This window comes from Lacerta agilis, chromosome 1 (genome assembly GCF_009819535.1).
Source record: "Lacerta agilis isolate rLacAgi1 chromosome 1, rLacAgi1.pri, whole genome shotgun sequence".
Taxonomy (NCBI): Eukaryota; Metazoa; Chordata; class Lepidosauria; order Squamata; family Lacertidae; genus Lacerta; species Lacerta agilis.
In genome coordinates this window covers 63705167-63849345 of record NC_046312.1, presented here as the reverse complement: position 1 = coordinate 63849345, position 144179 = coordinate 63705167, and positions in this window count along the sequence as shown.

Genomic DNA, 144179 nt, shown 5'->3' with positions numbered 1-144179 from the left:
CTGGTAAGTAGGGGCTGTTGGAGTATATGCATTTCTTATTGTTCCATAATATGTAAGAAGCCTCATTGCTTCTGTGGGGTGCTGTTTATGGGCTGAAATACAACCCATCACAAACAATTACGCCCCAAAGGGACAGCACTGCCTCCCATTAGCAGCAGTAAACAGCCCAGGTACCCAAAGACCAGAGCAGAGCATCAGCTGCTATCACCAGCTGCAGTGGGGCAGAAAAATGACAAAGTGCTGTCAGGGGGATTTGACATCAAAGTACAAAAATTTAAAATTAAATATTGCTGCACATGGGTAAATGTCAACAACTGGCATGGTGAGCAAATGACAGACAGTTGGCTAAAACACTCAGCCTGAAAGATCAGCTTTCAAAAAGAGTCTGTTTGTTCTTTAAAGGCAACTGTCAACTTCACTGAGGCAGCATGACGAAGGCTACAAATGGCACTGGAAATTGCATTTGAAAAACAACCTTTTAGAATAACAGGCTCCGTTCTAAAGAAGCTGGAGGAAACTAAGGCCACAATCAACCCAGAGCTGCATTCACAAATCATCCATCCATGCATTTGAATTTTCTCAAGAGCTTCTCTCTCAGAATGTGCTTCTGTGGTGCCCTAAACTGACTTCTCTTTGAAGCTTTTCCTGGGTGCAAAAAGTAGTTTTGGTGGATTGGTGTGAGAATTCAGGGGAAAACAGACCATGCACACCAGCAACACTATCTCTTTAATGAACTTACTTTCTGATTTGTTAGATGATGGTGCATCAGAGCAAGTGATACATCACACCTTCCAGTGAACACTTTCCTTAGTCTGATCTTCGGGGAATGGGGGACAGGTTTGTAGCACAAGATCAACTACAATCTTGCAACTTGAATTTTTTGGTACATCAAAACAAGTGCTGTGAACTTTTCTGTCACTTTCCTTATTGCAAAAAGTCTTTTTTGCCAGGGAATGGGGAGTGAGAGACTGGTTTGTTTGTTTGTTTGTTTGTTGATCTAAAAAATTATATTCTGCTTTTCACCATACAGGTCTCAAAATGGCTTACAATAAAATGTACAAAATTTAAAGTTTAAAACATGAATTAAAGCTCCCAACTTTTATATCTCAAGCATCTAAAATCTCAATTTGGTGTTGGTGTTGTTGGTGTTGCTGCTGCTGTTGTTGTTGTTGTTGTGCAAGACCTCTCAATCAACTATGATTGCCCAACCTGAATTTGCTGGTATATGACTGAATCCCACCTGAAACTAGTGGCAGGCTGGAAGTGCCCAAAGTAATAAACTATTTGTAATGTTGGTGATAGATTCATTCCTTGCTCCGAGCCAATATTTCCATATGCTCAAGTTAAGTCTGTGGCAAATTCATTCCTTGAAATGTTTGTGGCAGATCTTGATTCAAGCCAATATTTCAGAATGCCCCAATGAGTCAGAGGTCTGTCCATCCCAGGACTTACCATATACTAGACAGGGAAGGGCAGAGGGCATTCTAGAAAGAAGTGTCGGTGTAATCTTGCTGGTTTGTGCAAGAATAGAATGAGCACATGAAATTCTAACTTTACCAAGACTACTCTGCATCCTGATTCTTATTCCTAAGAGTCCCTTAGTCTTGGTCACCTACAAAAAGCATATAGGAGGTAAAAAATAAATTAACCAGATAATGAGGATTTTTCCATCTCTGCTTCCATTTGGGGCTCAGAAATCCCACGAAGGCTGGAAACAGATGCGTATCAAACAAACAAATCAGCAAAAAGTTGACATCTAGCAAAGTTGTATACGAATGTAATTATATATATTTTTAGCCTATGAGCACAAAGCCTGGGGCAAATTGCTTCATTAACAGCCAGTCACATTATTTTCTATTCCTACGTATGCCACTTCTGTGAATGATTAAAACTGTCAAAAACAATGGCTGAACCAGCCTTAGCCTAGAAACTCTTGGTACTGCAGAGGGTTGAATGAGATTCCTTGCAACTCTATACAAAAGGTTGTTTGGCAAACAAGTATATTAGAAAACCTCTTGAGTTTCCTAGGTAGCCTCTTACAATTTCAAGCCTCCAAGGCCTGACTGATATAACAAAGTAGCCCACAATAATTCACTTGAAGCAGTGAGCAGGAAAGGAAGAAACTGCATATAATATCCTGTGAATCCATATTAGAACTCCCAGCTATGCCCTTTGAGTTACCGAGGCTTTTTAAAAGAATCAAATTGCCGGGCCTGTTATTATCTTTATTAGTTTGTAAAGCTGCAGCCTGACATTCTATGTAATTGTAGTTAAAATTGTAACCATTCACCAAACCTTGAGTCCTAACAGCTTGTGTCTAGTGCCCTAAATTGCTTGCGCTACACTTTTGTTTCACATTTGTTCTATTTCTGCATCTATTTCTATATTCCTATATCCGTGGATTAATGAGAATAGTTTATCCCTCCCTGTTACAGGGAATGAAAAAGAATGACCAAGGAAGCGCTTAGGCAAAAATAGAATCACAACAATGTATGATGCAACTCCTTTATCTGTTTGAAACAAAAGGAATTCTTGGCACCTGCATTTAACTGTCTATGGCTGGCTCTTTGCAAGATGTCGCCATGTGATCATCAAGAATACACTAAAAGCTAAGATAATTAGTGGAGGCTTTAAGAGAACTGCTTAGCATGCCCCTTTTCTGAATTTTCACGCATGCCTACCACTACTACTACAATGACAGCAACAACAGCAGCAGCATCGTTGTTGTTGTTGTTGTTGTTGTTGTTGTTAACCCATCTGACTACGTTGCCCCAGACACTCTGGGTGGCTTCCAACAAATTAAAACATCAAACACAGTAAAACATCACAAATTAAAAACTTTCCTATACTTCAGATGTCTTGTAAAAGTCAGATAGTTGTTTATTTCCCTGGCATTTGATGGAGGGTGTTCCACAGGATGGGTGCTACTACCCAAAAGACCTTCTGCCTGGTTCCCTGTAACCTCACTTCTCTCAGTGAGGGAAATGCTAGAAGGCTTCAGAGCTGAACCTCAGTGTCTGGGCTGAATGATGGGGGTAGAGACGCTCCTTCAGGTGTACAGGGCTAAAGCCATTTATGTATCTTCATATGTATCATAGAAGACACTAAGTCGGTAGTGTCTCATATGTATCATAGAGACACAACCCACATGGGAGGGGGAAATCATTTTTAACCCATTTTGAATCTATGAGCCCAAATAAATAATTGTGGAAGTGGATAGGCAGGCCTTCGAGAATGTGTGTGTGTGTGTGTGTGTGTGTGTGTGTGTGTGCGTGCATGCGCGCACACACACACACACCTATCAAATCAGCAGAAATGGGTGCTTATTCGTGGAATGCTAATCTAATGCTATCAACAATGCAAGTGGAACCATCCATGGCTATTACACAACCAAAGGAGCAAATAAAAGAGCAAAATTGTTAAAAGCTGAATTATCCACATATGTGACTAAAGCAGCCTTCACCAACCTGGTGCCCTCCAGATAGTTTGGAATACAATTCCTATAGACATTGTCAGTATGGCTGAAACCAATGGGAGTTGTAATCCTAAAGATATGGACTAAAGCATACCAAATAGAATGGTATTCTTTTTCTTCCCTTTTGAAACTCAGATTTGATGCAGGCATTTCTGCAATACAACTGTTTCCCATATTTTAATAAACTGTGGTTATTTAGTTGGCCCAGCTATGTGATCCATACTGCCATCCATAAACTCTTGTGGCTTCACAGATCTGATCTTAAACAGGAAAATACCTTATAAGAAACAAAATTAATTATACTTCCCTGAGGTAAGAATTCACTCTCTAAGTACTGTAGTTAAATAAATGCCACAACTAAGGACCACTTTGGAGATTACATGAATAGATGCCCATTAAGATGTATTTAAGATACATCCAAAAATGTAAAGCATGAACTCAACTCATGTGTGTCATAAAAGTGTGCCTCCATGGATCTATAACTGACTGACTAGGAACAGGGATTATGTGTGAAAAGGTAGATTCATTACTAATAAGAAGAACTTTAGCATTTGATTATGTTGGGGACTCTGCAATACCCATTGTTAATTTTGAAACTAACCAAGGTTATGGGAGAGATTTCGGACAGGGGAGACCCAAATTAGATCAACTGGGGAGAATAGCATTTCTCTGTCATAATAAATCACAGGAACCATATGTTTTGATGTAATGAAGAATGAAGTAATAGATCATGAATCATCTGTCCTTGGCTCCCAAATGGGAAGGTGAAATAGTATGTGAATACTGACAAAGTTAAATTTCATGATACTGTCAAAGGAAGTCTCAAGACTAAGGCTTTTGGTGAGTCTCCAAATCAGGGGTGGATCTACAGTTGTACCTCGGAAGTCAAACGGAATCCATTCTGGAATCCATTCGACTTCCAAAATGTTCGAGTTCCAAAGAACGTTCACAAACTGGAACACTCACTTCCGGGTTTGCGGCATTCGGGAGCCAAAACGTTCAACTCACAAGGCGTTCAATTTCTGAGGTATGACTGTACTATGAAACAAATGAAGCTTAAGGTTAGGACTCCCAATTCTAGAGGGGCCCCCAAAGTAATGTTAGTCCACATTGCTTTAAAAAAATAATGGGTCTAGTTGATGCAATTTGAGTTCCACTACTCAAATTGTTTAATTTTTTGTTGTAAATATTTCAACAATCCCAAACTCCCCAGAGTGTGTTGTGTGTCTGTGTGTTTCACCAATTCTGTAAATAAGTTAGACATTGCTGTTCGGCAGTGGAATTTGCTGCCAAGGAGTGTGGTGGAGTCTCCTTCTTTGGAGGTCTTTAAGCAGAGGCTTGACAGCCATCTGTCAGGAATGCTTTGATGGTGTTTCCTGCTTGGCAGGGGATTGGACTGGATGGCCCTTGTGGTCTCTTCCAACTCTATGATTCTATGATTCTATGATTCTATGATTTGATAGATGAGCTCAAAGGAACTTAAATGTATGTGAAATGTCATTGTTCTTTGAAGAAGAAGAAGAAGAAGAAGAAGAAGAAGAAGAAGAAGAAGAAGAAGAAGAAGAAGAAGAAGAAGAAGTGTAAGACATTCAAAAGCTCTTCAAAATATAGCCTGGTTCTCTTTCTTGGAGCTTCCTGAATACCCTTGATGCTTAGCCTCATCTGTTTCTAAATGAAAACAATCCAGAAATAAATATGATTAAGATAAGTAGAACAGCAGGAATGCAATTAGGTCAAGTACCAAGGGACCCTATATTTCAGGCCTTTATATATTTATTCTCCAGTCCCTCTCTTTTTCATTAACCTCCTACCAATGCAGCATTGTGCAGCTCATTCAGGCAGCACATCTCTTGACCCTTGTGTTAAGGGGCAATTTGTTGCTGCTCTCTGTTCAATTCAAGTTGTGGGTATAAAACTGTAGACAGCAGGTAATACTATTTGATCGGATCAGCAGTGGTTTACACTTGGGTGGTGTTGATGGTAGAAGGTTGCTGGGCTGGCTTAGAGCTATGTGAATTAAAGACAGCATGAGCTTTTCAAGTTGCTACTGTTGCTGGATTTAGGGGGGGAAATACTAGGAGTTTGTACTACAGAGTTTTGGGGAGTCGGGAATGTTAGATAAGTACTCCTCCACCCTTTTCTTTTCCTGTAACATTCCAGCTTGGCTGAGCATCGTAGGGCAATTAATGCCTTTTGTCGCTTTTTGCGCTTGGAAGCCTGCAAATTCACTTTGTATCATGATGAATGCTGTAATTAGCTCCATGTCTCTGAGATTTGACGAGGCAGGCAAAGGTGTCATTCAGCTGAGGGATTGTTGCTCCTGCATTAAAAAACACACAGGCACACACACAGGAGACAAAAAATAAAAACTAGATCAACTGGGCATTCATTCACACAGCTTTTTGATGCAGTAGTCCACTTTTAATAATTACATTGACATAACCATACCGCCATTATGGGGGGGGGGGTCACTAAGAAGGCTGGTGTAAAGAAACTAATAGAGGGAATAGATACAAGGAGGGGGGGGACTCTTTAATGACCATTTGAATCAGATTTGTTTAACAAATCTCATTTCAGATTAAGTAATTACTTGTTTCTCAGCTTGTAGTTTTCAACTACACCAGTGACTAAGAGTCTTTCTTCTGGCTTCATTAAAACCATAAGTCTGCCAAATTAGCAATTACAATGCCATTTAGCTGGAAATATCTTGCATTTAAAGTGACATTTCCTTTTATGAGGTCTTCTGCACAATGATGCCTATTTTACAAAAAAGGAAAAAAGGAAACAAAACTGCCAACATTGTAGCATGGTGGCCTGCATTTAAATGGCTCACTCCATAGAAAAGAAAGGTATTCTCATCAAATCACAGTATGCTTCATTTCATACAGAGTAAGGTCTCCTAGCACTAATCCCTTCCTCCCCACCCCACTGCCTCTATCTAAAATTTGGCACCATTCTTCCCCTCAGCAGCAGGTACCATGCCTGCAAATTTCATCCCATATAAATATATTTTAAGCGATAAAGGCAATTCTCGTTTTTAAAAACTTAAAAAATGTAAAGGCTATTTTTATACATCCCTGCACATATATCCCTGCTGCACCTATTTGTCTGAAATTTGGCAGGCTTTATCCATAGGTTACACCTGCAAATTCTGTCCAAATTTAACACAAAGCAAAAGAAAACCACGGCCATTTGTTGATATCTTCTTTATAGTCATACCTGGCATTGCTTGGGCATTCAAAGAATCCAAAATATCTGTGCAGCTGTGCAAGGTTCAGTCTACCAATTTTGATTCAAAATGGCATCCAACTGTAGCCAAACACAGACAAAAACCCAATCCTTGATCTCAGGAACCGTCATCCAAAATTTGGTTACAATATCTCAAGAAATGTCCATATGCACAGCAAACAATGCTCTGAAATATATAGTAGATGGGGAGACCCAAAGTTTCAGATTTTCTGATGGAAGATTCTGATTTGGTCCTGAAATGAAGCAGGTGTCCTCCAAAATGGTCCCAGTTTAATTGACATTCCAAACCTCCAAACCAAATCTTGCATTACATGGAAACCTCTAGTAACATGGCAAACCATTCCCAATAAAACCAAGTAGAAATTCTCATGGGGACCAAACTGGGGCATTCAACCTTTTTGAGACATGATACAAATTGATGTATCTGTACCTCCTGGGTTAATTTGTGGATTGGAAATAATGGTGCAATCCTAACTCTAGCCACTGCTTTTGTTGTTGTTTAGTCATTTAGTCATGTGTGACCCCATGGACCAGAGCACACCAAGCACTCCTATCTTCCACTCCCTCCCGCAGTTTGGTCAAACTCATGTTGGTAGACTCAATAACACTGTCCAACCACCTCGTCCTCTGTCATCCCCTTCTCCTTGTGCCCTCAATCTTTCCCAACAGCAGGGTCTTAACAGAGTGGCCAGGCCATCATCACACCTGTGGCCATACCACGGATGCTGGAGGGATATGAAGGTGAGAGGCAGGCAAACAGCTGTGCCAGCCTGGAGCTTTTTGTAGTGATTAGGCTGGGATCAGATCAGATCCCACCACGTGATGACAGTGGGGCTGGCTCAGGATTCAGTACCCCCTCCCTTGTTATTTTAACCAATCCACTCAAACAGGGGCTTAGACCCTTTATTATCCAATAGAATCCACAATTCCAAAATATTCTTATATGGACATATTCTGATAGAAAAATGTGTTTAGAAATGTGTGTTATGATAGAAAATACTTCAAATGACTTTTTAAAATGTATTAAAAGTTAGTTAAATGCTAATATTCTTGCTCAGTAAGATTATTGAAGAAACAGGTGGAAGGGACTTATAAAGATATGTGAAAATGACATGAACCTGTCCAGACTGATTGCTGTGTTAAATGTTATCATTTTTTAAAAAATATATATGCTAATGTGTCAGTTAATTTATAAATGTTGTAGTCACAACAGAAAAAAGAAGTTCTTACTGCCTTTTAAAAATTTCAGTTCTATTTACAGCAGCTACTTACCAGCTACCATTATCTTGTCAATCTGAAGACATATGTGATGTATTCAATGCCATACCAACAGTCCCACTCAACTTCTTCCGCAATAGATTTTCCAGTCAATGAACAGTCTAAGTGAAAACAGGCCCTGGAACTTCGCTTAGTGAGTAAAGTTTTGCAAGGTAAAGGTTGGGGGGGGGTTGGAGGGTACATGATATTACAAATATATCTGGAGTATCATGCACATTTCAAGAAAATCATTTAAGACTCAAATTCACAATAAACTGTGTTGTTCATTATCAGATCATTGCTCCCAGAAGATATCTGGTTGGGATTTGTGGAAGTACTTGAGCATGAATATTGCTTTTTCTGACTTCAAGATGAACTAGTGTGGGGAAGGCAATGCTTGGAAAGTTCATTTAAAAAGGGAAATGGATCTAGTTTAAGTTCATTCTGTCTAAAAATGAACTAGTTTCAGTTTGTTCTTCTATCAAGCAAACTAGTTCAACTCAAATTCTCCAATGAACCTTTTAGTTAATACACAGTTCATCTTCAGCATTCTTTTTCTAGCATTCAGAATGTTGCAAGCTGCTGTTCATAGTGTCCAAAAGTAAATCAGTGGCCAAACATAATTAATAAGAGGTCTGACACACAGAAAGTCATCAGGTGAAATTTTCCCCATGATTGTATTTCCATGCCAGAAAAAGCCTTGCCCGCTCGGCATGGTGAGCTGGCGTGATTAACAGGGAAAATTCGAAACCAGCAGGACCAGACTTTCCTAAAGGACTGGAAGAAATATATGCTGTATCTGAAAGACAATTGTATTTACTTAACATCGCTTGTAGGGTTACAATAAGTTTTGTAAGAAGGACTTCATAAATTATTGTGAAAAGGATTAAGATTAGTTGATGTAGGACTGGATTTATAGCAATAAGCATAGTAATAAAATGCAAAATTAGAAAGAAATTTGGAAAACCATTAGAAGGCATCATTCAACTTGTTCCTGTACCTGTACTTCTCATTGCACGCTGTTCCTGTCACATTCTTTCCTTCAGATTACTTAGCCTACAGTGAATGAGTGACTAAATCTAAATGTCCTTAGCAGCAGCGGTGCTTCCATATCTACTTAATGAGACTTAGAATACTGCTTTCACATTTTGCTTTCTAACTTATCTATTTATTTCAAACAGGCCTCTGACTAGGATGGGGAATGAAAATAAATGAGAAATCATTGCAAATTCTACCTTAAGATTAACTTTATTCAGCTTTAATTCATCTGGCTGCTATGAGACCTACTTTCAGATATTGTCCAAAGATATTTGAACTAGTTCAGTAAACTATGTTCAAGTGAGCAAGTCCATTCTAAGCACTAGCATGGAAAAAGGTGCAAATCCATGCAGAAACCAAAGAAGATATAGTATTTGTTTCACTACGTCTCATATTCACAGGAGGCATTAGAGTAGAGGCAGGGAAGCTTCAACCTGTGAGGCAAGTCTGATCCACCAGGGGGTCTGAGCTGACCTGCAAGGCCAGTTTCCCCAAACAACACCTACCTTTCCATTAGCTGACATCACTGGATGACATCTGCCAATGGGAGAGGCCAAGGTTAATTCTGCTAGGTGCTGCTTTGCCAGCACACCCCCTGTAGGAACCATGCTAGTGAATCAGGCACTCTCCCCACCCCCATGAGTCAACTTTGACAGATGAGCATCAATTACCTGATGTCATGAAGTTAACAATTGACAGGTGAGTGGCCCTGCCCACCTGTTAAACAGTCTGCCAGGTTGTGTGGAGATAAAAACATGGCCTGCTGGGCCAGAAAGTTTCCCCACTCTTTGATTAAAACCAGATAGCTCTCCTAAATGTTTTGAAACTACAAGATAAACTAATGGACAGAGTATAAGGTCATTCCTTCCTAGGCCTGTTCTGGGTCTAGTTTACTATAATATTAATTAAATAATGTTGCAGATGATATCAAGGTGGTGACATGCTTTGGGCACGTATCATTCATTACTTTGCAATAACAGTTCAAACCCTCACCGCCAAGATTCATTTCACACTGGGGCAATTATCAATCACATGAAAATATTTCAGGAAATAAATATATTTTAAATAGACAATAAAAATAACAAAACCTTTCAGGGTGATTTGTCTGATCTTCCAATTATTTTTTCAGTATCAAGCTGGAATCATTGTGTGTTATTGTTGTTGTTACCCCCAAATGCAAAATAGCGCAGAACTGAGGTTGCTTCTATTTTCCGAGCCCAGCTTGGGGGGGGGGTTAATTTAGCTAGGAAGGAGCTATTTTCAAGGAAGAATTGGAAGATGCTTGAAAGGGTTATACAAACATGAACCCTAATCATCCCATCCATTCTTTCCCTGAGAGTGCTCCATCAGTTATTTGCCTTATGAGTGAAACACAGATTTAGGAACCCCGTATATTTTCCCGCATATTAAGTTTCTTTCTTAGAGACAATGCACGAAAGAATATTTTCTTTAAAGGACTTCCTTGATATTTCAATTAGTTGCACAGGTAGCTTCATGTTTGTTGTGCGTGTGTGCATGTGTGCAGCGAACTACGAGCTCCTTTGAGGAATGCTGAATGTCATGAACAATATTAAAAACTACAGCTGTAGCTACCTTGGGTTGCTCAAAGCCCTCAGTTTCTGTGTGCATCTCTGAAGAAATGTTAAGTGTGGCTGTGTATTTACTGACAGAATGCAGCAGCAGAAGTGAGCATATATGCATGGTGTTCAGTGACCATTGGGAGGAATACCTGAGATTAGAAATGCCCCATTTTGGGCCAACAAACTCTTGAGAGCCAGTTTAGTAGGGAAAAATTAATAAATTTTCAACTGGGAGATAACAATGGCTTAATGCTAGCATGACAGCCTTGGAATAAGAGTTGAGTGATAACTCACTGAACCAACAAACCTATCTTATTTATTTGTTTGTTTTTACTTCCTTTGATAACCAGATACCCAGTGAAGCTTATTCCTCCTCTTGAGAACAGGAAAGGCTCAACAGAGAACAGAGTAAAAATCTTGCGTTTGAATCTGTCAAGTGAATGTACTACACTAGCCACAGCATAACAGTAGGAATGTTTTTGTAATTCAACAGCAGCACAGCAAGTAGCAAATAGTTTTTGGGATTCAGCCCCAGCATGCATATATGACTGGAGCTTGGGAAACAGTGATAAATTCTTGTTTGCATAGTGTCTTGCAGCTCATTCCAATGGAGAAGCATGGAAACATCCTGAGAATGTCAAGAAAAATATGCCTATGCCAAGGCGCTGTCTTCCTTAGGGACAATCCACATGATCCGTATAATCCCGGAGAAGAAATTTCTCGGGAAGCCTACTGTGTGCATGTGACACAATCACATCTTTTCTTTTCGTGGATAGCTAGAGAAAGAGCCACTGCTGCTTCTGAAAGTGCTAGACATGGAGCTTGAATTGCCAGATGGTAACCTAGAGATTTATTTATTCATTTAAGGAATTTATATCCCGCCTTTCACAATGTCTCAAAGAGGCTTACAGAAAAAAAGAAAACATAAAACATACTATCTATAAAAATTTAAACATAGATCTAAATATCAGAAAATGAAAACAGTATAACAACTGACAGCGCAAAGGTTTCTTGAAATAAAACTGTTCTAGCCTGGGACCTGAAATTTTGGAGGGACAGAGCCTACCAGATTTCTAATGGGAGGGCGTTCCCTAGAGCTGGGCCTGTCACAGTGAGGCATGTCTCCTTGTTGATATGAGTCATGCTTCTGGTCTATGGGGATACCTCTCCAGATTATATCTGTGATCGACTAGGGACAAAGAAGAAGAGGAGGAGGAGGAGGAGGAGGAGGAGGAGGAGGAGGAGGAGGTGGTGGTGTTTGGATTTGATATCCCGCTTTATCACTACCCAAAGGAGTCTCAAAGCGGCTAACATTCTCCTTTCCCTTCCTCCCCCACAACAAACACTCTGTGAGGTGAGTGGGACAGAAAGACATCAGAGAAGTGTGACAAGCCGAGGTCACCCAGCAGCTGCATGTGGAGGAGCGGAGATGCGAACCCGGTCCCCCAGATTACAAGTCTACCGCTCTTAACCACTACACCTTACTGGCATTTTATGATGCTTTGAGAAATGAAATAGAGATGGCTGATACCACTCTATTTTCTCCGGGTCCTTTTATCTGCCCTCTCCTCTGCTTCCTGCAATGAGTTTAACAGATGAGCTAAGAAAAAATGGTTCACAACTGCTGTCCCTGCTTGGAGTCATAAGGGGAGCAATTGGTTCCAATCTCTCCTCAGGCTTTGGGCTAATCACAGTATCAGCTCCTCATGGGCAAAATGGTTATTATGGTTCTTTTCATCCTTCACATAAGGGATGGTATCCAACAAAACAGCATTGTGTGTTTTTTTTACCAGTGGAACTTCCTGTCCTGGGTCCCTTGCCTCCAACAGAATCTGCCGAGGACGTACGTATCTATAGCTACTCTATATGTCACATAGAATGAAACAGATCTGCCACCTGTCTTCCCCACCCCTCCTGTAGGCTGCAGAGCATCATCAAGGAGAGGGGAGGACTTTGCCCAGCGAATGGAGGTAAGAGGTAGCAGTGGAGGCAGAGGGGCAAGACACAGTCTTGTCACCATGAACCAGATACTGCCAACATCAGTGAGATCAGAACACCCTCCCTGACAGATCACACCTGTGCATGCACAGCAGAACCAAAGGGAGAAAGTCTCATGAGTGAGCTCACCCTACCTTGTCTTTAAAAGTTTGGTGGGAGGGATGTGTCAACTATCATGAGATCTTCATAGCTTCTGCTTGGTCATGAACCTCTTGCCTTGCTCGTGTACTGTACCTTGGAATCTTGACTTCTGTGGTTGCTGCTGAGATTGTACCTCTGCTAACCTGAATAAAGGTCTCTTCCTTTCTTTAGATTAAGAGTCACTGTCATTGTGTCTAGGGCCAGGAACCTGACAGTTCCCCTTCCTCTCTTCTCCCAACATCCTCTCCCAGCATGCCTCACTCACCATGTACCTGTGCTGGAAGTCTGGGGGGGGGGACACCCAGAAGAGATTTATTGTACACGCCGGAGAGAAGAGATAAGAGAATTTCTATTGTGCAGCCAGAAGTCCTTATGCTAATGGAACTACTTCATTGGCTACTGCCCAAGGTTTTTGTGAGGTCAAATAAATTAGATGTCTATGAAGTGCTATATAATGGACAATAAACTGAGATGGAAATGTAACAGTTCTTACATGCCATGCTAGAGAAATAAGCTGACCACAGTAAAACAGAAACACATTTTCACTTTCCCCCACTCCCCAAAATATGGTTTTTCAAAATCAGGCTCTCTCTCTCTCCCATCTCAGGCCCAACTGCTCGCCACCCCACCCTTGCCTCATTCCTTCCACCATCTTTTTGAAAACAAAATGACAACTCATGCTCTGATGTGCTCAGTTACTAACGACTGTTGAATAGTTCCAGATTCTTAATAATTTTTGTTTAATATCATAGGAATTACTGAACTGAGCAGCAAGAAATTAAACTAAAAATTAAGTCCATCCATCACTTTTTATGAGCCATGAAAAAAACTATACAGGGAATAAATCTTTGGGTTAGACATTATTTCTCATATGGATTTCATACTTCAAAGGGATTCACACCTGAAAGCTTGGAAGCTGTCTGATGCATACTATCTCTTGGTTGTTTTGTGGCTCAACGCCGTCATTCATGGCATGGCATTTGAGGCAATGTGATGTGGAATTTACTGACATTCAGTGCTATGAAGAATGCACTGAAAACAATAAAGGGAGTATAATAAGAAAATAACCTTGGGTCCACTGAAGTTCCCTCTGTAATATGCATATTATTGTGAGTACCTATACTGTCATAAGTGGAGTTCAGAAAAATGAAATTTAGTAACAACTTATAAGACTCATTCTTTGAGAAACCATGGAACCTTGAAGAGTTTGTTTGTTTGTTGGTTGGTTCATTTATTTGTTTTTGGTTAAAAAAACAAACATGTCTTTATTGCTCTGCTTTTCAGCCCAGAAGAGCTCCCTGAACAATCTACAAGAAAATAACAAGAAAAATTGAAAGCAGTGAAAATAACAATTCCAGTGTTAAAAGGCAAAGGTTTGAATCTGGAATTGCACTTGCGTGAAAGATCCACTGGAAACTTTTCCTTTGATGAGAAAGAGAACTTGCATTCTAAATTCTACTGTCCACAAAGTTTTTCACAGTCCCTTTAATCAGTCACATTCGGAGGAAGGACTCTCTCTCTCTCTCTCTCTCTCTCTCTCTCTCCCTCTCTTTTCCTTTTTTTTGAGATCTCTGAAGAAATCCCAGTTTAACAGTTTGTGTAGCAGGTATAAACTTGACTGATAAATGTGGAATATATTTAGAGATTGATATTTGCACTGCAATACACAGCTGTAATGTCTCCTCAAAATGTAGAGTTGGAAGGGGCCTGGGGGGTCAACTAGTCTTGCATTCTCCTGCAATGTTGTGTCATTTCTGTATGGCCTGCATAAAGATGCAAGCTTTCCCAAAGATGCAAGACAAGGATTCATTTCCGTGAGCTACCAGTCCCAATTCAAGGTATACTAGCATACAAAGCCCTAATTGGCTTGGGACCCTACTACCTAAAAGACTGTCTCCCCCAGTTTCAACCTATCCAGGCTCCAGGATCAGCGGGGGAGGTATGTAGGTGCTGCTGGCACTGGGTGCTGCCTGGCTGGCATTCACTTGTGACAGAACATTCTAAGTTATGGTTCCCCATTTGTAGAATGCCCACTGTCTCCCTCAGTTTCAACTTTCAGGAGGAACTTAGAAACATTCTTGTTTGCCCAGGCATTTGATGGTTGAAAGACATTGTTCCTGGCACCCTTAGCAATATTAGCTGTGGGGGTATGTGGCATTTCTTTTTAGCACTTCAAAAATGATTTAAATGTTTCTAGCTGTTTTAAAATATTTTTTAAATTGTCTTAGTTTTATTTTAAATAATTATTATTTTATTTATATTGTTTTACCATTTTGGTGTTTGACACCCCGGCTTCCTCTGGATGTGCAGGATAGAAATTAAATTAACACCAGCAGCAACTGATATTGAAACAGAACAAACTGCCTAAGAAGGGATGGCCACTCAACGATTCTTTTCAGCAAGTTCATTCCACAGCCTTCTTTGTCTGGGCTTCATTGGTATGCATTTCGTTACGACACAACTAATGCCATCAGCAATTTGGCCAGAAGGAGACAGCTAGGAAGGTGACTGCAGGCCCTGTTCTGCAAGGCCATTGGAATTCATTCATGTCAAGGAGAGCTGAGAGGTGCTCAATGTACTCTGAGGCGCAAAGAGTTCTGCTCCTTGACAGATTAGGCCCTGTGAGAGGACAAGCACCAACAGACTCCCATCATCTGTAACTTCCCTGAAGCCTCCCTTCACCCTCAGGGTTCTTTGTGTAGGAGTCTTACTTGGTTGCCTTTACTTCCATGGAAACCCCAAAGAAAAGTTTTCTGAATTAGTTTTAGAGTTTAGTTTTGGTTTCCTTCCCAATATAAAGTGTTCTCTTGGTAGGCAATTCCAGCCCATTTATTTCCTTTCCAACACTGAACAAAGTCTTTGCAAACAAACGAAAAAACGCGAAAAACAAAAGCAGACATGTTGATTGAGAATTCAAGATAAAAACAAGAATGGAAGATATCATCCCCGTACGTTTGTGATATGTTTGTGCAATTTGCTTTAGAAAATGGTGAAATATTGTTATTGTGTAATTTCCAATGTGTTTCTTTTCCATGGGGAAGCCTGTTGCAAATTGAGTGATTTAATTTCCCCACTCCCAGAAGTATTGAAAAGGATTGTCCCAGCACAAAAGTGGGGAAAACACTGGTGTGTTTGGGAGCTGATATTTATTTATATGTAAAAAGCGAAACAGAAACACAGCTGAGTGGGTAGTGCTAGCTCAAGCTGTTCATTTCTCTGTTTAGAGATACCACAGGCTACCATTCCTAGCATGCAGTACACCACAAACCAAGGGCAGATGTTGTGGGCAGCGATTAAACAAGCATGTCAATGCTCAATAAATTCATTCTCTTCATTCTGTATATATGTGTTTAGACATTAATATAGGGTTACCAGATGTCCCCGGTTCCTGGGGATGGTCCCCGGATTTGCAAATCTGTCCCCGGACAAATTCTGTCCCTGGAATGTCCCCAGATTTGCAAATCTGTCCCCGGAAACGTGGCAGCGGCAGCCTCAGCAGCCCGGAGCCAGCCTGGTAGCACAGTTGGCTCTGGCTGGCTCCGGGTTGCTGACTGCTGCTGCCGCCACCACAGCCGAAGGGGAACTGGAGACGTCCAGCAGCACAGATCTCCTGCCCCCTTTCCCCTTTGTTTTGACTGATGGGGGAGGCTTGGGAGTTGCAGGTGGGCGGCCGTTGCCCAGGAGGGGTGCAAGGTGCATGGTTTCTCTGCCGGGCAAGGTGCAAAGCCCTTCTTTCACACCCTGTGAAACATAAATTCGCAGAGTTTTTTAAAACTGGGCAACGGCGCGCCGCCTGGCCATGACTCCTGAGCTTCCCCCCGATCTCCTGCCAGCTTCCCCCTTTGTTTTGACAGATCTGGGGAGGTTCGGGAGCCGCAGACTGGCAGCCATTGCCCACTTTTGTTAAAACTCTGCACATTTATGTTTCACAGGGTGCAAAAGAAGGGCTTTGCACCTTTACACAATATGCATGTGTGTTTGGGTCCAGGGTCTTTTGCTTCACCATCCCCACTATTGACTCCCTGCTGCTACTCAGCTTAAAAAAAAAAAGTGTCCCCGGATTCATTGAAAAAAACCTGGTAACCATACATTTATAGCCATTTTAAACACACACACACACACACACACACACACACACACACACATTCTCCATATTGCTGTAAAGACATCTCCAGTATGTTCAAAGCCCAAAGCAATAATCTACAAATTGGCCACAGGAGACCTACAACTTTTGACTGCTTCCTGATCTCCATTGGCTTCTTGGCTCAGAGGATGCTCTAAGGGAGATTGGAAACACAGCAACAGCCACTAGGCATAAGTGTCAATTTTGGCTGCAATAAATGGCTCATTGACTGTTTGGCAGTTCCCATGCTAACCTGGAATAAAATAGCCATACAATGCAGATGCTCCCTCTCGAACATAAAGAAGTAAATAAATTAGAACAGACCTTCTTCCGCTTATCTTCTGATTTTTTTATTTATGATCTTATACTTTGTTTTTATTTGGGTTAGTTTACTCTTAGGGGCCCCTGAGCATTTGTTTCTTCACAGAAGCCAGTTTAGAAACTCATAATGGTTTTGATGCTACATGGACAAACTACCATGTTCCTTTCTTCAGCACTATAGTAATTCAGATCCCATTTTGTGGCATTTTATACCAAGAGTTTTTTATTATTGTTGTTATGTGCATCTCAGGCTGCAAAGCATGTCTAGATATGTGATTTTGGGTTGTAGCATTAAGGCAAGTGTTCCCTCAGATTTATGCTTGCACAATGAGGGGCTCATTTTTCCGGCCCCCGGCATCCGCCGCCGCCCGCTCTTACCAGTGAGGCGCGGCACAGCTGCCCACTTTCAGGTCAGTGGAGTGCCAGAAATAACTTGTGCGCATGCACAAGCATCATTTCCAGTGCACCTCCGGGTCTGCGGAGGCCCGTGCGCACGCGCACAAGCTATTTCCGGCATTCCGCCGACCTGAAAGTGCGCCAGAAATGACGCTTGCACATGCGCACAAGCTATTTCCGGTGCTCCGTCGACCCGAACGTGCACCAGAAGTAGTGTGTGGTCGCGCGCTCCCCCACCCTCCAGCCCGCCACGCGATCGGCGCTGGAGGAAGCGGCCTGAGGTCCGGTAAGTGTGGGGACCCCTGCTCTATAACTTCCCCAGCACTATATTATTATTTTTATAATGTGATCACAATTTTTATATATTTTTATGTGAGAAATGTGTGTCTAATTCAAACAGGTGTATGTGTGTTGCATTCCTCTGAAACTTCTAATACAGTGGTACCTATGATTACAAACTTAATTCGTTCCAGAGGTCCGTTCTTAACCTGAAACTGTTCTTAACCTGAGGTACTTTGCTAATGGGGTCTCGCTGCCGCCACGTTACCAGCGCGTGATTTCTGTTCTCATCTTGGGGCAAAGTTCTTAACCCGAGGTACACTTCCGGGTTAGCGGAGTCTTGTAACAAGAAGTGTTTATAACCTGAGGTGTTTGTAACCCGAGGTACCACTGTACATGCATCAAACACTTTTCTAAATTTATTCTGTTGTTAAAATGTATGCTTTACAAAATGAAGCTAAAGCAAGTTGCATTTTAAACTTTTTTCACAATACAAACAACAACAATCCAATACATTCCAACAGACATATGCAGCTCTCCCTCCCTCCCCATTCCCCATTTCCAATTCCTCAGTGTCTCCATTTGACAAGAGTGAGTCATGTGCCACACTTTAGCTAGCAGTTATGCCAGGCAAAATGGATTGGAAGTCACCTGCTATTGTTTTTATTAATCCGGTGAGAGTTCAAATAAGGAACATGGCAGGATCTTTTTTCTTCTTTGTGTTTAAGGGGGAAAATATATCTTTGATACTAACAGGATGAATTTATCTGGCACACAGGGAAGAGACATCTCTCTGACCTCCCCTTGCCACCTCCAGACTTGAAAATCACATCAGCATAACAACTTATAGATATCTCCAGTCAAGAGAATTCTAGGGGGAAAGTACTGGGTTCTGAACTGACAATGCAGCCCTGTAGTATTCTAACAGAGCCACCTGCTTAGCCCTGGCCAGTCTCCAACAATCAATACAAATCTCCATGTGTTGCCCTTCAGCTACATCTTTTCTGTGCACATACATGGGCAAATGACTTGGAGTGCTCCAATATCATCTTTTGGAGCGATTTAAAACCTATTTTCTACTTGAAACCTACTTCCCTCCAATGTGCATTTCTAAATACATTTTCCTCAAAATATCTATTTCTAAATGTGCTTTTTCTGAAGATACCCAAATGAATAGGGCTGTGCCACCCTATTCATTTGTAACATAGACATAGAGCACACATAACCACTCCATTGTCTTTGCATAAGATGTATGCAAAATAGACACAAAGCTGTGTACCATTGCAACTCTGCATATCTTTGCAATTACAATGCCAGTGTGCCAAAGTGGTTCAAGAAAGCAGGCCATGCTACAAATTGACGGGCAATATGTCACTCCACCCTCGTCTCATCATGTCATATCTTCTTGATCTGCTTTGATGATCCTCACACTGCATGAAACCAATTTGCTAAGGAAAAATTTAAAGGAAAAATACATTCCTTCTTTTGTTGAATCTTAAAATACATCACAGGAAGCTGCCTTATAACACTGGTCCATCTAAGTCAGTGTTTGTCTACACTGGCAGGTAGCAGCTCTCAAGAGCTTCAGACGGCTATCTCTTTCCCAGCCCAATCTTGTGATGTCAGGGATTGAACCTGGGATCTTTGGCATGCAATGCACGCTCTGTACCACTGAACTACAGACTTTGTCCAAATGATCCTTGAAAGAGTACAACAATTCACACTGAAAATTGTCTTCTTATTCACTTTAGATTGCTAGTGTAGATATGTGACATCCATTTTGTGCTTCCCACAAAATTATGTTTTATAGATTTGTGAGAAGCATTTTCTGGTTCCCAAACGGTGATGGTGTCTCTGTTATTCGTGGTGTCAGAAAGTGAGGTCTTTTCTTAAGCACAGTAAAAAGATAAGAAAAGCAGAAACATAACATCCAGTTAAATGCTAGAGGATATTTCGATGAGAATCGCTGTGATCAACTGATAAATTACCTCACAAAATCAAAGTGCATCAAGTCGGGGGGTGGGTGGGATGCTCACGAGGAATATGGCAACCCTGAAGCAATGTTATCTAACTATAAAAGATACAGAATAAATGAAATCCTGCCATTTGCTCTAAAAATCCGAGAAGTTTATTACCTTTCCTATTCTGTCTGCCTGCTTATTATTTCACCTGCTTGTCTGGGACAAACATGGCAGCAATAAGATTACAGGCAGAAAAATATTTATTTCCTATTTGCTATATGTATAATATTTGCATAGGTTGCCTTATCCCAGGAGCAGCTGGGCCACGAAGACAAATCATCTCAGAAGTATGAAATATCCAAATAACATTTTTGCTTGATTACAAAAAGATCACGTATCTTCTTCCCACTTGACTTCACCCGAAGAATAGTTCCACCTCAGTCATAGCAGGTACTAAAATAACTGGGGAAAATGTGAATGATTCCTCTATGAATTTGCCCTTAACTTCCTTTGAGGAGTCTCATCTGATAAGGCGGAAATTATGATATTTAAATATGAGAGGGGGAGACCTGGCCATACTTAAGATAGCATATTTAAAGAAAAAAGTGGACACTGCTACAGACAGTACTACATAATGCATAGAGACCTTATAATATATGGAGCTTTACACATCTCTTAAGACTCACAAAGGCAGACAGGAATACACTGGGAATCATTGCAATCATAGAGCTGTATAAAAATACTTCTAACAAACAAGTCGATAAATGAGGCCTTCAGAAATAGGCTGAAGTTCTTGGGCAGGTTGATCCAGGAAAAGGCAGCTAGCCCATCCTGGGGCCGTTTAGGTTTCTAAACATCAACCCAGAACCCAGAACCCAGAACCAAATCAACCATCAGTGAAGTGGGTAAGGTTCATACATAATCTGGTGCCAGACAAACCCCTGATGGCTGCATTCTGGATGACCTGGTGTAATGTAAGGGTTGCCCCTGGTGCACCACTGACCCTGTAAGGAAACCTAGTAGTCTTGGGGAACCCTCCTGTTCTGCTCTTTCAGCTGCCACCACCTGCTTATGGATCACTGAGGGCAAGGGTGCTGGAATCCCATTGCCTGTCTGCTTGGGAATAGTCCTCTGAATACCAAGTCTCCAGCTTCACAGCTTCACCACAGCTTCCCTCCTGCTCTCTCAGCCGCTACACAACCAGTAGCAGGAGTGCCAACTTGGGTGCCCGGGGCCATGGGTGCCGTGCAGTGTGCATGGTCCTGGCACTGAAATTTGTGGGTGCCCGGCCCCTTCATGGGGAATTTTGTGGGTTGCTGGGGGAACCCAGTGCCCCTGGGCATTGGCACCTATGACCAGTAGCATTGCCCAAACACCTTGAGCCACATGGGAGGACAACTAGTCCTTGAATGCCTCCATAAACCAGTATAGCTCCAAAATCCAATTCAGCAGTTGATTCCAAAAAGGTATATATAACAAGGAAGAAGGAGAGGGAAAAAAGCAAGTATGCAACTCAAAACTGAAATAAGCCACAGTACAGTATGCAGTACAGGCACACACACACACACACACACACACACACACCCCATGTTAAAAATTGTGGCACTTACTATAATAACTTCATGGTGAATACTTGCCCCCTTTTTTCTTTTAAAAAAGAAGCACTGGTTAGCCCTGTCCATTTTTTGCATCTGGCTGCCCTAATAATCTCTGCCCTAATAATTTGTCAGCACCTAAAGCCTTGGGATGTAAAGTACTCACCTTCTACAGCTAAAGAATGAAGGTCTGAGACCAAAAAAAAAGCCCACCTCATATAGTCATCCGCATTCACACTCTAAGGTCTTTCCCTGAATTTGTGGCAGCAAGCTCAAGTTTGCAAATGAGTCCACATTGACAAGGAGCCAGCCTTGAGAGTCTTGGACATCTTTGAATGATACCTATTACACTGAACTTGTTTGTTCTGTTCATACCTTATCATTACACTTGCAGACAAGTCAGAGAGCACAGCTGCCTGCAGGAGGCTGGGAAACTGGCACCAAGTTCATCACAAGACTCTAACTTCAGAGAAGAACACAGAGCATAATACAGACAGTCTCCTGTCCCACCCCCATCACATTTTGCTAAAATGGGACTGGGGCCACACAAAATAATTCTCCAGGATCTGCAAATAATCAAGGAGGGAGTTTCAGTGAACCCACCAGCTTTATCCTGGTCAAGCCAATGTTATAACAGCTGGCAGTCTTGACCCGCTCTTAATCATCTCTTCCCTATTTACGGTATATTGCAACAGAAATATAAATCTATTTGGAATAATATACTTTTCAGTTAGAAGTATAAACAAGCGAAAAACATGGCAGGTTTTGCTAACCTGTTTTCAGAAGCAGACCCAGAAATGTCCAGCTGCAGCAGATTCATGGCTATATTTTTAAAAAAGAGCAGGAAAGGGCAACTTTTTTATCCTGCTCTTTTTAAAAATATAGCCATGAATCTGCTGCAGATTCCCTCAGGGACGATCTGTTGGGGGTTCTATACTAGCAGTGGGCAAGTCTTTTCACTCTTTTCCACTCCCCCCCCCCAATTTCTTTCTGCCACTCCTCTCCCCCCTCCCTTTTTCTGCCATTCACTTTCGGCTTGTTTCCTCCCACCTTGCCACCTACATGAAATTAGGTGGTTGCCACCCCTGTTTGAGACAAAGATGGATGTCTCTGCCATTACTGCAACACAAAGAACCATATAGAAAAGCAGCCTTATCAAGTTACAAGAATAATGGGTTTAGCTGAACTCTTCCAATGTTCTGATTAAGGCATTACCTTAAATAAAGGAAAATGTCCTTTTCAAGCTTTGCTCCAAAATGTTTGGTTACCAACTGTTGATGAGCATTAGCTTGCATTTTCTGGACATTTCACAAAGCCTGTGTCTTCAGTAGCATATATTCCTCACTATCCCAGTACCCAACAGTGAGGATTAATGAACTGTCAGATGCTTCTCTTCAGGGGTACAGATGCTAAGAGGGTTTTATATGCTCTCATTTGCTTATTCCAGTGAGGAAGAATTAAAGAACCTTTTAATGAGGGTGAAAGAAGAGAGCGCAAAATATGGTCTGAAGCTCAACATCAAAAAAACTAAGATCATGGCCACTGGTCCCATCACCTCCTGGCAAATAGAAGGGGAAGAAATGGAGGCAGTGAGAGATTTCACTTTCTTGGGTTCCATGATCACTGCAGATGGTGACAGCAGTCACGAAATTAGAAGACACCTGCTTCTTGGGAGAAAAGCAATGACAAACCTAGACAGCATCTTAAAAAGCAAAGACATCACCTTGCCGACAAAGGTCCATATAGTTAAAGCTATGGTTTTCCCAGTAGTAATGTACGGAAGTGAGAGCTGGACCATAAAGAAGGCTGATCGCCGTAGAATTGATGCTTTTGAATTATGGTGCTGGAGGAGACTCTTGAGAGTCCCATGGACTACAAGAAGATCAAACCTATCCATTCTCAAAGAAATCAGCCCTGAGTACTCACTAGAAGGACAGATCCTGAAGTTGAGGCTCCAGTACTTTGGCCACCTCATGAGAAGAGAAGAATCCCTAGAAAAGACCCTGATGTTGGGAAAGATGTAGGGCATAAGGAGAAGGGGACGACAGAGGATGAGATGGTTGGACAGTGTTCTTGAAGCTACTAACATGAGTTTGGCCAAACTGCGAGAGGCAGTGAAGGATAGGCGTGCCTGGCGTGCTCTGGTCCATGGGGTCACGAAGAGTCGGACACAACTGAACGACTGAACAACAACAACATTTGCTTATTTATTTATTTATTTACTACTGTTATATACCTCCCTATAATATACCAGTATGCTGGGCAATTTGGAACAACAACAACAACAACAACACATAAAATTAATAAAAACTAACACAGAACAAAATGATCCCCCCAGTGATTAGTCCAAAATTATTTGGGATTATTGCTTGATTGTCATATCTCAAGTATCTCAAATATAATATATATACACATTCAATACATACTTACACAATATACAATGGGGCTACTGCCATAAGCATAATAACCCAATGTGATAAATTATGCCAGCAACCTTCATGGCATAACAGATAGTGTATTACTTGGAGACTTGCAGATTCTTGCAAACAGAATACTCAAGGTTCTGTAGTGATTTACCACATATTTCCAGATCCAAATTCTTCAGAAACTGAAGTATAAAGATCTGTCTCTCATTCGGTATTTAGGGTTGTGATGAAATTAAACTGTCATCTACAGCCCGCAAGAAATCCTTCTGAGGCTGTAATCCCAAACACACTTTGAATTGTGCCCTATGGTCCTTAGAAGGGCACCCAAAGGGTCAAAGGTTTTGCAGATCTCACTCCTCGTGGGTGGAGATGGAGATCAGTGGAAGAGATGGAGATCTGTCTGCAGGTGCTTCCTTGTTGCAGCTGTGGAAATCTCCATGGATATCTTTCGTCCGCCATCAGTGTTCCAACAGTGACAGAAGAAAAGGTTTGTGTTGGGGATGAAATGAATTGCAGGAGATTTGCAAAGATCTCCTGTTCTTCCAACACACGCCAAGAATATGAGTGGGAAGTACGCAGGCCCTGGTGTTGATTTCCCTTCCCATTGTCCCATTGGAGAGAAAATCTGAGAGATAATCCCCACCCTGGAAAAAAAAGATAGAAAGTGGAAGAGTTTTTCTCTAAATTTTGAGTCTACAGGCTCTTAAATTTAGCAGTTTCTCAGTCTGTGATTCTTCCTCTCCCTTTGGATTGCCCTGTCCCTTGGAAGTACCAGTAAATTCTTGCTTCTTAGGAACTGGGCACTGCTTCAGCTGTGACTTGTCCTGATATATTTCAGCATATGCACATTTTCTGGAGAAAAGTGGTGTTTCTGATTGGGGTTCCCATTAGCTTATCTTAATGCTGATTTTGCAATTTGAAAGCTAAGATGAATCTGGTAACTATAGTGTATAGAGTATAGACAGGCTTGATTTGTTTTGTAGGTTACATTCCTGTCACTGCACTGTGATGGGGGGGGGATCAAACAACTACAAACGTGGTAAACAATGATCTTTCACACAGATGTGCACAGCACATTTCATTAGGCTGAATAAAACATTCAGGGATTTTTATTTATTTATTTCAATATAGGAAGAAGGGAAGGGGGGATGACAAGACAAAGAAATAAGGACAAAGAAGAGGTAAAGAGACAAAAAGCTAACAAAAAAACAAGAGCGGTCAAGAAGCCAAAACAAGATATTTTTCCTGCAGGGAAAAAGACCTGCGCCAAGCTAACAAGAGGCAGGGCAGGTCTGGAGGGTTGAGGCTTGGATGGCTTCTCCTCCTGCTGCTTGTGCATCACGAAAACAGCACCTCACCCCTGCAGATCTCTCTCCATGAAAAGTGGCAAGCAGAGCTCATATGGAGACATAGACAGGAGACAGATGAAGGCAGAAATGAAAGGCTGGAATGGACCTACAGCTTCTGTCTGCGGAAAGAAGAGTCCCTCCTCCCCACTTACCACCACTGCTGGAGCCAATCACCCCACTGCCACTTCCAGAGACAGACACAGGCAAAAGTTGCAGGTCCATTTCAGCCCCACTCCAGCCTTTTTATTCGGACTGTGTCTCTCTTCCCCATGATACCAGTTTTCTTTAAATAAAATGAACACTCCTATGGTCTTGCATGAATGTTGTTGCTCAAATGATTTGGTTACAGTGCAGTCTAATTTAAAATATAAGATGTAATATTCTTAGACCTGTTATTGATATAGCAAGGAACATAGGAAGCTGCCTTATACTGAATCACACCATGGGTCCATGTAGCTTAGGACTGTCTACAGTGACTGGCAGGGGCTCTCTGGGGTTTCCGACAGAGTCTCTCCTAGTCCTACCAGGTGGTGCAGGTGGTCAGACTTTGTGCCTTCTGTATGCGAAACAGATGCTGTTCCACTAAGCTATGTCCTTTTCTCAAAGTAGCTGCAAAAAAAGCTTGGTCTCCATGTTTGGAATCATAGAATCATGTAGGGTTGGAAGGGACTCCTAAGGGTTGTCTAGTCCAACCCCCTGCAATCTCAACTAGGTCATACATGAGAGATGGCCATTCAACCTCTACTTTTAAACCTCCAATGAAGTAGCCTCTTGCAGGAGGCTATTCCACGGTCAAACATCTCTGTCAGAAAGTTCTTCTTGTTGCCCAGTTGGAATCTTCTTTCTTGTATTATGAAAGCATTAGTTTGGGCCCTACCCTCTGGGGCAGGAGAAAACAAGCTTGCTCCATCCCCCATGTGAAAGCCCTGTAGATATTTGAAGATGGCTATCATATCTTCTCTCAACCTTCTCTTTCCCAGGTTAAACATACCTAACTCCCATAACAGTTCCTTATAAGGCTTGGTTTCTAGACCCTTGATCATCTTGGTCACCTTTCTCTGCACTACTCCAGCTTGTCAATATCCTTCTTAAATTGTGGTACCCAGAACTGGACACAGAACTCCAGGTGTGGGCTGAATAAGGCAGAATAGAGTGGTACTGCTACTTCTCTTCATTGGGACACTATACCTCTGTTGATGCAGCCTAGAACAGCATTATCTTCTTCTTCTTCTTGCTGCTGCATCACACTGTTGATTCATGTTAAGCTTGTGGTTTATCCCCATGGTATTATAATAATACATTAAGTTCTAAAATATGTGGGATCATAATGACCAAATCATTCATTCCCATGTCTGTGTTCAGTAAGTTGAAACAATGACACATAGACAACAAAGATTTATTTCCATCCTTAACCATTAACTCTTACAATACATACCTCTGCCACTGTCTACCCCTATTAGGATTTAATTCAAGCCTATCAGAAAACAGTTAGGGTTTTCCCTATAGTAACATCTCAGAGATATGATTCATGACCTCTTTTTCTGTGAAAATTACACATGGTGGCAGGAGAAGAGGCCATAACTATGTCCAAGGAGATGAGGAGGAAGCAGCAATTTTCATTCTTTAGAAAATGCACGTCCCATCCCAGGAAAAACATTTATAAACAAAGCTGATTCCATAAGAATATCTTTTCATTATTTTAAAAATATCCACTTTGTGATAAATGAGTCTGGTTGAGAAACAGTAATGTTCTGGATTAGGTTTCTGTGAATAAATAACCTGATAATCTATTTTCCTGAAAACTGAGTTTCATTAAGGACACTGATAATTGTTACTTCAGAGGATAGTGAATGGACATTCCTGGCTCATTCTTTGTTTCGCAAGCCAATGAATTATTAGTTGTTGTGAACTGTCTACTGAGCAGAACACACCAACTCTTTGTTATTTGTTTGTTATGGGCTTTGTCAGAGTGTGCCCCCCTCCCCGCTTTGGCCAATGCCATTCTGGTCTAGGGGTGGGGGGGGGAAATGTCTAGCAGACAACTGGCATTATTTCCAAACAGAAAAACCAGACTGTGTGGGGCTTTTGTAATCATTCACCTACAGAAGAGAACACTGTGCTTTCTGTATAACACAGCTGGGCAGTCTATTATCTAATCCTTGAAATAGCAGCACAGGACCTTGGAGAGCATGTAATGGAGGGGCACATGAATTCAGGCGGCCAAAGCACCAGGAGAATGATACATCTGTGTCCCTTTTTACCAAGGATTTTAGAAAGTTGATTTCTTTTCCAATCTTTTTTAAAAGCATTTTTGCATAGAGAAAACACACACACACACATCCCAGATTGGCAGGGATTTAATTTAAATACACTCATGCCAAATCCTGCTCCACAGATGAAAATCCATGGAGAAAGTCTGTGTCAATGGCTTTGTGAGCAGAAACTGGTGGCCCTGATTTGTTTGGTTTGTTTGGTGAATGAAAGCCAAAAGGAAAGGGGCCAATCAGTGTTGCCTGGGTATGTCAAGTAAATGAATGTTGATAACAAATTAAAGTATTTACTGTGCCAGAAATAATTTCTGTTTATCTGCCCATGTTTGCTCATAATAACCTAGGTACATCCATACAATCTGAAAACAACAATCCCTTCAGCAAATGCTGAACAAATGTTGTGTTTGGAAAGCAAACTATTCTAGATGCAGAACGTAGCAGAATTAAAGCAAATGTGGTGGAAATGCTGTTTGAGTTGGACCACAGAGATTATTTTGCTATCTGGGATTGAATTTCAAGTCTAAAAATTGTGTTGAGTTAGAACTGAACCCCCCAAAAAATTTCATTGGGTATTTTGTGGAGCACGTTTCTGATAATTTTCTTTTTCTGGTCTCTCCACTCACAATATGGCGGTCAGGCTGACAACACAGGAGCTCTGCTACGGTGATGTTGTTGCTTACAGTGAACAAAAACAGAACAAAACAGAAGAGCCCACCCTGGAAGAAGCGAGGAAAGGAGGTCATGCTGTGACTACTGCTAATGGTCAACCTACACTCACCTCCTGGGAACTGTTGGAGAACGTTGAGCCCCAAAGAATAACCCCTCAACCCCCAATTTCATTCAGGATGTCAATTTCACTCAGCTCTACAATGGATTGAATGGCTTCCTTCTTTGTTTAAGATGACCTGTAATATTTTCAGCTGTGCAAAGGATCAAAGCAAAGTAAAGGCCCTTTTTCTGGAGACCTGTATCTGTAGTGGAGTAATGGTACAGATCCATCATTTTGCACAAATTCAAAAGGAAAAGCCCCAAAATAGATCAATGAAGCCCTATCACAATGCCAAGGAAACCCTTTGTTTAAACCAATTATCTAAAAACTGTCAAGTGGATCCCAAGGGAGGCTTTTGACTCTCATGCCCTTCTGCAATAGTCAGAAAAAGTCTTTTTAAAAGGCATTTTACTTCAGAGATACAGTCCATTTTCTAAAGAAAACATGCACCTAGGGAGCATTTGAGTTAAAGAAGAGAAGCAAACAGATACCTCATAAATCAGACCTGTTCCTTTAATTAAGAAATGTTTATTTTTTTTCCTAAAGGGCATTAAGCTCAGTGCTGTTTTCAGAAGGAGCTGGTGTTTCGTGTTCTTCCCAGAGGCACCTGTTTGGAATGAGAGAGAGCTGATTATATGCCAAGGGTTGCAGGATAAATTAGTGAATGAGTTTGAAAAGAAAATTTGCTATAATGCTGATAATAACACTAGCTTGGTATTGTTTCCAACAAAGCTATTTCTTAATATTCTGCAACGTTCCATGCAAAGCCACTGAATGATGCATGCTGCTACCACTACAAGGACTATTAAACATCTAAGGAATATTAAGCACGAATGTTTTTCAGTCCCAATTAAAATCACACTTTATGAGTCTGATATAGTTTCTTAATAAGGGGAAAACTCATTTATTTATTTCCTTGCAACTGGTACTGATTAGGTAGCAAAACCTGATAAATAGCTTCATGTTCCTCCCCCCCCCCCTTTGCAGGACTATTAAAAGGAGCAGTTTCTATTGTTCCTCACAAACCAAAAAGGATTTCTAATTTGATGATATGTGATATAAGCATGGACTGGCAAAGCAAGGTTATTGCGGAGTGGGTTATCAGCAAACAAACAACAACAACGAAAAGGCTTACACTGTGTGTAATGGGAAATAATATAAATTTCTGAAAAGAAACATTGATACGGCACCCTCACATATCAGCGGGAACGTTACATGCACTTGGGAGGATAATTCAAAAGCCTATTTCCCAAGCCACAAAAGTGAGTTGTGTTGTTTACCTTGGGAGGCCAAGCCAACACCGTAGGATTGGAATTGTCGCAAGTGAAATGCCATTTTTAAATTTGCCTCAGTTGTCAATACAGAGACACCTTTAAGCTTGTTAAAATTATATTCAGGTGGGAGAGGTAATTTGCTTCTTTTTTAGAATGGAGTGGGGAACCTTTTCAGCACAATTCTCCTCTGGGCAACCTTTTTTGGGGGGTGGGGGTGGGGGAGGCAGATGCTAGTAATGAGTGGGGCCAGATGCAAAATCACCTTTGTACAGTAAACTAGTTTCTTCACATGTACACATCCCTATCCTTCATCCAGGCAAGCAAGAGAACACTTGAGATATATAGCTCAGGATGTTATGTGGCCTGTGCAGAGTCCTAAGGACCAGAGAGACTTGGAAGACCTTGTTCAGCACCTGGGCCTGAGGTTCACCATCTTTGTTTTAGAGGAATTCACCTGAACAGCTAATTGAAAGGCAGATAATGAACAAGTGTCACTTTGTAGGTACATGGAGATATAGAGGGGGGGAATGGCATAGAGGAGCAAAAAGGTGAGTCTTTGTGACTGCAAAAAGCCACAGAAAAGGCAAAATAAATGAAATTCTGACCAGACATGTACAGGAGGACTGTGAGGTTAATTCCTCATTATGGTTGCTTAGAGTGGATTCCTGAACACTCGTCAACCAGGAGGCAGAGAAAGATGTGGACTGGCTGAATTACACTCCTTTTCTCTGCAAGGTGGACACAATTCCCTACTGGAGGACTTGAGGACTGATCACTCTAATTATATTTTCATTCTCTTTCTTATTTCCTCTCATCCAGTAAGGATGCAAGCTTTCAACTACAGCCCAGATTGGCTTTTCAATACACACCTAGTCTCTATCAAATTTATATATTCTTAAAGTGGGGTTTGGCTATACATTTTTCAAAACTCTTTTTAACCCACAGTTGGAATTTCCCTTTCTCTTTGTGTGTGTGTGTGTGTGTGTGTGTGTGTGTGAGAGAGAGAGAGAGAGAGAGAGAGAGAGAGAGAGAGAGAGTGATATCCACATACACTTCACCTATGATATAATGAAAATTGTGTAGCTAAAATTCATTTCTGCTATAACTCACAGTACTGCTAGAAAAGCAGAAGCAAAAAAATATAGGTTTTTTTTAAGGCTTGTGTAATGGGAGCACTCCATTATATGAACGAATGAGGAACTTGTTTCATTTTCTTCTTTAGAAACATGTGTAAGAGAAAAAGCATTACCTCTGAGTGAATACAGAACTCTATAGGGAAAAATGTTGCTCTGCTTTATCAGAGCAAGAACAGCAGATATGGGTTCTAAGGAGATAAAATTATTCACATTATTCCTTTAAAATGGTGTGCAGAAAACATCCATTAGATAGTTGCCACATGTCTTGCAGATAAATTCTTTGCTAATCTGAAATCTTTGTAGAATGCATGTTTAAAACATATTGGTTACCCTTACATATACTTTCTCTAATCCACTCTTGAATATCCACTCAGGATGGTCAACAAGTAGCAAAAGCAGATAATAAAACCTGTTCCCATTTGGATAGAAACACATGAAGTGAAATGTCTAATTCGTGTTAGTATTTGTGAATTTGGGACCATGAGATAGTTGGTAGTGCAGATTAAGTAACCCAGAATAAAATGGATTTACCCTATGTTGATGAACATGAGGTTCAATTCACTATCTAAATATTCTAGAATAAGGTTTCGCTCAAACTTTTCATTTGTCGGTTGAATTATTAGATGATGGTACCCTCTCCATCCTTTGGACACAATGTCAGAACTATGATGTGAAGCAGTTCAAATAAGGTAGTCGTAAAAATAGGAGCAAAGTTGAATACGGCATTGAGGACCAGCAGGGGTCTTGGACAGCTTGAATTGCTGCCTCTGTTAATAGTGCACTCCCACAGTATGGATGGCAAAATGGGGAACTGATAAGCCTGGATTGGGTCCCTATAGAATAGGTGGACATCATAGGTATGTAGGAAAATATCACATTATAAACACACACACACACAGAGAGAGAGAGAGAGAGAGAGAGAGAGAGAGAGAGAGAAGCCCACTTAGTGACTTAGGAAGTGCAGGTATAAGCTCTCAACCTGCTCAAACTGAGGAATAAACTGGTAGGGTTTGGGGCTGAAACTACAGCCGAGAGATCACCCCAATCCACAGAATCTGCATGGCTTGCTGAAGGAGTGGAGCGCAAGATGAAGTGCTGAAGACAGGCTGCTGAAGACCCTTATTCAAGATACACCTACACACCTTAGACACCTTACACAGAGAGAAGACCCTATGAGATTCTGGTGTGTTGCCAGAATACCTGACCATCATTTGTTGGCTGCTAGCCTTTCTGCCTGTTGTCTGCCTGTCTGATCCAAAGACTTGCCAGTCTTCATAGCTGTACACCTGTCTTCTTGCCTCATACTTTGCCATTACCTCAACATAGCTGCCTGGCTCTGGGCTGGGCCCACACATGCGTTGCCTATTCCACTCTTGACTATCTAATTTAACCTAACATATACACTCTGGCAGCTTCTTTCCACATTATTTTAATCCCTATAATTTGAGGCAACATCTTTCCCCCCACCCAAAAAAAATACGACCGAACATCTCTCTTGGCACCCTCACCACTGTAATTACTACACATTACCATCTGTGAAAAATAAACTAATGTCCGGGATGAGGCATTACTTGGGGTCTGCGGTGAGTGTAAACAATAATCTGTAATGCTGACTAAAGTCTGCTCACCCTAAATGCTTATGATCATTCATTCTTGAGTAGTTTACCTGCGAGTTAAAATACTATTTGGCTATTTCTATTAATGTTCCCTATCATTAATAGGGAAGTTGGTTATTACAATGCTAAAATTAAAAGCCCATATTAACACACCTCCAGAGCGAAGTCCCCATACATAACAGTGAATGATTATCCCTGTTAAATGCTTGTGCTAATTAATCCCTAGGCAGCCCAATTGGAGATTAATAATAAAGCCATTTTTCTTTATGTTTCCAATGTGCAATCAGTATGTTGCTTCTGCATGGAGGAAGCTGGAAATCAACTGCATGGGACACTTCACCAAGGCAGAATTAGAGCTTTGGGCAGATTTAATTGCAGCCCTTGCCTTTTAAAAATGAACCACATAATATCATTCTGGCACAGGTTTACTAGGAAGGAAGTAACAACAGATTTCAGTGCAATCAATGTCCAAGTGTGTTCGCAACTGTTTCCTTGAAGACTACAGTAAATATCAGCAAACTGAACAATCAGAACTGTTCTTCATTAAAATGTCCTCCAAATCAAGATCAGTCATTCAAGACCCCACTATTTTTAAGACATTTAGCTTTTTCAGAGTATTGCAGAGCTTTCACAGAACTTGGGTTTCAGCAGGTGTCATCAGCACATTTGGATGGGAGATACCTTGAAATCCCAGTTATAGAATGGAAAAGATTGGAAATATTTGCTGTATTGGGAGCCCGGGGGGGGGGAATTGCCACCTATTCTTCAGTTGTATTCAAATCAATCATCTCAGGAAGTGGTAACGTATAGATGACAAACAATTTTACATTATGCGTTTGGTAGTTAAATTTGCACTAGCAGCTAAGAAGCAGCATTCTAGCCATATCAAGAATTATAATGTAGTATAAATTTTCATTCAGTGCTTTGTTACCCCAGGAGGATAGTATAAATAGCTATTCAGGGTGGTCACGTGACTCTCCACAACACGTTTCTCTTTTAATTAATGCATTGCTTTGGAAATTTTATATTTTACATATTGTAAAGACCTTTGGCTACGTACAATAAACCTGACTGTAAAAAGCAAGCAGGGAAATGTCGTGCAGCACCAGGAATGAGGAGGTTGAAAGCTGACAGGATCTGAATTTAAAGTTAGGCCTGGTGTTCAATCAGGAAATCCAGCTACAGATAACAAAGTGCTCTTCTAAATGGAGAAAATAGGGTTGTTGTTGTTTTTTAGAGAAGACAAGAAATAAAATCTTATATATTAATACAGAGGCCACAACCCAACAATTCTCCTTTGAAACAGCAGAGTATGCAGATACTTGTGATCATCTTACAGCCCAGTGAATGATGTTGTTGTCTTGAGCAGTGCTGATCACCTGTTCAGAGGGTGAACTCTGCTTCCAAACAGATCATCAGTGATGTCAAAGCAGACAACAAGAAGCAACCATTCAGCATGGATGGGCATTGCAACAATCCAGCAAGAAACAGTCATATGGTGCTTGTGGGTAGGTGAGGAAGCACGTGTTTTGGATCTGAAAGGTCATAGATTTGATTCCTGACTAACTGGGAGAGACCACTGCCTGAAATCCTAGAGGCTCACTGCCTGTCAGTGTGGGCAATGCTAAGGTAGATGGACCAAAGATCTAAAGTGGTTCCATATGTTTAGGAAGGAGGTGGCGGGGGCAGCCCTGGCAGGTCCTCCTGAGCCTCATTTCCATACCCTTCTGTTGGATGGCATGGCTTGTTAAGCAGCTCCTGTTGACTGGCTTCCTGACATCAGGTGTACTTATGGATACTATCCTGTTGCCAGTACTAAAGGAAGATTCAACTGCCAATTCAGTTAGGTACACAGAATGAAGGGAGAAGCCGCCTTGTCCTTTGCCTCAGCCACCAAAATGTTTTGGGCTGTCCCTTTGGTAGCATGATAGAAAAGCTGTATAAAGAACCGGCATTAATTTGCTGCTGAAATCTGAAGATGCAAAAAAACTGTTTGCATGTATGATCCTGTCACTTCTGAACTGTACTCTGAAAATTATGGTGGCTATAGTCAAATCCACACACTTTGCTGAATTTGCTTACGAATCACACTTACAGGGATGAGTGATGTTCTTGTCACATTTTAATCAAACCATCTGTGTTCTTGTGATATTTTAACCTTTTTTACTAAGCCATCTGTATTCTGATATTTTATTCAATTCATGCCAAACCATTTAAAATTGCACATAAGTATGGAAGGTGATAATTGCTATTTGTTAATCTTGATTTTCATTTCATCTCATCCTAAGCTAACTCGCTACAGCGTTCTGTTCACACAACTCTTTCATATCTGGGGAGTTTTCTCTTTCTTTTGCTAGCGAAATCATGAACAATACCGCTTAAAAGAAACACCCTGGGATTGGAAACAACAATGCCAGGGACATTCTTGGACATCTCCTGTTTCTTCTGTAAGTCATTCCTCTTGGTGTTCTCACTTCATATGATTGTGGCTCATCTCTTTACAATGACAGAGGAAGGGATCCATGCCTGACTTCTTTACACTTGAACATCATCATCGACACACAGAGGAGATAATGGTTTCTCCTGCTATCACAATGTGACTTCTCTTCCTGTTGAAACCATGTATGTATTTCTGGTGTACTGCCAGAGATAATACTACTGTAGTCTCAAGAAGTGTACAGTTGGCCTGCCACTTACATGAGGGTTCAGTTCCGGGGGTCTGTGCACAAAGGCAAAATCATGAAAAATCAGGAATCCCCAGGTCCGCCTCCGCTGGAGTTTCCAGAACCCTCCTATGACCTTCCCAAAGCCTGGTAAGCAAACTGGTCCCTGCCTTGCTGGCCTCTGAGATGCTCCCAAAGTCTTCATACTTCCTTCCCAAAGCCCAATAAGCAAGGCATCTCACTTACTGGTGTCTGGGAAGGAGGTGAGGGGGCTCTGGGAGCATCCCAGGGCTTTCCTGCAACCTTCTCAGAGCCCGGTAATCAAGGAAAACTGGCAGGGTACATGAGTGGGGGGGGGAATAAATAAACGTAGAGTAGGGAATAGCAGGTTTTTTCCCATTTCCCATTTCTTTCTTTATTTCACACACACGTTTAGGGTTGTGGTTGCATACATAAAGTGCTGCCCTCAATCTTCAAGCCAAATCTGAGTGAGGGCAGTCCTAGAAAGTAATGTTTCCTTCCTTCACTCTGATGTATTTTAGCTAAGAATGAACATTCCTATTTAGAATGAAGATAGAAAACAATGCTTCCTAATTCTGCCCTCACTTAGATTTTGCTTCAAGAAATACAACATAGAAGTGAAGGCAGAATGAAGAACAATGCTTCCTGTATGGAAACCAAAAACACTTAAGTGGAAACCAAAAACACTTAAGTGTTCTCCACAACCTGTAAATGGAAAGGATAACATGGGACTGGGACTAAGCCCTTTCGATAATCACTTCTGCCTTCACTTGCCGAATTTCTTGGAAATCCATATCCTTTACCAAATTGAAAAAGCCTCTTCAGTATAAAACTTGGGTTGTGCAAATTGTCATGCAAGCTTTTTCTTTAATTAAGAAGAGCAAATTGGATTTTTAATATGCAGACTTGGAATTAAAGTATCTTTCAAGATAAAAGGTTTGTGTTTTGCCATTTGTGATAAGCCTTTAATGTAAAAATGTGTACAAACAGAAGGGAGTTCTCCGCATCTATTAATACTTCTAGAGCAGCACAGCACTGTCCTTCCAAGACACGAGAAAAAAATCCTTTGCAGTGTTAAAAAGGAGGTATTCCACAGAGCTATAAAATGATTTGCGGGTTTGGAGAAGCACCTTTACAGTATAAGATAGTGAGAGAACCCATCTTAATTTAGCTTATCAATGAGAAGATGGAGGCAGGACTTGATAAGTACCTTCATAGATCAAAGATCCTTGATTTGAGGTGACTGCCTAAGCAGAAAAGAAGCCCATGACTGAAAGACAGAAAATTCATACTGGAAAACGGGGCAGATTTCTATGAATGAGTGTCTTTAGCCTCTGAGAAACCTTATCAAGAGTAGCCAGCTTATTCATCATCCTTTGAAGATTTAAAGCAAGCATGTTTTTCCTCCTTCCAGAATATATAATGTATTGGAAAATGCAGATTTGTTTTCTTCCTCTCACAATTTTAGACTAAAGAGCCCTTGAGTGAGATTTAAAAGCGCTAGCTGTATTTTGTGTGCCCCGTGCACACCACAGTAATTCGGCCAACTTCCCAATGCAAGGACAGTTGGCACATCTCGCCATGGGGCAAGATTCAGATGTTTCCCGCTGGATGTTAAAGAGAGTTGCAGGGAACCAGGGGTGCCAACTTGAATAAAATATTGTGGGGGGCCCAGGTAAGCCCTGCCCCACATAATTGATCACATGATGCAGTGCACCCACACCATTTGAATGGGAATGGCCATCAACTTTGTGATAGCCAATAAAAGATAGCCAAGTTCCCATTGAAATTAACAGATGCTAGAAGCTGACTTCCTGTGCTTTTTTTTTTAAAGGGAGGTTTCTTTTTTAAATGTTTCCATGTTGATTTTCTCATTAATTGATGAAGCATTGCCAGGTGGGCAGGAAGCATAAGATATTTTCAGCACAGTACTTGTTTAGTTTCCCTTGGATGAGAGAGAACACTTGAGGGTTACAGTGTCATTGTAATACTTGTCTTATTATTTGCATATTAGACGCCAAGCATTGTGCTGAAAGTATAGAAAAAGAATGACAAAACAATGTCATTCATCTTGAGGAGCCAATAGCCATAAATATTTGGTTTAGTTCTCTCCCTAGAGAATCCTTGATTTGTTGGAAACAAAGGCTTTGTTCAGACATTCAGGGCCTCTTAAGACATACTCTCCTGGTATGTCCCATGTAGGACCTTAAGGTCCTCAAGTGATAATCTTTTGGAGGTCCCGAGCAACAAAGACGTTAGGTTGGCCTCAACTAGGGCCAGGGCCTTCTCAATATTGGCCCCGACTTGGTGGAACAGCCTATCACGGGAGACCAGGGCCCTGCGGGATTTGGCATCTTTCCGCAGGGCCTGCAAGACGGAGCTGTTCCACCTGGCCTTTGGGTTGGTTTCTGTTTAATATTTATGCTTCATCTTTTATTGGTGGGTTATTTTGAAATTGAGACCTGCAGTTTTAATTGAATTTTAAATTTGTATTTTAATCTGTTATTTTAAATTGATCGTTTTTATGTTTTTTGTTGTGATTTTAATTGATGTTAGCCGCCCTGAGCCCGGTTCTCTGGCTGGGAAGGGCGGGGTATAAATAAAATTATTATTATTATTATTATTATTATTATTATTATTATTATTATTATTATTATTATTATTTAAGTATGTAAAATAAACACTTGGGTGGGGACAACAGGGACAGGCTGATTAGCCTCACCCTCTGACATCATTCTCACCCTCCTCCCTGAGTTGGAAGATGCCTGTCTGAAGTTTCCTGAGCTCAGGGGTGTTCCATGGGAGCATAGAGTCTCCATAATACAGCCCCCACCCCCACCCCCGCAGCTTCAGACCCTTGGAAGCCATTCTCATTGGGGTTAAGGTAATGCATTAATCCCTGCCATTTCCCATTTGTTTACCTAGCACAGAGGTCACCTGAAAAGGGCTTTGGTGACTTCTGTGCAAGCTGTAAGATCCCATGGGCTTGCTGGAAAGCTGTGACCTAGTGAGAATAAGGTAATTGTGCAGTAATATAAGGTAAAGGTAATATGTATGAGAGGCATAATTAGGAGGCTATATGTAGAGAGGATACAATATGAATGATCATGGAGGGTCTTTTAGGAAGGTGAGCCAAAGACAACACAATTTATCCAGAAAATATCATGAGTACTATTTCTGGTTATAATATATAGCTTTACAATTCAATCTTTTTTAAATTTCGCATTTCATCCTGCATAGATTCTCATTCCCCTATCTCCCATTAAAAATGACCAGGCAAAGTCTAATCAGTGCCTACCTAGATTAGAAAACTCTGATTTTATGTATAAATCTGATTTGCAGATTAAAACTAATCAAATCCCCCATTTTATCAAGAATCTAGCTGAGAAGAAGTCATTCTAATAAAATGTTTCAAACCTGTTTTCTTCAGAACAATTCATTAAATTTGGGGTGCCATTCTTTTCAAATATAGCTATAAGAGCGAACTGTTTCACATTTTAAAAGGAGGAGTAAAACACTATGTGTATACCACAGAGCCTAGGGCTTGCCGATCAGAAGGTCGGTGATTCAAATCCCCGTGACGGGGTGAGCTCCCGTTGCTCAGTCCCAGCTCCTGCCCACCTAGCAATTCGAAGTGCAAGTAGATAAATAGGTACCGCTCCAGCAGGAAGGTAAACGGCGTTTCCGTGCATTGCTCTGGTTCGCCAGAAGCAGCTTAGTCATGCTGGCCACATGGCCCGGAAGCTGAATGCGGGCTCCCTCGGCCAGTAAAGCAAGATGAGCGCCACAACCCCAGAGTCATCCACAACTGGACCTAATGGTCAGGGGTCCCTTTACCTTTACCTTAAGCACACAGACATATCTACTTTTGGGCAGCCGTGCAGTAATGTTGTAGGACCGGTTGGTATTATCCAAGTCATCCTTTGCAGAGCATTCCTCAAAGTATTCCAAGTGAGTGACTGTTTGATTTCCACCGTTTTCATTTGTAGGACAGGTTGCTAAGCAGAAAAAGGAAGTTGTGACATGCCCTGTTCTTGTAGCAAGATATCAAAAGGCTCCTGGAACAAGATGTGGAAAAATACACAGATATTTTTATATAAGCATCAATATTTTGTATCCTTTGCACTCTTGCAAAGATTGTTGCAAAAATTGATTGTTGGTCCGTTCCTGTTTTATTTTATTGCTTACATCTGGCAATATGTGGGCACAAAATGAAATATTTTGAAAGGCAAAACACTAATTTCTGAATGGGTAACAGTCCAGCAAATGTAACACTTATTTCAAAGGAGCACTTTTAGTTTCTGATCTAAAGTGAAAAACTCCTTAGTACAATGCAATTCAGGTTCAACAGAACGTGTTGAATTATCAACCACAATCCCAAGATCTCACTCCTGGTGAGTCACTTCCAGTTCAGACTCCATTAATGTATATGTGAAATTGGGATTTTTTTGCCCCAGTGGGTATTACTTTACATTTGCTTACATTGAACTGCTTTTGCCATTTTAATGCACATTCACCCAGTTCAGAGAGATCCTTTTGGAGTTCCTTTCAACTCCTTTTTTTCTTTTTTTACTACCCTGAACAATTTGGTGTCATCAGCAAACTTGACCACACTCATGCCTAGCCCCCGATAATTTGTGAACAGTTAAAGAGCACTGGTCCCAGTTCCAATGCAGATACTTTGCAGACTCCAATTCTTAGTACATCCATCTGTTTTCTGAACTGCCCACTTATTCCTGCTCTCTGCACTTTAACAAGTTACTGAAACATAGGAGAAGCCACTCTTACAAAAGCTTATAGTGCATACGATCAACTTTGAATGCACTATATAAATTCTTGATTCAAAAGACTCATTCGCCTGTAAGTTTAAATTCAGGTATGAATGCCAACTTGGTCCTCATCGATCTTTTGAAGAAATATAGTCATGATTTAACATTTATGAATGCCTTTAGCGACCGACCTGGATCTTTTGGATTAAGAAACTATCTGATGCACCACACATTTTTGTTGTTGCTGATATCGAAGCACATACTCAAGCTAAACGTACATAGAATAAGGTGATCTATTATTTGGCACGAGGAGCCTCTAGTTAAGAGAGTTCCCTATCTTGGCCCAAAATCAGTGTTCTTGCCTGGATGTTTTTCCCTGTGCTACGGAAGCCACCACATTGTAGGCTGAAGACTATTTCCCCCATTTACTCATACTCCTTTTGGTCACATGATACATACATGAAAAGGACTCTTCCTACATTAAAAGGCACATGCATGGAAGGAGGAGCAAGATTCTGCCTCATCCCTAACACCAGGACTGGCCCACCCATGAGGTGAGATGAAGCAACCGCCTCAGGCAGCAGGATCCACAGGGGCAGCAGACCCTGATGCAGATATTTATTTCATGCTTGTTGCTGGTGTAGATCTTCACGCACCCATTCTTCCCTGGTGCAGAGGGCTGGCCCTGCCCAACACACTTTTGGTACATGTATATACATGCATAGGTTCTGTTCTATAGGACAGTTGAATAGGCAGGGTACCCTATTTCACATAAGCCCTCCTCATAGGATGTGCCTGATGTGCATGTCAGAGGTAAGGCATGATCAGTAGATACACTCTCCTCCCTTCCCACCATGTACATTAATTGTAACATTAGAGTCTTAAAGAGAAACAAGTTGGGTTCATGAATGTATGTGCTTTCGAAGTTATGATAGAGACATGAGGGGCAGAGCTTTATTTGGCTTACACTTGTTTGTCTGTGTTTAATTCAAGAACTTATCACTTGCTGAGGACAAACAATGAGAGATGGTTCTATCATGTTTGCCTGTGAGCATTTAAGGGGCATCTGATTCACTGCAAATACAGAGAGAGTGATGAACTAGATGGACTCATGCAGCACAATTCAGAGATTCTTAATTGTCTTGATCATTGCAGAACTCTATTTTCTGTAGACATAGATCTGGCAGCGTTTCTTTATTGTTTATGTCTCTCTCATCATATACGCAGTTCTGCCTCGGATATGTGTTTTTTTTAAGAAGTGCCTGAATAATTGATTTTGTGCATAATATAAATACATATTTATATAGTATAATGTGTATAGATCTGCATACGTGTGCAAGAGATGGTAGGCCCCCATGTTTTATGGAGAGTTTTATTTTGGAGAAGCTGTCTCAAATCAGAGCTGCATTTTGGAAGGTGAAAAGTCATCAAAGCCAGCCAACAAGCACAGAGATAAATACCTTTTTATCTGTATTTGCAGTCGGCAAAAAAATCAGACTGATTAGCTGTTAGAGATGATGGCCTTGATTCAGAGAACCCACATGGCTACCTCACAGCAGGCAGCAGAAGATTTGGCATCTTGTCTCTAGAAATAGCTCTCAGCACCACACGGAGAGCTGATTTTAAATTCACCCAAGTAGTGTGTGATTCAACCTTAAAACATAGGGAAGCTTGTGGGGTGTGCAAAATGACCTTCCCTGAATGCTTTTGTATGATTTACTTGTACTAATGATCCTTGATAGCCTGTGAAAGCCGGTAACTTGTAGCTGATGTATACGTACATCCCACCTGAGAGGGAGAAGGCTGAAATACATTTGTCAGTTTAGAATGCAGCTTTCAGAGGGGCCAGCAAAGGAGGAATTTCCCACATGTTCAAGGCACCTCTTTTCTCTGTTCCCCATTTCTATGGGAGCCATGTTGGCTTACCAGATGTTGCTATTTTGCTGTGTACAGCCAAATAGGAACATCTCCTTCTGAGTCTTCCTTACAGAGTCCTGAGTTTTGGAGCAAGCCAGGAATAAGCAATATTTTTAATGACAGTCACAGGGCAGGGAGTTATTCTTATTCAAGTTGGATAAACAAATAGGACAGAAATTCAAATGCACTCTCCCCACCAGGAAACTGCCCCTGTTAAAAGCAGCTTTCTGGGTATCTTCTACCACATGTGGTGGACTTGTAAAGAGGTAAAGGTTTTCTGGGAAATGGTATATAATGAGTTAAAGAAAATGTTTAAAAATACTTTTGTTTTAAAAAAAAAACCAGAAGGCTTTTCATTGGGTATAGTGGGGAAAGAGATACCAAGGGAAGATAAAAAAAATTGTTTATGTATGCAACAACTGCTGCAAGAATTCTTTTAGCTCAAAAATGGAAACAACAAGAAGTACCAACGAAAGAAGAGTGGCAGATGAAGATGATGGACTTTGAAGAACTAGCGAAGCTGACAGGAAAAATACGAAACCAGCATGATCAAGTATTCCAAAAGGACAGGAGTAAATTTATATGAAACAATTAACATCACTAGCGGGGTTGTCTGAAGATTTGTAATGAGAATTTTTATACCCTTCTATATTTTTTAATTTTGAGCTATTTTGTAAAGATTATAATTAGAATTGAAAAACGTACAAAATGCAATGATACTAATTTTGAAAACCATGAGGGAGGGGGGAGAGAGAGAGAGAGAGAAGCCTGCTGAAACTTCCTAGAGCTTGGAGACGTGAGCATGTGCAAGATGATTTTGTACAGCAGCCTTCACCAAACCAGTGCCCTCAAGATGTTTTGGACCACAACTTCTATCTGCTCCAGCCATAACAACAAGGGCATCTGGAGGACATCAAGTTGTTGAAGGGTGTTGCACAGGGCCCAACATGTTTGAGAGAGGAGAGTATACACTGAATGGTAGTTTTGCCAGCCAAGAGTTGTAGGGTACCCCTGTGTCACTGTACTTGTTGCATGTTGGTATATCTTAGTACATAATTAGAAAATTATATCACATCATTTTCTAGACCATACTTGTATGCACTTTATTCCAATGTCATAACGGTGGTTCATGTTAAAAATAATAATTTCAGTGTTAGCGTTGCTAATCAATAGAGACATATGCACAATCACACCTGCCTGCAAGCAGTCTTCTTATCAGAGTCCTCCATTTCTTATGGTCTCATTTTGTTACCATTTAAGGACCAGATCAGGTGTTATGTAAGCAGTTCAAAGAGGCTGCCAGTCTATCTGCTCACATGGTTATCTCATAATTTTTCACAAGCAAATGATGGGCCGTGTTGAAGGCACTGTGCTATGATGGGGAAGGATGCAATCATTGCTGGTTGCCCTATTGTTTTATGGCAGTGTAGCAACCAAGAGGGAAACTTCAGGGCAAGGAGGAGTTGCAATTCCTATAAGATTCTTCCTGAAGAAGTGATCTTATCAAGGTTAACATCAGAAACGTAAGTGCAGAGTGAGGCCTACCACAAACTTTCATGGCTGACCAGGTTTATCCTGTAAAAACTGAACTGGAATTGCTCCAGATTTCTGACTATACTACATTGATGCTACAAGGTATGCTGTTCAGTTTGACCTAGCTATTTCAGCTTGGGAGCCCTCTTGGAGATACAGTGGTACCCTGGGTTACATACGCAATCCATTCCAGGTCATGGTATGTAACGCGGGCGTGCGTATCACGAACGTAAGGAAAAAAACCAGAAGAAGTGCGATTTGAGAGCTTCTGCGCATGTGTGAAGTGCGCAGAACACTTCTGCACTTCTGGGGGTCGCACCCGCTCCGGAAACACTTCTGGGTTGCGGGCGTTCGCAACTCAAACGTCCGCAACATGGGGGGGTACGTAACCCGGGGTACTACTGTATCTTGTTTTATGAGTCTATCCAAGGCGGTTAGCTCAGTTGTTTACCGGTAGTTGGTTTAGGAATGGTGAACAAAGATGAAACTGAGTAGGGTCAGGTCAGATTTTAAGCAGGACTAAGTAAGATTTCTCTTTAAAGCGTTGCGCTGGTGGAGTTTAATTTCTAATTTCAGAAAGAGAGTGCAATGTGATTTCTGGTTAAAAAGCACAGCTCACCCTAGGAAACCACTATATATATATATATAGAGAGAGAGAGAGAGAGAGAGAGAGAGTGAAGATACCCACCCCTAATCTTCCTAAACAGTGTCCCAAGGGACTATGAATGTTGTTATCACTCTCTCTTTTTAATTGTGGGATTTAGGAACACATGCACACCCAATTGGTCAGCAGACCAGAAAGATAGACTTTCTTCTCTTAAGGACGCTTATTGGAATTAAAGGGGCTCATTCACACCAAACGTTATATGTTTTCTCTGGTAGGATCACTCATCAGTTGAATACTCTGACTTTGAGGTTTATCCTTAACTACTTGCTATTCATGATCGGGCATAAGCAATCAACCATTTAGGCTATAACTTTCTGAAAGAAAAATGTAAGTTATGAATACAAACTAAACCTTATTGTTTGCGAAGCATTTCAGTTCATGCATGAACACCTTTGCTCTTCAAGCCAATCTGATTACTGGAGCGTATACCGCCAATACTTGCAAGGACAGAAGCTGATATGCAAATGGCAAATAATTAACAGGTACCAAGACAGTCAAACTCGGCAGCTTTTCAGGACTGAATAGTGTTTTCTAGCAGTTTTCAGTGTGCTAATTGGGATACAAAAAGATCAACACATTGAGCCCCTCACAAACATATGTTGTTTTGTAGCATTCAGATTTCCTTAATTAAGCTACATACTCTGTTTTTGTTTGAAACCGTATGCAGTTAAGACAAATAAATCAACTAGTGCCAGGTTTATGACTGCTTTGAAGTTCACTCTCTAGTGCAAGTCTCTTTTGTAAATCAATATTTAGCTAAGTTCTTACCCCATCACTTCTCAGGTTCCTGCAATAAAATATGTGGGGCAAGTTTTATTCTCAGTGCATGTGATTTTGTACCAGCTACACAACTATAACCCTATTCATGCATTACTCATGTGCTGCAGCAGGGCCACCTGGAACTCCCATGTGTTAGCAGCTGCTCAGGCCTAGGGGCTCCGTTTCCCAATGTCCCCATTCAGCATGTGGGTGTCGGGAGTGGGACTAACCTGGGGGTGTGACATCAGAGGTAGACGCACGAGCATGACTCCACACCTGTTTTAACATGTGAGTGCCCTTCACATGAGTAATGTGTGGTGGGACTCCATTTAATCTTCCAACTGTTGAGTGGCCATATCAAGGAAGGAAAATAAAGAGTTCCATCTAGCCATTCCTTCTACTTCATCTGTATTAGAAGGCTTGACTGAGAAGTGACAGGAAGAAGTGTGCATGCATCTGAAGACGTGTGCATGCACACAAAAGCTCATACCAAGAACAAACTTAGTTGGTCTCTAAGATGCTACTGGAAGGAATTTTCTATTTTATTTTGTTGTGACAGGAAGAAAGTTTTTGGAGAAGCAGAAAAAGGATTCTGTACTTCTCAGTCACACACCTACGTTGCTGCTAAAAATGAACCTATTCTCCCCTCTTTCTACATGATTGGAACAGACCCATGTTGAAGCATACCAGTCTCAAACTACCATTTGCATCGTTTGCCGCAAGAAAGTGACTCGTATAGGGACTTGTTGGAGCCCTGCACTGATGGCTACTGTCCTCCAGCCACATGCTGCGAGCACCCTAAGGGAACGGCTCCTTTGAATCATTTCCACCTTTGATGCCTCCCTGCACAACAACGCAATGTGTTGGATTGTGTACGTTTCCCCCCCCCCATTGCATGTTGCTACAGAAGCTGAAGTTACATTTTACAATAGTGACCACACAACTGAAAGCCCAGATTGCACAATTCAATTCCCACTTTAATCAGTGGAAAGACTCCCATTGATTTCAATGAGAGCTAGATCACTCCCTCAGTCTATTAAGGGAAGAAAGTAGGACATAATCTGTATTTCTGATGGGCACTGGTTATTCCCTCCCCCTTTCCTGGTTATGTCTTAAGCCTTGACTGCTCTCCTTAGCTTGATTGCCTTGCCTGCTATCTCTGATTGAATTTCATGAATCATTTATAATACATTTAGTTTAGCAGAAGCTGTTTATGGCAAGTTTACAAGGGATAATGCAGTCCTTCCTTCATAGGCTGACATATAGATATCGGGCTGTATATTTAACCAATATTTATTACAACAGGGAAATGAAACAATTTTTAAATTTATGATCACACATCTCCCTTCCAGATTTATACTCGGGATTGATTTAAACTGGTTCAGCATTCACTTCTGTACTTCATTTATTCGGTCATTGATAACATTCAGCTGCAGCTGGATGTGAAAGCAGAAACAACCTTATCCACGGAGGATATCAGCATGAGAATTATACTTGAGTGACAGTGGTGAACTGTGCTTAGTAACTGCTAAGTAGCCTGCCTTCCTAAAAAGATGCAACTGGAATACTCAAAGTGTTCCAGGAAACAGAAGGTCACCTACACAAAAGAATACTGTAGGCATTTGCGCTGTTTAACTGTGCCACATAAGAAATAAACAAAAGGGGGAAAACAGATGAACAAAAGAAGATAGTAATAAAATACAATGATTAAATGTTCAATTACAAGAGTAAGGGCATTTCTGCACAAGAGCTTATCAATGGCGCCTTAGCACTCACACAGAAATGTGGGAAGTGGCACAGAAAAGATAGTGTGTTGGCAAAGAATCTACTTCCAAATAGCCTTGGTTAGGGTTATATTTCGTAAGTGTGTCCACAGACCCCATGATTTACCCTGTTTAATTTGAAAATAAATTCCATTCTGTTTGTGAGTCATTCCATGCACTCTCTGCTTTGATCTGCTTTGTATTAAACAAAGCTCTCATTCCCCCCCCCCCATTCACTGAAAATGGCTATAACTCTTTTCCCTTTTGGAAAAAGTGGATTGAATTTGTAGGTGCAGGACCACCTCCAGAGTGGATTAAGCCTGTCAAACTGTAGTCAGATGCATCCCCGAGTTTTCATGTAGTTTGATGTTTTAAGCAAAGGAAACGTATATAACCTTTCCATACTCTGCCAGAATTGGGTCAACTTGGAGGCATGATCACTTCTGAGTGAGCAACTTTTTGGGGTGGGTACAATAAAAACAGGGGGTAAAGGTGCCAGGAAAAAATAAAATGGTCCCCAGCAAAGACTGATTAAGGGAAATCTTACTCCTAGCAACAACCCTCTCTTCCCAAAGGTCAATGGTAGGGATGAGCTCCCCCCCCCACACACACACACTATTTTGGGGTTTGTGTATAGAATGGAAAAGAAAACAATCACTTTCTGCTATATTATTTGAACAAACTAGGCTGCCTTAGCCAAAAGTTCCCAGATCCCAGCCTTTCTTGGACTCCTGATAAGTTGGGTGGGAGCTGCAATAGTCCTCAGCTTGTGGCTCTCTGGGCTGCTGCCTGAAATTACTAAACCTAACTAGCAAATGCTGACCTTCTGGCTAAAGATTGAACCCTGAAAGTGATGGAAAAAGTCAAAGACATGAGAAAGATCAATTGAACTGCCGAGGTAGGTGAGCTTGGGAATAACAAATGGATCCTTTTCTGTACCCTGCTTCCTGAAGAGATTGAGCTGTGACCACCTTGTAATCCACACTGTGTCACTTCCTTACCCTGTCAGCGTATTTCCCCCCACATGCCTGATGGCTTGCTGAAGTACACTAAATTGGTAATAACTGAGACTTTGTATGAGCAGCAACTAAAATGGATCAATGAGGTCAGACTAAATAAGGTCTAAGCAGCTTCCCCTAAGCATAAATGGTGTAAACAAAAGCACTGGGCTGATATCTACAAATTTGGCATGCTAGCGGAAGCCAGCGCGAGGGCTCCTTCTAGCACAATGGGGCTTTCCCTCTTCTCTTCTCCCATACGTTCTCTGCACCTCCCCCAAATCCGCTCTGGAGGATTAGGAGAACCCCTAGAACAGCATATGGGGAAGGAGAGGTGGGATACCGGTAGTTTCATCTGGCAAGCAGAAATGCTTGGGCCAATGAAACAATAAGAAGAATGTCACATTGAATTCCTCCCACTGCCATCTATGTGCACCATGAATTTTCATTCTTAATGCCACAAAAATAAACACTGTGGCCTCCGGCTCAGGGGCTCCAGGTTAAAATGCCATGGCACATTTTATTCTGCTGTCCACAGAGGTTTATGGTTTTGCTCTTTAACTGGTAATGAGAGACTTGTAAAATGAGTTCCAAAACAAACACCTTAGTGGGGTTCATAACTCAAGCCAAATAAACATCAGAAGAAGTATGGGAGTTACTAGGGCTCCAGTCTTCACTGAGGCAGAGGGATTTGAACTGGAGATGCTAGTGAATTCTAATGTGATTTTGCCTGGAAAAAATATTTTATCTACACAATAGTTAAACAATGCAGGCAGCTGAATCCTCTGAAAAGGGTTTTGCAACCACAGCAATCTGAATACGTGGTCCCTTTTATAGAATCCTATAGGTTTGGATACTAGGTTTATACTCTCTGCATAAGGGAACCTTGCAGCGGGACTGCCCAAATCTCAGGTAGCAGCAGGAGTCAGGATAACTTTGATAGTTGCATTTATTGAACAGATCAGCATAGCATCTAGGATTTGTTATATAGGCAAGCTTAAGACTCTAGTTTTAACTAATTCCTACTGAAATATGGAGGAAACCACACCTAGAAAGGAGAAGGGAGTTTCTATTACAGACCGGGAATGTCTCTTAGAGGTGACAGATACTCTACATTTACTCCCTCTGACTTTGAACAGTCAAACTTCCAGACTGAAACAAACTTCGGAGGTTGGGAGTAAGAGATTTAAGTACATGACTCTGTTAGGGGCAAGTCTTTACCACATCCTCTTAATAAAGTCATTAAACTGGGCAGGGCTGTACTATTTGACCACTCCTAATTTGGAAACTCCTAGTTTGGCCAAACTGCGGGAGGCAGTGAAAGATAGGCATGGCGTGCTCTGGTCCATGGGGTCATGAAGACACAACTAAACGACTGAACAACAACAACAACACAATTTGGAAACCTGTCTCCTGGGGGTCTACAGAGACTCAGATTGTTGTGAAAAGGCTTGGGACAATGGATCTTAAAGAAGCCATACACATTGCCCCTTGTACTTCCTGAGACCCTATAATGCATTTAACAAGAGTGCTTTAGACTCTTTTGTTTCTAGGAAAGTAGAGGATTTGCATGCAAAAGGTTCCAAAGTTCAATCCTCAGCTTCTCTAGGTAAGACAGGGAGAAAATTGTGCCTGAAATGCTGGGGATCTCCTTCTGGTCAGTGTAGACAATACTGAGCTAAATGGTCTGATTCAGTATAAGACAGTTCCCAATGTGTTTATTTCCTGCATGTGAAATGGGATTCTGTGTGTGTGTGAATTTAATGTTGGGGCAGCATAGGGGTACTTTACAGCCTACTTTCAAAACCACCATGGCTGTGATCTGGTTCTGCATATAGGAAATGAGCAAAAAAAAAAAGGAGCAGTAGCAAAGAAGTTGTGGCACTAACAACTTCTTCAACAAAGAGTTGTGGCACTAAACAGGGAAATGCAATCAATTCTGTATCAATAGATTGGAAGCCTATGGATTCTTATTATTGCAAGTCTCTTTGTAGAAAGGAAAAATCCTCAAGCAGTGCTTGCATGGGAAGACCTTCTTTGTCAAAAGATAAAATTGTCATGTATACTTCTCCAAGGAGAAATCGAATATAGCCATTAGCTTTCTAACACAATGAGTTCCAGTTTCATATATTCACATGCACTAATCATGTGCGAAAAATGTGTGGTTGTCAATCCATATGCATATGTCTTTTCCAACCTTGATGGGCATTTAATACTTCAGCACTGAGAAATCAGTATTTGACATTCATAAATTCAGTTTCTATTAACTTAACTTTTTTACATATTCAACCAGAATGGGAGAAAATTGTTAGAATTTTGACTGAAGTTCCTGACACAAATTATATAAACTGAAGTTCTTATAGGATCAAAATCTGAATTTAAATACACATGAAAGGGGGGAAATATTCGATCTGATTCCTCAGTTCCAGGCGATTCCCTCCCCCCCCCCCCCAATTTACCTGGAGTAGAAGCACTGCAAAGGTATAGCACCTTAAAAGGAAAGAGACACGAAAAAATACACATTTCCAAAGAGAGAGAAATGCACATACAGTTTGATCAAGAGTACGAATCATCCGGGTATTAATATTTATGACAGCAAACCCAAGGATTTCTGAAGCTTTAAAACACAGTCTAAGGATTAATATTTATTTTTGAAGTGTGCTTCATGTTGCTTCAACCCATCATATATTTCTTTGAAAATTGTTGTTTTCTGAAGTGGCCTTAGCAATGAAAATGGAACTTTTGGCAACCATTCATTATCATCTGCCTTTCAGCAAAGATCAGTCAGCTTCTTAATAACTCAGATTATGTACGTTGCCTACGTAGCACCATATGTCAAAGTACTGTAATAGCAGAAGGTCTGTTTAACCTTCAAAGGATATAAATAGCTTTGCTGTCAGTTCATTCCCTTTATTTTGTTTACCTTGTTTATCTCCCCCCACCCTCCAAACTACTGGGCATTTTGGAAAAAATCACACAGTTAACCACCAAACTGCCTCCATTGGGATTGGAGAGAATAAGGAAATGGAATGGAAGCATTTAAATGAGGAAACTGACACTATAAATCTCAAGTGCTATTAATCAGGAAATACCTATGCATCATCTTTACAGCCTGGCCTTCAAAAGAAAACACATCCACTGCCTGTCACAGCCTCATCTGCATGGTGTTGAAGAAGAGCACTGGTGCAAAACCAAAAGTGCTTCATCTCTCCTGTGCACCACGGACCTTTTACACTTATGTCAGGACTATGGTTCAAATGAAATTAAGCATGTAATGCCCACAAGGACTATGGGGTGTGTGGCTGGTGAGGGGGGAAATTAACCCTTTGCACCCACTGTGGCCTCAGTCCAAGTCATCCTGCCTACCAGCTGCTATTTGCTCTGAGAAGAAAGCAACAATTTACTCTACACCAATGGCAACCAGACTCTCCAGGTGTCCCTGTTTTCCACAGACAGTCCTGGCTTTACAGAAGCCATCCTGGTTTCTGATTTGCCCAAGGGCATGCGATAGTTCTAGATGTGTGATCTGTGGTAAACAGATCACAGAGTGTGAAATCAGTTGCAGGAGCAGCCCATACCTGTATATTGATCTAGTGGACCCTTGTTATTTTAAACAGCATGTTTCTTCCGCACAGCATTTTAGCAATTGCTGTTTCACCAGGTTGTTTTCTTTTTGAAGCTGTTGTTTCCTTTTGACAAGAAAATGGAAAGATAATTTATAACTGGTATAGGTTGGAAGGAATAGTGATTCAACTCCTGTCTTGAAAGAGAATAAATAAGTTGCCAGTTCATAAATTGAAAGCCATCTCGTGTTTTTTTTTCCATGCTTGAGATAAGTTTTTAAAAGCGAGGTATGTAACACCTTATATAAGTACTTAACTAGACAACTTTGCCAGGCAAAACTCATCTATTCTGAAGTGTGGCGTCAACAGAATGCACTAAAGTTGCCTGGATCAAGACCAACAATTTGCAGAAAGCCCACACAGAGGTTCCAGACATAATAAACTGCTTCAGTAATGAAGTTTGCTCATTTCAGACAGAAGCTTGGCTCCACAGTCCTGTAACAGTTCAAAACCAGCATGCTAGAGAAATGAGAATAGGTTGCTAAACAAGTAAAAATATGAAAAATAAAATGCAAAGCCTAACTCCCAACCTTTTAAAAATGGTACTGAGCCAGACTAACAAATATAAATGTTCAGGAAAATGTTCATGTGAAAAATGTTGGCTATTTATTCACTAACATGATTTCAGCTATGGTGGTGTTTAGGTACAAACACGAAAGAACAGCAAGACTCCTTTGTTTCTCATTTGCACTCCCCCATCAATGAGTGTTGTATTTTACAGTTTTTAAAAATTCCTAATGTAAAAAAATAGGGTGGCATTCAACTAAATTTTATTCAGAGTAGACCCATGGAAGTAAACGCACTTGACTTAATTGCTTCATTGGTTTCAATGGGTTTACTGTGAGTAAAATTTAGTTGACTACCACACATATAGGCTACCGGTAGTTCATCTTTTCTGTCTCCCATGGTGGTGGCCAACCAGGTGCTTGTGGGAATTCCCACAAGCTGAACATTGGGACAATAGCTCTCTCACAGTGTTGGCTGGTGCCCATCGGGACTGGTAGGGTGGAAGGCAGAGGAGGCCAACAGTAGGTGGACCCCAAGCCAATGGCAGGCAGTGCCAACTAATTCTAGCTTTGCCCCCATCCTCTTTCCAGTTGTGCTCGACAAGGGCAACACTGAAATGAAGTAGACATGAAACTGACATGCAGTGTTACCCCTGGACTGGTTATAAGTAGGAAGGCAGGCAGGTAGTGACCTGGTCAAGGCAGACTAAGGTTTGGAGGCCAGCCTCCACTGCCCCCTCCAGAGGAAAACAAGTTGGTGTTTTTTTTAACCTATAAAAGCTTGCACATTATGGAAGCTTGGTAGCTAAAAGAGCTCCCCAACAGAGTCTCTTCTTTCAGTGCTTCCTCACTATGAATTTTGAAAGGTGGCTAAAAGAGAGATGGCCTCTGTGGTGGCCTCTTCGTTAGGGAGTCTTCTCGGGCTTACATTAATGTATTTTTGATGCCTGGCAGATACTTTTATGTTCACTCAATCCTTTTAGAGTTTTACTGTTTAAATGTTGTAATGAATTTTGAAAGAATTTTGTGTGATTATGAAATCGTTTCGTACTTTTATCTTGGTGTATTTGTTTCGTTTGCATTGTCCAACCTCAGCTACTGCTTTTGTTTGTGCTTTATGGTTTCATTTGGCTGTTTTGTTTGTTCACTCGGAGAACATTGTTATACAGTGACTCATAAATAATAAATACATCTGTGCATTGTCAGATTTCCTCCATACATTTCCCCATCAGTGGATCCAAGTGAATCTTTGGTTAAGCAGTCTTCCAAATCACTTTAAAATCTACCCAAGCACAAACAAGGGTACCAAGGAAGGCTACGGAGAATGCTCAGGGAATTGCAACATTGGGCAGAATCAGTGTACAGTGGTATCTCTAGTTACAAACTTAATATGTTCTGGAGGTCCGTTCTTAACCTGAAACTGTTCTTAACTAGAGGCGTGCTTTCGCTATTGGGGCCTCTTTCTGCTGCTGCGCCACTGGCACACAATTTCCGTTCTCATCCTGGGGCAAAGTTCTCAACTCGAGGTAACTCTTCCAGGTTAGCGGAGTTTGTACCCTGAAGTGTTTGTAACCTGAGGCGTTTGTTACTCGAGGTATCACTGTATGAACCTCATGCACTTGACTTTAGGGACCACATTCATCAGTCATTAGATAAGCCTTACCAACAAGTCTGCAGAGGTTACATGCATGCAAACATTGTTACTAGTCTGTCAGTCCAAAATGTGTCTATATTAATCATTGTTGGCCTAAAAGGAAATACAGTGGTACCTTGACTTACGAATTACTCGACATACGAATTTTTCGACTTACAGATGCGGTTTACTCGACTTACGAATTTTTCGTTTCCAATGCATTCCTATGGGGAAATCACTTTTTCGACGTACGAATTTTTCAACCTACGAATGTGCATTCAGAACGGATTAAATTCGTAAGTCGAGGTACAACTGTACAAAACTCCACTCAACTTTGGAAAAAGCTTCCCTGCAAGGTTAGCTGCATGCTACTCTTGCTTGCCTCAAAGCAACAACATGCATAGCTGTTTTCATCAATATAAGATGTAGAAGTTAAAATTCATGTTGCAGCATATATGATGTGCATGACAGAAGCCACAGCATCCTTCTATGGAAGTTTGTTTTGCACTTCCTTATTTTAATTCAGCAGCACGGGCAAAGTAAGCACAGTCATTGTCAATAAACCTAGAAGAGCAATCTCTTAATTCATTACAGCTCTTTGCATCAAAACAAACATAATTTTATACCACATACATATATAACCAGAGTTTGAATATGCATCATATATCTTCAGTTGTCTAATATATCGGTATATAGACAACTGAGGCTGTTGTAATCATTGTTATAAGCATGAGTCAAAATTGTTACTAATCTCTGCACCTAAGTCATAGAAGAGCATGTCTTTTGTTTTTTTAAAAAACGAAATGTGGCAAGTGTTAATTGTGTCATATGGGGTGTTGTTTGTTTGCAGTAAGATCCTACCTTGCTGTAGGAGGTCAGTGCTCAGCTGAAGTTGATTTAATCATCAAATGACCTGCAGCTGCTGAAAATATGTGGGCATCAGTGTGAGTGCCAAGAACCAGTGTTGTGTTCACATGATTCAAGCTGTGCTGCTTTGTACTTGGCAACTGTTCCTGCTAAAACTCAACAAGATACAAGAATGTGTTCGGAGAGTCATCCTGAGTTAACCGTGAACTCCATCACCTCCTGGCTGCCTTATGATGTTTTGTTCCCCCTTGCTTTCCCCTCTGCTGTCTTTGTCTATGGTGAGGGGTGCAAAATAGATTATATAATTAGGCTGGTGCATATTTTGTTTTTTTAAACAAAATATTAATATTTAGCAATTGCATAATTCAATGTGAAATTAAATACCCATGGGATGCCAACATGGAAGCTGCAGGTCTCAGTGTGCCCACCAATATATCATATGGCATTTTCAAAAATCTGCAATACACACAAGACTATTTGCTCTTCCTGCTCAGCTCCTCTTTGCACTGGCTCAGCCTCTTCTACAGAGAACATGCTCCTTAAACATGGCCATATTTCATTGGATACTGGCATGGGATGCCCACTGTTCCATCTGTTCTGAAAAGAGAGATGCAATGAGTGTGCGAAAAAAGGGGGGGAAACAACCTGCGCAGATAAAGGCTTATAAATTACTGTGATTAAATTTGTTCCAACAAAATTTTGTCGTCTTATTTTTACAGAAGCTTTTCATGTTACAAAACTTGCTTTTCCGTTAATAAAACTTTTCCTTGTCATTTTCACAGGAGCTTGCTATTATACAAACTTGCTTTTCATATAAATAATGCAGATTTCCAGTATTTATCTGATGCACATTATTCGCTTCTCCAGTTATACATCTGCAAAAAAATATACATAATAGCTCCCATCAATTCCCATTTTCCTCATTCATAAACCCAAAGACCCTAGCCTTGTTGCTAACCCAATAAGGCATACTTAATATACACCATGTACTCATACATCAAATATTCAAATTAAATTAATTAAAGTTGATGAAAACCTCTTTCTTTTTCCTTTTATACAAACAACACTGGCACTCAAATTATGTTACATAAGATTCACACAATCCTTTTTCTGTTGGCGACTGACCAAACCTCCCCACTGGAGCCCAAATCACTTCCACTGATGCTCTAACCCTTAATATATACAATTCTTCCCTGCTCTCACGTAGGTATGGTGTTACAGGTATGGGAGAAGAAGAAGAAGAAGAAGAGTTTGGATTTGATATCCCGCTTTTTACTACCCGAAGGAGTCTCAAAGCGGCTAACATTCTCCTTTCCCTTCCTCCCCCACAACAAACACTCTGTGAGGTGAGTGGGGCTGAGAGACTTCAGAGAAGTGTGACTAGCCCAAGGTCACCCAGCAGCTGCATGTGGAGGAGTGCAGACACGAACCCGGTTCCCCAGATTACGAGTCTGCCGCTCTTAACCACTACACCAAACTGGGAGAGATATGTTTTGTTGCAGCTGGGGCAGATGAAGGGTACCATGGCGTTTCTTCTCTCTGTGCTGTCATTCCTCCTCTGGTCACTGCTAGGGATGCATGGCCTGACTGCCTATGTCCCATCAGCACAAGAATTTATGCATACGTGATGAAATCCCCCCTCCCCTTCCCCCAGGTCCTCTCCAAACCTACTCCAGAGGGTTGGGGAAACCCCTAGAACAAATTAAGGGGGCACGGGGGTAGGAGAGGGGCAAAGTTCTGTTGCACAGGTATAAATCCTTGCACTGGCAGGACGTGTTAGATGGACTACCTATTACCTTCAGCCACTTGCATCTATTTGTCTGCATTCAAATTCACATTCCCCATTCCTTTAGCATCCATTCTGAAGAGTGATGCCCTATTCATTTTTCTCCCTCTCCCTCTCTGCTTCTCCAGGAGGAAAGGGAAATGTTCCTTTCCCTCTTGGGATGCCCAAAACTAGAGTATTTTTGTTCTAGCAAGTTTAACAGCAGGTACTCATCCCCTGTGCAAACAACTGTAGCTGACAGCCTCCCTTGAGCACATTTGCCGGATGGATAGGCAGTTAGGGCAATGTATGCAAGGAAGTGGAAGGGACAGGGAACAGTCTGACCTTGCTGGCAACAATTGTACCATTCAGTCAGGCAGTTCAAAGGCTCCCTGTTACAAAAAAAAAAGCTGCATAGAAGAAACTGTTCTGGTTACAATTATTTTCATTTTCATTTTTAATTTTACTTTGGGCAATTCATGCCTGTAAGCCACCAGGAACCCTTTGGCCAACATTAGCGGCATGGAACTGTAGAACCAACCCTTTGAAGAGCTCCAAGAAAATAACAAATGCTTCCAGTTAGAGCTGTGCAGAAGTACAATGCTCTGGAAAAATTTGCAAGCAAATGCAGGTGTGGATGGCAGAAGTTATCTATGGAATCTATTTTGGCTATTTCTGCCAAGAAGATGTATAGGTTGATAATGCTTTTGCTTTACAGTTATGAGTTATTATGTGAGATTCCTGCATCGCAGGGGGTTGGACTGCACAACCCTCTGAGTCCCTTCTAACTCTACAATTCTATGATTCCATGTTTGTTGCACCTTAAATCAAACAGCAATTCCTTTTTCTCTTGCAAGCTGCACTCAATACTATTTCCATTTTAACAGTCCAGACATCCAGAACAATTAATAAGTTGCCATTGGGTTCATTGGGTTTTACATCTCATTCAAAATGTACATTATTATGTCACAATCCAGCTAATACTAGTTGAACCAAAAAGCCCATCGGAAGCAGTGGGGTTTTAAATAAGGGTGGTTAACTTGTTACCTGGGTTTCAAATGCAATTTGGGCTGCAGTCCTATGCACACATACCTGGCAGTAAGCCCTGCTGAACCAGGGATGGGGGAGAAATTACTTTGGTTCCTATTCCATGAGAACCTTCGCACTTCCTGAGCCAATGCTCAAACTAGAACGAAGGTATCCTTTGGAATTAACACTTCTTTGAATTTTGTGGTTGCAGTTGCCGAACCGAAAAGGGCATCCGTTAGAGGAAAGTACTAATAAAACTGAAAAATTCCTGAAAATAACATACAAAATGCTTTATATTAGGGGAAATTATATGCACAAATTCATATTGGGAAATTTGTGTACAAAATGTGTATGTTAGAAGAAAGGTGCATTATTTATTATTTATTTATTGAATTTATATACTGCCCTATACCCGGGGGTATCATACATGGAAATCTGCATGAATTAATAAATTAATTTATGCAGTTTGTTTTCTTTTTAAAAAAACCAATGCAAATTGAAGTTAAGGTTGGGGTGGGGGGAACTGGGAGAAATCAAAACTGACAGACTTGCTTATACAAAATCGGGAGTGGGGAGGGGTATTGCTCAGAAGGGTGGTAGGAATACCCCTCCCCACTCCCTCACTATATTTAAGGATCTGGTGACTTCTGTTTCAGTGTATCTGAAGAAGTGTGCATGCACACAAAAGCTCACACCAGGAACAAACTCAGTTGGTCTCTAAGGTGCTACTGGAAAGAATTTTCGATTTTGTTTTGACTATGGCAGACCAACACGGCTACCCACCTGTAACTAGACTTGCTTATATTGAATACACTGGGAATTAGGGAGCAATGCAAACAAAAAAATCTGCTGGCATGAATGGAGTTTGAAATAAACAACTCTCCAACTGATTCTGCGCTAAAGCAGGATGCGCCAGTTAAAGTTCCTCATTCTGGCTCAGCTAGAAATATGCCAGTATAAACCAGGGCTCATCTGAAACCGGGGTCATCCCAGGAGAGTGGCAGGGGCATGGTAACGACAGGCCAGGGGGAAACTTACACCTATTACAAAGTCCATTCAACTCAATCACATGCCCTAGCATCCTAGCAGGAGTTACACTGGCCCAAAAAAGGTGGTGTAACTCAAACTCTTTTTTAAGGGCTTGCTTTTCACTCTGCCAGGTTCAGCCCATTTTAGGAGCAGCTCCAATCCTAAATGGAATTTGGAATATGTAAGTTACAGTGGCATAATTTACCCCAGTATAAATTCCACCGACTTCCTACAGTTTGGATCACTCTGCCCAAATCGGAGTAATCACACATAGGATTGTGCTATACATTGCAAGTTCACAACCAACTTTACCTGGATTCCAGCCTACAAATACTTGACACCACAGGATTTACATTGCTGTAATATTTGGAGGATGGAGCTGCAATCCAGCCAAACGTGATGCTATTCATTCCAATGAAGCTTTCACAGTCTCAAAAAGTCTCACAGTCTCATCACATTCTGCCTTGCACACATTTTGATTATGATAAAAACACTCTGGATGACACCCTGTAAAAGTTATTTGCAATAACCATCTGGCTCCATCTTGTGCAATAAACAGGATCCCTTATTGGACAATTGTCTAAAATAATCATTATGTACCATGATATACAGTACCGTTGCTGCAGTGTAAATGAAAAGGAGGCAATGCAAGGAGGAGGAGAAAAGCATGTGCTCCACTTACACTTCCCCTACCAATTTTCCACAGCAGCCTAGACATGGTAAAAAATGGTCCCATCATGTAATCAGATGCCAGAATCATAGATGTGTAGATTTGGAAGAGACCCCAGGGGTCATCTTGACCAGCTGTTGAAATTCAGGAAAACTGAGCCAAGGATCTTCTATGTATACAAAGCAGATGATCTCCACTGGACTATGGCCCTTCTGCATGTTTGCTCCCACATGCACCATTGCTTGAGAATCACAGGTCACAGAAACTGCTACTGGGCTGCCATCACCAAAATAATGGGCATCCAAGTTACTGTGCACTAAGCAAACCTGGAATATTTTCAATTTCTATGCAAAATTATTATTATTATTATTATTGAGACCTCGCCCAGCTGGCTGGGTTTTCCCAGCCACTATGGGAGGTTCCCAACAAAATTAAAAGCACAATAGAACATCAAACATTAAAAACTTCCCTAAACAGGGCTGCCTTCAGATGTACTGTTACTCATACAGAGGCCATATACCGGTATGTATGTGGCTATTCTCACATTTGGCAACATGGTCTTGTCCCTGAGCATTTGTGAAAGTTCCCTTCACAAATACATTAATTAATTGCAACTATTATAATGCAAAGTCTGCCTTCACACAGCAGCTCGCAAGATTTGACCTGTCAATATAAGCAACTAGAGAGGATATCAGCTTTAACCCTTGACAAAAACTAAACGGACTAGTGACTCTTTGCTGTATCTTTATGCCGAAAGCAGCATGTCTGAAGAGAAGCAAGCCAAGATTTGTTGGGACCCAGTTTTAACCTAGTTAACTTTGCAGGCATCAAATTAGATAGGAGTTTGAGAGGTACCACTGCAATTTCCCTCTCAAATCTGACAAGAGTATTTTATTTGGCACAGCCACAAAACGCAAACAATAGGAAAACGCAACTGGCAGCATCCTTTTGATGTTTTGTTGCTTGTTATCAAAGAGACAAGATTTATTTTCCCGTCTGAAGATCAAAATATGAGGGGAGAAACATGGAGGATAATTGAAGAAAGCAAGTTCTGATGGTATCTAGCTAGCGGAGTTGACATCCCGGGAATTGACAAATCTTCTTCCCTACCTGACAGCTTTCATCACATTAAGGAACAAAGCTTCTCAGCCAGCTTGCAACACTTGGACCAAGATTCTGATCTATCACACACAGAAGGAAAGATGGAACAGCTCCAGCAGAGTCTTTAAATCTGCCAGAATATGTTCATTGTCTGCAGGGGTTTATTAACCTACATATATTCGAACACTTGAAATCGGCTTAATCTATAGGATGTATCTGGGAACGGTAACAGCGCGAAGAACCAAGTACTGTGATTTTATTCACAAATCCATAAAAGCATGAACTATTACTATGCCGAATATTCTCTGCTTTCAGTGTTCAGGTCAAAGCTAGCAATTTCAGTGGGGCAGAAATTTCTCTTGAGAAACATTGAGACTGATGTAAAAAGTATTATGTATGTTTATTTCATCTGGCAATTGCTTCTTTGGCAAAAAGGGTGTGTGGAAAGTGGCAGGAGGGGGGGAACTTGGAACTTTACTTGCAGAAACAGTCTCTCCTGCCAAATGGTGAGTGGAATGTTGCATTTATGTGTCTGAGGAAATATTCATGGGAGATTCCTCCTGCAGAAAGCAAGACCAAAAGACATTAGGAACTATTTTACATTATTGGGACCTCTGTAATAACATTAACATGTGCTGAAAAACTGCACATAGCTCAGGAAGGATCACACATATTAACAATGCTTAGAGTTAAAGAATATATAAAATATTAGTAAAAGTAAAGGGACCCCTGACCATTAGGTCCAGTCGTGTCCGACTCTGGGGTTGCGGCGCTCATCTCACGTTACTGGCCAAGGGAGCTGGCATACAGCTTCCGGGTCATGTGGCCAGCATGACTAAGCCGCTTTTGGCGAACCAGAGCAGCGCACAGAAATGCCATTTACCTTCCCGCCGGAGTGGTACCTATTTATCTACTTATCGAACTGCTAGGTGGGCAGGAGCTGGGACCGAGCAACGGGAGCTCACCCCGTCACGGGGATTCGAACTGCCGACCTTCCGATCGGCAAGCCCTAGGCTCTGTGGATTAACCCACAGCGCCACCTGCGATTACCTCGATCCAAAACCACCAATGTAAGGCAGCTTGCTCATGTGGCAGGTTTCTGCCGTGATTAATTGTCACAAAGATGGAGATATTTGGCCGCCATTCAACATGAAGAGGTTTGAGTCACACTACATGTTATGTGGAGCCTGTATTTGAAAGAAGAAGAAGAAGCAGGCTTGGCATAGGAAGGTGCCTTATAGCGAGTCTGATGGTTGCTTCATCTAGCTCAGTGTTGTCTGCAATGATTGGTAGCTCTCCAAGGTGTCAGAGGGACATTCTCAGCCCTACCTGGAAATTCCGGGAGTTGGATGTGGGACCATTATGCATGGATGCTGTCTGCCCTGTGGGAAGGAAGAAGAGGAAGTGAGGGAGACAGACAAAAGTGATATCAGGGCTGCTCTTTTCGGACTATCCACGCAAACCAACTTCACATTTTATATTATTTATCTGTTTCGGAATTTAAAATTTGTAAACCACCACGAGTGCCTTTGCAGAAGGTGGTATATAAATGCAATAAATAAGTGGCAGTACTACTGTGGTCTTCTCTATAGCTAGCCACTTTGATTTGGTGGGGAAATGGCCATGCAGGATTGTGCTTCTGATCTGGATCCTGGCCCTGTACTGCCACTGGAAAGCATGCCATTTCCCAACCCCCATTGCTATTGTCCCTGAAAGATCACGTCCAAATGGAAATAGCAGGTAGGAAGTGATTTGGGGCAAAAAGACCTGATCTCCATGTGGCTGTTTTTCCTACAAACAAAAATGCCAGCTTAAGCATGCTTCCCCCCCCCTTCTTCTTTTTTTTAGGAACATGAGTGTCTAGCATCACCTATAGCTTAGGCGGAAGCAGGCTTTCTCTTTCATTGACCCCTTTATGAGCTTATAAAATTGTAATCAACTCCAACTGAAATTCTTGGTCATGAAAGTGAAATAGAGTCAAGAAATATCAATATATAGCCAAGTGTTATTGTTCAGTGATTGAAGTTAATCAGCATCAATTCCCATTACTAGAAATCATTTTATATATATATATATATATATATATATATATATATATATATATATATATATACACACACACACATACCATATATACCCGAGTATAAGCCGACCCGAATATAAACCGAGGCACCTAATTTTCCTACAAAAACCTGGGAAAGCTTATTGACTCGAGTATAAGCCGGTTCACCTTTGCCGCTGTGGAGGAGGAGGAGGAATGAGCAGCCCGAAAGCAACCCTTTGGGCTGCTCCTTCCTCTTCTTCCTTTGCCAAGTTTGCATTTATGCGAGCAGTTCAGGAATGGAACAAGCTGCCTGGGGAGAGTAAAGAACCGCCGTTCTTGTACACTTCTTAAGGAATGGTTGACTGGGGAGAGCGGGTGGCAGCACGAGCGGAGAGAAAGGGCTTCTTTCTCGCCACCCCCACCACCCGCCTCACTCGAGTATAAGCCGAGGGCAGCTTTTTCAGCACAAAAAATGTGCTGAAAAACTAGGCTTATACTCAAGTATATATGGTACATATATATATATACATACATATATATATGTATATCAAAGTAAGAAAGAAAACAAGTTAAAATAATAACAATATATTTTTCACAATAAAGTGGCATGTCTGAGAATACTGTTTATTATGGAATCATCTTACTAAACACAAAAGTTCCTCACTGGCAAGGGAGGTGCACTATTTGTTTCTGAGGCTCATTGTTCCTAATTTTTATTTTGCGCTACACTTCTTTTCTAACCCAGGCACTTTTCAATAATCTTTCAAACCCTAGGTCTTTATTCACTCTCTGCACAGTTCCATTAACCACATTGACCACTCTGGGAAACTCTGGGCCAAACAGATCTAACCAATGCCCACCTAGAAGTTTCCCTGTCCCTGTGCCAATTTCTTTGAAACCCAAATCCAGTTTGTTTCCATTCATTGCAAATGGGCACCTGAACCAGAACTTGGAAAAAGATTGCACAGGAAAACATCCCAGTGGAGTTTGCCCCTTACAGAGAGAATCTGTATACCTCAGAGACCACAGCACGTCTTGGGTTGCCCCTCTCTTTGTCTCACAAAGGCCTTTGCTGTCTCAAAGCTTGGAGCGGCTGTCTGCATTTTAAGAAGATCTCTCTGTAATAGACTTTCCGTGCATCTCACATTAAAAAAAGTATTTAGTGAACAGAAGAAACAGAACTAAAAATCAATTTGAAGCAGCGATTTATTTTGGTGGTCTTTTTGCTTGCAAATACTTATTTAATCCCCTATTTTGCCTACTAATTAACACTAGAGGAAGGGGGAATCAATTCTGTTTTGCTTTGAACCGTAATCAGAAATTGCTGGTTTGGCTTTGAATTCATATATTTCAAAAGTAAAATAGCATCTCTAAGACTGACAGCACTGATTTGAACTGTGGGCATCACAAAATGTTTTTATATTGCTTTTGCTTCATGTATTCAACAGTGTTTTTTAGTCTTTCTTTTTAAGGGGCAGAGGCAGAAAGGCGATGCAAGCACAGCTTTCGTTAGCATAAAGTGTCATTAGCTGATTAGATCTTAGCTTTGGATTTATGGTTATCTGCTGAAACTTGTGTATTTCATTTCAGTTTTACAGCCCCCATGTGTTCATTTTTGTTAACAATAGCCAGTGGCAATAACAGCTTTTGTTCAGATTTAATCTAAATCATCCATTAACTTTTTTCTCCCTTTCATTTTCTCCACGAGTAAACAACAGGAGCTCTAGGCTTCCATCACGTCTAAAATAGCAAATGTAATTCAGGCTTGGGTCTTCTCTCTCTCTCTACCAGGTGGAGGTTGAGTGGATACCTCTTTTATATACAGTTTAGTTGAAGGCACACATGTAAACTCTATCATGCATATGAGTACAATCAAACAGGTTGCAACACCAAACACTGTGGTCCCAAAAAGAAGAAGAAGATATTTTTTTCATTCATTGAAGATGGGTGGAAAATATGTATTAAAAAGCACCCTACATGGACTACACAAGAAAGACATCTGGTAATATATGCATATATTGTTTTGGATACAATATGTCTTAAGGAGCACCAGTTAATGCCACGATTCCTGTGGTGGGGTCTATCTCTGCCTGACAGACAAGGCCAAGCTGCTACAGATCTTCCTCACGGTTGGAAGCAGAGCATTAGCCTTGTTGCCAGATGTGCAAGAATTCTCAAAGACTTCTGTATGAGCATACCCTCCTAGGCAGCTATATGAGAATTCAAGGTTGGCAATCACTGTAGCAGTTCCTCAGGCAGCAAGCAAGCCTCAAGCAAGAGTGTAAGTGGGAGAATGCACTAGAGACGCCAGGAACGTGGGTTGGTTTCCCTTTCTCCTCACATTTAGGGCAGAGGCAGTTTTAGGATGCCATGACCGATGCAGTCACACTGGGTGATGCGCTGCAGGGGGTGCCAAAACAATGATGTAGAATGAAGCACGAGAGGTGGTGGGTGCAGAATTTTAGCTGAAATTTGAGAGCCCAAAGCCCACCACTGTTTCGAGGGGGTGTTTCTCCCCTGTGGAAAGGAGAATTCCAGTTGCACAGCCCTCTCCAATGTCAACACTTACAGGAGTGAAATGTGTGCCTTCCTCTTTCTTCTCAGCTTGTGTAGGTACATAGTGAGATGCTTCCTTTCTCTGAAAGTGTGAGTGGAAAGGGGCATTAGGAAAGACCTTGCTTTGGGGTTGTTTCCCAGTAGAGCAGGTGGTGGGTGTGAGGAGAACAGAGAAGGAAAAGACAGAAGGCCCTACACTTGGAACTAAAGTGAAGGGGAAAAGCTGATCTGCCTGTGGTCCCTCCTGCATGAGGCAAGAAGGGAAATTTACTGAAGAACATGGCAGTTGTGTTGCTCCTAGACACATTCTAGAGATGAAATGGCTTCTGGTACAAATGGTGGCTCAAGAGAAGGCTGTCGTACTTCCAACTCACACCCCTTATGAGACATCAAGTTGAAGAGATCCATGGCTCCAAAATTGGACATGGGAAACCTTTTCAACCTGAGGGCCACATTGTCTCATGGAACACCATCCAGTGACTGCATATCAGTGGTGGGCAAGGCAGAAAAGATGGGCAGAGCAATGGGTGTTACATTCCATGGAAAAATCATCATCATCATCATCATCACAGTTCAAGAACACATAGCATCCAGGCAAAAGTACTCGAGGCCTGATGCTTCCCACCCCGGTTTAAATGATATCTAAGATCTCTTTTAAGATTAGTAGCTGTTATTTTGCATGGCTTTATCATTGTTACTGTTGTTATTCTTATTTTATTTTCCTTACATTGTCTACATTTATTGTTGTCAGCTGCCCTGATGTCATTCACAGTGAAAAGCTAGAGATAAATTCGCTAAATAAACAACCCATGTCACAGTTTAATCTTTTCCATCTGAGTTCAGAGTGTGATGGGGCACCCCGTCAATGCAAGGGAGGCCTGGCTAATATAGCCCGATAGATTGCATTTGTTGGGGGAAATTGAAGTATTTACTTAGGACATACTTTAATTGACATTTACTTTTCCTGTCATTCAGCATCTCCAAATTACTCAATTTAATGCCCACACTCTTCCCCCCCTTCCCCGATTTTATGATTAATTTTTAAATTTTGAGAAACTTAACATGAACATCACTGCTCATGACATTGCATGGCTAGATGGAAATCTCTGTTCATCCTGTCACATAATATAAAAATCTATCACAGGTTTCAAGTGCTATACAATTATAAATAGTTTCAGAACTAGGCATTCACTGAACCATTTAATTTGTTATTTTTATCTCTTCCTTCAAGCAGGAATTTTCTTTGAATTTATTAAGCTACCCTATTACATTACCACTGCTGGGATAAGACTTGTTGCTATATCCTGATAAACGAAAAACTGGACTTTTAAAAAATAATAATTTTCACCTACCCGACATGGGTTTGCCAGTAATTTCTTTTTGAACAATTTCCTAATGAGAGAAAATGAAAGATCGATTGCGGTTTTAAGCTTAGACCCAAAATACATTATTCTAGTTAATAATCACAACTAAATACAGTATCTATTGTACACAGTTTCATGTTGCTGTTGCTGGTTCTTTTTTTGGGGGGGGGGTAGTGTTATTCTCCTGTAAGCAATTCAGCCCTCTGAACACTTAACACATGCCAAGGCAAAAGAGAATAAACAATCAGAAATGCACAGGAGCATAATTAGCAGGCATTTACTCAACCAGATGCACCCACCTCCGTGTGCAACTTGAATGCACAGAAATCGCTTAATTGCATTAAATGTGTAGGTGCATGTGTTTGTAGCAGTGCTCATTTTAACAGCAATGCCTTGGGGGGGGGGGAGTACTTTCTCTTCAAGCACCTGAAACAAGCACGTCAGGGGAAGTTTGACAATGCTTTATAAACGCAAACAAAATCAAAAACGTATTTCATAGAGTGCCACAAGAAAAGCAGTTTAAAAATCTATTTGTTTAAATTATGAAGACGGGAGAATACTGTGCATCATAGGGCAGTGGGTTTTCTGTTTCTGTTTTTGCCATTGTTGCTTTTGATAACATATTAGTGCAGTGAAATTTTTGGGTACATCAATTCCCTTGAAAAGTCCATAATACAGTGGTGCCTTGCTAGACGAAAATAATTCGTTCTGCGAGTATCTTCATCTAGCGATTTTTTCGTCTAGCAAAGCACCAATACAAAATAGCGGTTTTCGCGCGACGAAAATAAAAATTTCGTCTTGCGAGGCAGCCCCATAGACTTTTTCGTCTTGCGGGGCAGCCTTCCGCTAGCGAATGCCTTTTGTCTAGCGAGTTTTTCGTCTAGCGAGGCATTCGTCTAGCGGGGCACCACTGTACTGTCAAGACAACAAGAAAAGCTAATCCACATGGTTACTTGTGGAGCTTACATTTTAACCTTTACTGATCCTTTGACCACTCACATCGAAAAGCTCTTGAAGAAGTGGTAATATGGTTGCTCTTCTGATTTGCTTTGTGCAATTTCACACTAGTTGGCATATGGTAGTTGCTTGTGATTTCACCATGCTGTGGTTGAGCACTGGTCACTGGTAGCAAGGGATCACCTTCACCATTCTTTCAGGACCCCCCCCCCAATCTTCTACATAATTGTAAGAATATAGGGGTGAAAGTTTCACCACATGGCCAGTTACCAGCTCTCCTGCAATAGAACGTGAGAAACCAACCGGTACCAAAATAAGAATGGGATAAAAATTTGATTCAGCAATTTGCACTTTTGAAACAACGCTCAAACCAAGCAGTAGAAATGTTTATGTGTGTGTTGAGAATTCTTGGGGTCTGGCCCAATCGCCTTCTAAATCCGGCCCGCGGATGGTCCAGGAATCAGCGTGTTTTTACATGAGTAGAATTGTGTCCTTTTATTTAAAATGTATCTCTGGGTTATTTGTGGGGCATAGGAATTCATTCATCCCCCCAAAAAAATACAGTAGTTTGGCCCCCCACAAGGTCTGAGGGACAGTGGACAGGCCCCCTGCTGAAAAAGTATGCTGACCCCTGGCAAGATCTACTGTATGGAGCAGTATAGAATAGCGCAGGGGAAACTGTACTCACCGTCTCAGAACTGGGCTATTTATTGCCATGATACTGTGGTGGGTTTAATGCCAAGGAACTGTTATCCTATCATATTATTTGGGAGGTAGACAAGCTAACTAGAGAAAAAGCAAAACGTCCTAATAATACTGCTCAGCGAAAGATAATAACACTAGCACACAGCGGGTTACTTTAGGTGAATTGCTTGAGGTTTCATGGAAGACCAAAACACAGCACTTCTGCTATCTACTGGTGCCAGGACAAAGTTTTCCCTCTTGCCCATTTAACGGTGCTTTGTCCAGCCTAATTAGAAATGGGCCAGGCAGCAGGGATTGCATTGCTTCTCTTGGGAGATTGTTTGCTGACTAATAAGTCTCATTATATACAATAGATGTGAGCTGCTTGTTGCTGCCAGAACGGCAATCTTAGTTTAGCTATTTGTGCACAACACTTGGCCAGAATAGTCTTATGGAGTTCTGCTAAACATTGGCAAGTTTTCTGGACCTGGCAGTCAAGAAACAAATAGTAGTTTTATAGGTTCATTTGTGTCCTGATTTTTATTTTGTTTCTCATCATCTCTTGTGGTTCACCCCCACCTTAACTTCTTGCTCCTCTCCTTCCACTCTCTGTGATCACGTCCACACTATATACGTAAAGCACTATTATGCCAGTTTAACAACCATGGAGAATCCTGGCAACAGTAGTTTGCGAAGGGTGCTGGGGATGGTCAGCACCCTTAGAAACTATAGTTCTCAGGATTTTGGAGGGAAACCAAATGGATGTGTGACCTCTCGTCTTCTACATCTCCTGGATTTGAGACACTGGAGGACATAGGAGTCTGTAGTCCCCCAGCCGTGCAGCTGCTTAAGCCATGCCCCCGGTCGACCAGATTGGTCAGCCGTGGGGTGTGATGTGGCCGGAACTCCCTGTGACATGGGCGACATTGCCACACACCCCGCTGTATGCAGGGAGAGCGCGAAGCCTTCCTGCAACACCACCCCCAGGGGAGGGGGAGCAGCCTTCACAAAAATGACCCTCTGTGTCATGGTCTGAGGGTACATAATGAAGTTCAGGAGATCTGGATCCAGCCAATGTCTGGATGGAAGAGCACCTACAAACCCCAAGTACACCCACTTGAGTTCCACAATGGATGAAAAGCAGGCGCACACACACACACACTATAATGATATAAATACACACTAAGTGTTTTAAAAGCTAGGCAAGTCGCTCCGCCTGTTTATTGGCTTTACCAAATGTGAGCTGCTTAGACATGATGCTGGAAGCACTGAAAAATGAAATATAAGTACATTGCTTCCGTTTGCCAGCTCTCTAAAGCAAACAAATAGACCCTATAGGTGACATCTTTTCTGCGAGAAAGGTATAAAGATAAATAACCCTCTAAAAGAAATAATTTGTTGAAATCATGCACATGCAACTACTATGCACATTAAAGCCTATATGGGGAAGTTATTCTCTCATTTGATGCACGTATTCAGAAACACCCAGTCCAAAATGGCCTCCTGCCAATTTGCTTTTCAGCTGTACTGCAGACAGGGCGGGGTGTATAAACCCATGCAGATGGTGGGATTACACTAGCAGAGAAAAACGCAGATTGCACAACCATACCATTCATTGCAGGATCCTCTGCTGGTTTGGTGCTAAAGCACTGAAGAAAGTGCATGATAGCTTCCAGTGAAGCTGTGCCTTTTTCTTTTTTCTTTTACTTCATTCCATTTCTAGTCTGTTCCTCATTGGTCAATGATCCCACGCAGTGGGTTACACAACACGACATGTGCCAAACAATTCATTTTTTAAAAAAATTACAAAAACTATTGCAATGTTAAACATTTAAATAATCAGATTATTATTAATAACGATCCTTAAAGCATCATCTAAAAAATAACAGGCAAATAATCTGAAAACATATTATGGTACACATCCAGGGTTTAGGAATGTAACATAAATTTTGCCCCTTTTCGGATGAGATCAGCATTGTTTCTACCAATGGCCTCTAATTGACTCAAGAAGCTCTCAAGAAAGACATGAAATGGATGTTCGTATCCAGTTTCTGGAAGGATAGGAATCCAGATACAGGCATAAAATGGAGACATGAGTCCTATTCAAGGAAGATGTGGGGAAATGTAGTGCGAAGGGGGCATGGAAGTGTCCCTGCTAGTAAATTACTGCTACAGTTTAGCAGCCTATATTTTTTATTTCCTTCACATTCAGAAGCAGCTCAGCAGGTGGAGCAGAGCAACTATGCTGCATTCCCATCAGGTGTGTTACTGTTGCTCACTGGGATGGAGTGTGGGAGGGGGAGGGAGGTTGTTCCATACAAACGGACCAGCACAGCCAATCCATGCTTCTGACAGTGCACATGCACCACCCTGACCTCCCTGCTACCTCACTTCTTCCCATCTGTCGCTAAGCAACAGTGACACACCTGCTAGGAAACTAGCATAGCAGCTCCACCCCCACTAAGAAACTGCTTCTGTTTACAGTAGAGTTACGAATGCTGCGGATTGCGCATTTTTGGGTTGTGTACCGCGCCGAACCTGGAAGAACTCCGGGTTTCGGTGCTCGCACATGTGCAGAAGCACCAAATCGCGTCACACGCGTGTGCAGATGCAGCACTTCAGGCTGTGAACGCTGTGGGTTGCGAACGTGCCTCCCGCACGGATCACGTTCGCAACCCAAGGTATGACTGTAGTTAGGAAAATATGTCACCATTTTCTGAAAATAGAAATACTCACTGTTAGCTTATTTGTTAACTGGAATTTAAGAAGATCCTATAGCCCTGGAGCATAACCTTCCTGGGAGAAATGACAGCTGCTTAAATAATCCACCTCAAAGACTCTGGAATTGTTGCAAAGAAACATACATCTAAAACACATATTCTGTGGATTGAATCCATAGTTCCTGTGAACAGAACGCTACTTAGAAAACATTGTCACTGAAGAAAAGCGGAAAGCAATGTTTGTGAGCCCCCCTTCCCCCCCTGCAGCCTCTTGTGCTCCCTGAAAAGCTGCTCTGGAGACTTACACCAGAAAAATTTGGGAGATGGCCCCTTGCAAGAAAAGTCATGCCCCCCCTCCTCCAGCAGGAACCTTCTCTGGACCCCAGTCCTTTTTAAGAATGGAAAGAGCCTTTCCATTCACAGAAGTAACACTGTGGATCCAATCCCATTACAATGATTGCAGTATATTAAATTTACAAATTGTGTTACTTGAACTAAGGCCGAGTTTACTCCTCTGTTCTCTCATTCTTCCCAATTCCTGACTTAAAAAAAAATATGAATTGAGGTAGCAGATTAATTTATGGTAATACTAATCAGAAATGGTGAATCCAATAGAACCCAACTGATAAAAATTGAAATGCATAGCAGCTGGTGTGTTACTAATTTTTCATATTTTTATGATTAAATTTATTTTGTAGCCAAACAAAAGGGGAAAAACTCCCCCAAGTAACTACATTAAATTTGATACTTTGACACGATTATATATATCATGCACACAGTCGCAATCAAGCTGTTCCTTACCTCTTTACTTATAAAACATAAATATTTAACCACATATTCATAGACTGTTATAATATGGCAGGAAATTGAGAGAGCTGACCTTTTTAATTTGTACAATGTAAGAAACTAATGTTTAAGGACTTAATAGATTCTTCAGAAGGTGTGTCTGGCTGTGTGAAATGTAGAATTATTGTTGATTGTTTTCATGCAGGAACCTTTGAAATGTGCCTTTTACCCTACTAATACTTTTGTGTTAATTACAGAGCCCAGAGGTCAACAGAAAATATAATGGGAAATTCTCTGTGAAAGGCAGCTTTTTCAGAATCACCACCAATAAGCTGGTGGTACCTCTGGTTACGAACGGGATCAGTTCCGAAGCCCTCTTCGTAACCTGTGACGTGCGTAACCTGAAGCGCCGCATCTGCGCATGTGCACGGCGCGATTTGGCGCTTCTGCGCATGAACGTGACGTCATTTGAGGCACCTGCTCATGCACGAACTGCCGAACCCAGAAGTAACTCTTTCCGTTATTTCCGGGTTCGGCACGTTCGTAACCTGTGTTGCACACATCCTGAAGCATTCGTAACAACAGGTACGAATGTATACTTAAAGCAATTCTGAGAACATTTGTTGCTGTTTTGAAGAGCTTGTCTTTCTACTAGTCTTCATAGAAGCATTGTTTACAACATTTGTTGTTGTTTAGTCGTTTAGTCATGTCCGACTCTTCATGACCCCATGGACTCCTGTCTTCCACTGCCTCCCACAGTTTGGTCAGACTCATGTTGGTAGCTTCGAGAACACTGTCCAACCATCTCATCTTCTGTCGTCCCCTTCTCCTTGTGCCCTCCATCTTTCCCAATGTCAGGGTCTTTTCCAGGGAGTCTTCTCTTCTTATGAGGTGGCCAAAGTATTGGAGCCTCAGCTTCAGGATCTGTCCTTCCAGTGAGCACTCAGGGCTGAATTCCTTCAGAATGGATAGGTTTGATCTTCTTGCAGTCCATGGGACTCTCAAGAGTCTCCTCCAGCACCATAATTCAAAAACATCAATTCTTCAGCAATCAGCCTTCTCTATGGTCCAGCTCTCACATCCATACATCACTACTGTACTGGGAAAACCATAGCTTTAACTATACGGACCTTTGTTGGCAAGGTGATGTCTCTGCTTTTTAAGATGCTGTCTAGGTTTGTCATTGCTTTTCTCCCAAGAAGCAGGTGTCTTTTAATTTCGTGACTGCTGTCACCATCTGTAGTGATCATGGAGCCCAAGAAAGTAAAATCTCTCACTGCCTCCATTTCTTCCCCTTCTATTTGCCAGGAGGTGATGGGACCAGTGGCCACAATCTTAGTTTTTACAGCATTATATGTGCAAAAAATCCAAAATTGGTTTTCTTTGGCAGTCCTGTCTCAATTAGCCAAAGTTATTTAGCATTTAATATATTGGCTTTAATAGTTAATTGCATCAGCAACATTTTATTTCTCTGTATTTCACTTAAGCCTAATAACCAGAAATCAGGAGTCAGTTTGCTGAAACCATCAAAGGAAACAATCCTATACCTACCGGTAGATCTGCCTGGATGAGCGAACTAGGATCCAGCAGAGAGTTTGCTCAGCAGTCCAGTTGCCAGCTAAAGTGGGCTACACCCGTTTCCCTGAACCCAGTTCAGTCAGAGATATGCCAGCCAGCTAAACCAAGAATGGTAGAATTGGCATTCTGTGGAAGTGGAGGAGGTACCAGACAGGGAAGGACCTCAGGTGGATCTTAAACTGCCTGGCAATCCAGCATAAATTAAGCACACAAAGTGGAGGGGGGTGTCACAAAATGGTGTGGAAATGTGACAAACCAAACTTAAGTCTAGAAAAATGAGACACAGGAGAAAACCAAATTTGCAAATTCATCCATTGATTCTTACAGGGAACTCTGTTGCCAAGTGTTGCTGCACTCTCTAAGCTCAGCTTTACCAAGCTAATGACCCAATTTATGCCCATTTATTGCAGGCAATTACACAAGGATCATTATGATGGTTGTATATGAATTATTACTTCAGGATATAGGATGGGATCTAAAACAGCTCATGCATGCATGCAAAGCATTTCTGTACATGTCTGGGCATATGTGTCCATTATGCCATCCTGAAGCAACCCCTCAGGAATGCTGCTCTGGATATGCTGCCAGATTGGGCTTTGGGAGGGCACAAAGGCGTGTCATACAAATTAAGACTGCATGTGGCCCCTTGCATCACAGTCACAATCTATTGTTCCCCATGTAGCAGACATTTGGTGGAAAAATTATTTTATGCATGTACAGGGGTGTTACTGGACTGGACCACAAGGGTGAAATCAAGAGAAAATTAGGTGTACTTAAGTCCCATTGGAGTCAGTAGAATTTACAGCCTATCAGCTCCTAGAACAGCCAGATCCCATTTGAACAGTAAGACCGTTTTTACCTTATTCATAACATAAATTAGTTTGTATGCAGGCATATATTTCTTAGTGAAATATCATTAAAAAAAATCAGACAACCAACTTGATTAAAGCTTGATTTCATATGGTAATAAATTGAAGGTGATCAAATTATTTCTCCCATAAATCACTGGTCACATTTCAAAAACTAAAATACCAATGTAAAATAAATAATATTCAACTAGCTCACTCCCTGCTATATATTTTATGCCACGGATTGCAGGATTTTTCCACAATGCTTAGACTATCGCTCATTACAAAAGAAATGATGTTATATGTTTCTGTAGTAAAATAAACAAATTTTTAGGCATAGCCTGACAAGAATTTATAGCCAGCTGATAATTCTCTGTCAAACAGATGTCCTATGCCTTGGGCACAGCAAATGTAAAACACATCTCATTGGAAGTTCATCAGTATTTATTCAGGCTTCACTAATCAGTTTTCCAGTATCCTCATTCGCATTTTCTTTTTTTCTATTTCTTTTTTTAGGCAGACTGGCCTATGCAATTGTTTATTTGTTTTTCCCCCCTTGAGTAGCCATCCATCCAGTTTAATGATAGTTCTGTGCTGCTTTTAATGTTGTTGTTTTTTAATATGCTGTACTGCACCCAGATGTTTTGTGAAATGGGAGTGTCAAGAACTTGCCCTCAAAACCCCAGGAGACTGTTCTTGTTCGGCCAAATGGTGTCTAATGACATAAGGATAAAACTAATCTTACAAGGTGACACCAACCCAACCAGCCTAGGCCAGGAGAATCCCAGAGCCTTAGCAGATGCCTTTTTAAGATTTAAGAAACAAGAGTTACCTAAGCACCAGACTCTCTGGTCCCTAAAAGCCTCAAGCCCTACAAACTTACTCCATAGCAGTTCGACAAAGAGGCCAATTCGCTGGATTCCGAAGCTAAGGCTTTACCCAAAATCAAACAGTTGCATGATTAGACCTTTTAACCATTCCCTAGAAATAAATTCACACATGACTAAGATATTTGGTTTGGCTTTTGGCAGAATTTAGGCCACAACTTTATTGATTACAATCAAGTGAGTGGTTGCATAGGCTCTGGTTCGACTGGTTCCCTGCACCTTGCAGGCAGCGCTGACCCAGAGCTCTGTTGTAGGTCAGCCTAGGGTGAACAACAGGGACAGCTGAAAGCGGGAGCACCAGTCAGCCACCCTGATGTCCCCCGGACTCAGGCACGTGCATAACCCCTCTCAGGGTTGACCAAAACATTGAGTCCCTGGATTTCTTTACCAGAATACCCTTCGCATAGGGATGGCCAGACCCTTCTGCCACCCCTATCATTTGAACCAGAGCCTATCCACAACCTTACAAGTTGTGATGATTTGCTACGCAGCAGGCAAAACCCAAGTGGCAACAGACAATCAGCCAAATGGGGAAAATTCCTGCCATGCCCCTGTCCCAGGACAGGTGACACACGATGGCATAGCAAGGTCAAGCGCAAGCCCTAAATATAGGGAGAGGTGGGCTGGTGTTCTGATTCACTAGCCCCAAGAGGAAACTCAGGTGCACGTGCATGGGCTTAAATGGGTCCCTCAATGCCCTTTCCTTGCATCCCATTGCTCCCAGCATCGAGGGACCTAACCAATAGGGTGTTGTGGATATCCAAACAGTCCCCACCCACAACACAGGGTCTGGTTGCCAGGTCGCACCGCAACACGTGCCCTCTGTGAGGGAGGACCCAATATACCAATCTTAAATATAGTAACAAGGGGAAATGTGGTAAAGAGTGAATAAAAACAACTACATGTAAGAGAACCAGGGAAAGGCCTATACAAGTCCAATTTTAAAATAGTCAATTAAATATAGTTAGAAAATCCAAATCTAAAAAACCAAATTGAATGTGCAAATGGGAATTTTAAAATCAGAAAGCAAAATGACAAAAGCTATCTTCCTAACTCTATACTTTAACATAGTGATATAGACCTATAGCACAAACAGTGATCTCCAGGTGTTGCAAAACAACAGCAGACGGGGCAATGGATTCAAACTACAAGAAAGAAGATTCCACCTAAACATTAGGAAGAACTTCCTGACAGTGAGAGCTGTTCGACAGTGGAATTTGCTGCCAAGGAGTGTGGTGGAGTCTCCTTCTTTGGAGGTCTTTAAGTGGAGGCTTGACAGCCATCTGTCAGGAATGCTTTGATGGTGTTTCCTGCTTGGCAGGGGGTTGGACTGGATGGCCCTTGTGGTCTCTTCCAACTCTATGATTCTATGAGGTGCACAAACCCAAGCTGGAATATGAATGGAGGCAAAAGGCCAAGGGCAATGGTGGAATCATAGGAAAGATTCATAGCAACAGAGTGAGTCTCTTTAGCCAGTAAGGGGGCATCTAAGTTAGAATCTTCTTCTGCTTAGAGGCCATGTGCAGTGTGACAGGTTTCTCACAGCTGAAACAAGTTTATTAAACAGCAGGTCCAGTCTCTGGTCTTGGACACCATACCAATGAGATAGTGCAAGTGCCACAAACTGCTGAGCTCATCCAAAGTCAGGAAAGCCACTTCTTGTCACAGAGGCCAAGTTTACCAAGAGGCTTCTGTAGGAGAAACCCACTTTTTGGCCAAGGCCTGACCGGAAAAACCAGATTTATTGGCAAGAAGTAGAGAGACAGACAGACAAACTCAGGCAGTCATCCTACAAAGATATGATTACTGTGAAAGAAGAGCCCTCTTTCAAGATTCCACATACAGGTATATGAACAACTACATACAGTCACATATTCCATGTGCTCTGTTTCAGCTTAAAGTTGTACTATTTATCTGTAGATAAATAATATTTTGGTTGTAGAAAAAATATTCCAGACGTGTGAGAGCTACAGTATCACACAAAATTGCCCTTCTTTGGATCATATCATCTGTCCATCCAGCTCTGGTTGAAATTAAGGCTTGAGGCTGCAGATCACATCCAAAATATTCTCATGCCATGCACTGAAGAAAACTGACCTGTTACCCTGATGACCTACCAATATATATGTTCAATTCAACAACCAAAAGCATTTTAGCCCAAGTATAAACTCAGAGGAATCTGTGAATAAAAGCTTCAAATTACAGCCTGGGTGCTAAAGAAACTCTACACACAATAAGCAGATCAAATAAATTAGCTAGCTACCAGTCATCTAACTGACTAGAATCCAGAGACATCGTCAGGAAGTACGACAACAGGCACAGTTTCGACAATGTGTGATCAAACTGTCAGAAGCAGCTTGGGAAGATGTAGACAGAGTGATGCTTAAACAGAGACATTTATGTTTGCTTCACTGTGATGGCATTTAGTGCACTGTCTGCACATAATGAATGCCTGATGGGAACAAAATGTTGTTCCATTTTGTTTCAGTTTATTTAATCACCAGAAGCTTAGAAGTATCCCATTATCCATATACTGATAAGGCAGCCTGCTTCCTGCCTTGATAACAGATGAAAAGAAGTCCAGCTCTACAATAATCCTAACCAACTGGAAATTTTAAGATTAGATGCTAAATATCAGGGCTCTGATCCAGGGTTTCCCTTGAGCAAACAGAAGGGGTTCTTCCAGTGATTGAAGAGAATTGGATCAGGTGGAAGCTCCCACTGCTGGAAGGGGAGGCAGGTGACTTCAGGAGATTCCCTCTACAACCCTCTGTGCCCCTCTTGAGTAGATTTATAAGGGGTGCAAGGGGAAAGAAGGAATTGGTGGATATCATCTCCCTTCCATCAGTAGGATGGTCCCATGAGCTAGTTTTGCTTGATACTGGATCCAACCCGAAAGGCCATCGCCATCTAGTGTCACATTGTATATTGCACTTAAAACACACTTAAAATGTTTTATTTGCAGTTGTATAGCTGAGTCCTATATCTCTTTTCATGCATTACTCACATGAAAGAGCAACATAGATATAGAGGGCCTGCAGGTCAATGCATTTTGCCTCATCACCCAGTTCTTCTCGTTTCCTTGTAATCTGAGGAATAACTTCTGAAGCAGGGAGCCATTCCTGTTTGCATAGTCTAGAACCCAGTTCCTTCAGGATTTCCAGCTCAGTGTACCTCCAAGCAATATAATTCCTAAGGGAGATGGAAGATAAATCAGCCGCACAACTTTTGTACACACTTTTAAATTGTATCTAAAGCAAGATTACTATTCAAAGAGGATGCTGGGGATATATTTTAAAGATAATTAGATCTTCAGAAAGGGTATCAGGGATATCATTTAAAGTTATATACACACATACATGCTGGAGGAAGTCTTGCACCAACTTGCAATGCTAAATCAATATTTAACTTGTAGGGGAGAAAAATAAATTAAGCAAATTACTTCAAGAGTGTTTAGACTGCTGCATGAAACCTAAAAGAAGTGAAGAGAGAAGCTGATTGAAGCACGATCTGAGGCTGCAATCATGTGCAACTTACTTAAGAGTAAGCCCTACTTCACTCAATGAAACTTACTTCTGAGTAATAATATGGAGAAATGCATTGTAAAAAAAACTGAAATGCACAAGTTTTAGCTAATTAAGGTAACACATTAATTTACACAGCATATATAATAGATGGAGGCCTAATATTTAGGGTTTGTTGAAGTTGATTTTTTTTAGGTGAGTTCTCACTAAACAGAGAATTAAATGAGCTCCATGGACCTCAGACAATAGTTTTATAGCTTCACTCCTCTGATAACATTATACCTTTTACAGTGGCGTAGCGAGGGTGAGGCGTTGGGGGCAGTCTGCCCCAGGTTCCAGCCTGGGGAGGGTGACACCCTGCGCTGCCACCACCCCGCGAGTGCGACTCCCAAGCTGCCATTCGGCAGCCCTTCCGCGTGAGCAGCCGCCACACGGAAGGGGTGCCAGGAGGCGGCTTGGGAATCCGGACAGACTGCGCATGTCCGCAGCAGCCTGCAGGATTGCGCATGTGCGAACATGCGCAGTCCGCCCAGGCTGCTGCGGACATGCGCAGTCCGCCTGGGCTGCGCTCCGTAGCGCATGCGTCTTGACGTCATGACGCATATGCTATGGAGCAAGGCCTCACCCCCGGGGGGTGCCGCTTGGCTTGCTGCCCCCGGTAGCCAAGCGGCTCGGTACGCCTCTGACCTTTTAAAAACTTCTATTTAAATGCAAAAGGTTTCCTATAACCACATCAAAATGAGTGTGTGAGCCTTGTATCCTAGCAGCAAATGCTCTCTATATAATTTGTCAAGTTTTTTGTTTTTTTTACTGTGTTTTGGCACAGATATCAGGGGTCACTTACTGTGTATTTTTTCAACTCATTACCTCTTCATCAACCTTGCAGCAATGAAGATTAATCACACTCTTCAGAAGCATCTTCCTCAGGTCCATTGCCTGAAATCACGTTCTACAGCAACAGTCTCTTCTTTGACCACCATTGCTATGAAAACCCACCACAAGGATTCTAAGCTTCTCTGCTTAGGCTATTTATTTTTCTGCTAACCCATTAAACTGCATTCCAAATAAAAAATAAAAAATTGGCCATGTCTGCCTACTAAATTGTCAGTAATGTCAAGAATGATTCTATTTTGGAAGAGATGAGCAGCTTGCCCACTCTCTATTTCCCAGATGACAAGAATGTGTGTGTTTAACAACTAAGATCCCTTCACACATGCAGAGAGAGGGGTTTGTGGGGCCATGCCTCTGGCCTCCTTCCCAATGGCAGATGTCTGAAGTGGGTAATGCAGTGTGACTTGTCTTCCAAATGTGTGGGCTCCTTAAGGGTCCCTGACAGAACAGGGATATTGGTCCCAGGGAAACCTACATGGCTAGAGGTCTACAGCTCTCCTAACTTTAGAAGTATGGTCAACAACCATTTTTAGTGCATCCAGCTGATACATGACCACCAACGTGTGGGTCCTTTGGGAGCCAAAAGTGGGAGGAATGGGCATGGAACAGGGTCAGCCCTGGGGCTTATGCACACTCTGCCAACATGTGTTGGGGCCAAGAACTGAATCCCCACACAAAATGGCCACCACCTGCATATGTCTGTTGCTGCCCAGCAGTGCTGCCTTTCTTAGAAACAGATTCCAAGCCCTTTGGGTGAATGCAAACAGGAACAGCTTTATTTTAAGTAGAGTGTACTGCCAGTTTGCATTTCTTAGTGTAGAAAGTATTGATCTGATGTGTAGAGATCTTTCCTATTCTAATTAATTCTAGAGGGTTCTGGAAGCTTCTCTATGTAACAGAAACAAGCAGAAGGTTCATGATATTTGGGTTATTCAGAGAAGCTGAGTACAGCTGGTTTAAACTGGTTCTGTTATCTTTCAGTACATTTGTGGGGAAATGCTTTGCAGAAATGTTATTTTAGACAAAATTACATATAAAAATGGGCATATTAGAAGAAATTTGCACTAAAATGCTGATGAATTTTCACAAGAACTTTTTTTAAAAAAAAAATCATAAATTGATGTGGACAGGTAGAGAACAGAAAGCAAGACTAGAAAAATGAAAAATTGAGGGAAACCAAAATGGACATATTTGCACATCTCTGTTCTTACCAAGAAACCACGTATGAGCAGAACGCCTTCTGCTTATATAGCAGGACTTCACCCCTTCTTCTCCCCCACTCCATGCATGTCCCATGCTGTCCCCAAATCTGCTCAAGGGAGTTGAGGGAACCCCTAGAACAGATTTAGGGTACATGCGGGAGGGAGATCAGAGGAATTTCCGCTTGCACAAAGTGCTACATACATTATAACAACCAGGAACCAGAATGAGAAATTAAGGAACACCAGCCAGCTGTTCTGTCCCCTAAAACCCTTCTGTCCAAATTTTAGCATCATTTATAGCAATTCAGCTGCGAAGCTACAACAATATTCAAAGCATCAGATAGAGCTGTTGAATTAGTAGGTTTGAAGCTGAAGCATTATATTTTTGAGTCAATCTCCAAAAGCTACCAATTTATTTGCAAAATTACCCCACATCCACATATAAACAATGTTTGGCAGCTTGAAATGGAAATAACACCCATATTAATTCTGGTAATCAAAAACTAATGACGAGGAAATAAAATTGCCCTGATTTTTAGCAAACATTTGATTTTCGCTCGCATTAAATGCTTGTGGTGAATGGATATTACGTCTCTGAATGCTGTGAAGTATGTTAGCCTCTGTTTAAAAATATGCAATTCTGCTTGACGAATGAGGATTGGGGGGGGGGAGGAACCGAGTTTATCAATCCCTGGATGAGAAGCAATTAAACGAAATAGTGCAAGGACAGAAAATAATAAATGAGAGCAATAAAACATTTGGTTTTATGTACAACCCAGTGAAAAAAGCAAAAGGCGATGGGGGATAAAGCAGAAAGGAGAGTGAAGTAAGGGATATAGAATTCATTACCGGTAAATCATTAATGCAAAGGTTACAAACAATATATTTATTGTTACTAAATTTAATTCAATCCCGTATTTAATACAGGGCATCAGAAGCTTTAGCATTCGGAGCTGGGATTAGTAAAGAAACAAATTCCCTATGCTATGCTTCTATACCCAGAGAAAACTTGTGCTGTGTCTAAACCTATTCTGTCTCTCAGGGGTGCTGATCTGATGAAAGAAGTGACCAGAGGCATGGGGTGCCCCCCCCAATTAAAAGACTGGTGGCACGGGTGGTGCTGTGGTCTAAACCACAGAGCTTCTTGGGCTTGCTGATCAGAAGGTTGGCGGTTTGAATCCCTGCAACGGGGTGAGATCCCATTGCTCTGTCCCAGCTCCTGCCAACCTAGCAGTTCAAAAGCACCTCAAAAAGTGCAAGTAGATAAATAGGTACTGCTGTGGCAGGAAGGTAAACGGCATTTCCGTGTGCTCTGGCTTCTATCCAGGTGTTCCGTTGCGCCAGAAGCGGTTTAGTCATGCTGGCCGCATAACCTGGAAAGCTTGACAAACACCGGCTCTCTTGACCTGAAAGCAAGGTGAGTGCCGCAGCCCCATAGTCACTTAACCGTCTGGGGGCCCTTTACCTTTTACCTTTACAATACTTGCTCAATTGATTCTAAAAAGTCAACACATGTCTCCAGTGCTTTTGGCTTTAAAGGCTTCCCTGAACTTCACACTGTCAGTGAAACAAAACAGCATAAATGAAATGTGCATCACCATAAACAGGGAGAAACAACAGAACAACATTTCTGGCTCTTTGAATTTTTTTCCATTTACACTTCAGGGTTTGGAGAAGTGTTAGCACAGATAGCAGCTGCATGTGCTGCTGTGGCTCCTCTTCTTCACTTTCTGCCCCTTTTGCCATCTCATGTGGGAGGCGAAGGGTTGAGACCGGGATTGCTTTTTGGTCACTTATTGCATTCTCCTCTCCTACGTTTTGTGGGTTCACCCCCTCCCCCTATTTAATATTGGTTGTTCCGTGGCAGTTGAGCCTTCCATTACTTTGCCATGTTTGTTGAGTGGCGAGGGGAGGGATCTAGCAGATGCCCACCCACATCGACCACTCATACCAGGTCTGATAGCACTAGTATATCTAACTAGGGATGCATCAATCTATCAGTTTCAGTTTTTCTCTATTTCTCATTTATCCAAACTTCAGTTCTGTTCAGCCCATTTCTGTAGCAGTTGCTGAACTTTTCTCCCAGTATGCATATTTTTCTTTGCATTTTCTCAAATAAAAGCAGTTTCTAATACTTTTTTGCAATTTCCCCTAATACTTTGTACGCCATTTCCGCTAATATTATTACTGTGTAGATCTTTCCCTAATATAAACCTTTTTTTTTTTGAGGGGGTATGCATTTTTGTTGGTTGGAAAACTGCATCACAAAATTTGAAGGCGTGCTAATTTTGAAAGATGGCAGCAGTTCAGCTTATATATTGGTCTGGGAAGCAAGGATTAGGCAGCCTCCCAAGAAAATGCAAGCCAAATGAATGCAACCCTATACCTGACTTAGGTTTTACTTAATACAACAGCTTATTAAATCCATCTTCCTCCTAGGTGAGGAGCCACTTTAAGTAGCACTGGCATTTCCGTTGATTTTTAAGCTCTGTAATTCACAAAAGCTGTGGTGGGGAAAAATAGGTGCCAAGAGATTTTCACACCACATGTACCATTCAGCTGTTAGGAAAGTGAATAAATGAGGACAGTCACAGGAATGTTGTTGCTATTCAGCAGAGATGCTTGCATAAGTTCCTGCTTTCACCTCCAGCAACTGCCACTTTAAGACAACAAATTCAATATAACATGCTGGTGATGTTTCTTGGTTTTGCTAATTGCATAGTAACCCTGTCAGTGCATTGTCATATTAGTGCAATTTCTTTCATGTCATCTCTTTATTATGGAACGCCACAGGTAGCTTCATTTCTGTTGCCCTCATTCATATTATCAAGATGTCTCTTACAAATCCAAACCCGCAATCACCAACTCACTGGCTGTGCAGCTGGATTCAGTGGGCCATAACACCAGAAGAAGCTGGTTTGGGACTATTAATGTTTCAAGCAAAAAATAAGAACAATATCTAGGGCGGGGAAGTAGGTGTTCCTGTGCAGGAAGAGGAAGCCACAGAAAGACTGCAGGTAAAATTGGTCTGGCATTCTGAGGGTCAAAACAAAGGCCCAGGAAAAATATTCACAATTATTTGCAGTTCAGTCTTCCAATTTCTTGTCTCATTTCACTTCATTAAGAACAAAAGAAGAGTCTGCTGGATTAGGATAGTGGCCCATCTAGTCCAATATCCTCTTCTTGCAGGGAGCAACCAGATACATGTGGGAAGCCCACAAACAGGACCTGAGTGTAATAGCACTCTCCCCTCCTGTGGTTTCCAGCAGTACCCCCTCCCCATTTGAAAGGACCCCTTCTTTAAGTTCTGATGGTTGTATCATATCCTCTAACACATCAAGGCAAAAAACCAGGATGTGCATCTTCCAGGGTGTCCTTATTTTCCAGGGACAGTCCCAGATTTACAGAAGCTGTCCTGGTTTCTGATCTGATCCTGGAATGTCCTGCTTTTTCTTAGGATGTCCCTATTTCCATTGGAAAAATGTTGGAGGACGTGGGGTTATCTGACCCCTGAGCCATCTGAAGGCAGCCCTGTAAAGGGACGTTTCTGAATGTTTACTGTTTTATTATGGTTTTATATATGTTGGAAGCCACCCAGAGCGGCTGGGGCAATCCAGTCAGATGGCCGGGGTATATGATGATGATGATGATGATGATGATTCAGGTAGATAGCCGTGTTGGTCTGATGCAGTCAAAATACATTAACAAATATATAAAATTGTCCAGTAGCACCTTAGAGACCAACTATGTTTGTTCTTGGTATAAGCTTTCGTGTGCATGCACACGAAAGCTTATACCAAGAACAAACTTAGTTGGTCTCTAAGGTGCTACAGGACAATTTTTTATTTATATATATATCATCATCATCATCATCATTGAATAGGATGTCCCTATTTTCATCGGAGAAATGTTGGAGGATATGTGACACTCCCGTGAGAGTTACAGAAGTGTGTGTATTCACGCACACACAAACAGGAGAGAAAGAGAAAGAGTTGAATGGTACTTACTCAGATAAGTGTTTATTGGGTTTCAGCCCATTACTTACTTGGTTGTAAGTCTCACTGAATTCAATGGGTTTTTCTTCTGAGCAGACATGTACAGGATTGTGTTGTGATTTCAATAAGCATAATGCACTTGATAATTTCCAGAGTGTGTCAAACCTTCTTTTTGAAGGCATACTGTGAAAAGTCTTAACATCTCCTTAATAATCTTGTTCAATGTTTTCGTCTAGGCTAGCCTTCGTTCACAAGGTATGGGCAAAATCCTCAAGCCTACTCCAATTGCACATAGCACAAAATAAAAGGGAGGAGTTGCGTAGAACCAACCTTTTTCAAGGTAGAGTTGCACGTTTCTAGATTCCTGATGCATTGCTGGACAAAGCTACTCTCAGGAATTGTTCCTTTGGAACGATTGTTTATTCATGAAGCACCTAAATATAAAGTAGGTGCTGTACAAAGTACATTTCTTTAGATACATGTGGCCCATGGGCTTAGAGTCTGTGAAAACTGAACACAATGGGAAAGGGAAAGAAGATAGGAGAGGGGGAGCAAATAAATCAAAATAAGGCAAAGTCAACAGATCGATTTCCAGCTGCTGTGTAAATAAAGAAGTAGAGAACATGCCTCGCATGTCAGGCAGGAGAAAGTTCCAGTGACGGGGTTCTGTGAGGGATGGGCAAGAGATGGGAAAAGCGGCTCTGTGGTTTAGATGAAGAATGAAGAACAAAGACTGCAAAGCAGCGGAGAAGGGAAGGAATGCAATCAGAAAGGAATGAAACAATGAAGACAGAAAGTGGGAAGAGGGAAGGAAAACAGGAAGATCAAGTAGAAAAATTTTATTGCCAGCTTCTGACTTCAGTTCATTGATAAACAATCAAAAGCCTCTTCAAAGGCCCCTTTATCTTTCTGATGTCTCTCCCCAGCTACTGGTTTTAGAAGGCTTTGGTGGGTGCATGGTTTGCCTAAAATTGGGGCAGTCACAGTTTGGGTTTCAAAAATTTATTTCAATGAGCCCTTCCCCTTTAACATGAACACTCTCCGAGTGCTCTGACCATTGAACTTCTGCTCCATGACAGAAGCACTCCCTAGCTCAGCAGCACAGCACTTTCTTTTCAGACATAAGGCTTCAGGTTGGGCTGAGAAAGACTCCTGACTGAAATCAGGGAGACCTGCTGCCATTTGGTGTAGATCAAATGAGGGAGAATTTGTTTGACTACAGATCTCATTATTGCTAACCGTTGGACATGCTGGCAGAGGCTGCTGGGAATTGGAGTCCAATCTGAAGGGGCGTGGCTTTGTAATTCGGGGCATGGCTTCGTGTAGACTCAGTAGAAGGGTTTCAGAACTATTGCAGCCCAGTAGTAGAAAGGGCTACTGCATCGAGAATTATGGCAGATTCTAGGACGTCGCCCACTCTGCCATGGGTCACCTCTGTATAACATACATACACATATCCTTTATTCGACCAATAGTCAGAAGAAACATTTCTCAATACAAAATTATACAACTAAAAAAACATCAGAAGAATACAAAAATAAAATAGGACAGCACTAGTAAACCTTATACAGATAACCCACATCAAGGCATTCGATTTTACCTCTGTATAACTACAGATTTACTAGCCCATTCTACCTTTGGAATTCATTGGCCTCTCAATGCCTGCCCTGCAATTGTTTTTTGGTCAATTTCAACGATATGATTCTATTTCTATTTCTAAAGTTTGTTCCAAATCTTAAGTACTCACACTATAAATGATTATGATTACAAAGTCTCCTTTTCAAATGGTTCACTGGAACTGTGGAAAGGACATCCCTCTGTCACTGTTTAACTACTGTGCAAACAACATGGTGGTTAAAAGGTCTGTTTTAAGAGGCAACAGATCTTGGGAATGTTTGGGTAAAAATAAAACAAGTCCCTGTGGATCTGGCAGGGTTTTGTAAAAGTACCAAAGCAGGTGTGAAGCTGATATATCTTGCCAGTTGGAATCTCCCCCAGCAAATTGCCTGTAACTGCCTAATTCAAAAGCGCTTGGAAATATATTAAAAATGAATGGACTCTGGAAAAGTAAAAAATAAATGTTTGCCAACTGCATTTAAGAAGGGAGTCTATAATCACAGCTGCTATCTTCACATTCAAATTTATCTCTCGTCTGTATTCATGCCTTACAGCAGGCATTCTAATGAAACATTTTTATTACTTGCTTTCCCCCTGCCTTTAGCTATTCCAAGGAAATGAGAGGCTACCACAATATCCAGCTTAAAAGAAAATGTCCCTATTGCACAGTTCTGATGATGGGAAATATTATTGTTAAACATCAATATGACTGGTAGTACTATACAAATAGCTTTCATAGTGCATCGTACCTTGACTGTAATGTGTTTATTTTAAAATGCATATCCTACTAGACTAGCCAACAACACACCATCATGTTGGTTTAGCATCCAACCATATAAAAATACATAAGGCATTATTTTTCCCAGTGTCAGGAAAGATATCCCACATGTGGAATGGAACCTCATGAACCTCATGAAAGTGAACAAAACCATTTTCTCCCTATTCCTCCAGTCCCCACTGTGATTGATGTGGGGAGGAATGCACCCAACCAGAAAACTACACCACTATGGAGAATATCTGCATGAATATCCTCTCAGGGCTTTTTTTTTTTTTTTTTTTTTTTTTTTACTTTGGGGCTCCATCTTGTAGGACTATACAGAACAGAGGGAGCACACCTTGTCCCCATTGCAAAAGTGTCTCCAGCTGGTGACCGTTCACTTACATGGGTAAGGAAAACAAATGCAGTTGGCAACACCCCTGGGAATAAGCTCGAATTCTCGCTGCCCTCATCACTGTGAATCAAACTGTGCCTCCTTAACTCTCCTTCTTCAGTTGCATGTTCCACCCCTAGATTTTGCTGCTTCGTCACCTTCCAAAAGTCTGGGCGTGTCTTTGGAGCATGTAGAGATTATAATTTTCTTGAAAACCTATTTTCTCTAAAAATGCTGTATGCTAGAAGTCACATAGCACATATTTTATAGGGAAGATTCAGCAGCTTGAGGAATGAGGGGTGTATAAATTACTGTCAGGGTATATAGTATGCTGGGAGACATCAGGAAGGCAGAATAATATTTGTGAACAACCTGCTGACAGTTCAAAGACATATTAGCTGCTCTAATGTAACCATGGAACTCTGCATTTTGTTTTAAGTCCATTATACTTTTTTTTAAAAGAGCTGATACTGAATTTTACATCAAACAAAATTTAAGGTAGAATTTCCTACCAAGGAGGAATACCTGAAGAATGACAGGGGAAGCAAAAAAGAGAGATTTATAGCACAATCCTAACCATGTCTACTCAGAAGTAAATTCTACTGAATTCAATTGGGTTTATTCCCAGGTAAGTGGGGTTATGTTCTGAGCAGACATGTATCAGAATGTGCTATCAATAAGAATGGAATTTTTTCGTTGGGGGGGCAGTTCTGTACATTCCTGCAATTTCATATTTTTTTTTGCAATAAAAATAACACTAGGAAAAATTCCATAAGGACAAAATACGTTTAGTATTTGTATCATATCAGTGATTTATTTTAGCAAGTACACTGTTTCTTAATAAGTACATGAACTGTCATTCCTTATATGATCTCCATTTATTGGTATTTTGAATCAGTGGAGAACTTTTATATAACTGTAATAAATCTTATACCCTAGCTTTCCTCTTAACAAGCATGGATAGCAGAGCACCCAACTAAGTGTCCAGAAATAATTATAATGAGCACTTCTGCTTTGTTACTAGAGCCCAGTTTACTATTATAACCCCCACCATCATGTTGGACACCTTGTTAGTTTTGTCTTCTAATTTCTTTTGCAGAAACCAAAGCTGAAATCCTATGGATACTGACCTGAGAGTGAAGTCCACAACGAGAACACATGTATAGGCTTGGACTTTTAGTTGGCTCTGACTACTTTGATCCCGGTCCTCTCTGGAAGCCACCCTTACCCTTTGGCAATTCAAATTATGTGCACACACATCTGAAATCTGCCACCCACATGCAGTTTTGCAAAATCTGCAGAATGTCTCTTACGTTAATTCCCCCCCCCCCGCATTCTTGTGTTGATCACCATGGGGAAGCGCATGCAGCTGTATAGAGCATGGGACTGTTGCCCTAAACCACTAGGAAACTTTTTCAACCTCCTCCCAGTTTCTGTGATTTTAGCAGGCATTCCCCCACACAATTTCAAACATATCTTTGCAGCCACATTTTTTATAAAATGACAGCTGAGACTCCTAAGAAACCGAATTCTGAGACAAATATGCACATCCTCTGATCCCACAGAATCAAGGCATTTGACCTTAATCACTATCCTATGAGTTGTTGTTCAAGGGAAGGTGCACATAGGTGTAGAAGGGTACAGAGGTTGCCACCATGGTGCCCTCCAGACGTTGGCCACTGGCCATATTGACTAAGGCTGAGGCAAATCCAATTATACCAAGTTGACTACCCCGGTATAGTGTGTAGGACCTGACCATAGCTGTCAACTTTCCCGCCTTTTTAAGGGAAATTCCCTTATTCCGAATAGGATTCCTGGCAAGAAAAGGGAAAAGTTGACAGCTATGGACCTGACTCTTTAAGAACAGACTTGTGCTTGTATTCAGCTAAATCCTACTCCGAAATCAATGAACCTAACGGTAAGCCCCTTCATGGACCACTGCCTTGTCGTGGCGAAGGGGCTTGAATAACTCAGGGAAGCTATGAGCTATGCCATGCAGGGCCACCCAAGATGGACAGGTCATAGCGGAGAGTTTAGACTAAATGTGATCCACCTGGAGAAGGAACTGGCAAGCCACTCCAGTATCCCTGCCAAGAAAACTCCATGGACAAACACAGCAAACTATGGCAAGTTCTTAAAGAAATGGGAGTGCCGGATCACCTCATTTGTCTCCTGAGAAATCTCTATGTGGGACAAGAAGCTACAGTTAGAACTGGATATGGAACAACTGATTGGTTCAAAATTGGGAAAGGAGTACGACAAGGCTGTATATTGTGTCCCTGCTTATTTAACTTATATGCAGAATTCATCATGCGAAAGGCTGGACTGGATGAATCCCGAGCCGGAATTAAGATTGCCAAAAGAAATATCAACAACCTCAGATATGCTGACGACACAACCTTGATGGCAGAAAGTGAGGAGGAATTAAAGAATCCTTTAATGAGGGTGAAAGAGGAGAGAGCAAAATATGGTCTGAAGCTCAACATAAAAAAAAACTAAGATCATGGCCACTGGTCTCATCACCTCCTGGCAAATAGAAGGGGAAGAAATGGAGGCAGTGAGAGATTTCACTTTCTTGGGCTCCATGACCACTGCAGATCACAGCAGTCACGAAATTCAAAGATGCCTGCTTCTTGGGAGGAAAGCAATGACAAATCTAGACAGCATCTTAAAAAGCAGAGACATCACCTTGCCAACAAAGGCCCGTATAGTTAAAGCTATGGTTTCCCCAGTAGTAATGTATGAAAGTGAGAGCTGGACCATAAAGAAGACTGATCGCCGAAGAATTGATGCTTTTGAATTATGGTGCTGGGGGAGACTCTTGAGAGTCCCATGGACTGCAAAAAGATCAAACTTATCCATCCTTAAAGAAATCAGCCCTGAGTGCTCACTGGAAGGGCAGATCCTGAAGTTGCGGTTCCAGTACTTTGGCCACCTCATGCGAAGAGAAGACTCCCTGGAAAAGACCCTGATGTTGGGAAAGATGGAGGGCACAAGGAGAAGGGGATGACAGAGGATGAGATGGTTGGACAGTGTTCTCGAAGCGACTGGCATGAGTTTGGCCAAACTGCGGGAGGCAGTGGAGGATAGGGGTGCCTGGCGTGCTCTGGTCCATGGGGTCATGAAGAGTCGGACACGACTGAACGACTGAACAACAACAACAACCGGTAAGTTGGTCATGTTTGTTAACTTCAGTGTGTCCACTCTGAGTAGGACACAGAGTACTGCCCATGGTCTGTAACAGCAGTTTTCCTTTTCCCTTGGATGAGTATGGTTTTCTCCTTAATCTCATGAGGTCTGAAAGTTCTCCCCTCCTCTAAATGGCACTCCTCAAACTATCCTCTCCCCCCCTCTCTTACACACACCCCTCTATTTCTGTATTATAATTCATTATGGCCTTTCCTGTTCTGTGCATCTTCTAATATAACTGTCTAATCAGGAGATACAAACTGAGTCCAGAGCTGAACTACACTGTGTGGCAATTTCTCTTAAATCCTGCACATACGGTGGATTGATTCATCAGCTTGTTTCAGTGTTCCCAGTGCATATGACAATGTCAGTTACTGATTCTTAAACTATAATCACTACTTAGCATTTGGTTAGTGCTAAGAACGTGCTTTTACTAAACTGAAATTACCTGTATGTGAAATGTTAACGCTCAACTGTCTTTGGACTTTTCAGCTTCCATTCCATTGGCGGCACTTGCCTTTTCTTTCGAGTATAACATTTCAATTCTCTTCTCCAGCAGCTCCATCTGTTCTCATTTTAACTTGACAAAGAGGAGTCACACGGCAGAGAATAGCAGATCTCACACACAGTGCCTCTCTTATGGTAAGCACGGCACTTTAATTAATTAATTAATTTTCTGCAAGGTATCCTATGCAACGTGCTGCAGCTGGGTAGTTTCAGCTCAGAATTAACTTTGGATCAAATGTGAATGCATCATCTCTGCCAGCCCAGCAGAAGTGGAGAAATTTTGCTATCTATTTTGAGTTCAAGAGAAATCCAAGTGCAGCTGAAGCCATCAAATGAGTGCCAACAGAGCATTTGCATAATATCTATTAGCATATGACTAGCAGAGCCCTTTATGCAACAAGAATAGCTTTCTTCACAGAGCGCAAAGTGAGAGTTTGCTCAGCATTTCATTTGTATACCAAGCGGTGCTCTTTAATTTCTAAAACTGCAACCCAGTCCTGCTAGGTTTCAGTTGTCCACTGCCTCTATCGTTACCATCATAACATGCTCCTTAGTTCTGACAAGACTTAGGGCAAAAGAAATGGTGGATTGGGAATGTGGGTTAAGTTACCCATACAGAATCCACCATTTTCTTCACCAGCTGAACTTGAGAACTTCTGGACTTGAGCCTTCTCTGTTGATACCCAAAAGTTGCAGGATTATCTAGCAGCAGCAGCAGCTGGTCAGGGAACTCAACTGCCACTTTAACTTTCCAATAATATCTCAGAGAGAGAGGGAGTATTTCAGGCTCTCCAGGGCTTCTCTTGAAATGGCCTTGGAAGCTGAAGTTGGTGCACAATGCACCAACACACTGCTCCCAAAGAGGCAGCACTGGCTGCCGACAAGATACCAAACCACTGCCGGTATACACTGATGGTAGAAATACTCGTGACCAGCTCCAAGGGCCATGTGGATGTCATCCTCTGGCATACAGCCCAGCAAAATAAGTAATCGCATTACAATTTGAATTCAGATTAAGAATTTGATTATTCAGTGCCCAATCATTTTCCTGATTATAGTAACTAGAGCTGCGCTGAAATTTCTCAAAGGGCATTTTTTCTGAGAAAAGTTTTGTTTTTTCTTATTCTCACTCCCATCTAGAAAAAGACATTTTTAGAATTTTCTATGAATATTCCCCACATTTTTTTTCTCTTTTTTGGTATCTGCCATTCCACGACCCCCTCCTCCCAGTGCCCTGAAATGACATTAAATTTAGTGAATCTGCAGCATTTCCCCTGGCAGGCAACCCCCTCCACTAAAAATACTTGTTCCTTCCCCTCAGTAAGTGAATTACAGTGCTTCACTCAGCTTCAGGAATAATTCAATGTCTTTGTGATTCAGCCTAGTCCTCTCCTGCATCTCAGACCTATTTGCATGCCTAGCAATCAACATATCTCGCAATAAGGAACGGAAGGACTGAACAAACCTGGGGAAGGTAAGTATCAGGCAGGCATGTGGATGCAAGGAGTTCAGCAGCAACGGGAGGGGGGACTAGTTGGAAACACAGCTGAGTTACAAAGGATGTGGAAAGGGAGGAAGCAGGGAGCACAGGAAGGAAAAGTGGGGCAAAGCAAACTGCAAAAGTGTTGCAGAGGTTGGAACTCATCCACCTATTCAACTGCAGAGAACAGCACCTGGCAGTTAGAGGTTTAAAACATTGAGAATGAGGTTATTCCTTAGGCCACTTTAAATGATAGTGATTGATGGTTGAGTGTGCCATGAATTTGTCTAATCTCTTGACCTCACTCTTTTCTCTCTCATTCCCAGAGGAAGAAGAGAAGTGTGTGGTTTGGTTCATTTCTGCTGAAACAGTAAATGTGAAAAATGTGCTTATTTTCTTTGCTGGGCATTGCATTTATTCTCCTGAGAAGGTTCTTTGAAATATCTGTGCATGTTACCTTTCCCCCTTATCTTGTTAAACCAAGCTTCTTTCTGTAAAAGCAAAGCAGACCATAACGATAACAGTGGACAGTAGGGAGGCATCGTTCTGATTCTGAACGACATTTGGATACATTTATGGGTTGCGCTCTGGTGCTTGCCAGCAGAGCATCAATGTGCGATGAGGGAGGAGAAGAACTCTATGCTGGCAAGGAAGAAATATTAAGGTCACAATTCAGTAGGACGTTCCCCAGCACAAAGCCCACTGAAATGAGCGAGGACTGCACAGGAGCACGGAAGTATCAATTCAGTTTTGTTTGAGAAGAAAATACAGTTTGTGCCCAAAAAGACTGTGGCAAGCCATAACCTTTCTGCCGAATTTCTCTACATGCTATTATTGCTTTAGCAAATGGCTGTGGTTTCGGTCTAGTTCAGCTGTCCAAACTATGGAGGTGTCAGTATTCAGGATTGCCTTTCTTCAGTGTGTGATTGGTTTGGTTACACCTGCTTTGGTTACATCCAGACCAGATTACTGTAATGAGCTCTATGGGGGAGGCCTTTGAAGATAGTTGAGGAACTTTGACTGGGAGCTAGGCATCCTGGATAAGTTTCATTGACTCCATATAGCTATATAGGTTATCTGTGTTTTAAAGAGCCCAAGTTAAGCTGCTACTTTGACCTTTCAAGTCCTAAAATGGTTTGCATCACTTGCACCTGAATGAGACTGCCCCAGTTTAATGATCAGCTTCAAAGTCCATGCTTTCTAGGCTATCATGAAGGTCTGTTAGACTGGTGGGTACCAGAGATGGGAAGAAACTGTGCTAAATGTCACAGGAAAAGCAACACATGTAGAAGTCAGCGTATATTTGTGTATTTGTTGCTGCTCATTTAATTAGGGAGGGGATTGTATATGTGTTTTTTATGTGGTTGTATGGGTTTTTTGTGTACCACTTTGGAAAGGCTATGTCCCAGAACATGAGACAGAAACCCTTTTAATAAACAAAATTGTTGAAACGGCTGGAGCATCCAAATAGGTAAGGCAATCTGTTGCAGCTAGACAAGGAGATGACAATCTTCAAGTAACATTTGTACTGAGATAATGCAATAAAGCTAGATGTCTTTGATACAGCCACGCCGAAGGAGAAAGGACAGCCTCTGGTGGAAATGGAAAATGTGGGGAGAAAGGTTACTGGCACTACAGTTTACATTTCAGAACAAGGGACTAAATAAGGAGGGACAGCTGTGTGAATAGAAGGAGGGTTGGTGAGTCACTGTCATCAAGTTAGGTTCTACATCTTTTTTTAACTCAGAAGAAACTCAGAGCCACTATCTATGGGAATTCTTTCAAAGCCATTGTGCTTAGAATTATGATACAAACCTCCAACAATCTGTGGTGAAAACATGACATTTTAAATCCAGTGGGCTTGATGGTTTGGACCTAGTTTAGGCACAAATAGGTTAGCAACAGGATGCAGATTGTCGTAGAGTCAGAAGCATCCAAGAGACCATTTGGTCCATTCTTGGCCCCAAAGGCAAGGCCCACCCACCTGGTTCATATTGCATAATCCAAACCACAATATGCCACACAAAGAGAACAGAGGCACTGCAGGGCGGCACGTGCAGAGCAGATAGTTCCAGATGAGTCAAGCAAGTAAACTAATCCACATGTTTGATGGCAATATAACCAACTCCTTCCACACCTAGTCACTAGCCAAACTGACCTGAAAGGAAATTCCTTCCTGCTTCCAAATATGCTTAGATGATCTTAATCAAGAACACACTTAGCCACTAGATGATCCTAAAAGGAAATGGAAGTAGCAAGGCAATTTTTTTTTTTTTAATGAGCACCGTTCTATGCTACCCAATAACTTCTTTGTTGTTGCAGAATTCCTGGTGACCAAGTGGAAGGTGAAAAAGCCGCCATGATCACATGGAGGAATGACTCTTTCAAATTCCTGTGGGCCTTGATGGAGAATTGGTGGAGATGCCTTCCTTGCACGTGGTGGTTAAGCTTATGGTATGAATCAAGAACAGAAAATCACAAAATATCACAAATAAATTATCCTAGCTCTTTCATAACTGAGCTTCTAGAGCTCCATGAAAATTATCAATGGCTGGGAATGTAAGAAAGTGAAATGCTTCTGGGAAATGATATATAATGATCTTTAAAAGATGTTGAAGTATACATTTGTTTAAAAAAAAAGAAGCATTTCTACTTGGAATTGTAGGTACCAAAATAAATAGACAAGATAAAAAAAAATTATATGCAATTACAGCTGCAAGAACATTATTAGTATACAGAAATGGAAACAAGAAGAATTATCGACCAAAGAAGAATGACAGATGAAATTGATGGATTATGCAGAACTGGCAAAAATGACAGGGAGAATCTGAGAACAGCAGGACCAGAAGTTCCTGAAAGACTGGAGTAAATTTGTAAATTATCTGAAAGGCAATTGTAGTCAATTGACTACACTTGTAGGGTTACAAGAAGTTTTGTAATGATAATTATAAGAAATATTGTTGATGAGATTTAAGAGAATGGATTAGAGGATTTTGATGACTATGCAATAGTTATGAGAGAAAATGCAGAAATAGGAGATGAAGTTTGAAAATCATTAGAAGGGATTGATGGAAGTCATTGGCTAATTATAGCCACAAATAAATAAAATGAGATGTGATGGTTGTTTTGATTGGAAAGTATGTTAAAACCAATAAAAAATTATTTAAAAAAGAAAAAGAAAATTATCAATGGCTATTAACTATGACAGCTAAACTGAACCTCTGTGTTCTGATGTGAAAAAGTTCAGAGTTGATAAACCAGGTGATAGTCCAAACAACAGTGGATTTCCATCATGTTTATGTTCTACTTCTGGCTTTCCAGAGAAGGAATGCAAAACCAGATGACCCTTAGTCTGAGCCTTCTTGGGAAATCTGTATCGTATATACTAACAGCAGACTCAGTCTCTGAATGCCAGTCTTTATGTAGCTAAAATAGCACCACATATACACACAGGAGGGAAGTGGGTTTTAAAAGAAAAGAAAGAAGATGTGTAAAAAAAAAAAATATTATTATTTCGAGGGGGGAGTGACACTTAAGGAAAGAGAGCCACAAAAAGGAGGTCAATGAGGACTGAGCATGCTCTCTAGCCACAAAATGGTGGCTACACGTTGGGGACAGGAAAATAAATGCAATATCCTGAAAAGGAGCAGAGTTGACAGAAGCCCTGAAAATGATCCCTCGTCACTATTGCACACTTTGCTGCAGGCCCCACTTGTTTTCTTATTCTCTTAGAATTAAAATTCTTACTGGCCAGTGTGTAACGGAGCAACCATCTTAGCCTCTTGCAGCAATAGCAGTTAAAAGTCCTGCAGCATCTTATGTACCAACATATTTATTATAGCATGAACTATAGCAGAGGAGGCGGGGAGGAAGCAGGGTGTGCCCACAGCAGAGGAGACAGCAGCAGGGCATTTTGCCTCAAGCAACAAAATGTCCCAGGCTGGCCCTGTGCACATCCTATCCTAAGAATTGCCATGTCACAATATTAGACAGCTAGAAACTTAGCATATTGTAGGTCTGCATTCCAGGTTGGGTGGGTGTCCCATTAGTTTAAAATAGTATGATATACCGGTAATAGTACTTTTTGCATTTAAATGCTATGTAAATCTGAAAGACATTGGTTTGCAAGGGAGCAATGCCTTTCCTTACTGATATGCTCCTGTGCTGCCATTTTTTTGTGGTATGAACTACTAATTGCAAAGAGTTCCAAACATAACCTATGTAATTTAATTTTCAAATACAGTTAGTTCAGCCTCAAAAAGCAACTTAAAATGAATGCTTTTCTTCACACTAGATCTGGTGGAAGTGGTTTTATTGCATACCTTCCATCTTGGAATGCAGTGTGTTAAAAAAAAACACAAACCCACTTCCACCAGATTTAAATGTTTGCATCTGTCTTCACCCCTTAATGGGCACAACCCAACACAGGCTTGAAATCAATAGGCTTAAGTGTGCTTAATTCTTATCAGATTGTGGGCATTATCTTATTCTTTTATCTTGAACTAAAAAAAGTCATTTGGCATATTTCTATTGTGGGGGGGGGGGGAAGATGCTTGAGTGTAATAAACTTTTACTCAGTCCAGAACTATACAGTATGCAGTAAAGTCAAACTCTGGCAACTGCTACTCTGTGCTACTTGGTCAAATGAAACAGTTTACAGATTTGTTGCAGGTCTTCAGGCCGCAAGCCATTTTACGTATTCTAGGCCAAAATATGCATTTTTGTGTCTCATGCCTGGAAGATGATAGGATGCATGGAACGATATAGGAAACACACTGAGAAAAATCCAATGATCCACAAAATATGGAAGAGCTATTGTTGCATGCTATTAATTTTCTTACTACAGGAAAACTGCACGTATTGAAAAACTTATGCAACTCCACATTTGGTGGGGAGAGAGAGAGAATTAGTGAAATGATAAATTAAATCCATGCTTGGCCTTTTCACCAGTTATTTCACAGTCAGAGTCCAAGCCTCCCAAGGTTAGCTGTATCTTCAGAGGCATCTTTATATATATAAAGTGCACTAGCTATATATATAGTGCACTAGCTATGCATCTCTAATCTGACATCACACTCTGCTCATCAATCAGCATCAGAAGTCAGATCAGTAACAGTTGATACCTCTTCTGGATGGAAAATTCACATATCCCATCAAAACTGTCAGTCACTCCCACTGTCAAGTGTTCTGACCTGCTGGGTGGATGCTAAAAGCATTCCCAGTTATTGGGTCCTCAGAGTCCTTCATGAATAAAGGCTAAGAAGGAAAAGGGGTTAAAATGCTTGACAGCACTTTATCATGGGGGGGGGGTGAAGTTTGCAAAATCAATATACCAATAAATCTTCCTACACTCTGAATGTTTTGTTGTTTGTAAATTGACTGGAGAAATCTATGGTGTAGTTAATACACAAGTGCATAACTAGATGTTACAGGAGGATAAATGGCTGGTGCCAGCCCATGTCTCCCTGAAGGGTCCCCTTCGCAACACCCAGTAAAACAAAACTTGTGATGTTATATCATCAAGTTTAGGGTCTCCCTGCTACCTGCAAGCAGTATACCTCTAATGAATTGGAACAGAGGCATGGAAATGCACAGCATACCTTTATTTTTCTATATGTTACCAAGAGGCATATGCGTGAGATGCAAATCCATGGCAGCCACGGGTTCCCTATGTCATCTAGTTAGACCATATCTTTTCATGGGATGCCCAAATAAAAGTTAAAGATATAGAGGCAAAACAAATATTCTAAACAGCAGCAGATGATCTAACTACACTGTGAAGGATAGCTGGAAATTGGCACCAAACTTTGGCATTTGACAACCTGCTTAAAATGTCACATGTGTAAGTCTTGAGTTGAAATGAGCATTTAAATCAATCCTCGGGTTCACTATATAGTGTGTGTACATGTGTTTGTAAATATTTGGGAAGTAATGAGTGCCAATTGCAATGGGAGCCTCAGGTTTGACCTCCCCAGTAGTGACTGAGCCTGCTCACAGATCTAAAAGGATATGCAATGGAATCTAGCAATTACTGTTAATAATTATGTGATTGTGTGGTTCATAAAGCATAGTTTGGGACAACCTCTTCTTTATGACGAATATTTCTGGGAAATTCTCAGATGCTGGAGCAGACTAACCCTTTTCCTGTTGCTGATCAAAACGAGGCCCTTCCATCAGATAATTATGGCTTCTCTTAAGCCTCTTGCTTTTGGGCTTAACTTATATTTTCCTTCAGGCGCTTCCTCTTTTCTCAACCTTTCCATTCCAACAATCCACATCATCTTGCCTCTTATAGTCAAAATAATAGGCCAGGCCAGCCTCAGTTGAACTCTTGTCTGCCATACTGAATTCCCATGAGGTCAAAATAATATAGAAAATAATTCTTAGATACAGTACTGTCATTGTACACCTTCTTCTAAGCTCTGCTTCTCTGGAAAAGTCCCATGGGCACAGTAACAACATTCCTGGTGCAGGGATGGATTATTAATGTCTATCATTCAGCATTTTTCTCCAGGTCTCCTTGCCAGTGGAGGTGTTGGTTTTATAAGCCCATTCAAACGCTATCATGCAATTGCATAGATGGAAACTGGAAAGTTGACAGGATCCTTGACTATCATTAGAAACTTCTTAGGAAACCTCTCACAAAAGGGAAAGTGATCTTATCTCTTCAAAATGTTAAAGTTCAGTTTGGTTTGAATCATGTACTGGCATTTAAGACCATTCTCATTTTAAAAGATGAATTGGTTCCCTATATGGACTCTGTCAAGAGCAGGTGTTTTATTCTTAATCAAGGTGGGGGGAGGGGAAGAAATCAAGATAGAAAGGTTTACTTTGACCTTGAAACTCCTCCACTCAAACAAAAGAATCAGCAGCTCCATGATCAGACAAATATATGGCATCAAGGTGCTTGACAACAGTTCTAAGAGCATAATATATTCATGTCAAGCTTCTCTTATGCATCTATAATAATGCATCTATAATATTTTCGAAACCAAACCACCCATAGGATACTTACATTTTGGGAGCTTTTAACTCTTTGATGCCAGCTTTTACATTTAGTTCAATAAACCCACAGAGAGCAATCTCTTTAAGATGAAAAAGTGGCTGACCTTTCCTTAAAATGGTGCTACCTGCCAGTGTGCACAGTAATCAGATGGCAAATATGAAAAGAAAAGCCAAAATTTCCAGCCACTGACTTCAGACTCGTCATACCAACTCCTCTGGATTTCAGAAGATTTTCAAAGATTTGACATCAAAGAATGCCATTCAACTAACTAAGCTTCATAAAAAGGCATTAATAAGAGGAAGTGGATAACCATGATCTTTAACTGCCGGGATTCCCTTGAATAAATGTTATGCACAGTGATGCAGTCAAATAAGGAAGGCAGTATAGATCTTTGCTATGAAGCTTTTAGGAAAAAATATGGAATTCATTTTCCTGTTTAATTATAGTCAGAAATGAGACATGTTTTTCCCCCAAAGATTTAAAAGATGGCATGATATTAACATATTCAGGAAGGAGGAAAGATTAAATGCCAATTTGCATACTGAAACAAGAGTAACATACATTTCAACTAACATCTAAGTCAGCATAGAATAAAGCTCAGTCTTTAGAAGTTTACAGATATTGATCTACAGAGTCTCCCAGAGGAGTAAGAGGATAATAAATAAATCTGTCCAATGTTCACAAGACAAAGTAACAAAAACTGGCATGTGGATCTGAGAAGATGCAGAAAGGAAGGTGGTGGCAGCCAGTTGCCTAGAGGACGCCTGAGGGTGACCCTGGGGGAGAATATTTTGAAACTGGTTCACACTGGTGGGACAGGGAGTAGGGTTGCCATATTTCAAAGAGTAAAAAGTTGTTGACCTTTTTTGTTGAAATCCCCCCTGGATGTCATTTCTGCCTTTGGAATCCTGGTAAGCATTGGAGCCGGAGAGTGAGAGTGAAAGGGAGAGGCTCAATGTGGTCAGACTCCAATAGGGAAACAGCAGGGGCTGCGTCTCCTGCCCTACAAGACAGCCCTGTTCTACCCCCTGCCCCTTTCACAGCTCAAGAACAGAGGGCAGGAAAAAAGAGCAAGGCAATTGAGAGATGAGTCATGATGGAAGACTGCTGGGATGTGTGTGTGTATGCTGGTTCTCTGAGTGTTGAGCAATGAAAGTTAATTGCCACCAAGTCACTTGCTGGCTTCTTATTTACAGCATCAGATAACAGTTGGCAGGGCTATTCTGGAAGCCTGACATTGTGCCTTTGGACAATAATAAGTTGCAGTTATGGTGCAAACTGTGTATGCTTCCATGCCCAGTTAATGCTCCTTTTAAAAACTGGGGCAGATCGTGGTAAAGAATGCGCTTACGTTTTACCTAGCCCTGCCTCAACAGTCCCTGCTGTCAGGATGTCCTACACACAAGTAGAACCTTGGCAGAGACACATGCCTGACTGGCATGTTCCCTCCCTCCTGGGTGATTGTTCAAAAGCATTCCTCAGGCCAAACATCACAGCGACTGATGCCAGAAGACATCAGCACTCTTACGGATCCACAGAGTGTGCACAGTTGCGTAACAGAACTCAGCAACTCAGCATTTTGGCTAATCTACTTTATGTATATATAAAGACACATGGAGCACTGCAACATGGCTCCCTCTCTCTCTAGCATCAGACAGCAAAGAGAAAGAACAAAGGACAATAATACCACTTCATAGAACACAGTAAGACAAACATCCTGTCTTCGTCATTTCCCACTTCCCACGCTGTGGAATCAAAACATACACAGTCATGTGATAGATAATAATCCCATGACTACAAGCATGGGGAAAGAATCTCCAACAACCTTCAGCCTCCTTCAGGAAGCCCTCCTTGCCCTTGTATTAATATCATCATGTGGATAAGCAGCTCACATTCCTACCCCAATATTTTTGGGTGCAGCCTCAGCCTCAGAATAGATTTTGTGCAATTGCTTCTTGATGAACCACATTTGAGATAAGAAATGGAATATGGATGACTACTGTGTGACTCTCATCTTGAAGCTTTGCATTCATTTCTGTGAGATGTTCTTTTTTTTCCCCCTGACCATATTGACAATGCATGATAATGAAGCATTTTGATTGCATCATTAGCATGCATTTTAATCAAAATACATCTTTTGTTTTTTGCCGGTGCTGATTTTGCCTCAATCGCTTAGTATCGTGAAGTGACTGCTTTTGGACAATGCGCTGTGATAGATGGATGGCAGGGAATATTTTAGTCCTGAAAGAAAGTGTTGCTTACAATAAAAGCAAAGCTAAATTATGAGTGTGGCATTCTGTTGCTTAGATGGGGTTGGACTATATGCTATCAGGTTGATTCTCAAAGCTGGTTGGCATCAGGCTGGTCTGGATCCACTTTTTCATTGGGAAAGGATGCATATTGCACTAGTTATCTATGAACAAGGTCCTGAAACAGAAGTAGCAGGATATTGTAGAGCCCTGTTAGTTATGATTTGTACTTAGTGTGGTGGGTTAGAGCCAGCTTGACCACTAGGCAAAGTGAGGTATCTGCCTTAGGTGGTAAATGTTGGGTGGTGGCAGCACACCTCCTGACAAGTCTGTTGCCCCTAGGTGTGATGGAAGATGCTGTCTCACCTCCAGTGTTTAAGGAAGATTCAGGCGCCTGGGTTTCTTGCATTCTGTATATAGATTAGTTGCCATCTGGTCTATGACTCAAGGAGCTTCCAGACTGTTGCTGTTTTTGAGTGGGATTCAATCACATACCAGCAAATAAAAGTTGTGCAGTTAAAGTTGATTTGGCACTCTTGCACAACAAATCCCATTCCCCCAACCCCAAAACTGGACTTTTTGTAATAAGGAAAGTGATAGGAAAGTGTGAGATAACATTTGCATGGTGCAACATCATGTAACCTTCCTGCAAACATCTGAATAAATAATCAATAAATAGCTCATATTGTCTAATCTCCCTGGAAACAAATCAGAATGAATGTTCAATAAACTGTCAACTAAAATGCATTCACAAAACCACCTAGAGCCCGAAGAGAGTGAGCAACTGGTGGGATAAAATAATGACATACAACCACAACCAAAAGGAATTAAATCCACCCAAGGGCAGTTCATTGTTTAGGGCTAGAAAACAGAAAGGGGAATAAAATTCCCTCTGGAAGTTTTGTACTTGACTTATTTTCCACATTCATACAGTTCTATACTATTGCAAGGAACCATAGATGTGCACAGACAAAATGAAAAAGGACCATAAAAAACATCAAATTGTACAAATTGTACACACACACACAGAATAATAACAGCTTCTGAACACAATGGTAAATTGCAATGTGCATTGAAAGACAGAACAGAACTGAACTTAACAGCTCAGTGCAATAAAAAACACTTTCACTTGCCAAACAAGATAAAACCACTTCTGAACACGGTAATAGAATACAGTGTACATTAAGGCAGAGGAGAACAAAACCTAACACTTGATGCAAATAAGTGACACTTGTTGGCAACCTGTTTTGACCATGAGTTATTCTTCAGTGGCATATATTAATAGGTAAATTAACTGATTCAGAGTGGATCCAGAGTACATAAAAATACACAGAATGTGTTTTTATATTTGCATCTTACTTGCATTAGCCCCTGCTAGAGAGAGAGAGAGAGAGAGAGAGAGAGAGAGAGGCCTGCTGAAACTTCCTAGAGCTTGGAGACGTGAGCATACTGCAGTTAGAACTCACCATGTATTTAAAGAAAATACTGTGGGGAAAACACTTCCAATCAACATACTTCAGAGGTCTGAAGGAAAAATTATCTGATTAACAGATCCATGCACCATTTGTATTTTTTTTAAGTTTTTTGTCTTAGGGGTAGGTGAGGGGACAGGGTTTGTGTGAGTTTAGTAACCATATGTATGCATACATGCACACAGATCAAGACTTTGCATATCATTTGTTGCTGAACACTGTTGTTTTTATAAATTTTAGACACAGGTCACCTCACACATGCAAACTGTGGTACAGTTTACAGGTTCTGTATTAATTCTCTGCCAGTTTCCAAACACACAATTTCAAAGTACAGTGATACCTCGGGTTAAGAACTTAATTTGTTCTGGAGGTCCGTTCTTAACCTGAAACTGTTCTTAACCAGAAGCACCACTTTACCTAATGGGACCTCCTGCTGCCGCTGCACCACCAGAGCACAATTTCTGTTCTTATCCTGGAGCAAAGTTCTTAACCTGAAGCGTTATTTCTGGGTTAGTGGAATCTGCAAGCTGAGGCGTATGTAACCTGAGGTACCACTGTATTTCTTTGCTTCTGCGCTGTATGGAAGGCAGAAAGTAGATTGAGTTTTGCTAGTTTATCTCCAGGTGCTTTGGAGTAAATCAGCAAAAGATGTCAACTCCTAGTTATTGAACAAGAGCAGCAAAAAAGCTTCTTCTCCCTTGCTGAAATGAAGGAAAATTTTGGGGGAAACAGGAGTATATTTTTGAGCAAAAAGGCTTGGTTTTGTACTGAAAACAAATGCTTGAGTGAAGTATCTGCTCAGAGGCATCTTGTTACTTAATTCTAATCTAAACCCCCTGAGCAAGAAATAGCTTTGGTTGGTGGACCTTGTGATTCTGATAGAAAAGAAAAACAAAAAACAAAAATAGATCTACAAATCTGATGTAGGATACAGCAACAACAAATATTGCTAATTAGCCACCACTGTCTACTGTTAATCTTGCTTCCCACCTCTGGTGCATCTAAATGGTAGCATAATTGTTTCAGGATGGAGTTTTTATCATTTTTAAAAAATGCAATTTTAACTATGCTTTTGAAAATATTGCCTCCATACCTTATCAACAGTGTTCTCACGTCCAGCTCTGTTACGTCGGCTCCAAGAGCGGAATCTATGCTAATGTTTGTGCACAGTCTGAACATTGAAACATAATCCAATGGGACAGGAAAGCAGAAAACGAGCTTGGTACGCTTGCAGGTTGCGTTCAAAATGTCAACTCTACCCAATAACAGTCAGCAGAGTTTGTATGGCTCCAAGGTATTATGAGATACACTCTGAAGACACTTCTCCTATTTCTGTATGATTCAGCAATCCATCCCTGTCAGGGCTTTAGATGACTTTCTCTTCACTAAATTTATTGCCAAGTTGCACAATTCTCAGTTAGGCCCTATTTGCTGAATGCTGATGTTATTTCATGTCCCACAACCTCTGCAAAGTTCTGCTCTGGTAGCACTAAAATCCAGATACTGTAGAGAATGAAGGAATAAATCAGGTTCTACTTCCAATAAAATTGTTTGCTCTTTAGAAGGATAGTCATCCAACTTCAGTAGCAAGGTACCAAACACTTCTTTAAATCTTAGCAATGATATTCAGCAAAATGATTGGAAATGTGCCATTCAGATATGAAATGTAGAAGACATACATTATTTATTTTAAAGCAATGATACACTGCTTAATATGTAAAAAAAATAATTCTAAGTGGTTTAGAGTCTAAGAAACATTACAACATTACAACAAAAACACCCTAAAACAATAAAGCAGAAATATAAAAACATATTAAGTGAACATATGAAAAAAGAATCAGAAGATTCAAACTTGTAAGCTACGGTACTATGGAGCACAGTTTTCCATAGGACAGAGATGGGTAACCTTGTAGCCATCCAAATGTTGTTAGACTACAACTCCCATCATTCCTGTTGGCTGCAGTTGATGAGCAGCATCTGGAGAGCCACAGATTTGGGTGGAAACTTTGAGGCACTCCTCACTAACAGAGTTCCTCCTGGTGGTGGAGGCTGGCAGTGTTGAGGAGGTCTGGTGGATCTGAGTGTTGGGTTACTCTGCCTCTTATTCTGCAAAGCCACGACAATATATATGCGTAAAGATGTGGAAAAAACATGTCCTGTCTATATATATATATAAAAATTCATGCACCTTGTCAGACACACCCACCATAAAAGGTTGCAATTTTAATGCCATTTTCAGAGATCACCACCATTTTTGTGATCAGACGTTTCTGCTGAACTTCACCATTTGAGAAGAAAAAAAAGAAGAAAGGTCCTTCTTGCTTTTGCCAGCAGAAATGCTGCCACATAACCAGACCACTGGCAGAACCAGATCAGCTGGCAGAACATGGCACTGCAAGAATCAGACGTGGTGCACAGCTATCAATGAGTACATCTGTACGCTAAGTTTCAAACACCTTTCCTGATACCACATAGACAGAAGCAGCAAAATTCTCAAGAGTCCTCTGTGAGATAAAGAAAGGCAATATACTTGAAGTGTAAGCGAGGAAAGAAGGCTCATAATGGTTTTGCTTTGAGATGTAGCAAAGCATGGATGCATAAACTCAAGCATGTCATTACCTACCCCATTCCCCAATCTCAGCCTTTCTCCATTCCACTCCTATGGGAGCCTACAGCATCAAGCAGTAGTTGGTACAATGAGTGATAAATAACTCCTGGCAGGCAATAAACTGCCTGTAAGCATCTAGTGCCTACTATCCAGCTCCCAAAATTGATATACAGTACACAATATAATCCTTTGCCAGATAGTCCATTCTACACAAATGCTGGTGTTTCCTTCACTCTTCACCACAGTGATGCTGTAGAGAAATAAGAGTCTGTCTTTTGGTAACAACTCACATGTGTAAGCATTTATAACTTGCCTTTCCTCCACCAAGGAATTCAGGGTGGTGTTCCCCTTTCTATGTACTGACCCAACCCAAATCTGTTTAGCTTTAGCAAGTTGGTTGCATTGTACATATATCCTCAGATCATGGCCTGAAAATATATGAGAATTGTTTTGAGACATGCTTGCTGGCACTTCTAAAATGTCACTTTACTACTACTACCACCAATGGCATCAGAAAAGATGAGAATTAGAAACAGTGTTGGAAAGTTTCAAAGAAAATGAAATGTGCTGGAATGTGTCAAAGTGAAGTGACTTGAGAACTGCTGAAGAAGCAAGGGTTCCAGTTATACTTTCCTCTTTCATAATAGATTATGATAATCCATAGTCCATGTCTTATGTAGTTTTGTCTCTGTAAGTATTGAAATTGATGGAAAAGATGGAAAATTCTATACTTCTGCTCCAGTTTCTGATCAGTATAAAAAAGCTCAATGAGTTATTCTCATTCTCTCTCTTTCTCTCTCTCCTTACTGTTTATCCAAATCTGTTTCACATGCTTTCCAAAATGCAGATATGCTGGGGAACTTTCTGTTTCACATCTAGATGGGCTGGAGAAAGTTAGGAGAAGCCAAATATTCATTTAGGATAGAAAATAACAAGTTCAGATTGGATGCTTTGTTAATGTTGTTCTTGAGCCACATACAGTGGTACCTTGGGTTAAGAACTTAATTCATTCTGGAGGTCTGTTCTTAACCTGAAACTGTTCTTAACCTGAGGTACCACTTTAGCTAATGGGGCCTCCTGCTGCTCTCACGTCGCCGCTGCGTGATTTCTGTTCTCATCCTGAAGCAAAGTTCTTAACCCGAGGTACTATTTCTGGGTTAGCGGAGTCTGTAACCTGAAGCATCTGTAACTTGCGGTACCACTGTATCGCTATATTGCATTGAATTATGTTGCTTTGTTTTCTTCTGATTTCATAATAGCATTATTTTCTATATGAAGATATATGAAGGTAAACCAATAAACCGTTAGATTCATTTTTGTTGCAATCTTCAATCTGTAATTACCACTGGGTTGGGTTATGCCTTACTCCCTGTCCAACTGTGCTGCTCATGAGCAAATTCAAATCTTGATAGGAGGACCCAATTAACAATGGTGCCAGGTAAGCACTAGCTTTGGTTGGTTCCTCACATTAGCTATTAAGTTTCTTGCATTCATGTTAGTCATTCCACAGTCTGCTTCCAGATCATGGATGTTGTGTAGATGGGGTAAATCAGGAAATGGTTGGTCACAGGAAGTGTACAACTTGTAGACTTTAGAAAAACACTTGATATATAGAAGGAACGCTTGCCATTTCCCCCAAAGGCTGCTCCCAACACTTCAATAGGCATTGTAAATTATTCTTGTTTAACACTATATATCAGAGGCTTTCCAGATAATGCTGGACTCCATCATCCTTGACATTGGCCATGCGGGCTTCAGCTGATGGGAGTCAAGAGTCCAACAAAATCTGAAGGGCCACCAGTTTAAAAGTCTCTGAATTAAAAACAACAGCCCCAGAGAGTGCAGGAGTGGAGCTGGAATGACGATCATTTACTTAAGGAACAAATCAAGCTAAAATATTTAGCCAGTTGAGCAATCTGGATCGGAGGATAAAAACTGCATCTGCTGACAACATTTGTGTATACACAAACACAATTTGTTTAGATGTCATCTGTAAGTTGCAGATGATGCTTCAGCTACAACTCATTAATAAACCTAGCATGCATTCAGTTTCTGTCCCGAAGTTTACCACTGAGGCAAAGTAGAGGAAAGAAATGAGATTGTGCCATACACTAAAATAAATAAAATAAAGCAACCCATTACAATTCCAGCTTGGGAGTACTGAAACGTTCATTTCCATTACATACCACCAAATTTTCATTCCCTTATGACAGCATCCGAAATAAATCCACAATGAACTCACAGAAACAGTTTCACGCACTAGCATTTGGTGGTCGTATCATGTCTGATAAAGAAAAGATGGCTGTGAGCATAATTAATACTAATGCACAGCAGACAATATTTCTTGTGCTTATCACTTGTATTAATGTGATTTATTGCAGATGAAGGGGGTAAGAGTGGGAATAGAGGTTCAGTGAGCTTTGCTTCCTTGTGTTTCAGAGGCTTTCAGCAGCCTGAGCAGAAACAATCTCCAGAATACAATTATGCAAATGCTTTATTATTTTCAATTAGTCTGAGTTAACTCTATATAGAGTCTACTCCCAGGGTATGAAGTTGGCTGCGAAATGTTTGTTCTTGATTTTAAATCAACATTGTTTCAGTTGTTTAATAAGGGACATAATTATCAAGCCATTTTCCCCTATCACAATTTCATTTTAAACATATTTGATTTTGAATGGAGGAAAAACAGATTTTTCTCATTATTTTAACAATCTCTCATTGGTATGCTTTTAGGTTTGTTGCCATTGCAGTGCAGGATTTCGGCCTCAGGATGCAATCCTATATATACTTACCTGGGGAGTCCCAAGGAACTTAATCGGACATAACTCTGAGTAGGCATGCATAGGGTTGTGCTGTTCGTGGAAGACTTGATTTAAATCCTATCATTTTTCAGTGGGCTTTTCAGTTATTATATTGCCATTAAAAACTATTAACTATGGACTTAATTAAACTGCAGTAGAAAAGATGCAGCCACCTAACGCATCCTGTGAGCAGAAGCTTTGCACAAGAACAGGCATAGGCAAACACGGCCCTCCAGATGTTTTGGGACTACGAATCCCATGATCCCTAGCTAACAGGATCAGTGGTCGGGGATGATAGGAATTGTAGTCCCAGAACATCTGGAGGGCCGAGTTTGCCTATGCCTGCACAAGAACTACCGCTTATGGAACAGGGCTTTCCATCATCTCACCCCCATCCACACACCCCTTGAAACTGACTCAGGAGGCTCAGGAGAACTTAAAGAACCATGGGAAGGGATTAGACAGGGACTGTTCCATTGGGCAAGCTACAATGCTGGTGTAGACAGAACATTCGGAAGAGTGAGATATTGAAATCTATCCCATGTATTATTTTACTACCCCATGACGATCTCTTCCGAAGACCAAACACAAGCAATATATGACACCACAGCACTCTGATGATGGTTGCATCCCATCCCTGCCTGTCAGTGATAATTAGGGAGCCCAGATCATGACACATAGGTCACAAAGGCTACATTTTTCTCCTAAGGAGGGAAGCAGAGCTCCGGAAGATAATTGAGAAGCTCCCATTGTTAACACTGCTGAAACTCAGAGAAGTCTCATGCCACATTTGCTTTAGCAAATCTCTAACCTGATGTTAAATGCTTCTTCTAGAAAGATTATAAATGTGCCTGTACATTATTTTCTCAGATGGCTTCCAATTCAGGAACAGACATGATCCAAACATGTTGAGCTGGCCTGGTTGAAGAGGAGTAAACCATTCTTTAAGGCCAACTTAGAGGAAACTCATGGGATCCGCACTCAATATGCGTGAGATCAACATCAGCTACCAACCAATGTTTAATCAAGGATCGAGAAAACGGACTGCAACCTGGCCTATCACACCAGGTAAGTCAGCACAAGATTCTGAACTGATGGCATGGAGTTACCTCCATCCTCACCTATCTGTAGACTGCTATTTCAATGTACCATAGATCTCTTTCTGTCCTCTGGTGTATACACTTTCGGAGTAGCAACAGTGGTAATATCTCCTAATAGTTGGAGATTATCATGGCAAATTTTGTTGTTAGCATTTCACCCCTTATGGAAGAGGGGTGGGAAATTGGTATTTCTGGGTATCTCTTGTCATTCTCATCTCTAATAACAAAAACAGGAATTGCTGAAATGCACTGTGGAGATGTCACTGATGACATCAGCAGCTAACCCATGCTCTCAGGATCATCTTAATTATTTTTGTTACACTTCTTTCATGTTCAATAATGAGGTGTAGCTTTTACTTAACAGATCTGTGACACTGAGCACTCCTAAAATAATCCAGAGTTTCATTGCACAACTGTTGTGTATTAAGCAATAACACAGTCAAGATGTTTAATATAGAGTATTGTGTTGTATTACAGACCTTATTTGAATGTACAAGTTACAGCGGGAACCGCAATCATTTGCTGATTCAGGGAGCAGCATTTGGATCCTCTGCCGGATTGGTTTCCGTGGGAGGGAATCCGTGCCATTGGTTCCCACCAAAATGTATCTTCTCCCAACTAGATGACTGTTATTATATAAACCCCGGTTTTCTCCATTCCTGTAGCTGGCTCTTCCCTGTTCCCGAAATAAAGAGATGTTGTACCTGATTCTTGCCTCCAGTTATTAATCGACACTGACGGAAGTCACTGAATACCGCTACACGACACAACAACAATTCACTTCTGGAAAGCATCAAAGGTCATACATTTTCCATTTCCCCTCCTATTATATTTCCTCACCTTTAGTTATACTGTAGTATAATTACATAAGATAATTACAAGTTTTTCCAAGCTTAGAAATTGTTTTTTCATATGGTACTAGGGTCAAAGATATGCCTGCGTTAATCAATTAACCAATAAAATTATGTCTTGGAGACAGGAAAGAAGCAGCCTGTATATCAATAAGCAGACACTACCCAATGAAGGTCACACTAGGCCATCCAGTTCTTGCTGGAAATATAGAAAAACAAAAATAGTGGGTTTTTTTTTTCATTTCATGTTATTAGATTTGTAGCATATTAGAAATTGGGGCACAATACATGTTTACTTTAGACATAAACGTGGATTTTTGCCATTGTGTTAGAGTGATAGAATTTGGAATTTAACATGGCCTATGAAAACCAATAAAATCCATCTGTTTCTTAAGGAAAAGAAAATGCTATGGTAAAACACAAGTGATCCCAAAGCTTCTCTTATAAAAAGTATCCTGTCAATTGATTTCCCTAAAAATGGTACTGAAGGCACTGGGCCTAACTGATTATTTCAGATAACCATGAAATGTTAAAATATGCCTAATGTAAACCACAGGGATGCGGGTGGAGCTGTGGGTTAAACCACAGAGCCTGGGGCTTGTCGATCAGAAGGTTGGCGGTTCAAATCCCCGCAACAGGGTGAGCTCCTGTTGCTCAGTCCCTGCCAACCTAGCAGTTCGAAAGCACATCAAAGTGCAAGTAGATAAATAGGCACCGCTCCAGCGGGAAGGTAAACAGCGTTTCCGTGCGCTGCTCTGGTTCGCCAGAAGCGGCTTAGTCATACTGGCCACGTGATCCGGAAGCTGTACGCTGGCTCCCTCAGCCAACAAAGCGAGATGAGCACTGCAACCCCAGAGTCGGCCGCGACTGGACCTAGTGGTTAGGGGTCCCTTTACCTTTACCTAATGTAAATCACATTCTTCTTCTTGCTTATGTATCATCTCAATATATATGCAGTGCATCTGTCTACAGCAGTGGTCAGCAAACTTTTTCAGCAGGGGGCCGGTCCACTGTCCCTCAGACCTTGTGGGGGGCCGGACTATATTTTGAAAAAAAAATATTAACGACTTCCTATGCCCCACAAACAACCCAGAGATGCATTTTAAATAAAAGCACACATTCTACTCACATAAAAACACCAGGCAGGCCCCACAAATAACCCAGAGCTGCATTTTAAATGAAAGCACACATTCTACTCATGTAAAAACACGCTGATTCCCAGAGTGTCCGCGGGCCGGATTTAGAAGGCGATTGGGGCGCATCTGGCCCCCAGGCCTTAGTTTGGGGACCCCTGGTCTACAGTGATGGAAAAACAATCCTGCCTTTGCATCAGCAGCATAATGATTTGTTACTAGTGCTCTAAGCATTATGCCCTGGCTGCGCTCGATGGACACATTCACTGGTCTTAGGACCAGGCATTTGGATCTCTTAAACCTAAGCTACTCCCCAAAGCTCTCAGGCTAGTAAATCTTACCCCTGTACACCTCATTCATATTCACAGACTGAACATGTGTTCCTGGGGATGTGTTCCTGCTTTTTCATATGCCAGTGGATTTTTCCATTGTGGTGTAGTGGTTAAGAGTGGTAATCTGGGGAAGCGGGTTCGCGTCTCCGCTCCTCCACATGCAGCTGCTGGGTGACCTTGGGCTAGTCACACTTCTCTGAAGTCTCTCAGCCCCACTCACCTCACAGAGTGTTTGTTGTGGGGGAGGAAGGGAAAGGAGAATGTTAGCCGCTTTGAGACTCCTTTGGGTAGTGATAAAGCGGGATATGAAATCCAAACTCTTCTTCTTCTTCTTCTTCTTCTTCTTCTTCTTCTTCTTCTTCTTCTTCTTCTTCAACTCTGAATGTATTAACCTAATTGAAGAAAACATTCTAAGAAGGACATCCAAAGGGCAAAGGGTTAAGGCATGAGGACACTTCAAATACCAAAACACATACACGCACAAATGTGATTCCTACCCTTCATTGTAAAACATAACAGTGCCGACTTTACTCTGATTCTAATATGCTGCCATTGCTTTCTCTGGGAGTTGGGAAATAATTTGTCCTGCCTTTCTTTCACAGAGCTACTTTGACCATTCATTCCACTACGAAAGTATATGCTCTCATGGGCCACATTCAACTAACTGGTTGTGCTTGCCAAAAGTCAACACAAGTCCCACTATCACAATGGGACCTCTGCCCCCCTCTCCTTCCCTCTTTACCCACACATACCCCAAAACAGTTCTGGGGATTGGGAGAAGCCCCCAGAACAACACATAATGGGAGCAGAGTGGAGATCATTTTGTGGAGTAAGAAAAAGGCTTCTGTTGATGGAATGATCATATTAACACAATGTTGAATTTTCTCACCCCCCTCCATGAAACTTGGCTTTGTTAGTTTTAAAAGAAAATATGTGTAAGTATATTTAGGCTTCTTGGTGGTTCTGCCCCTTCCTGAACTGAGGGGTAGTGATATTGGCCCTTACAATGGCCCTGTTCTAGTCAGTTTTGTGTTCTGTGAGGTAGAAGTGTAATTACAGGTTTGTTTTCTTTTCTTTCCATTCTTTTATAGCTTTTCTTCCTCAAAATTATCTTGTAGATTGTAGATTGTGCCTGTCACAGTTCAGTAGGAAGATACAAATGGGAAACCACTCCATTGTTTACAATTGGATGGACAAATCCAATTTGAGGGGATGTTTACCAAATTCCCAGTTCCCCAAACTATTACTATTACTACTACTAGGCTACTATTACTGCTTTCTCCTTTTGTATACCAGAGAGACAAATTCTGATGTAGATTCTGAGGAAATTCACAGGGGTGGGGAGAATCCAATTACATGTTTAATCACTTTAATGCACATTGTTTTCTCAACATCGAGATACAATAGGGGGTGCCTATCTGTACTTTCCAAAAACAGCTGAAGACCTTTTGTTCCAACAGGCTTTCCCAGCTGGACAAATGAGTCTTTACCACAAGTGCCCAGTTTTGTATAGTTTTGAACTTCTTTTGAATGTATTTGCTGCTGTTGTGTTTATAATTATGTGCAAATTGCCTTTAGAAGGCAATTAATAAATCAAAGATAAGCCTAATAACATTAAAAGGTTTGAACCAGAATGATTTATAAATCTGTTTAGCTTTTAGAACTAACCCTATAGAACTTTAAAGTTAGCAGTTTCTTTCAGGTATTTTATCTCTCATTGTATTTCTAATACAATTTTTACTGTTCAGCCACTACTGTACCCAAAACGAATTTAAACTCCAGTTAATTGTGTTTTAAGCAGTTTCATAAGTTAAGCTTTTGTTCTAAGGCAAATGATTTCCCTCCTTACACAATCGGCAAATCTGCTCCAGAGGATTGGGGGAACTTCAGAAAAGGGCGGAGAAAGGGAGAACATTCCATCACACAAGAAATCTGTGCCCTGATAGAATGTTCACCTTAGTGCTAAAACTTGGTGTAAAGCATTTGATGTGGAGAGCAAGGAACGTACTACAAGCTTTTACCCCAGTCCTGAAAATACAAATCATGAATTTTATATTTAAAAAAATTATGTATACACACACTCACATATCCACATATACTACAATGCCCTTTGAAACCATATGACCGAAAATAGTCTCTCTCAGAACCACTCTTCTGCAAGGAACTCCTACTTAAGCAACACTTTGAAAAAGAGTTACTCTCTAAATTTCCTCTTACAGCCTCAGGATAAAAAACTGAGTGTGTGTACCTGTGCGCTTGTGAAGGTCAGCAATGGAAAATACTGCTAAATATAATACTGTCTGGAAGCAGCCATTTCATCAGGCTGCAGCAGAGAGTGATAGGAAAGGCAGGCAGGCCACTCCATCAGTTCCACTGAGAAGCCAGCTCCACCTGGCTCCTCCTCTATCAAGTGTCACTTGACAGCAGCAGAGGAAGAGATGGAAAGCAGGGCCCTTCCGTCAGCTCAGCATTTGGCTCCTCTTCTGTATAAACAGTTTTCATTTTGTTGTTGTTGTTGTTCAGTCGTTCAGTCGTGTCCGACTCTTCGTGACCCCATGGACCAGAGCATGCCAGGCACGCCTATCCTTCACTGCCTCTCGCAGTTTGGCCAAACTCATGTTAGTAGCTTCGAGAACACTGTCCAACCATCTCATCCTCTGTCGTCCCCTTCTCCTTGTGCCCTCCATCTTTCCCAACATCAGGGTCTTTTCTGTTTTCATTTTAGCTGGTTGTTATAAGAACTTTGTAACTCACATACAAGCTCGAATGAACAGACTGTGTACATGGTTAAAGATCTGAAGAACGAAGTTCTGTCCAGTGGGGAGGGTGGGAGGGGAGGGGGAGGGGAAAAAATCTCCTAAAAGCTTGGTTGTTTACTTAGGTATATTGCAGATGTTTGAGAGCGCTACTTTGTTCAGTGGCTGTTTTAAATGACGCATTCGAAATGTATTAACTGTATTCTGAGCTTTGTACATATCTTACTGTATTCTGATTTTTTTTCTGTAAATCAGCTGCAGATTTTTGTTAAGCGGTATATCCATCTTCTGAATAAATAGTTAAAAAAAAAGAACTTTGTAACTCAGAATTAGTGCTTGAATTTCCTTTTTTCCTCTACTTCCCTCTCTCCAAATCCCTTCCGCTTTTGTTAGACCATAAACCGGAGGGCTGGGACTGTCCGGTTGCTGATCTTTGTAAGCTGCTCTAGTAGCCTTTCCAGCCAAAGGGCAGGGCAAAAATGCTTTAAAATTTGACAAAAGAGGTTTTGATGCATCAACTATGAAGCACATTTGCAAGCATTTTTAGCTCTGTTCCTTCTTGAAATAAACACATGCAGCAATCAGTCCCCCATTTTAAGGATGAATGGTGCTAATAATACATGCACGAGCACTTCCAATTTGATGAGCAGCACAAATATGTGATAGTCAGGTACTTACACACAGAGAGAGAGAGGGGGGGGTTGTAACAAGTGGCTCTTAACAGGTGACCCATTGCGAGTGGCTTCACCCTGTCATTCCTAAAGGTTTGCTCCCTCCCTGTCAGATACTAATGCTCCTTAGGCTACGGATGAGCAAGTGAGAGAGGGAGTCCATTGTCTGAGTTGGCCCCCTTCCCCAGTTTGTCTAACAACTGATCCGTAATGCCATCAGAGACATCAGATTTGCCTTCCTTGACAGACCTAACAGACTTTGGCTCTTAGCAGCTCTGCTTACCTTCCAACTGTTGCTTGCAGTCAGAAGGGAAGGAGGACAGAAGAGTGACTGAATCCAGACACCCCTAGTTTGCAAAGTCAAACACCAAAACTTCCTCCTCCCTCCTAGTAGGCCCTGGGACAGGCTCTAATGGCAGAATACACTTAGAGGAAGCCTGGTCCCTAGGGCAGGGCCTTAACATTATTTTTTGTCCACACTCTAAAGTGCAAAGCTAGAGTGCCATGGGGGCATATTCAAATATTTCATATCATTTGGGCATTCCCTGGAGTCTTTCCTGTGTTTTCCTCTCTCCTCTGGTATTACCAGAACTAAGAAATCACAGGCATATCTAGGAGTTTGAACCTGACGACTCCTGGAAATATGGGATTTCCAGGTGTCCTATTTATCTCCTCAGTCGCAAGTCTTAAATATCTGGTGCATGTGTTTGATAACTGGTTGATATATTTGTAAGGGGAAAGGATGGGGAGAAAACCAGAACAGGTAGACTCTGCTTCCAGTGACTGCCTGGCTCTGCCTCTCATCCGTTACCCTACCCACCCCACCAACTCCTGTAGTAACCAGCCACCACTGAGAACATTTTCCAGTGGCCTTAACCCAACCAAGGCTTCAAAAATAAGTGGGAAATTATCAGTTTCACTTGTGGGGAGATGTAAAAATATACGGGAGGGGCAAAATATAGTTGAAGAGCACTGAGGGCATGTCCTTTAAGGAGACACTCGGGAGTTGTGAGGCACAATGAGCCTAGTTGCCCTGATATACAGGTATGCTTCCATTTTCAGAGGCCTGAGCTGAAAGTAGTATTTTAATCTGGAGCGCCTGGAATTGTTCTTTTTGCATGCAAACCACCACTAATGCAGCATGATTAATGCTCTGTGCTTGGCAGATATTGTGAAAGAAGTCAACCTTCCCCTTCTCATATTTCCTTGTCAATCTTCATATCTGATTATAGCCTCTGGAGGCCGTTCACTTTTCATGTCATGCCTCTTCTTTCCTTCATCTTTGCCAGAAATTCTACATTAGAGAAAAGATCCTTGCGCTTACTTATATCTGCTGGTTTTGAAATGTGTCCAGTTGGCTCCTTGGAAAACGGAAGCTTTTCCATTTGAATGAATGCCTCCGTTTGACTTGATCCATCACTGCAAAAAAACAAATAATAAAAAGGCATTTAAGAAAACAAAACATTTATGAATGATCCAACATTTCCCAAATGGTTGTGATTGTTGTTCAGATCAATAAAGCTCTGGCACGGCATATGTCAATGCCCTTTCGTTAATTCCTAGGAATGATAAGCAACCAGTTCCCTGTTCCAAGTTATTGTGATGATTTCTCTTACCTCATGTCTAGAGTGTTATCCTTCTAACATGTTGCACTTGTTAGAGAGGCAGTGACAAGTTCTGCTTAGTCCTTTTTTTCAGAGCTGTCTTTCCAAAATCCCCATGATTTGGAGGGAAGCTCTAAAAATAAATGGAATTTCTGCACTAAGACCAGCACAATTCTGCAGCCTGCATACAAACTATTTTGTAAATGACTTCTTCTGCACCCCTCACACAGCTCTTGTGCAGAGGCATCAGTTGCTCCCCCTGCTGCTTAACCTGTCACTCAAGAACCACGCAAGTCCACAGAAGTTGACATTGAATGGCAGCCCCAAAACATTCTGTCAGTCAATGCCCTTTTCCGAATCGGTACTCTACCTCTGTTGTGTTAATATTTCATGCTTTACATGGTGTCATGCCTCCATCCTCCTAGCTTTAGCATGGTGCACAGTGGCTGGACACTATTCCCATAGCTAGCTCTCTTGCTCTGGAATAAACCCATCATCTCTGCAGATGAGATACCAGAGCATTTGCCATATCAGAATACGGTTAATTGAAACCTATATTGATGAAATGGAACATAATAACACCTTGGTGATATTGGGAGACTGTTATATCCCACTGAAATATAATACACCTTTCCATTACAACTCTTCGTGAGCAGACTATTTCCTTCTTTCTTGCATTCTCAGGAAGGCGAATTAGGAATGCAAAAAACAAAAACAAAAAATCTCCCCGCCCAAAATATCAGACCACACACCACTACAATTGGTATTGACTTTGGCACAACAACCTCCCTCTAGCCCAATTTGAAAATTAAATGTCTCCCTTTTGAAAGATGAGGTCTGTAGGACACAGATGGAAAATGAGATCAGGGAGTTCTTTGAAATTAATTTGCCCTCAATCCCATCTATAGCCATTCTAGTGGATACTTTTAAAACATGCAGTAGAGGGAGAATAATTGCATACGCAGATCGTAAGGAAAAAAGTAGGACCCAACAATTAACAGAACCTGAAGCTCGGGAGAAGGAAGACATAGACGTATGTGCAGCTCCACCCTTTCCAAAACTTCTCAGACAAATAAATACACAGACAGAAGTATTAAAGAAACTTTCTTTGAAAACAAAACAGTGGCACACACATTTGCATTAAACATAAAACAATCCAGTGGAAAGAGAGATAATTCCTATCAAGATCAATTGCATGCATATGTTCCATTATTTAGAGATTAATAACAATAAATCCGAGACGCGGGTGGTGCTGTGGTCTAAACCACTGAGCCTCTTGGGCTTGCCGATCAGGAGGTCACCGGTTCGAATCCCTGCAATGGGGTGAGCTCCCGTTACTCGGTCCCAGCTCCTGCCAACCTAGCATTTCAAAAGCACCCCAAAAAGTGCAAGTAGATAAATAGGTACCGCTCTGGCAGGAAGGTAAACGGCGTTTCCATGCGCCGCTCTGGTTTTGGTGTTCCATTGTGCCAGAAGTAGCATAGTCCTGCTGGCCACATGACCCAGAAAAACTGTCTGCGGAGTGGACAAACACCAGCTCCCTCAGCCTGTAAAGCGAGATGAGCACTGCAACCCCAATCGTTCGTGACTGGACTTAACTGTCAGGGAACCTTTACCTTTTTAACAATAAATTATAAACCATCAACAAGGTGTTTTAGGCATTTCCTTTCAGAACTCTACAGGCCCAATACTCAAGTTATACAAGAAGCCATACAGGCTTTCTTGGGAAAGGTTATGTTTATGAGATATATGGACACAAAAGTTTTAGAGAAGACAGTAAACAGAATAAGCTTGTTTGGGAAATGCGAGAAGGAGGGAGGCAGGTTGCAGCCCCCAATGTGAGTGATAGCAGGTCAGTGAAAGTGGTTTAACCTCTCCTTCAATGTTGTATCACCAGCACAGCTTTTTAGTGCTTTTAAAGTGTTATCATCTTGCTAAGAATATGGGAGGTGATTGTACTTACCAAATTGGGTTTTAATGTTGCAGCACCTTCCTTCTCTGTCTTAAAAAAGAAACAACACACATATGGTTTCCATGGTAATTTTTTTTCACAGATGAAGAATGAGAAAAATTCTTCCAAAATCGTATTGCAGCCAGCTGATTGCAATATGCTAGATTTAATACTGCACATTTAATACTATTGTCCACCTTTATGAGCAAGAAAAAAGAACATAGGGAGGGATAGAGGCTGAAATTATGGGGTCCAGTTGAAAGCTCACAAACTAGTTGGGGATACTTGTTCAAACTGTTCTATTTATGTGATTCTGTAATATCCCTCTTGCTAATATAGTCCAGAAAGAACAACAGGTTTTTTTGGTTAGTAATAATGGACTCACGATTTAAAAAGTAAAGAAAGGGAAACTTACCTTAATACAGAAGCTGTTCCAGATTTACTCTATTTCACAATAATAGCCTATTCAGTACGTTTTATGTGGGGACAAGAGGGAGAATAGCTTAGGATCCTCTAAAATAGCAAACGTGTGTATAAAATGAAATTTCACAAATCTTACCATGGTAATTGTGTATCCTATTTTGTAAATAACAGTGCAGTCCTATACAGGTCTACTCAAAAGTAGATCTCATTAAATGCAATGTGGTTTACACTCTAGTAAGCATGTGAATTTTCTTTCTGACAAATCAGAAATACCCATGGAAATTATTAGGGCAGGTATGAATGTTCAATGGCATTCAATTTTTCCGTGAAAAAAGTAACATTCAGGTCCCTCCTCCTAAAAAAAAATCCCCAATGATGCTGTGATGCTACCTGTTCACAGCAAAAATTGGATGTAGCTTCTACATTATTTTTTTCTTCCTGGCAGTAGCGATGTTACCTTGCAGCCAAAAAGATTTCACTGGGTGATGGCATCACTGAGGGGGAAAGAAATTCAGAGTTGCAGATGATGATCACAGGGTCCAGGCTGGTTCATATGGGGAAGTTACAAGAGCATAGACGACAGAAGTTAGGCTATCCCTGTCTTGATATGGGTGCAGCTGGGCAACCAATTGAAGCTGATGGGAGGTCCTCTGTGCCACCAATGCCACCTGAGCCTCAAGCAACAGCAAAGGGTCCAGAAGTACACACAAGCAAGCACTCTCTGAGTTCCGGAAATGAGTCCCAGTGAGCTCCAGCTGAAAAAAATGCCCTGCCACTGCAACACCTGCAGATGTTAAGGAGAAGTAGAGTTGCGTTTCATCAACATATCTCTGACAACATACCCCAAAGCTCTGAATCACCTCCACTCAGGAGTTTCATGTAGATGTTAAACAGCACAGGAGATAAAATTAAACCCTGATGAACCCCTCTTCAGTGGCTGAAGAGCACTCCCAAAGCATCACCCTTTGGAAACAACCATTCAATCACGGTGAAAAATAGAACTACCTCCAAGCCTATTGATTTTTAAATCAGAGAATTCAACATTGTTCTTACTGCCTCAATTGTTATGTTATGTTATGTTATGTTATGTTGTTATGTTATGTTATGATGTTATTTATTTATTTATTTATATAAATAATTATAAAAAGGCTTTAAGGTTTCTGCTGATTACACATATTTTAACGAAAACTTGGGAGGCCAAATAGAACTCCTTGCTGCAGGTGTTCAGAAAGAGTGCCATCTAATTACCGTAGTCATTTAATGTTCTAGTGATGAGGTAGGTGCCAAGAAACAATTTCCCTCACCTCTAAATTTCACCTTATAATTGACATAATTATTTCAAAACCATGTAACTGCAGTGTTTGACAGTAAATTGAGCATCATCTCTGATCTGAACTTTGCAGAATAGCAAGCAACCTATGTGCTGAGTCACATGGCAGAACAGAGTCTCAAACAAAGACATGCTCTCCCAAGCCCACATTACCAGCATGTTTGCACTTCTGTCTCAGCAACATGTACGCTGGCTTGGTCATGTACACAGAATGGAAGATGGCAGGATCTCCAAGGATGTGCTTGAGGAGAAGCTGGCTTCAGGCACTAGGCTTGTTGGAAGACCAACTCTATGTTACAAAGATGTCTGCAAACTTGACATGAAGGCTAGCAACATTAACCCTGCCATATGGGAATCCCTTGCAGACAATTGCAGTGCCTAATGGGAAGCAGTGACCAGAGGAGGAACGACCACTGGGAGGAGTGCAGAGAGAAGAAATGTAGCAGCAAAACTAGATGCCATCATCTGTTCTACCTACCATATACATTTCTCTCCTGTATCAGTCTCTACAGCTACAACAGGCGCTGTAACTCTTCCATTGTCTCCTGAGACAGATGGATGCCAACAACATGCTGATTTATGAGTGTTGGGTATTTTGCATTGTTCAAGGCCCCAAATTTGTTTTGAAGATTATTACTTCAGGACCTAGCCAATAAAGACTTCCCAATATCAAAAATCTTCCAACTGGCTCACAAAGTCAGATTTAGTACTTCAGCCAAGCAAGATATTACATTTCCTTTGGAGTCTGATACAATTACTAGAAACACAGCACAGGATTTAAGTACGGTATATATATATGTGATCCGATAATGTGCTTCTAGTTGTCCGGCTTTTTGGAAAATACAGGGACTATACCGAATTCTCTGCAGTATGGTTCACTGTGTAGAGAATTCAGGACGTCAGACTAGACGCTGCTTTGGTCTTCAAGTCTAATTCAGAGAATTCCAGGAAATTCCTGAATGCTAACATTGACAACAAGGCTTTTTGGGTGCTGAAGCTTACCACTATTTCCTCATTTATACTGAGCTTCTAATTTGCACAGTGTTTTACAGACCTCATTGTTTTTGATTTCGCAGTAACTCTTTGATTTAGGTCTTCATTATATCCATTTTGCTGAATAAGGCAATTTACAACTCGCTCAAGGCTAAGCAATCAACCCAGGCCAGGGGTAGTGTCTGAATGCAGCTCTGCAAGTCCACTATCCATAGCACTATCCTATTTCTCAGATGTGCTCAGGGTGATGATAAACAGTTATTCCTGGTGTTGTGTAGACTGATTTTGCTCAATCATTCTTGTGTATGCTATGGACAAAAGCAGCAAGTTGTACCTGCTTCAGTTTCCCTCAGCCTGGGGTGGGGGACCTCCTGATGTTGTTAGGATTCCAGCTCCCATAAACCACTGGCCACACTGGAACTTGATGAGAGTTCAAGCCCCACAACATCTAGAGGGCCTCAGGCTCCCTATCCCTGCTGTAGGCTTAGTATTTGCCATTATGTTTTTTTACAGGTCATTAAAGAGAGTGCCTAAATAGCATATATCTAATAGCAGACATGTGACCAGTCATGAACCTCAGAGTCAGCTGATACCTCAATAGTCTTGGCAAAATTAGGTGCCTATAGATGGCATACATACAAATTCTGCTTCTCATGTGGCAGGATGATACATACAGTGCATAAAAATGATCAAACCTATGCTGCAGTAGCTTGGTTATCAACAGCCCTAATCAGATATTGTCTGCCCACGAGTCTCACCCAAATGTTCAGATGTTAAGTCCCTTTTTAAGATGCCACACCAAATGTGTAGACATTAAGTTCACGAAAATTCAGGCATGGGGACATCAGGTGTGTGACATCACCAAGGACAGAGGGGAGGTAGCCGGACTGGTCCTGCTTCCCCCTTCATGCATTTAGCATACAAGTAAGGCCTCGTCTTGCTCTCAAAGTGAACACAAATGAACTAAAAGTGGGAAGAGGGAAAGGGGTGGCATGTGAAAGCCTTCGCCCAATGTGTCTGCACATGCCCGCTCTGCTTCAGAACTTCCCATGTTGAGAAAGAATTCTGAAGCATATTCGGGAGAACATGTTTAGAATTCTTTTCACAGCTGAGAAGCCTGATAAAAGCACAGGCACACGAGGAGAAGACCTTGCTCATTCCTGCCCCTCTCCACTTTGGGCCTACATACATTTCAGGTAAACCCTGAATTGGCCTGTGGATATAAACCTCTGAATAGCTTGCCCCCCAATGTGATGCAGCCCAAATCTGCGACACCACGTTCCAGATCTGAAGTCCTGTGCAAGTCCCCTGACCCATGCGAAATCATGGACCCATAAAAATGCTCTTTCAGGCACAGCACCCCAAAAATTGTGTTTTGGGATGCCATGCAAGATCTCGGCCTGAAATCGTGGAAGAGCAAGACGGCCCAAATGGCTGCCAGGCTCTTTTGCCCAAGTGAAAGAGGAGAGTCTTTGGTGCTTAAATATCTTTAGGGCTGAATGTGAAAAACCTTTAAATAATAGCTGAGTGATCACATTTTCATATGAAGATATTAACATTTCTATCTCACTAAAGTGCAGACTAAAAAATATTGGTTCAGGATTTAAGTTTTTCTTTTGTTTAATCCCCCATCTATGGAAATTAACCCATAATAAAACAGAAATGCAGTGTGCGGTTTTTCCAGGGCAGTTGATGGGTATGGAATAGGTCCTGTGCCATTCTTTAAAGTAGTAAGTGGGTTTTTTACCAACACAATTTGGGTGCATGTTTGTATAAAAGTAAGTCCTATCAAATTCAGGTAAGTAAGTTTAGGACTGCAGCCTTACCTGGGAATAAGTTGCATTGAAATCAGTGGTACTTGCTTTTTAGGAAAAAATATATACCTGTAGAGAATATGCTGAGAAGAGGATGCACCATCAGCAAAGAGAACTTTTGTGTATCAGAATGCTCAAAGAAAAACCATAGAGAGATGCTCCATGATTGTTCAAACAAAAATGATAAACCATAGATTGGAACAAAGGAGAATGTTCTATAGGAGACTGATGATGAGGATGGATGACCTATTCTACCTAATGATAGGATATGTCTGTGATGCCTGTTTGAAATGGATACTTTGGTATAAAGAGGGACATAGGGAGACAGAATTAAAGAGGGACAGGGGGCTACAAAATTATTTCATAACCTTTAAAGCAGGCTTTTATACTTTATATATCTCCCAAGAGGCCCATGACTTTCAGTCAAACTTGGAGAATGCTTCCATTTATACCACATGACTTTCTTCAGAGCTTTTTGATTAATTTTCCCCAAGTGAAAGAGGAGAGTCTTTGGTGCTTAAATATCTTTAGGACTGAATGTGAAAAACCTTTATATAATAGCTGAGTGATCACATTTTCATATGAGGATATTAACATTTCTATCTCACTAAAGTGCAGACTAAAAAATATTGGTTCAGGATTTAAGTTTTTCTTTTGTTTAATCCCCCATCTATGGAAATTAACCCATAATAAAACAGAAATTTAAGAAGTAAAACATATAAACTTGGATAATAGCAAGTTGAAGGTAATAGCAAGGGAGAAAAGGCCACTCTTAGCATTTAGAACTAAGTATCACATCATGTTTCAGACTTCGTTGACGTTTAAGAGTAAAAGTCAGCATTCTTTGGATAACTTAACAAAGAAGTTCAAAACAAAAAATACATATAATAGAATTAAGAAGACAGTTAGAATTCGGGGCCATCTAGTGAAGCTAAATGTTGAAAGATGCTGGAAGCATAAAAGAGCGTACCTCTTCACACAGCACACAGATAAACTTGGGAACTCACTTCCACAAGAGGCAGTGATAGCCACCAATTTGGATGGCTTTAAAAGAGGATTGGCCAAATTCATAGAGGGTGAGGCTATCAATGCTTGCTAGCTATGATGGCTATGTTCTGCCTCCACAGTTGGAGGCAGTAAAGCCTCTAAATGCTAGATGCTGGAAGCCACAGCAAAGGTGAGTGCTCTTGTGCTCAGGTCCTGCTTGCTGGTTTCCTATGAGCATCTGGTTGGTTACTGTGAGAACAAGATTCTGGACTGGATGGGCCATTGCCCTGATCCAGGAGGCTCTTCTTTGATATGAGTATTGTCAAGGACTCGTCTAATTTTGAAAGTGGAGAAAAGAGCTGTAGTAAGTGAATGCAACAGTACTGGGGAGTCTGAAGGAGGGCTGACCTGCCTTCCAGGAGCTGCATGGGCAGAAGGAAATAGAAATTTTACTTACCATGAATTTCTGTTCTCTAGATCTCTTGTAGGGCAGTCCTAAGCCTAAGGATGGTGTCTGTCCCTGGAGCATGTAGGTGGGGATGCTTTTCCACCCTATCCTCTCAGACCAGAGTGAAAGACCACACAATTCCTCAAGTGCCATGTCAGGGTTGAGCCAGATGAGGAGGAGTGTGGCAAGCCCCCCCCCCCCCGGCGAGGCTGCACCCACAGAAGAACCTGGGGAAATGGAGGAGTTCATACCTGGAGAAGACTGGTGGCGGCACTCCTCAGAAGAGGAAGAGTCAGATGGAGAGGGGTAAAGACCAGAACAGGAGGAGGAGGAAGTCGAGCCAGAGTCAGGCCCTTGTGAAGAGAGAAACCAGCAGGGCCCCTCCCCTCCTCCCTTCACAGCTGTAGAGTGTAGAGCTGAGAGACGCAGGGAACAATTAGAGGCAGCTGCAACTCGTAAGAGACATGGTTACAGGCCAGCTACTTAAGAAAGGCCGGCTGCTCCCTTCGCTAGCACCTGCAACAGCTGTGCTGAGTGCGTGGTTGCTCTTGCTTGTTCTGTTCCTGTGTTCCTGACTCCTGGCTTGTTCCTTATTCCTGGCTTGTTCCTGACCCTTGGCTTGTTCCTGACTCCTGGCTTGTTCTTGGCTCCTGGCTTGTTCCTGACTGACTTGGCTGGTTCCTGACTTGGACTGTTCCTGACTTCGGCTTCTCCTGACCCTGTGCTGATACCTGACTTCAGCTGGCTTCTGACCCGGACTGTTCAACCTCGGCTTATCTGACTGACTGCTGCATTTCAGCACGCCAACTTGTTGGTGCCCTAACATGCCATCTGTTAAACAAACAAACAACAAAAAACCCACCTAGACACTGAACATAACTGTGCTTACAGACACCAGCTATAATATCATTCCCCAAAAAATTAATCATTTTTCAGAACAAAAATTGCACAGTAAGAGAAATTTCTACTTTTTTAAATCAAGGTTCTCAGAGGACATGACCCTAAACCTTGCGAGGACATGTCCCTAAACAGAGCAATAAAGCGAAGGAGACCTACTAAGGACCAGCAGCCAATTAAAACAGGACTCTGTGCAAGAGCTTCCTGGTGAAGGGCTATATCTGCCAAAGCGTCAGCATCTATCTTCTAATGCTTGGTGAACATATGCATCTGAAAAGTGGTTTCATAAGAGCTAATAGAATCCAACTTAGGTTCTAAGGAAGGAGTTCCTAAGGAACTGTTAAGCTCACTGGGCAGGGCCAGTTTGGATAAGCAGAGCAGCCCCTCTCCACGGAGAAGCTATGAAGACAGGGGCATAGGAAGGGGGCGTGGGGCGGTTTGCCCCATGTTCCATCATGGAGGGGGTGACAATTATCAAGGAACAATTACTGCCTACTAGGGCAGTTGATAAACTTTCTTGAAAATGCCTGCTCCAAATGTCTTATCTTACTACACTAGGGATTATATAGCTATATATGAAATTTCATGCATATCAGTTAATATCTTGACCCTCCCCCATGAAAATAGCTGTTTACTTGGCCATTTCCCTATGTCGTGAAGGCTGAAATTTCAACTCAGTGGAGCAGGGTCAAGATATTAACTGATATGCATGAAATTTCAGATATAGCTATATAATATATAGCTATATATGAATCTGCCTACATGCTCCACTAGGAGACTGTCTTCTGTGGTTAAGGACTGCCCTACAGTGTAGGGATGTATAGGGAGGCAGGAGAGGATATATTATTTTATTATATTCTTTCTGACTTGCGTCAGCAAGTTCTGTAACTTAGCAGAGTTGTTAAACAATCCCCCTTTTAAATTACACAGCGGTTAGCTAGTTGCAGGCTCGTCTGAGCCTCACTATTTAGGATTCCTGGTAAGATCCCTTTTTATATCCCTCCCAAAAGAATAGACACAACCATCTGATTAAAGTTAACATAAAACTAGTTTACTTACATTCATCCAAAACAAAATAAAAATTCAAAAATTCCTTCCAGTAGCACCTTAGAGACCAGGTTTGTTCTTGGTATGAGCTTTCGTGTGCATGCACACTTCATCCAGTTCACAATAAAATCCCTGAAGGCAGACTTAATTTACAGAGCAACATATAACTATGTGAACTATCCCACAAGAGAAATAGTCGCAAGTGACTGCGACTCAGCAGTCACTTCTCCTAACTCTTAAGAACACAAAAATGGAGAACAAGAAGAGCAGATCATGGAGGCCGTGTGCTCCTCTGTCCAAGAAGAAGCCAACCCTCTTTAAGTCACATGCAAAGGAAGTCTGTCCCAGATCAGGAGGAACTAGCAAGTTTTCTCCTGAGTGATACAAAGCATTCCCCAGCATGTGCATTGTAGGAATGTTGTATTTGACTGCCATACGTTTTTACATCCTACATACAGGAGACCCAGAGAAGGTTAGGTTTGGTTCTAGATTTCATTTTTGTTTCTATCCTAGCATTTGTAGCAGGGGTATGATTCCAAATCCTTCATTTTCATCCTGGGTAGTAGGATCAGGGCTAGCCCATGCATGAGGCAAGGTGAGGTGACCACATCAGGGAGCAGGATCCACAGGAGCAGCAGATCCATATGTACCTGTAGTTCTTCACTCGCCACTTCTTTCCTGGTGGGAAGGAGAGGCCATTTTGTGGGTCACCTCAGGTGCCAAAGTGTCTTAGGCCAGCCCTGAGTAGGATCACATCTGAGCTGAACAAATTTATGATACGAAATATAGCTAGCTAGCCACAGTCAGAAATAGAATGCTAAGCTTGGTTTGTTCCAACAAAATAATTATTAGATTCTTAGTTTGAATGTTCTCCAAATTTCTCAGGAGATTCCAGTAAAGCTGAAAATTGTTGATGCTTACAGGGAGGTTGCGAAGAACAGAAAATAATTGTGTGAAGAAAGAACTGTTCCAGTTGCCTTTCATTATTATGAACATCTCTTTTCCCAAGGTGCTCACAACGCATTCTGCTGTAATAATTTATCATCTTGCTTGTTCCTAACAAACTGTCGGCAGTGCTTAGATAATTAGGACTCAGAGTCCTGGCCCAGCTAAGCCATACTTAGGGAAAATATGTTCTATCAAAACACGTTCCCCGAGATGAAGCAGATTGGAGAGGAGATGATTTGCCCAGCTGATTTATTCTATGTGCTGCATATTGAGCATTTCAAGCAACTATCCCAACTTAATAATTTATCGTATTACTTCTACTGGCTCTTTTATTCAACCCAAGTTAGAGATACAGGAATATATTCTGAAGATATAATTCAGCTGAAGCAATTTTTTTACCACATGCAGTGGAATAGCAAATCAATCAATCCCATACCCCCTACAAAGGAAAGGTTAATATCATTTTGTCCGGTATCCTGGCTTTACTATTTATCTTACCTCTTTAATTGCTTTATTGAGACATTGCGTGAAATTAACCTCTTCAAGTATGCCCAATTATTTAGGTTCTTTTTATTTTTTAAAAAAATAGAGCCAGAATTAATCAGGCTAAAGTGGAGGGGCTGTCTTAAAAAGCCTAGTTCATACAGGAAATGAACAGAATAACTTATTGTTACAACTTGTGAGAAAATGATATTTTCACAATGTCATTTTCTGACATTTGGAATCCATTTTAATATTTTAGAACAAGGTGGTCTAAATCTTTTGTTGATATACATGTGCTATACTGTATATCCTCTTAGTCACAGATCAAATGCTTTCTTTGTAAATAATAGCCTGCCATTCAGAATGTGTTGATTCATACTTTAAAACTTAAATCACTTTATTGAACCCAATGGAATTAGTTAGATATAATAAATTTTAGTCCTCTTAATTTCAATGGGGCCTAATTCCAACCAGCTTTCTGGGGATTGGGGTTAATGGATCATATTTGAACTGCTGGGCTTTCTAAGAATGCATTCATAGTGCTAAATAAATCTGAATGATTGTGTATACGTGGAGAAAGGCTGCTTAGAACTGGGCTGTGAACTCCCCCCCCCCCCCGTCAAAATTGAGTCAGTGTGTGTAAATGTAAAGCCTGATTTACACTAGACTCTCCACACTTAACTATCAAGGTATTCTTGGCCTTGGATTCTGCTTATTCTTCTCAACATATATTGCAAAATCCCTCTCGTACTTTTGCATTTAAAATGTTTTTTAAACAATAGAAATAGGGAAAGAGGTTTTCTTCAGCATACCCTGATATCAGAACTCTTAAAATCAGTAGAATCAAGCAGTAAGGCTTTTACTGGAGCATAACAACCAGGGGAGTACATATTTAAATGCTCTTTTTGTGGGCAAGGGTGTGGAGTCTTCCTGCATATAGAAAAATGACATGTCAGGAAAGACATAGGAATGCAAGAAGTTATTCAGAATTTGACTTCTGGTCCATCTAGCTCAATATTGGTGGAATCTACAAAAAAAACCCACTGTGGAAATGCTTTTTTAATTATTATTTTTTGAAAATTACATTGAATTTTGCATAGCTCAGTGCTGCCATCTAGTGTCACATTTGTATATTGCACTTTACAACACATTTCAAACATTTTATCCATAGACTGACAGCGACTATCCACAATCTAACCACTACACCATACATGCAGAGATCCAATTTCGATTAAAAAAAATTATCAACTGGCCCAGGGAATTCTTACCATGTTTATCTCATTCATTTTGGCCTAAATGACAAATACTGATAATACCAAAGATGGGAGATACTGAAATTGTTCCTACTAACCAGACCTTCTTCACTGGGCTAGATTTTCTGTCACAAAGGGGAAGAATGCTCCACTTAAAAAGGTAGTGAAACACTGAAAGCTGATATAAATGTTTCTGTAAAGATCTTGGGACCATTTCTCTCAAGATAGATGTCTTTATTTTTACACTGCAGCAGCAAACCTAAATCAATGTGCCTTGGTGACTTACACGTAAGTTCTCAAACAAAAAAACAGACCTACCACAGAGGAGGCCTTTTGTTTCGAGGCTCTTTCTTCAGCGGGGGCCCATTTCACTTCAGGCAGATGAGAGCGCTTTGTGCTTCAGCAGCCATGCCTGTTCCCAAAGTTGCTCACATAGAGGGAGGTGGTCATTAATATTAACAGAGGCATTAGGGAAGATGGTAGAAGTTAGAGCCCTATTCAGGGAAGAATGACAAGAGAGTGGTGCCAGTAACATGAGTAGCACTGAGTATTTAATGTTTGCATTCAAACTCTAGCACATGGAACTCAGTATTTAAGGGACATGCAGGTGTGGAGAGTGTCCCAATTGAAAGCTGCTTGAAAGTTTGCTTTTCTTCCAGACCATTAGGGTGATCTCTGGTGACTTATCTGGAAAACCTATCAAAAGCTGCCCATATAGCCTCAGCTACATAGGTGCCAGTTTTGACAAGCCTGAATTTTAGGTCTTCTGCAGCAGCCACAGCTGCTCTGTAGTTAAGAGGAGCCGGGTTTTGGAACCAAACCGTGGCTTTATGAATTAACTCTACTTTTTCTGGAAGCAGAGGGAAGGAAACACATTTCTTCTTGCAAAGATTCTTGGATTGAACTTTGAAACGTTGAAACACAAGAGCCCTTTACTTGCAGCCCCACTTCATATTGATCCCTGCTTGAGTGGATTTACCATCTTACTGTGGCAAAGTGCTGCACGTAATTAATTTGATTCACTTTGCACAAAACTCTTTGGAACACTAGAAAAGCAGAAAATGTTTAACTAACTGACCAGGCACTTTGCTGTGAGCTTGGTGAAATGGGGAAAAAAGCAGCCTGACCTTCCTACTATCAATTTTCTTGACAGGCCATCTTCTCTTTGTGTTATCTCTCTCAACCTTTTATGAGGAAGGCCTTAGAAGATGAAGGGGGGAAAGAAGTGAGTAGCTGATGTGCTCAAGTTAAAGAGCCACTGTCATTGCAAGCTTGCCTAGGAGTGAAAACACTACATTGTGGGGGGAAAGTTGTCGTGAAGTGCTTGGAGGCTTGTATTGTTATACATTGGGACTCAAATAGATATTATTTCATCCAACTTTTCTTGCATGGTAACTTATGTCCACTCTAGTGAAGAGAAAATTTTAACTGGCTTCACACACTGTAACTTAAAACACTTTAAAGCAGGCTTCCTCAACCTCGGCCCTCCAGATGTTTTGAGACATCATCCCTGACCACTAGTCCTGCTAGCTAGGGATCGTGGGAGTTGTAGGCCAAAAAAATCTGGAGGTGCCGAGGTTGAAGAAGCCTGCTTTAAAGATTATATCAACAAGGACACCCTTGTAAAGTTAAGTACTAGAGTGTTTTGACAGGCCTCTGATCAAGTTATTGTTTATTGTCTTTCAAATCAGTTGCACAGATATAGGATGGGGGAACACCTGGCTTGGCAGCAGTACATGTGAAAAGGATCTAGGGGTCTTAGTAGAGCACAAACATAACACGAGTCAACAATGAGGTGAAGCAGAAAAACACAACAAAAAACAACCCTAAGCTAATGTTATTCTAGGCAAGCTGGAACATTTGCAGAGGAGGGTGAGCAAGATTATGAAGGGATCTGGAAACCAAGCCTTCTGAGGAATGGTTGAGGGAGTTGGGTATGCTTAGCTTGGAGAAGCAAAGACTGAGAGGTGATATGATAGCCACCTTCAAACATCTATAGGGCTGTTACATGGAAGATGGAGAAAGCCTTGTTTTCTCCTGCTCCAGATGATAGGACCAGAACCAATGTCTTCAATTTACAAGAAAGGTTATTCTAACTAAACACCAGGAAGTACTTTCTGCTGGTAAGAGCTGTTGGACAGTGGAACAGACTTCCTCAGAAGGTGGTGGACTCTTCTTCCTTTGAGGTTTTTAAGCGGAGGTTGGATGGCAATCTGTCATTTATGAGCTAGTTGAGCTTCCTGCATAGCAGAGGGTTGGACTAGATAACCCTCAGGGTCCCTTCCAACTCTACAAATCTAAGATTCTATGAACTTTAAACAGTATGTTCCTGACTTGTTACATGTTTATGAATAAATTATCATCAGCATCATGGTTAGCCAGGTTTTTGGTAACCTCATCACTTGGAGTTCTATGCCTCTGGAAGTAATCATTATGTGCAACAATATAATTCTGTCAGCACAATTAATTTCCCAAACATGTGCACTGCATTAATAACCATGGCCCAAGAGGTGAGTTTTAAATATGATATATTTAAATTAGTCAGAAATGCAAAATCCATGTCACACAGGTGGCAAAAAAATCTGATTGAGGTTAAACTTCCTAGTATTCAGGCCGAGATGAAAAATATGCTTTTCTGAGGTAGTAAAATTTAAAGTGTTCTAATTACCAAAATAGAACAATGTGAAAATATTGGAAAACAGGGAACAAGCAAAGTCTCTGTTTATGAATACTTGGAAAGCAAGCCTGGATTAGATGGATCTTTTGGGCAGCATCCACTTCAGCAGGTGTTGTAAAGGCATAACAGATCCTCCAATTACAGGATCTCACTTTCAGAAGGCTTGTGCTTTAGCTATCTGGTGCTAACAGGAGACCTGTACCATTTACGGTCAGCTCTGTGACTTTGATCAAATTGCACAAAATTTTTCTGCTTCTGTTTCCCCATTGGTAAGAGAGACAAAAGCACTCAACATCCTTTTCATATAGCACTATAAGATTGATGATAGATAGATTATTTTAATTTCTGTAACACTTATCTAAGCAGTGTTAAAAAAAACTGAAGCAACTCCTTCTTATCACATGATTTAAAAACTCTCTGTGTACTTTGACTTTGTCATAACAAAGATAAGCATGTCAGGCATGCTGTAGACCAAACCCCTCCAAATCCAGTAGACTAGTACTTTTTAGCTCCATCCAATCTATCAGACAGCATAAGCATGCTGCCTCATAAGATCGGGAAGAGCAAATCCACCTCTATCCCTTTCATCTATTAAGACTTTAAATTTAATAAGTGGCTTCTTTCCCTGCCATATAAATTTCATCATGTCTTTTTTCCATTGTAACTGGAAGTTACAACAAGGTGCCTCCACATAGGCACCCTTGCTGACCCATTTTCCTGGCAAGGCCAATCACAATGTTTATTTAATTTCTATATGACATTAATATGCTGCCCCATAACATGAACCCTAACCCAACTTACCTGAAAGTGCACCCCACTGTATTCCTTCTGAGTAACCATTAATATTTTTTGGCAGATTTATAAACTGCTTTACAAACAAAAGCTACCAAAACAGGGAATAATAAGATAAAATACAAAAGATTACAAAAGCAATAAACTAAAAGCAATGGAACCATTTCTCCAACTGAATGGTTGATATAAATATTATGGGTCACACTGATGCTGGTTTGTATGTTCTTACTGCCAGCATGTGCCGACTGATTTCATTAATAATAATAATAATAATAATAATAATAATAATAATAATAATAATAATTTCCGATTTTCTCATTTTACAGAACTTATCAAATAATCTTTTTATACATTTAAATATACTGTCGACTTCCCTCCTCCCCTTTCTGTGGTTACATGAGTTGTATCTTTCTTCTTCTGCATTTCCAACATTAAAACCTAAATATAATTAATCTATTGCACTCACATTTTTAATATCACCCTCTGCACGTGTTTATATCAGTCCTGTTGATTTTAACTCTGCCATAATACAGTTGTGATAATGTTGCGGGAAAGTTGTGCTCAGTGCAGATTGGGTGATTTCCCGCACATAATGCAAAACTGTCTTCTTGTACTGGCTTAAATTGTTAAATTGATTAAAATTGTTCTATCAACACATTGAAATGGAACACACAAAATGCTTGTCATGCAGTTGACAGCTGCCACATGTAGTGATTTAAAGTGGTCTCCGTGTGGTGGCAACAATGTGCAAACAAACCCTCACTTGTTAACTTCTGTTTGCCTCCAAAGAAAACCACAATGGAAAGCAGAGGGGATTGAGCCTGATTCAGTCCTATATTACACAGGAACAGGATGTAGGCACTCAAAATCCTGATACAGAATTTCAAGTAAGCTGACCCATTATTGGGAAGGTGTTCTGCGGGAGGAAACAAATCTGAGACGTTGGTTGCAAGCTTAAGAGCTGCAGTTATATCTAAAATGTATTGAGGTGAGATACATAGGTTTTCCCACCCAATTGTCACCAAAATAAAACTGCTCCAGGATGACAGCTCCTCAGAAGGAGATGGGCATCAACAACAGTGATGGAATATGTCTTATTTAATGATCTAACTCCAAATACAGCACAGGGATCCTGAATAGGCTGTCATGGGAAGAATTGGACATACAACAATTTAGGTAGGCTGGAAGAATTGCTCTAATTGGTAATTCTGGAAGCAAAGTTGCTACATTTGAAATCACTTCACACAAGACTGGTGTGTTTCCCCTACCCATCAAATTGATTATTTCACATGTCTTTCTGAGAATGGCATACCTGTCTAGGCTTACATTGGCCTCATTACCATAGTATACAAAGCACTTCAGAAACGCTGATGAATTTATCTCCTTGCAGCTCCTGTCAGGAAAAAGAGATACTTTTGTCTATATTTCATTAATGGGAAGCCAAAAACCAAAATATTTAAGAATGTGTCCTTGAACCTGATAATGCCCCCAGCTTGACTGGATTGAGGATAAAGAGGGGCGTGTGTGTAGAAACCGGCCTAGTTCACCAAAGTAAAATTTAAGATTTGTGACTCTGGGTCCACCCACCAGAGTCATGTAGTCCCCTGAAAGCTTCCCAAAAGGGGATGTGGCCCTGGGGCTGAACAATGCACCTCCCCAGGCACAAAACAAGGGATGAGAAAAATGCTCTTAGGATAGGCAAGTATATTTTCTTGGCAGGGCATTCCTGCCCAATTTCTGTCCCTGTCAACCATGTTTGACCAGCAGGAGCCTGTTTAGAGGAAAAGTTGTGGATCTTTTTTCAACTGACTTGCCTAAGAGCCACCTTTCGGAAATCCCACCCCACCCCCCGACGTCAATTCTGCCTTTGAAATCCCAGTAATGTATGGCAGGACTGTGGGGATCACAAATTATTCTGTGGTGCTATTGCTCCACAAAATTGTGGCCGTTTGATCTACCCGTAGAGGTCTCTGCACTAACAGTTCTGTCAGCGGTTCTTATTTTACCTGTAAGTAATCATGGTGAACTTCTTACTTGTGTGTGCTTCCTCACATATCCATGTTGCAGCTTATGGAGGTGGTGCAAAAAGAGGGCGAGCAGGGGCTGAATGCTGGCATTTGTAAGCTACAAACTGGGTGCATTACAGAGCACCCAGACAACTACAAGTAGTTCACTTTAGCTTCACATTGTGTGAATTGTCTCTTGAATTAAGTAAGCTGGAGCAGTATATAAATATTCAACATATTAATTTTAGCAAGCTCTTGCCAAACAGCTCAGAAGTAGGCAGAATTATTTGGAAAAGTATGGAAAGGATGTCCTGTGTTACTGCCGTTGCACAGATTTTGTGTGACTTCCCACTATCCATGAGCAGCCCCTGAAAAGCAAGTCAGTAAAACAAAAATAGGTATAACTTGTAGAGCCTGCACAGCAAGAAATCAGATATAAAAAACTGCAAAGATTTAACCAGCATATTTACTAACGTTGAAGGCTTAAATCTGTCTCAATGGGAAAATCAACACTGGTGCATTGAAAATTAATAAATGAATAAAACTTTGAATACCATTATTGAACCTTAAATACCTAGGAAGATTTATTTCAGAAGAAAATGATAATTACTTGATAGTAGAACACGTACATTTCCCTTAACGCACACTGTTTTGTCGGAATTGTAGTATGAGCGCCACTTTAGTCTAGAAAATTTTGCCAAATTAAATTCAAGGCAGAAAAGCTCTGAGATGAATTAAAATATAACACAAATATTGACAGCTGTCCCCCTGGTATGTATTATTCACACCAAGTAAGCAGGATCATTAAATGCTTCAGTTTGCTGCAATTTTCAACCATTTACGTTTATAAGGAAAATATCAGAAAAGAAAATTCTTACAGGTTCTAGCTAAATAGTTTGAAGAAGCTATTCCAAATCGCTAAAATATTACATGTAAGCAGACTATAGACCTCTTGTTTCCGAAATTAAACACCAAAATTCTCTTCCTCCTTCGGTTTGTTGGACGATATGGGCTTAAAAAAAAAAAAAAACATGCCCAGTGAACAGTGAAGGATGTTCCATGAGGGCAAATGAGTCCATTAGTCTCGATGTTGCCCCTTGTGGGACACAGCAGGAAGGAAGATAGGGACAAAACATAGATTCAGTTGGCATTGCCTTTCATTGTCTCTGACTCCAACTTCCTGTTGCCCTCTATGTTTTCTGCCCTACAAGTCCCAGCAGGCATGAACCACCGCTGTCAGTGAGGACTAACAAAATTAAAGTGTGCTTTTAATTCAGAAATAAAGCTCCAGAACCAAAGGACACCCTTGAAAGCAACCTTGGTTGAGTGGGAAAGATATTTACATGTGAATTTCCACATGAATTTTCGAGATTATTTTTATGTGCTTGCTTTATTCTGCCATGACATTTAGGCATATATTTGCATGGTAGGTTACACCGCTCAGCTCTAGGCTGTCATCCTGTCATTATCTGATGCTTTATACTGATGCCATTTTTCTATGCTTTGGTAGAAAACAAACTTTGCTGTGTGTTTTAAGTTGATGGAGCTACGCACTGCAAGTGTAAAGTAGAGAGGAGAGAGCAACAATAACCCAAAGTTTTATCAGCAAGAGATGCCATCTGGAGTCCCTAACAGCTCCCCTTCTCAAGGAGGCAAATTAAAGACCATCCTGTGATAGGCCTCATTAGCTCTGAAGTTTAGCTCATTAATGTTGACAGTAAAACTCATTGCTCTTAGAACTCAGAAGCAGATCTGGGAGGAGGGTAGAAGACACACACACACCCCAATACATGAGATAATGTAATGAGAAAGATATGGGTGCATAAGTCATTTGTAACTTCGTTACACTGCATTCTTAACTTTCACCCACCACCCCATGTCATCTCCACCATCAAGGCATGGAAACATGTAAGTACTGTTAGTTTGTATATTGCTGATTTTTCAGAATAAAGGTGGCACAAGGTGGCAACTGTTGCAGCAACATCTGCTATATGGGTAAGTAACTGGTGCTGAACTGGGTAGCACAAATGAGTAGAAAAGGAAGGAGAAATCTGATTGTACAGGGCAGTTTTGTGTTGGAGAATGAAAATGACATTAGACTTGGAATGCTTTATACTCCTGTACTGAAGCTAACTCTCATACTTTCCAGACTTTCATACTTTTGTGTGGGTCTCCCATTCAGTCAGGTAGATGCCCTTTGCACAATAAAAGTGCTCCTTCATAACCCTTTGCAAAAAATGCAGGTAATAGCAATGGCTAAACAGTACCCTTGCACAACAAAATTGCTTTTTAAAACAAGGACTTTTGCAGCAAAAAAAAAAGTGTGTGGTAGGGATACTACCACTACCAATGTGGTAGGGATACTACCAAGCCACAATAAATAAATATGGTCAAGCACTTGGGTTGGGTTACATGTCATACAAGCCTGATTTAGGAGGACTTGGTTAACTTACTTAGAACTTTTATCCCCCTATCTTCTTCCACACTGTGTCATATTAAACATTTACACTGTAATTGTAAGAAACTGCCTCTTGTTACAGAATCTGCAGCAATAGTTGGTAGCTTGGAGAAATTAATAGATGTGCTTTATAACACTAGACATTTCCCCCACAATTAAAGTATAAAAGTTTCATAGGGTAGGAACCTGGAAAAGATTATCTAAATGTAAGTTAAAAAATAGTCCTGAAAAGATCAGAGGGTTCATCAGCATATTTAGGGCTCTTCGGGGGCTTTCAAATCACAGCTTAACTTTTATGGGGAGAGCTGTGTTGCTGTGAAGTAGAGAGAAGCCTGTAAAATAAAATGACTGTGACATTTTTCTTCATGAGCAGTTGTAGGAATTGACCTAGTTCGTTCTTTGAGACTATTTAGGGTTGTATTCAATGCTAGTTCCATCCAGAATAGACCCAGTGAAATTAAGACACTACTAACTCTGTTGCTTTCAGTGGGTTTCATCTGTGTTGACCTTAGTTGGAAACAAACTTATTCAGTTACTTCATTACATGTTCTGGGGCAGGTCTAACCAGTGCCGCCACCCCCCAAATAAATAATAGATAATATATGTATTATCTATTACTTATTGGCTAGTTTTGTATCCCACTTTTCCATTAAATGCCCCTCAAGGCACCAAGCAGGAAAATCCAAAGGAAAAATAAAAAACAGATAGATAAAACAGCAAAAAAGCCAATTTTAAAAGCCACATTGCAGGTGTACGGTGGCCATGAAAGGAGTCTCTTGCATCCCACTCCTAAACTTCCTAGGTTAGCCACCTCCTTCCTGTTATGAAGCAATAGGTGCTGAGGTGGAAAGGCTGAGACAGGGACTGCTGATACTGTTCTCCAGCATCTGCCACCTGAGGTGGTTATCTCACCCTCTTAGTAGTAGGACCCACCCAATTGGGCTGAGACACAGGGATTGTTCAATGCCAGCTGGGGATTTCATGGCTGAGCGGTGGCTTGAACTCAGATCTCCCCAATCCTAGTCCCGCACTTTCAGACCCTCCTAGTGTCCCTATTTTCCAGGCAATCCCTGAATTTAGAGAAACTGTCCCAGTTTCTGATTTGATCCCAGAATGTCCCGCTTCTCCTTAGGATGTCCCTATTTTCATTGCAGAAATGTTGGAGGGTATGGAGTTATCCAACCCCCCAAACCATCTGAATGCAATACTGCATAGGGAAGTTTTTTTTAAAAAAAAAATATTTTAATATATGTTGGAAGCTGCCCAGAGTGGCTGGGCAACCTAGAAAGATGTGTGGAGTATAAATAGTAAAATTATCATTATGGAATGAGACTTCGTGTTTTTTTTAACAGAGAAATGTTGGAGGGTATGTACTCTACCCACTGCATGCATCATACAGATAGGGATGAGAGGCCTAAAACTGGCATAGGGCTTGTGGAGGGGAGAATCAGAGAACTGCAGAAACTTCTATCTCAACCTTCTAGTCCCTGTTGACAGTGTAAAGTCTCTCAGTCTGAAGTCTTAGAACCGTGCATATAGCTTTCCATTTTGCTCCTTCCCTTCAGATTCCCTGATGGCTATGCCCTAAGTGGCTATGGGGGTACAAGGAGCAAAACAAATACATGCTGGGAGGATTGTCGGGTGGGTAGGTAGCTGCACACTACACATGCACATTTATCAAAACAGATGATAATAATAATAATTTATTATTTGTGCCCCGCCCATCCGGCTGGGTTTCCCCAGAGTCAGTATGCTGGGCACGGGTATTTTTGCAATGTACAATGATCCTCCTGATCGTCCACATCGGTTGTAGGCTTTCCCCAAGGATCTGTTATTGGGACTGGGACTGGCAGTGAGGTGACCAGGTTTGCAGTAAAGCTGGCTTAAAAATGAAAATGAAAACACCTTTTACTAATTATGTATTTATTTATTTTTTGCTGCTTTGGTTCTGTGTACCCATTGTTCTCTTAGAAATTGTTAAATGAATTGGATATAATTTACTTATTAATCTGAATGTAGATTTGGGGAGCGGGTATGTCCATTGTATTCTGATTTTATAAGTGTTTGTTAGCTGCTTTAAGTCTCTCTGGAGAAATAGGCAGGGTGGAAATATTTTAAAAATAAAAGTAATAAATAATGCTGTTCTTCATCTCATAGCAGTTTATAGCAAACTGCTTGTGGGTTCATCAGAAATCCCATGAAGCTTCTTTGAGGGAAAGTGCACATTTTCAAACAAGATCTGCCTATGATCCAGAGCTCTGTGTTGCCCATTCCACACCCACTCACTCACTCACTCCCCCAAAACCTAACTTGCATATGCACTGCCAGTGATGACAGGCTAATGTGCTTTAACACTGAGTCAAAAGAAGACTCTTCAGGAAGAATTCCAGTCAGAGAGAGAGATGACAGACACATGCAAGCTTGTTTATCTAGAGTGACCCCTATGGTTCACCACCTGAGGTGGTGTTCTTAAAATACCGAAATCCAAACAGTGCCATAATCACAAGGTTGGAGCATAGCAGCTTGAAATGATTGGAAAATTGTTCTTTAACATCTTATGCACCTGAAATTGTATGTTGTAGGCAAAAGGTGTTATTTTTCTAACCAGAATTGCCATGTACAAGTAAACAAGTTTTCTTCACAGACCTTAAGCCTGCCTTACCCTAAAGTTAATTGGTAGGCCTTCTCTTGCTACCAATGTTGTCCTGTTGTTGTTGTCCTGTTGTTGTTGTTGTTGTTGTTGTTGTTGTTGTTGTTGTTGTTGTTTGTTTTAAAGCAAAAACAAGAACCAGTTCTCTATTCAGCACACCTTCTTCATAGCCTTGTGCAAGGTACACAAATACCTTTTTAAAATGTTATGCTGACCAAGGTAAGATCTTGCCCCCCCCCTCCACAAACTAACAATCTCTCTCTCTCTCTCTCTCTCTCTCCTCTCTCTCTCTCTCTCTGTGTGTGTGTGTGTGTGTGTGTGTGTGTGTCACTGAAAGGAAATGTGTTGGGCTGGATGTCTTCAGGAGTTGCCATCTTCTTTCCCCCAAATGTTTCTTTCCTCCAACAAAGCATTGACAATACTAGGCGCAGGGCCCAAAGAAACTGGGAGAATTGGGAGATTGCAGTTGGTGGCCACTGCAGTCCTCCAGGCCACTGCTTCTCTTTGTAGTGCTAGTTTTAAAATTTAAAAGTGGACAATGTAAGGTGTATGGGAGACAGCACTGATTGACAATGCTGGGTAATGGCACTGGTCTGGTTGGGAGCGACTACTTGCAGGGGGTTGCCTTTACCAGTAACACATCTTTTATTTAATGAATTGTAAAGTCTACTCATCAACTCTATTATGGGGCAATGGACCAAGCGAAGAATAAGACACCATATTATTTTTTAAAAATTGACAAAGATAATAAAATGCAGCACTGGAATAAAAACACCTGCCCTTTTTAGTGGTGTAGAATACTACACAACTCAAAACTACCAGAGTTCAACTGTTGTTTTTAAAAGACAAGTTGCTTAAAAGACCTAAATGAACAGAAAGGTCACCTGGAAAGACCCATAAAAAAGGAGCAAGGTGGCCCTCTCTGGAGAACTCCAGCTTATGGAGATGCTATTCCATAGCTGGGGTGCCACCACAAAGAAGGTCTTCTCCCCTAGAGACTATCAGTATCATTTCACTTGGGGAAGGTCCATGGAGTAGAATCTCTAAAGAACTAAAGGTTTCAATTCCTAACTTGGATGCAGGAAAGGACTGGGACACAGTGGAGCTGATAAAGCACAGCTGTGATATGACTGAAACACCCAATTCCAAACTGTAATCTTACAGCTCTATATTGAACCAACTGAAACTTTCGGACTATTTTAAAAAAACAAAAAGAGGAAGAAGAAGATGATGAAGAAGCACCACCACATACAATGAATTCCAGTTATCTAAACTGAAAGAGAGCAGAGCATGGGTAACTATTTCCAAGGTATCTCCATCCAGGTATGTTCATGACTGGTATATCATGTGGAGCTGATAAAGGGCATGTTTGATTCACAGAAGTTACTTGAGCCTCCAATGATGTTGCTGGATTAATAAGTGCCTCCAGACTATGGACCTGATCCTTTTGAGAGGGTGTAATCACTCCCAGAATGGGCAGAACACCACTGGCCTGGGTGGATGAGCTACACAACCTCAGCACCTTCACCTTTCCGAGACTGACACTTGGTTTATTCGCCCCCTTCCAAGAGTCTCCTCCTTCACAAAGTGACCCCGTTAGAATGAGCACAGTCCACTAGATGTGTGTTGTGTCATCACTGGATTTCTTATTGTACATTGAGTAGCATGATATATTACCATGAATAATTGAATCTCATTAAAAATTAAAGCTCGGTTATAATTATTTGAGAAGTGAACAGAACCCATTTTGTAGTGTGTTGTCATAATTCTTGAAATATCCCTTATCTATTATCTTGCATAATTCAAAGTTTTTCATAACACACGCCCTCAAACTTCAGAGATTACAGACCTTCAATGACCCAAGACTGATAAGACTTACTCATAAAATAACACCAGGAGACCAGTCCAGGGTTATACATGCACTGTAGCATTAATTTGTATCATCTATGAAACACAAGGGAGCAATATCACTTTTTGCTCTGACTTCTGAACCACCCATCAACATTATTCAGAAGTAAGCCCCAATCAGTGATATCTAATGTTAGTCATGCTCAAAGTAGGCCCATTGAAACCAACTGCCTTAAGTAAATTAAACAAAATAAAAATAAAAAAATTCATTCCAGTAGCACCTTAGAGACCAACTAAGTTTGTTCTTGGTATGAGCTTTCATGTGCATGCACACTTCTTCAGATACCAAGAACAAACTTAGTTGGTCTCTAAGGTGCTAGTGGAAGGAAATTTTTGTTTGTTTGTTTGTTTTGTTTTGACTACGGCAAACCAACATGGCTACCTACCTGTAACTGGAATTAAGTAATTGAGTAAGTAATTGAGTATCAATAGGACTTCCATGAAATGTGTATAGAATTGCTGCCTAACAACATAGCCCTATACATTTCAACTCAAAAGCTGAGCTCCCAATGCAAGTGGGTAAATAATTGCAGCAGGTGTGGGAAACCTTTGCCCCTCCAGATTTTGCTGAACTACAACTAACATCTTCCCTAGTCATTGGCCATGCTTGCTGTATCTGGAGGACCAAAGATTCCCCACACCTGCATTACAGCGTTTACTCCTATAAGTGAGATAAATTAAACAGGTTTGCAGAAGGAAGGCAGGTACTGGTAACCTAAAAATGAAAAAATATGGGTGACCTGTTTGTTAACTATGCATTTCAAAGACTGTCAAAAAAATAAAGAGATAGATGAGTTGAATTACTTAGGAAGTAAACAGAAAGGCTACATCTTTTTATGTTTCACTTAAATCTACTTTGTAATCTGTCATTGTTAGGGCATTTATCTCAAAGCTTCTAACGGTTTATACCTGAACAGCTGACAAACGGGAAGAGGCAAGATTTTCGCATTCTCAGATATGAACACTATCTCTGATACACTTTAGGACACTGTGTCTGATATATTAAATGGTGTGAAATGTGGATACACCACACAGTTCCTAACCTTATAACTCTTAAAACACATTAAGTCCATACACAGGTCAAAGCTAAAATAAATTTACAAGAACATGAGTATTTGTCATATTTACAGAAATAAACCCCTATTTTGAATGGATTATAAAAACGGGAGGGAAGTTAGAGCAACCTCAGATAGTTTACTAAGGGCACTTTTCTGAGGTTACTTTGTAGTACTGGATCTCCTACATCTTTTTACACCACCAAGTTAATATCAGAAGTGATGGGTCAAAGAGAGGAATCCTCTGAATAAATACTAAGCACAATTACATTGTTTTAGTGCTGGACTAGCTAACAGAGTCTCTTAGAATCAATCAGAATATTTATTTGCCACTCTGGTGTGCATTTACATATCTGGAAGCTCACTATCTCAAGAGCTCAAGAAAGGTCACAAGATTTGTGCTCTCATTTTCCTGTTTACAAACTACTGTATTTATCTTTTGACCCAAAATAGAGCAAGAATGAAGAGAGTTAAGTTACATTGATCATCCCATTTCAAAAGCTTTTGCATATCCTTCTAAAAATCCAATAAACAAGCTACCGGTATTTAAGTTTGAAGATTTCATAATGAATTCTTTGGTGTCACTTCATGCCCTCATGATCCTATGTTGAAGATCTCTCTCTCTGGACACACACACACACACACACACACACACAGACACACACATTGAAGCTGTTTTTTAGTTCAAAAGCAGGACAGACACATACAAATACACACACACACACACACACATGTACATGTACATGTATTCTATCTTGCTTTTGAACTAAAAAAGCAGGTAACGCAAAGCTTTAAAATCCAAAAATATGCAATGATGAATAAAATGCCACAAACAAATAGTAAAATGTTAGAGGAAAGTAGTAACTTATTTCTTAAGCAACAGAAAGGGGGGGAACAGGAGACAAGGAGAGTAAATTCAATTGCTCTACGAAAAGAACAGTTTTTGCTTGCTGCCTTAAAGCTACTACTAAATAGGCATGATAAAATAATTTTATATTTGTACAAATGGGACCAAAAATGGAATGTTGCATTATATTTTCATTGGAAACAGATTCATATTATTTGATATATTTAAAAGCTTCCTTTTCTGAGCACATACATTCAGTTGGGCTTTCCCTTAAGAGGTTGGGAAAGCATTTTTAGATAACTTTTAACCATCCTCATCAAAACAGAGAGACACTTCTGAACTAGCTTGAGTAACAGGGTTTAAAATATTCAAATAAATCCTTTTAATAAGTCAAGCAGAATCATAGGTAAATTGAAAGGTTAATATAAAAATGGAGTTGGTTTCACGTATGCAATTAACTTCCCTAAACAGTGGAGATTTGGGTCTGGTCTATAATTGAAAGGGACATTAGGGCACTAGAATGTTTTTAGGAGAAGTCAGGTTGCCACTGCCTTAAGAGCAGACTCCCTAAATTAAGTCATAATACCCTCAAACAAAAATAGACTGAAAATTTCCAGACTTGCTCTGACCAACTATGGTGGATCTGGATTAAGCTCTTTCGAGCAATCTGCACTCCCTTGCCCCCTATTAGCTTCTGCAAAGAAAAAAGGCTGAAAGCAGCCAAGACAAAGGAAACAACGTCATGCCTAGGACATCATCCAGAGCCTTGACTTGCTAAAAACATAACATGGCACCCAACATGCTCTGAACTTGAGCAACGTTTGTTCAGTCTTTGGGTGGGCTTCAGCAGAATCCAATGGACCTTTCACCATCTGGAGAACTTCTGCTGGCCAATAGTTCACAGATAAAATGAGACCTTCGAGTGGGGGCGTCATCAGCTCTACCTCAGAAACTTAAGACATGTTTGTGCTGAACCTAGGCTCCAGCACATTTACCCCCCACATTCTTATAATGAAATCTTAAGTCTTTCAACTCACCAGTAAATCAAAATGGGATACATGTATAAAGGAGAAACAAAGCACT